The following is a 134784-nucleotide window of genomic DNA, read 5'->3' as shown; positions in this document are numbered from 1 at the left end:
AAGATTGATTAAATTATAGGTTAGGTTAATATCAGAGATACTTAACGCCGCAAGATATAATAACAAGCTAAGCTAGTATAGTACTAAGTAGGAGCGACCTATAAAGAAACAGAAAAAGGGCTAAGCTATATACTAAAAAGATACTATAAGTATGGCAAGAAACTATAGTTACCTAAAAGTAAAAAGCTGTTAGAGTATGTAGTATGGGACTATAAGATAGAATTAGAACTAGGAATAAGTTTAAGGTTCTTTCCAATCTATAAGCTTACCAAAGAAGAAGGTAGAGCACTAAAAGAGTTTATCTAAGAAAACTTACGAAAAGGATACATTAGACTATCGCAGTCATTAGCGGGATATCTAGTACTATTCGTACTAAAAAAGAATGGCAAACTAAGGCTATATATCGACTACAGGCAGTTAAACAGTATTACTAAAAAGGATAGGTATCCTTTACCCTTAATTAGCGAAATCTAAGATAGGATAGGCAATACGCAAATCTTTACAAAGATAGATTTAAGATAGGCGTACCATCAGATTAGGATTAAGGAAGGCAACAAATAAAAGGCAGCCTTTAGGTTAAAGAAAGGACTATATAAACCATTAGTTATATAATTTAGGCTTATAAATGCACTAGCAACGTTCTAAAAGCGTATTAACAATATATTAGGAGAATATTTAGATAAATTTATTATAGTATACCTTAATAACATTATTATCTACTTAATAAATAAGGAAGAGTACGGAGAATATATTAAATAGGTTTTAAAGAGACTATAGGAAGAACAGATGCTAGTAGCAATTAAGAAATGCGAGTTCTTTACTAGGAAGACCTATTTTATTAGATTTATTATTAAACTAGGCTAACTTAGTATAGATCTAAAGAAGATCAAGGCTATAGTAAATTAGCAGGAACTAGAGAACGTTACGCAGTTAAAATTATTCCTAGGGTTTTGCAATTACTATAGAAGGTTTATAGCGCAATGGTTAAAGAATATTAAACCATTTACACAATTAACAAAGAAAGAAGAACTATAGGCATAGGGAGAGGAACAGTAAGAACTCTTTAAGAAAGTTAAAGAGTTATTTACCTAGGAGCCAGTTCTTAAGATCTATTAACTAGGACTAGAGACGGTTATAGAGATAGATATATTAGACTTTATACTAGGAGTATATTTTATATAAAAGCATCTAGATAAATGGCATCTAGTAGTATACTATAGTCGGAAGATAACACTATTAGAGTTAAACTATAACATCTATAATAAGGAGTTATTAGGTATAATTACAGCACTAAAAAAATAGAGAGCATTCTTATAAGGTATAGAGAAACTATTTATAGTTAAAACGAATTATAAAAACCTAATAGAATTCCTAATAATAAAGGAACTTAACTAAAGATAGGTTAGATAGGCAGAGATGCTTACAGAATACTATTTTAAAATTTAGTATACTAAGGGTACAGATAACACGCGAGCTAATGCGTTAAGTTAAAAGGCTAAACTATAAAATAACGATAAGCTATTAGGGGCTTTACTGCGAAAAGACATAGATAGACTAATTAGGTATAATTATCCAAAGATTATAGCAATATAAGAAAATAAGTTAGAAAAGAAAGTCTACAAGATACTAGAAAGCTTTTAGGCATAAAGGATTCTAGAAGCATAACTAGAAGACCTATAGTCGGATATATACAAAAATCGAGAAGTAAAGTATATCCTAAGAAGTATAGCAGAGCAGTTTATAGAGGACTTTTATAAGGAACTAACTTAAGGATATAATAGAGTAACGGGCTTAGTATTAAGACTCTAAGAGGAGTATATTATTAACGGAATCTAAAAAATAGCTAGAAAGGTCACTAAAGAGTATCCAGATTACTAAAGAAATAAACTAACGAGGTATAAGCCATATAGAGGGCTATAACCTATTAAAATACTAGAGAGACCATAGGAGGTCATATTATAGGACTTTATTATTAAGTTGCTAAAATTAAGAGACCCTATTACCGGACAAGATTATAATGTAATCTTAGTAATAGTAGACAAGCTTACGAAGTGGGGATACTTTATAGCCTATATAGAAGAAATCTTAGCGGAAGATATCGCTAGAATCTATGTTAAAGAAGTATTTATAAGATATAGAGCACTAAGCAAAATTATATCGGATAGAGATCTAAGATTTATAGTAGCATTCTAGGAAGTATTTTTAGCGGAATAAGGAGTTCAAGTAGTAACTTCTACCGCATATTATCCGCAGATAGATAGTTAAACGGAAAGATTAAACTAGACACTAGAGCAGTATCTAAGGCACTATATTAATCACATACAGAATAATTAGGTATCGCTATTACTAGTTATATAATTTGCATATAATGCGACACCATAAGAAGGAATGGGTATATTACTATTTAAGGCGAATTATAGATACAAACTAAGAACATTATTATCGCTATAATAAGTAAAGAAAACGAGTAGCAGAGCTAAGTAAAGAATGGAGACTTTAATAAATCTTTATGTAAACCTTACGGAAACAGCTAAGACAGTATAATAAAGAATAAAAAAGTAATATAATGCTAAGAGATCTAAGGGACCAGATCTTAAGGAGGGAGATAAAGTATAGCTACTATACAAAAATTTTAAGAGTTAATGACTAAGTAAGAAGTTAGACTACGTTAGACTAGGACCTTTTAAAATTACGCAAAAAATTTCATTAGTTATGTTTAAGCTAAACCTACTAGCTAAAATAAGAATCTACCCTATATAGTACATCGCAATGCTAGAGCCAGCATACGGAAATATTAAGCCACTAGTCTACAAAGCAGACATGTATAAAGAATAGGAAGAGAATAAATAGTAAGTTTTAAAGATCGTTAGTTATAAGGACGTTAACAATAAAATATAGTATAAAGTAAAGTGGATAGGCTACAATAAGACTACCTAGGAGCTACTAAAGAATCTAAAGAACGCTATAGGAAAGGTATAGGAGTATTAAAAGAGAAAAGGTTAGGTAATATTAATAAAGAGAAATTACTAAAGAATGAGCCACCTAAGGGGGACTTAGGAAGAGCGATTACTAAACTACTTAAAGTTGTTTCCTTCTCTATTAGAAGAGAATCCGTTCTTTTATTACTAAGTTCCTATAAACCTTATTTTATAAGTTTCTACTCCTTAGAACAAACCTTCTTACGCACTTTCTTAAGGCAAAGTAAACGGGTAGACACCGCGATGCGAGCATCTAGGGCCTTCTGTTCCGTATCCCGAGAACACTTAAGCTTAGCAAAGGCCTACGCCAGGTTACTATTAAGCTTTATAGTAGTAGATTAAATATAAGACCCTATAATAAATTACTTAGGGAACTTAAAGACTATTAAGAGTTATAGGACGCGTATACTTAGCGTTAGAAGTAAAACAAATATTGCAAGACAATTAAATATTTGCTTTAGTATACTCTAAATAAAAGAAGGGTTGCTAAAATAAAGGACTCGCCAGCGTAATATATACTAATCCCTCCTTTAAGCAACGAGAACACGGAGATAGCATTATTTCACTAAGCGATAATATTACAGCAATAGTACGAGCATAATGTTGCGCGTATAAAGAAGAAGAAGCTTTAGGCATTATAAGTAATAATATTAACCAAATTAATTAGACGGATATTACACCTCTAGTAAACAACTTGGAGATACTAGGTATCTTTAAGGACGAAAATGGAAAGAAGGGAGATAGTGTTATGGACGCTTTAAGTATAATATTATAACTACTTGGAGAGGAGTTAAAAGAAGCTAGTTGGTTAATATAAGTACGGTCTAGGATGGAACCTATAGAACTATATAACAAAGAATGGTAACTAAGGTTATATAAGGTGCTATAAGAGAAATAAGAGGAATAAAGGGAACTTATATACCTTATGTATAAGACGTATATTACATATAAAAAGGATTTTATAGGAGTACGGTTGTGTATTTAAGGACCCTTAGTCCCTACCTAGATAGTTCCTTCCTTATAGTAATTCTTAGAATACAATTAGAGTTAATCTATTAGGCAACCACTCCACCAGTTATTATTACGTTGTTAACTTACTTGCAATACCTACACACCTAGCCCATTAACAAGTCCACCGTAGTCCCTACTACAAGGCTTTGTTATAGTAGAGGTTCACTATAAGCGCTCTATTACTCCATTCTCTTCCTAAGCGTATAAGGCGGTAGGTTTAAATTCTATACCTAGATTGTCTATCTAGGTGGTTACTTTCTTACTATAGAGCTCTACTTTATAGTTAGTACAAATTCTAGTAATTTTAAGGTCGAATTTAGTGTAGATCTAATTATAGTATTTTTATAAAGTACTAAGCCACTCGTCCTTTATATGGACGGTATAGACTATAGTAAACCTCGTATAGTCGTTGGTAAAAGATACGTAGTATCTTTTACCTTTAAAGCTAACAGGGGTAATAGGTCCTACTAGATCCATATAGATAAATTAAAATAGTCGTATAGCTCGTTCCTAGGGCGTTCTATTATACCTCTTTCTAGCTTTAGATTAAGCGTAGGGCTTATAGTGTTTATTACCAACGTTATTAAACTTAATACCAAGTTTACTTAGGTGGCGTTTAAGGTCACTATAGTTAAGGTGGCTAAATCGGTGATGCCAAATAGGTAGGCTTTTGTTGTTTTTAATTATCTAAAGGATCGATTCTAATAAGTAGTTATACTGCCGAATTAGGTAGAGTTATTAAACTTTAGGTGCGTATCCTATTACCTTATTATTGCATTTAAGTTTATAAGTCTCGTTGTTAAAGAAGACGCCTATTTCCTTAAGTCGGCTTTTAGATAGTAGGTTTGCTAGTAAATATAGTACGTAAAGAACATTGTATAGAGTAAGTATACTTCCGTAACTTTTATTAAGGAGCGCGGTTTATATAGAGATAGATCCTTTACCTACTAATTAAGCTCTATAGGGACCAACTGTATCTAATAAGGTGTCGTCATTGACGTAGTTAAAGAGAAGTTTATAATTCTTACAGTAGTGGACGGTAGCGGCGGTATTATAGATAAAGTCATACCTGCTTAGTTAGGCTTGTACCATCGCTGCTACAAGCTCGCGTTATAGATTTACTTCATTTTTAACTTAATTAGAGTGTTTATTAAGCTAAATAGATAGCCTAGTCCTCTGCTTCTTCCTTGCATAGATTTTATTACTAATTCTCTATAGTATGTTTTCTGGGTTTCTCTCCTAGCAGTCTTCTTTAGAATGTGTAGTTCTGTTATATTTTACGTAGTTAGGGTACTTACACATTCCTACTAGTGTAATCTTTCTCTTTATGGACGTTTCGTTATTTAAACGTACTACTAGTATAGTAGAAGCTTCTTAATTAAGCTCACTATTAAAGACGATAAGTTCCTTGCCTAAGGCTTATAGGTTAGTATTTTTCTGCGTCTAATTTGTTTGTTAAGTTGTTTTAAACTAAGCGTAGTTAGTAGAGCTAACTTTATGCAGAAGGGCCGCTTAGGCAAGGATTTCGTAGTTAATAGGTTAGTCCATTTTAATAAGGCGATTAAGGTTTAATATAATGTAGGAGATAAACTCCTCTATATTCTTAAAATCTTAAACGTGTTTAGTAAAGAAGGTGGCTATAATGTTAGTAATAGCTACCAGATTAAGATCCTTAAAGCGTTTTTTTAGAGCCTTTTATTTCTTAAGCGCCTATCCAGCGTTTAATATAAACGGCTTATAGATATCGCTAACGTTCTAGTTAATAAAACCAGCTGCGTAGGCTAGCTGTTCCTTGTATTTCTCCCATTCTTTTACTAAGTTAGCTAGCTTAATTTTTAGCTGTTTGGTAGTAAAGCCTAAGTCTACCTATTTCTCATTAATTAACTTAATTGTAGGAAGAAGCCGTAGTGGGTCGTTAAGAACCTACTTAATGTTTTTAGATTAAAGGTGGTTTTATATATTAATACTAAATATTAGCCAGTCTTCCCGTCTAATAAGCTTTTAGATAAAAGCTTAGGCGGTATATTTATTACTTATATTAACGAGGCTTATAGGTGGTTTATAGTAGGCAGTTTATAGGCCTTATTATAACAATGTTATTAAATTTATTTCCTTTGTAAGGAGTGTATATATAGTATGGGTTTTAACTTAATATGTTTCTTAGCCGGTATAGGCAGTTCTAATAAGCTTCTTCCAATCTACTACTAATACGGTTATTATAAGGCTTTATTCTTAAAACTCTATCGTTCTATAATAACGATAGTAAGGTTATCTACTAAATGCGAGGTATCCTTCTAAGCCTTTAATGCCGCCGTTTGTTACGGGCTATATTAGGCTCGTCTTTAGTAGGATCCTTTTGTTATATTTGGCGTAGAGTCTGTCGTTAGCAGCTATATAGCCGCTCGTTATAGGTTTTTGGCGTTATAAGTTAAACGTTTAACGACTTTTTAACGCCCGTACGGTGATATTGTAATAGCAATTATCGTAAACAATAAAGCAATTAGGTTTAGCTCGTTAGGCGCAAATCCAGGCTTATAACCTATTAAAATAAGGTTATTAGGGCTAAAACTCTGTGCATTGCTTATTTTCTATATAGGTGGTTAAAATTCTCTAATTAGTTAGATTTCTGCTAAGAGGTTCTCCCTAAGTCTTATTATGTAATATTATTGCGGGCTTATTTTCTAACAATATAGGTAATCTTCTATACAGTATAACTATTATTAGCGAGTTATAGGGCGCGGGCTTTAGTAAGGGGTAAAATAGGTAGGTTATAAGTACGCACAAATTAGGTGTCTGTAAATTTATTAATAGCTTCGCAATTAATCATAAAACGGCTTTTATATTATTTTTTAGCAGTAGTTCCTATTATAGGTAAAACTATCTATTTCCGTCTATTTATCTTTATTAAGTTATTTATTAAGTAGGCCGATATATAGATCCCTCTATCTTTAGGGCGTCCTAATCCGCGACTTAGGGCTAGGACTTAGTGTTTTCCGTTTCTATATCCAACTCTACTACTATTACTACGTCTTTGTCTTATATAGTAGCGGCACGTAGCGATATATTTAGTGTTTAGGGTATTAGGTTAGGTATTAGGCGGCGGCTACTAAACCTAGCTATTAGGTAGTTTAGGTTATTATAATAATAGCCTTCTTAACGGCATTTATAGCAGCGTCCTAGTCTCTGGAGTAGCTTACGCTCTCCGTTTAGGAGTTTTTATAAAAAGGTTAGTATAGAGAGGTTAATATTAGCTCCAGTGGTATTTAAAGTAGTAGGCGTTGGTGGCTTAGTGTGTATAGGTTTAGTAGGTCCGGAGGGCTTCTATAGGGAGGTCTTTAGGTAAGGGTTAGCAGTAATAATCTAATTTAGTCGTTGTTTAATCTTCTATAGGGCTGCTACCATATTATAAATATTATTGTAGTTATAGCTAGCGGCTGCGTAACTAAGGCGGTAAGTAACTTTTTTAAGAAAATCTTTCTAGTCTTTAGTATTATTTTAGGTAAGGGCTCTAGTGTATTCCTAAAATTTAATATAGAACTCGTTAAATAATTTAGTAGGGCTTATCTTTAGGGTACGTAGTTTAGCTTAGTTAGTAGCCAGTAGGTTATAGTCGCGGTATATTAGGTTAAGATTATTAAGGACTTTTTAGTAGAACTGCCACTTTTAGGGGCTATTAGTCTCCTATTAGGCGAAGAGTCTATTAAATAGTATACCCTTTATTTGCCTAATAATATAGCCGATCTTAGTGTCTTCTATAGGGAAAAGGTAGGCGCTCTAAGTTAGTTTTTTATAGATTTATATCTTCTAGTAGCTATATTCCTTGCGGTCTCCCTAAAAGATTAGGGGATTAGGATAACGTATATTAGACCCTACAGTAGCGGCTTAGGTTTAATTATTATAGTTTTTATTATTACTGCTCTGGTAAGGGTTCCTATTAGATAGAGCTACTTAGCGCTAACCCTCTATTAAGTATTAAGTAGGTAAGGTTGCCAGGGGTATAAAGACTTAAGTAGCGTTATATACAGTGGAAAGGTATTTAGCGTTATTATAAATATACTTATTAAGCTAAGATTATAGGTATTTAATTATGCCTTCTCTTTTGGTAACTATAGCAGTAAGTATAATTTTAGCCTTCTTTAACTATTAGACGTCGCGTTTAGACACATAGAGGTCGTCTTTAATTTCTTAATATATATTATTGGCGAGCGCCTTACAGGCTTATAGGTCTTAGATAATATCGCAATCTTAGGCAGTATGCATTTTAGCTTATATAAGCTTTAGGTAGTAGTTCTATAGAAGGCGGTAGTATTTATTAGGTTCTTGTACTACTATTTTTATAAATATCTTAGCGTCTCGTATTTTAATTTTAATAGGTAGTAGCCCTTCCGCTTGCTTATCTATAGTTATATAGTTAATAAAAAATAAGATATTATTAGTGTCTATTTCTTTAGGGGTTAAGAATAGGGCTAATAAATTAAATTCTCCTAGGATTAATTAGCGTTGTAGGTTAAGTATAGGTATTAAATTATTCTTTAGGTTTAATATAGTGGCTAGTAAGGAATATTATCTTACTATTATAGGTTCCTTAAAAGTATAAAGTAAGGTAACTTATAGATATACTGCTTCTGGCAGCGCCTATAGTATTATAAAGACGTAGAATTGGTTATAGGCTAAGCGTTAGTGGTAAAAAGGCGCAACGTAATGTTATGGGGCAGGGGTAGTAGCTATAAAGCGTATATATTTAAGGAGTCTACAAAACGTTATGCGATTGATTATAAGGGTTAAGGGCGTAGGGAGGTAATATACCTACGCGTAGCTGATATAAGCTATATGCGAGGTATACACAAGAGCACAGGGCTCTTCTATAAAGGCCCCTACGGTAGGGTTCCGTAATAATTAGGTATAGATACCTACCACTAACTGCATTATCTAATCTCGGGATATACAAATTAATAAGTTAAAGAGATATTAACCTTCTAAAATACTAGAACATCTTATTATCTTATAGACTTAGAAGGATCGTTTTTAATAAGTTTAGGACCTACTAAATAATCTTTAAAATAGCAGCAAAGACTAGATAGAGAACTTTAACAAAGATCTAAATATAGGACTGCCATATTGGCAAATATTAATATTACTCCTATATTAAAGAGTATTTAGATCTTAATAGAAGAACTCTATTAGCTACCTACTCTAGAGCTAACTTTAGAACCGGCTATACTATTCGCGTCTTTGGCGCCTTAATAATCACTATCTACTATAGCATATCCTATACTATAAATATTATCTACTACCTTGTTAGCTTCTGAAGTTACCAAACCACTAATTATAGATCCTATACCTCGTTTCGAACCCTACCTACTTAGACAATAGTAGACTGATTATTAGGGGGTAAGAGACATTCTGGTTGTAAAAAGCGACCTATAGTAAAAAAGAAAGATATACCTAATTAGGATTTACAACAATAAGCCTTTATGGTTTAAAATAACGGTAATAATGGTCTTATCGACCTAGATATAACGCCATTAGCTTATGCCTTTTATGCTACTGCTATAAAGATATATAGACATCGAGATGACTTTTTACCACCACTAAAGTTATAGAAAGAGATGTTTAATTATAAGTACGCTATAGAGTTTAAAGTAGCTGCTTATACTTATTAACGACTTAGTTAGTTAAGGTATAAGTACAGTAAGAAGAATATATGCAAGCCTATATAATTGGATTATCTATAAACGAGGATCTAAAGCTAGAGAAAGGAAAGAAGAAGAAGAGCAGCGCTAGTTAAAGTAGGGTTCTTTTATGTGGTCTTCTAGTTATATAACCGTAAGTTCTACTAAGTTCTGCTAGCTAAGTTCTGCCGTTTTCTACTAGAGCCGTAACACTACCCCCCCCCCCCTTTAGTAAAGCCTGCCCTTAGGCTTTATATATCTATATTATACCCATAGGGCGTTCTTATTTTTATATTCTTCTAGTAGCTTATCGTCTTCGCTATACTAGCACTCTATTTACTTATCTAGGTACTTTAGGGGTCCTAGTTTATTAAGGTAACGGCTATAGAATTCTTAAAGTTTATAGGGACTGCTAATAAAGTTCTATATAGGGTGCTAGGTAGGATCTAGGTTATAGCCTTTTTAACTAATATAGTACCTTAGCGTTTTCCTTACTAGCTTATAGGCTAGTATTTCTTTAATTTCCCATTCGTCGTCGCTATTAACTTAAATTAGTAGGGGAGGTTCGTTCTTTTATCTAGGCAATAGGTTGTTTACGGCTTTCCATAGCTTATCTGGTAAGAATTTAGGGTAGACCTTAATCAAATCTAGGAGCTTCACTTTATATAAGTTACCTATCTTTTTAAGGACCTTATACGGTCCTATTATCTAATAGTCTAGCTTATAGCTAGGCCGTTCTATCTTTTAGTTTTTTATTATAACCTAAACTATATCGCCTACGGTAAAGTTGGGCTCGCGCCTATACTTATTTACCTACTATTCTATTAATTTCTAGGCCTTTTTTAGGTTTATATAGGCTACTTTCTAGGCTTCTTCTAAGTGTTTAGCGTAATGCTAGGCTTCCTTATAAGATAGTTTTTCGCGTACGGTTTATAGCCCTTCCGTTCTTTTTTAGTTGAAACTTATATAGGGTAAGTACTCTATTTCTAGCTAGATAGGTATAAATCCTATAAAGTTATAGGGTAGGATAGCCTAGGCGTAGTCTATTAGAGGTAGCAGTTCGGCCTAATTATCCTAAAAGTAGTTAATAAAGGGTTGGAGTCTCTAGTCTAAATACTAGTTTATAATTTCCATCTAGCCGTCTATCTAGGGGTAGTATACTATAGAAAGCTTTAGCCTAATACCTAGGATTTAGGTAAACTCGTTCTAAAAGGCTAATATAAATTACAGCCTATAATCAGATATAATAGTATCTAGTAGTCTGTAAATGTGGTAGATATAGTAAACTCTGTCCTGGTGCGCTTCCTGTTTGGGTTTAGCGGGGCCCCGATACCCGTTTTCGGGCATCGCTCTCTCGCTTAGCCGACCGCCGCTTTTAACGTCTATAAAATGCTCTATCGCCTTCACTGCCCTCTCTACTAGCTCTTTCTCCCTTAAATTCCACTTCTGCCCTAGCCTTACCCCTGCTACAAGGCCCCACCCTTATAGCCTGCGCCCGCCCCTCAATACTGAACTTCTAATTACGACCAACACTAAGGTGCACGCTCTCTTAGCTAATGACTCTTAAATATTTAACTGTTGTTTCCACTCTTGCGGCCTATATACTACCGTTATAATCTTAATATAGACTACCTTAAATAGATACACTAGATTTAGGGAGGCTAATATTACGTCCCCTCTCTAAGCCTCTTTTTCTCTCTACGTTTCTTCCATTTATTTTTCTCTCTAGTATTTTTTTTATAGGCTATCTAGGTTTTTGGTTTTAACTTTTATATAGTCCTACTTTACCTATATTCTATTATCTCAGCTATATTAATTAATAGCCTGCCCTAGAGTTAAGACGCCTATTTAAATACTTAAACGTTATGCTAGAAATTACTTTAGCGCTAGCACTCTACTACGCCATTACTATAGCTAACTAAAGAATATATCTCATTCTTATAGCTTTAATAATATAACTTAGGAGGCTGTAGTCAAAGTAAGGAGCTGTGGGGCCTAAACTATAGCTAGTTACTAAAACAACTACTACAGTAGCAGGAGTGCAAGTGGGGCAGGAGGGCGCAGCGAAAGGACGGCAGGGGGCTTAGATAAAGGGTGAACTTAACTAAAAAACTACTAAGTCAATCTTCCAACTAACAAAGGAAATACCTCATTATACAAAGCTATTATAGCGCTGGAATGGGTCAGTAGAGCTCTATAGATGTTTTGTATAAGTGCTCGCTAAATTACTCTAGACTAGTCGATTCTATCTCTACTATAGGGTTAGTAGCTCTAGAAGAAGCAGGAAGCTACTAACTAAAACACTAAAGTAAAGGTTAGAAGATTTAGAGAAGGTAACGGGGTATTTTTGCTAGCTATAATAGTTTTATTATTCCTTATCTGGCGTCAGCATTTAAGAAAGAATAGCATTTTTAGTATTTTATATTTAGTAACTTAATTGATTGCTTTTAGCTTAGGTGTAAAATATACTTTTAGTAATTAGATAAACTAGCGAGGTAAATAAGATCTAGTAGTTGCTTCTACTAAAAGGCTATCCCTTAAGAAGGTAACCCCCTTACTAAAATCACCCCCTATAAACCTACTTTATTAAGCGCCGTAAATCTCACTATAAAAAGGTTAAAGCTAGTTCTTCATTATAAATACCTATTAACTCTATCATTTAAAGATGTTTTTATTTTGGGATAACGATATACTTCTTCGGCCTAATATATCTATTAATATTAATAAAGTAAACTGTTTTATTAATGGCGACCACAATACGCGTATTGCAATGTATTAGCAACACATAAGCTAGTTAATAAATTCGCATATCTGCCGAGCTTTCCTTTAAGAAATACCACATAATGACCGCGAGAAATTATTTAAGAGCATTGACAAACAAGCACTTTTGAGATCACTTCCCTATATGGACTATTACTAAGCTAGGGACGTTCTTACAAAATGCTATAGGGAAATTAACTCCATAATTAAAATTCTTAATCATGTCAATAACCAATAGCGAGCACTATTAATATTCGCGCTTACAAAAACAGCTTATATAAGAATATTTAATAATATAGACAAGGAAAGCAAGGATAAAGCTATTTGTAGTCTTAATAGCAAAGCTGTTTATAACGGGAGAAAGCAGATGGGTGCTGTGGCACTTAGTAGTTATGGTGCCTATCTGTTAGACTGGATAAAATTCGAAGATTTATATGCTTTATGTAAGAAGAAATATAGCTTTAGAGACGAAATATAGAGAGTAAATTATTGGGACTATACCTATTATAGAGACTATTTGCTCGATCACTATAGAATGAACTATATTTAATGCCAAGTTCTACTATATATTATTTACCTTTAAGATCGGCATTACTTATAGGAAATTAAACTAACCAGGATAAAGGTTAATAGATTTATAGTCTACCTACAGGACCAAATGGTGTACGCGATGGCAAAATTTATAGAAGAAGGAAACCCTTACTAGTATAAAGCGGAAGTCCTTTATGACTATCGTGGCGCTACATACAATATAGCGGTATTTGATTTCCTTTATATACTAACTTTTAGGTAAAGGCCTTGCCTATAAATAAGATACATGGGAGGTGGAGGTAGAGGCAATAATAGTGGGTAATATAGTGTTAACTGATGTGGTAGATTTCTGTTACTTTAAAGAGATGTCTATATACTCGCTATAGGTTTATATAGTAGCGCTTAAACGGTTCTTTCTGTAAAATTAAAAGAGTATAATACTTTCTATATAGTCTTAATATTAATACACTATATTTTGCTAGTAATATTAGCTACGGATTGGCGCCTAAGAACTAATATATACGTAATTGGACGTTGTAAAGTATAGGAAATGGCTTCCTTACTAGCAAAAATATTATCTTTAGCCGTAGCTACACGCTAATAGAGCACGCATTACTGTTATAAAGCTTAAAAGAAATGTGCTCTTTAGACGTTCTATCTCCTACATTAGGGGCATATTTGTCTAAAAATATTATAGTGTTAGCTTGAGCTGTTCTCTTGCTCTGGTAATATAGGTGCCGTAGGGGTGTTTATAGGGTGCGGTTGTCCTAGTTATTTATATAACCGGCCAACGCGTAGTAATAGCAAGAACTTTTTTATATATTTAAAACTATTACGATAGCTTTCCGGCGCTGCTAGACGTACTATACAGCTAAAGTACGTGGATACGGAAAAATTAGACTAAGTAATGATGTATTTATCTGCTCTTCTTTTCTCTAGACTGCTTATTTAGTTAATAAGCTGGCTCTTTCCTTTAATCTATAAATCCGTATCGGCCCGCGTATACTAATATAGTAGTTTACCTAGGAAACTAGCGATAGACCAATACCCTATTAAAAATCCGGATAACTATTGGTTATTATTAACTGACAGCTAAACTTCCAAAAACTCAATAATATTCTTTAGGGCTTGTAAGTCACCCTTAATGGTCTTAGCCAATTCCGGCTTTACCTAATCTTTTGTTTAGCCCCCTCCAAAATTAATTATCTATGTATTATCGTCCTTGTCAATCAATATATTTCCTAGCTTTTTATCACCCTAGATAATACCAATGTTATAAAGTTAGGCAACAGTGTGCCGAATTTAATTTACCTATTTCGCTCTTTAGAATTTATTTACAGAATCGATTCGGACTAGATTAAGGTTTGGTGTGTTTAGGTCGGCTTAGATATAGTTATAAAGTACGGCAATTACATTATTATAATCTGACTTAACGTATCCAACTGGCTTTGGCGCATAAATATAAGGAAGGTTAGTATCTAGTATCCATTATAGCAAATTAAATTCTCAAGAAATGGACTTGTGGGTGTATTCGGTAATTACTTTACAATAGCTTATCCGGCCGTTAATTAAGACTTTTAATATCTTAGCTCCTAGGAGTTTATCTAATACCTTAACCTCTAAAAAGCGAAACTTAGGTAGAGTGCTTTTGGTATTTAATAAATCCTTAGTTTGGGACATCCTAGGTAATGTAGGAGTCTGTCATTTAATAAGTTTTGCTTCGCCCTTAAGTGTAACTAACTGCAACTTAAAGGTATCTAGATTTAGAAATGTATACAGATTGTTTTTTTAAGGTTTATCCTTAATAATATAAGCAAATTCTTGGAATATCGGCTAATAGGTACTTGCAACTAGGTCGGATATTTCTTTATATATTATATCTATTTTAGAGTTTTTATGGGACTCTATAGCGTAATCAAGCTTCTAGAGTAATTGGCATTTAATACTATACTCCTTGTCAAAGCCTAGAGATGGACGTCGCGAGAGGACTATATTAAAACGTTTCTTGTTACAGGTCGAAACAAGGTTATAATTAGATCCGATACCGCAATCCAGATCTATAACGGTACAAGGTATTACAAGATAATGGCGGATAGCCATTATGTGTAAGTGGTAACCTTAATTAAAGGGCGCTAGTAATTAGAAACCTTCTAAGAATATATAAAGTGGCGAACAAGTATAAGTTCCTAAGAATCTTTGTTTAATTAATTAATTACCTTATTAACTAGGTTAGGTAATGTAATATAATAACCTAAAAACGTACGCCAGTATAAGTAAGGTAATTATATATGTAGGCAAGCGAGATAACCACTTATTATAATACCCGTTATAGTTTCCTTTAAAAGTATTATCTAATATAATTAATAAAATGATTAGCTTAAGCTATTCTTAAAGACCCTAAGCCCGTTATATCCCTCTTAAGGATAAGAGATTTATTTTATATATTTATTCTCATATTGCTCTAAGTAAAGATGTGCCACACCTACCGATATTGGTATTGTTGTGGTAAACATTACAGATAAAACACTATCTCTTGTGGTAATACTCCTATTAACCCTATTACGGGTCAGCAAAATATATACTCTAATTGAAAAATAACCGAATTAAATTAAACCTAGTCTTTATGTAGGAAAAGCGACTGTCCTTACTTAGTATATTAGGGATATTAGAGATGTTGCGAGTGCAAATAGGGGCCGAATCATGCTGGGAATTGTGTTTATAGCACTAATAATATACCTTGCCTTTATTAGTACTGTTGGACCTATTTATATTATAAATGATATATAAACTCCTCTAGAGACTTACAAAATACTACTTACTAGATTAGACGCATTAGTATAAACGGTTTACTATAGCCGGTAAGGAACTTCCCTATAAGATTAAAGAAGAGGAGGTTATAGTAGTGGGACGAAGTAGATCAGCTCTGTACGCTTATTATGCCCTTAATTTCTGCAAATTTAAGTTGGAAAAAATTAGGAACTTTATGTAAGATTGTCTTAATTAGATGGAAAATGTATAGCATTGATAGAGCAAAGTAAGGAGCTGTGTTGTAATAGTTACGGATAAAATTCGTGCTGTTACATAACCTTTGGCAAGACTATTGTGTTATTAATCACTATACCGCCTTAAAAGAACACGGTTTATCTAGATAGCTAAATATCTTGGCTAAGGCATTTATCTATAAGGATATAAATAGAAACCCCGCGCGTTCCGCGAGAGTCCCTACTACTACTTCGGCTAATTTAGCTGTAAGCTGGCGTAATAGTGACGATAGTTCTAGGGCATTTAATATTATTTAGTTTATTAAATAGAGCTTTACGAATGCCGCATCTAAATACAGTTTAAGCTAAGGTGGTGCATTCGTGGCTTGGTAACTACTAAGCCACGCCTACTAAAACCCTAAATATCGCGCAGTCCTTGATAAATTTCGCAATAAAGACAATGACTCTATAATTGATATCCTTAACTATTTAGACGACTAATAGCGAGCACTGCTATTACATTGTCCTCTTAGCTGCAGCAGCATTACTAGACTATCTCCTTCTCTTACAACTAGGGTGGTGTCTACTATTACATTTTAATTTAGTAGCCTGGTGTTAACTAATAAAATACGTCCTATTTAACTTTGCTAGAAGGACTAGTCTCTTAGGGCTAATTGGGCGTTCGATATATTAATCGGAAGATTAAGAATAAGAACTCTGTCTATTAAATGTAGCTCTAGGGCCTCTATATATATATAAGGAAGGTATAGGAATAGGAAGTATGAGGAGTATAGGCAATAGAGATAGGTAATAGGTAACTAGAACAGGGTAGTAAGATATAAGGTAGTAGGTAACTAAAATAACCTAATTCCAGTTAATACCTAGTAATTAAAACGGTCTTCTTTACTATATAACCTCCAATTAGGCATTTATAGGGATTTGATAATAAGCTTACAGGTACCTTTTAAGATTTTCCACTTGTGTAAAGTCTTAATCGCATTTTAGGTACTTAAATTTTGAATTTAGTATATCTAGAGGCATTAGAAATAATAAAAAAGCTATAGCATAAAGCTAAACCTATGAGTTTGTTTATGTCGAAACATGTCTTGCTTTTTATTAAAGCTCTTTTAATATATATCACACTTTGTTCTTAAAGCCGCTATGGACAGTTCTAGAGCGGGAGTGTTATTACTATGCGTAGGAGATGCCTTTTTCTGCCGTATAGGCGGTGCGAATAGATAGCCTTTGTGCATTTCCAAATAACTATTAGGAGTTGCCGGGGGGGTTTGCCATGGTTCTATCTGCCTGGTTATTATACCTAACTAGGGAAGTAAATTGCTAAATATTTCTAGAGATAAAGGGCTAGTCATCTAAAGGATCTTATTCTATAGTTAACATTCTGCTAACTCTAAATGCGCTATATAGCACTTCTAAATCTCGCTTTAGATCTCTCTAATATATATATCATTTATCTTTGGCATTAATATTAATAGTTTTGCGATAAGCTGGGATATGTTCCCACTTTATTTAAGTAGCGATTGAAGTAGTATAAGCTCTGTAGATAAATTATATTAGCATTTAGTAAAAATAGTAAGTGCGGTAATAATAGTAGATTAAATAAGACTGGATATATTTAATGGAGGTAGGTCACGTTAAAGGCATAGGTAAAGCCACCTTTATTTATAAGTTTATTTGTAAGGACTGTATCTATAATGTTAATGTCACTTTTAGGGTATATCTATTGCGTACTAGGGCCGTAAAGATCTATAGCGTAGCCGGCGGTTGTTCTAAAGGCCTAACAGTACTGTCTATTGCTTAATAGTGCCTAACCTTTAATATATAGGTAGTTAGGAGGTGGTATAGAGTGCATACGCGGATCTAATAACTTATGTCTTATTAATGCCCGCTATATATTACTAAGCTAAGGAGAGTTATAGACATACTAGCAATAATGCGATAGGCGTTTAAGATGTATACAGAAGACTACGCTAAATTACTCGTCGTTAGCCGAGAATTGGAATCCTAACTTATTAGACTTTATAGAGAGGAAGTAATAGTATTAGAAGGCGTTTCTGGAATGAACTCCTATATATTGGCATTAAGACTAGTAGGTGGAAGGCTAGGCGGGTATTCTAGTAACTAATTAACACTTAATATGCATTGGTAATTAAAGTATGCTAGGGATATATTAACTATTATATTTAATCGGCCACTCCAGAGTACCTGTTGCTAGTTAGGAATTGGAACTCAACTCTATCAAATCTAGGTTCGTCTAAAGAGGCATCGCGATATAATTTGGGGCTAAATACCGGTTTTAAGAGTGTCTTCTTTTATAGTCTTCTAATTTGTTTGGCTTAGTGAATCCGTTGCCTTTTTAAGATTTATTGCAATTTGGATATAGGTAGAGGAAAGACTTGCGGCCGCCGTACATTCCATAGGCATTTCTTTAATAGCGATAGAGGTTACTAGTTAACAGAGTCTTTTAGCAATCCCTAAATTTGTATTAAACCGTCGACATTAGAATTAGTTATATAAATGGCTAGCATTAAGGTATTAACTTATTTAGAAAATTAGGAGATATAGATAAACGATTTGTTATATAATAAGATCTGTTTTAATCTGGAGAGGAAGAGGAATTAAGGTTAATATAAGGAAGAACCCAACTAACTCTCCATAAGGCACCGTTAGGGTTAAGTAATTGTATTAAAGGCTTGTTAAGTATAGGGGTTATAAAAGAGGCTTATATTGTCTATTATTAAAGATCTCCCGCAGATCCGTTAGATAAGGTCCTAGCAAAAAGAGACTAACGGAAGGGGGAAATGGGCTTGCACTTACCATTTCTTAGGCTATAACCCATGGCATTAGGTAAGGGGTAGATATAAAAAAAGGAATGTTGCATTTAAGTTAGCGTTCGTAGCCTATATTATGGTTAGCTCCCTAATTAAACGTGCACCTAAATTAAGGTGGCTGGCTGTAAATGTATATAGCTTACAGTCGCTTATCTCTAAAGTCCGCGGTATAGTAATTTCTGTGCTATATATATTGCATAACAACTGCCTTTAGAGCCTCTATTAGATTAATTTCAAGACCATATAAAAGATTTATGCTGCGCTTAGGAACTGCATACTTTAAGAATTTGCTAGATTTTTATAAATTTAGCGCGCTAATAAACTTATATGTATAGAACCAAGAAAATTCCACAATAACTATAGAGAGGTGTGGAGTTAAGTCTCTAACATTTAGTTAGGACGTAGATTGTTAACCATCTCCTATTACCCGCCCGCTAATAAGTTATATGCCTATAAGTAACATTATAACTTACCTCTGCTTCTAAGTTCCTAGTTTTTCTAACCAGTCTCCCTAAAGAATGTATCCGTCCGTCTTAACCTCAAAAACCTAAAGATAAGATGTTGGCTTAGTATGTATAAATAATAACTAGATAACTAAATACTTATGTAAGCAATATCATTTAATACCGTACTAAGATATAGCCTAACTAGACATTGTTAAGTAACCTCTACCGCAACGTTATTCGCGAAGTCTCTAAACCACTCCTTGCGAGATTGATCATCTTTATTCTCTTTAGGTTGCCGCTCCGCCCAGTTCACAGCCTTTGTTATAATTATTACAATATATTTAAGATGTAGATCTCTATTAGAACCCTCTTATAGCAGTTAGTATTAAAATATTCTTTAGGGAGTATAAGAATAAGGAGGGAGGTATTCTACTGTCTCTATTGTTAAGTTGGTGTTATCTAGCTTATGTTAAAGTGACCTAGAATAAGGAGGAAGGTCTTTAGCTGGACTTTATAGTTCGAGAGTTAAGTTAACCTTATTTAGCTCTAAATTAGACACTAAAAAGTCTTTAGGAGGAGTGTTAAGATTTATAATCAAGATAGTAGAAGGGTAGAATATGAAAATTTAAAAAGATAGACTGTTAGGGAGAGGAATGCTAAGCTAAAGGGTGAGAGACCATTGGAGGAAGCATAAAGAGGCGCAATTTATTAGCCGGACGAGGGCACTATTAGGACTATTATGGACAGGTACTCCGGCAAATCAGTCTAGTGGCGCTTTATCGCTAATTTAGACTAGCGGTAGCTCTACTAGTTTAGGTAGTAAAATAAAGGTTAGACGGACACTGCCTTTATTAACTTAATTTAACGAACGACTATAGGAACAGAATTGTAGATTTCTTATATTATAGCGAAGGTAGTCTAACTAAAATATAAGAAAATTAATCGCAATTGCGTGTGGAGATCTAATTTACTAATAGTAGGAATCTATAACACCTATAACTACTATTAAGATCCCACTAGAAAAAATATAAGATGAACATTAATTGTATAATAGTAGTTTCTATTTTCTCTATTTCCTAGGCTCTTCCTAGCTTAAAGAACTGTGGACTTATAACAATGCTATAGAGTATTTATTAAAATTGTTATAGGTATGGAAATACACTTATTCTTACTTGCTGAATATATATTAACTAGTAAGAGAAGAGGAGAAGGAGGAGGTATTAATTCTAGATCTATGTTGACAGATAATTTACGAGTAATTATTAAGCGTAGATCGGTAGCTAATACGTTATCTTTACCGGTACATCAATCTAGGGGAGAGAGCGGTTTAAGGTGTCTAATGCCACTGTATAGTGCGAGGCGAAGGTTTAAAATGGATATTATTAAAAGAAGGACCTATATATGTTAGTAACTAAAAGAGAAGTAGTTTATAAAAATATACCCAGTCTATATTATAACCTTGTTCTAGGAATTTCAATAACACACCTATAGCTATACTAATCGCAATAATGAAAAATCCGTGTAAGCCAGCTTGCAGCCAACCCCAGCCTCTAATTATTGCGGTTTGCGAGCTAAATATAGATTTGTAGTGGTCTATATAGAATAAAAGGATAATTACGCTCCTAAGGAGAAGGGTGGCTAGTATTTTATAATATGCCTTAGTTTTTATAGCAGCAGTTCTACTTTGGCAAAATTAGTATTAGAGCCCTAATTTAGAATTTTTCACATATATAATCGCAAAAACTATCGTTAAAAATATCCTAAGTACTATAATAACCGAACTCCTAAGTAGATAGACCTATCTTGGAATACCTATAAGGGATATATCTTTTACACTTAAGGGGAAAAAAAGGCTACTGTGAAAATCTATATAGGTATTAGTTAAACATAAAGGACTTAGGCTTTATACTTACCTCTAGAGTAGCTATAAGTAGTAAAGCGATCTTTGGGAGGGCCTAGTTTAACCTATCCTGCTGCCTAATACCTAGTAATAATCTGTATATTATAGTAAGGATAACAAACTACACTGCGTTACGAGTAAGTAGAAAAGGCTTAATATAGGTTTTAAAAGGACTTTTAGTAACAAGAATGGTATAAGTGCCACTAAAGGTCGAGACTATGTAGGCTATAAGTATAATAATAATGAGAGGAAGAACAGAATCCATATTAATAAGTGTACTGTGTATTGGCCTTAGGCCTAATGCTATAGAAATGGGGCAAATAACGACTAGCCTAACGCTTTAAGTGGTAAGACGCGAATGTAGGGGAATGCAAGGCAGAGAGAATTGGTGAGGCCTTAAGGCAACGGGGCAACTATGTGGTTAACGTGCATCTCCAGTCGCTGGGCGCAATTGCTCTATATATTACTAAGCGTCCCTCCCCCTACTGTAATATTTGAGGTTCAGATATATCTGAAGATTTATCGGTAACTGCCCTCCCCTGGAAGCCAACGTTAGCTCCCTAATAAAGGGGTATTGCTACGGCAATTACTTCTTTCTTTTTAGGGAGCGTTGGTGGAGTATGCCGTGAAGCCGAAGAAAGGCCCGGATTTGTTATACGCCAAGCTGTAATTAAATTCATATTAAGGCGTCAAAGTGCTCGTTTGAGAGGGTATACCGTAACTTACGGCTTATGGCCTTTAAATGGCAACTCTATTTCCTTTTATAAATCGTTTGCGGAGGCCATAAAGACAATACTAAGGCTTGGACTAGGAGCTGGATAACTATAATTAAAGCCCGTAGAATCTCTAACGAAAATACTATTATAGCTCGGGGTTTTTATAGAGTCTTATATTGACTTCCCTCTTAAGTCTATATGTTTCCGGAAATTCAATAAGGCGTTAAAAGTCTAGCCTCTCTATCGCGGCATTTGTATACTAGTGCTATTATATTTTTCAATTATTTGCGTAAAAAGCACCTATATGTAAGAAAGCTATGAATATTTCTTCCTATTTAGAAGAAGAGGCTATATTATTGAATCGGATAGTAGCTGCGGGTTGTATAAAGGGCGCCACTAAGAGCGCTAATGTAGCTATGGCTACACTAGCGCTTTTAGTGGCGCCCTTTATACGACCTTAAGGTATAAGCTTCCCTAGATATATCTATTTCCTAGTAACCTTTCTATATTTACGCTAACGGCCTCTTAATAATGGGCGCTGACTTTAGCAAGCCTAAATTCCAAAAATTTGCGCATTTATTACTTAATGAAGCTGTAAATGATAAAGAGGTACCTTAGTTAAGTGCCCTTTATATAAATTCGCTAACTCTTTTATAAGTTTGAAGATCTTATTGCTCCCTTAGTCCGGACATTGCCTCTAGAAACAAAATAGACTTTAGGATCTCTTGTCTTAAATAACTATTTAGCATTAAATCCTTCTTAAAAAGAATTACGAGTCGCCGAGCTTACGTCTAATGCCAACGGCCCCTTATTAAATGACAGCTTAATATTAAACCCCTCTTAAAATAGACTACGAATTACCGAGCTTCCGTCTGATGCTAACAGTCCTTTATTAAACAACAGCTTAATATTAAATCCTTCTTAAAATGGATTATAAGTCGCCGGGCTCCTATCTAATGCCAACGGTCCCTTATTAAACGATAGCTTAACATTAAACCCCCTTTAAAGAGAACTACAAATTGTTAGGATTTTAAAAGATATAAGATTTTAGTGCCTGCTGAAAATAACGCCAGAGTAGCTCTATATTAACCCCAAAATCTAAAGGTAGTATATAGGATGGACCAGTAACTGGACTTTCCTCTTTACTATACCTATAGCCTAGTTACTACTATAAGGAAATACTATCGCCTACTCCCAACTATAAGGAGACTTTATTATCTACTTATAACCTCGGGAAACCATTAGCACTAACTTGGGTACGCTATATAATGCTACTGTGCTTATTAAGCAGAATACTCTTATTAACTCTATCTGCTGGAGATTTCTTATAGTGTTCTACGACTGATTGCGTAAAATGGTGTAAGATACGGAAGCGTTAGCCGTACTTATCTCTAATAGCATTGGGATTAGGCTTAAGGAGGCGAAGGAAAAAATGGATGGCTTTAAGAAGCCTAATCCAGGCCTATAAAGGGCTAGAAGGAGAAGAATAAGAAGAACAAGTTGGACAGCTAGTGGACTATACACAAAATATCCTAATAGGAAGAAACCCCTTTACAAAAGAAGAAGAAGAAGAAGAGGCAAAAGATGTCCTAAAAGGACTAGTAGAAGAAGTAAGGCTCTCCGTAAGGAGGTAGCCTCTACTAAAGAAACTTATGCAGAGAGGCTAAAGAAGGACCTCCCTTCTTCGTCCTCCCTACCCTCCTCATTATCTCCTACCCCTATTTCTTCTACTAGAAGTTCTACTTCTACTAGAAGCAAGAAAAAGCAACTATAAGAAAGGAAGCTAGTCCTAATTACAGACCAAAAGGACTAGCCTCTAAATACCTTCTCTATACGAAACAAAGTCAATCAACTATTTGCATCAAAACTGCAAGTAGAAAAACCAGTTTTAGCGTCTATAGCTAGATCCAAAGGAAAACAAAATATTCTCCTTATAACTACAGAAGAGTATAATGCAGATTTCCTAGTCAAATATAAGGATATCTGGCATAACTGCTTTACCTTTTAAAGAGAACAAAAACTAGAACCCTGGGTTCAAGTTATAGCCCATAGGGTTCCTACTCTACCTTTTCTAGGAGAGGGAGGCTCTAAGCTTCTAAAAGAAGAAATCGAGACCTTTAATCCTATAAAGATACAAGGACTACCTAGATAGATCTCATTTAGCGTAAAAAGACACGATCCACAAACCAGATTTGGCTCTATAGTTTTTACTATAGAGAACGAGGAAAAAATATAAGAAATCCTTAAGCAAAAAGAGATCTCAATTGCAGGTACAGCTACTAAGGTAGTAAAATACCTAGAAGTCTCTCCTACTACGCAGTGTACTAGCTGTCAAAAATTTGGCCATATAGGAGATAGATGCTCTACTAGAGCCTATAGATTCTGTGCGGCTGCACATTTATCTAAAGACTATTCCTGTTCTACCTGTATTATAACAGGCAAGCCCTGTAAGCATACTACCCCTCTTTGTATTAACTGTAAAGAAAACCACTTTGCTAATAGTAAAGACTGCGAGGTCCTAAAAGCAGCTAAGCTAGTAGATACTAGCTTAGAAGGTTCTATAGAAGAATAAAATAAAATTAATAGGATTCTAGAAGGAGGCAACTTCTACTAGGCTCTTAGTAAAAGATATTAAAGAGCAAAGAAATAGAAATAAATTGCAAAAGGATAGGGATAGGTATTAGGGTTTCTTATAGTTTTTCCTACTATTTTCTCATTCCCTAGTAGTTGTAGTAACTTGGTTTTTTACTAAGGAACTATAAACCCCTAGTTTAGGGCTTTATAAACTACTAGGATATAGCTACTAGTACATATTAAGCTGCCTAGAAAGGATTTATGTATATAGAACTATAGCGCCATAGCCCAAGGCTGCATGCGCAGTATTGTACGTAGTATAATACAATGGATATAAAAAAAAATGGATGGTTGGGTTTCAGATAGTAGAAGGTAGCGTGCTCTAGCACGATCTCTTAGTTAGGGTTCCTTGTTTCTGCTCCTAGAATTAATAAGCAATAATTTATAAGCACCTAAATATCTAAGAAGGTTAAAATACTAACAATCCAGATAGCTTTGTCTGCCGCTAAATGGTTATAACCGCGAGGCAGCAGTTGACAAACTTAAACTTTTAGGTATTATAGAGAATACGCAGTCTAAAAAGGCGGACGACTTAGGTATGGATAAGCTAAGTACTAACAAGCTCGGTGTGACGATTATAGACGGCTTACTGGACCCCTTTAAAGATATTACTAAATTTGTTTACTACCAAACAATAGAGGCAATAAACGCTTTTAAGCGGAAACGGCGTTTAGATATAAATACAAAATATAGGTCTAAAAAGCCTATTATAATATCTCTTCTACCACTCTAGTGGTTGCTTAAGGTATAATTTTAGGGGTGGAGATGACTAGGCCTAGCGATGAGAGCCACCACCTAGTGGACTATAGCTTAGCACTATACTAGGGCGAGCTATATAACTTTCTAAATCCGCAGCTCGCCCCAAACCCTTTAATTGCCGATTAAGATTTCTAGGGCGAGCTATATGACTTTCTAAATCCACGGCTCGCCCCAAACCCTTTAATTGCCGATTAAGATTTCCAGGGCGAGCTATATGATTTTCTTAATCTACAGCCCGCCTCGAACCCTTTACTTACTGATTAAGATTTTCAAGGCGGGCTATACGACTTTCTAAACCCGCTGCTAGCCCCAAACTCCTTACTAACTGTTAATTAAGGTCAATATGGCGAGCTGCCAGATATAATATTGGCGGATAGTGACCTTCCTATCTCTTACGGGAACAGTGGACTAGTAATGAACAATTATGTCGATTCCTGTTACCCTAATTACTCTATAGAGTATAACGGTGCTCTTAACCTATAAATCTTAGCAAATTCTAACGCCCTAGCTGTTATACCTCCTACAAACCCTAATTGCGCTTAAGCTTTTAACTAGACACAATCCCTATACGCTTTTTACCCTCCCACGGTTACTAGTGGGGTGGTATCTATACGGACCTATATAGATATATACGCGAGCCTACTTCCCTTACCTTTGAACCACTAAGGGGTGTTACACTGTACGGCCAGTATATTGCCGCTCTTAAGCTGAAAGGGTTTAGGAGGCCTGTTATTTAAGGCTTAGAACTGTAGTAACCCGTTATATTAATTTAACTTACTAAGCGCTAATATCACTATAGCTATATTCGATGGTTCGGGCTTACCTAGACGAGGTTTTTTTAGTTTAGTATATACTGCTAGGAACGATTTTTCGAGTAAGAGCTTGTTGGAGATGGTGTTAAGTATAGTAGCGGTATGTTCTTTAGCTTTCTAGTTCTTATTTGTTAGTATAAATTATATATTATACGTGTTAATAGTACCTCTAGGTACGTAGAAATAATCTTCTCTGTTTTTAGAGGGGTGCCTAGTTAATAGAGAGGCTCTGGACACTTATGCGAGGAATAATATTCGCCCTATATTGCTAGTTGTTTGCGTAAGTCGTTTATATCTTAGCTTTCCATACCATAGAGTATCTTTAGTGTGGTTATAGTAGTGCCTTATAATAAGCAAGACGCGAGTGCGGGATGTAGATGTGTTAAAGATTGGGTAATAAAAGTGATTATAGTGGGGCTGATTTTGGTTTGGGCAATGCCCCTTAGTATAGGCATGTGATATTTAGACGCCCAAGGCTGTTACTATATGCCTATTTTTAAAACTCACTCCTGCCGCTTTAATAAGAAACACTATACCGCAAGCTCTTTTACCGGCCTCTTTTATATATACTGCTATAACTAATATATAAGCTATATATTGCTTTATATAATAAACGCCTAATATCTCTACGCGGATGTATAGGCGGCGCCTCTTCCCCTTCCCGTTTACGCTAGTGTATATCCTAATAAGACCCTAGATAGTATACTACACACGACCTTTAACTGGCCTTCGTCGTGCGCAGCGCCTTTAAATAACGAATATATAGCTACGCTAATTCCGCCTACTAATTCTTATTTAATCCTAAAGGCAATATTTATAGGCAAGCAGCTCTACGACTAGCGTCTCTATTTAGAACAGAACGCTAGCATCTTGCCCTTTGCAGTTGCATATATAATTTCTTCCTAAACTTCTTAGCGCTTAGCAACCTCCGAAGATATATATGCGGCTTACTCCCTTATATTTAGTGCCTTTTAATTTATACCCTGCTCCAAGAATACTGTCGTTAAGTAGTGTACGCTTACTGCAACCGGCGGTAGAGTGAAGAACTTAAAGATGGCGTAGAATAGGCTTCTATAGATGCATTTGTAGTATCTTCTCGTCTTATACCGTCTAGCAATCCTAATTTAAGCCTTAAATATTATTCTTAACCTTTATTAATCTTTACTACTCGTAATACTAATAGTAGCCCTATTTGCGTAAGCTGCACAGCAATCTACCCTTTAACCCCTATTAGCTAGGCCAGTTAAGCGGAAAAGTAAAGATAGTTAAGAGCTTGTGTTAAACACTAGTTAGGCACTAAAAGAACCGGTCCTATTAGCAGCGCTAATTAGGATAATATATAGCCTTAAATTCCGGCTAATGGCTTAAAATTGCCGCCTGTGATAAGTAGAAGCAAAAAGAACTTAAGTTAAAGCTAAACCAAATTCTAAAAGTAACGAAACTAAGACTAACTCGTTTAAAAGGGGAATATTATTACTGTATATGCAAGTGTCTAAATATAGGAAGAATTAAAATATGCGAGGTGTATGCATATGCGTTGCATTAAATGCTTAGCCTACGCGTAAAGACTTTGGGAATATAACTTAGTCAAACCTTCTATAACTATAGATTAATTTATAAGTCAGTCTATTTTACTATTAGCGTTTACTATCTTTTTAACCTAACTATCACTGGTATATGTAATTATACTTAGGTCTACTATAAGTGTACCCATCTCCAATATAGAGTGAGAGCTTAGTGCACAAAATACTAGGAGACATAAAAAAGATGCCTAGTAAATGTTGTGGTAATGTAGGAACTATTCTTATATATTTTTAGCAAATAGCTAATAGACTATAGTAAATACCGGCTTAATAAAAACTGTGGTATTTGCTAGTTACTTATTAACTATTAAGCTGATACTAATTGCTCTACTAGGTAATTATAAAGATATATCTTTAAAATCAAATGCATCTAGTAGTAGGGTTAGATTATCTTCATCACTATTAAAGTAACTATGCTTTTTTCTTGTCCCGCGTAGTAGAGGCCCTAGTTATATATAATAGGGGATTCTTTATTTAGCTAATTTGAGCAGCTTATTAGGGACTTTAATAGGCATAGGACTAGGAATTATAAAGTTTAAGACCGTAGTTTTGCTTTAGTATAAGAATATTAATTATAGGGTTAGACTCTTAATATAGGACTATACTAGTGACTGAGACGTCTCAATATAGGACTGCACTGCAGTGACATTACGCGACCGCCTAGAAGTACCGATTAAACTTAAATTATGTACCTTTTGGCCCAAAATCGCGTACGAGGGTACTTAGGGGCGGTCGCTGCGCGACCTCGTGTGGGGTTCATGCGCGTTATTAGCAGGGGTAGCCCTAACCTCGTATTAACCTGGGTCATAACCGCGCCAAATAACCCCCCCCCCTAATATGTAATAGTTATTATAGTAGGGCTGATTTTGGTTTGGGCAATGCCCCTTAGTATAGGCACGTAATGTTTAGATCGTGCCTATTGTAAATCTCACTCCTATCGCTCTAATAAAATATTATACCGCAAGCCTTTTTACCGGCCTCCTTTATATATACTACTACAACCCGCTATATAAGCCGTATACTACTTTATATAATAAATGCCTAATATCTCTCTACGCGGATATATAGGCGGCACCCCTTCCCGTTTATATATTTCCCGCTAGCGTATATCCTAATAAGACCCCGGATAGTATACTATATAGACCTTTAACTAGCCTTCGTTATACGCAGCGCCTCTAGATAACGAATATATAGCTATACTAATTCCGCTTACTAATTCTTATTTAATCCTAAAGGCAATACTTATAGGTAAGCAGCTCTATAACTAGCGTTCTATTTAGAGCAGAATACTAATATCTTACCCTCTATAGTTATATATATAAATTCTCCCTAAACTTCCTAGCGCTTAAAAACCTCCGTAAATGCATATATAGCTTACTCTCTTATATTTAGCGCCTTCTAATTTACGCCCTACTCTATGATACATTTATAGCGTCTTCTCGTTTTATACCGTCTGGAAATCCTAATTTAAGCCTTAAATATCATTCTTAACTTTTATTAATTTTTACTACCTATAATACTAACACTGGCCTTATATTTTATAAGTGTTTAAAATATAAGTAGAGGTGAGGCGATATTCGCCCTATAGGGGCTTCCCATTATACTAGTTTATAACCTCTATATATACGTCTACGGCATACTTGCCTTTAATTTAGGCTTTAATGCCTTTAAGATAGGCATTTACCGGTCTTAGTTACCCGCAGCACTAGCATTAGTAAGGTATTAACACGCCTTTGTTACCTACTATATATACAGCCTAAGCCAGCTTAGCTAATGCACACCGCAATCTACGCCTCGCTATTGGATTTATAACATTAAGCCGATATTCTAGTAGCGACGTCCTAAACCAAAATTTCGCCTTTATTCAGCTTAATACTCTATTAGAAAAACCGTTTTTACGCATTTATATTTAGCATTAAATCGATCTCTATTACTCTTTTGGCCTAAATAAATCGACAATATAGCTTTAACTATTTTAAGAATCTTTCTTATTAAACCGAGGATGAAGTAGATGGAGTGAGGGCTCTAGAAAATTGCGTAGGGAAACTCTATATCGCGGTGGCTATAAAACAGTATCGTTGCGCAAACTCTTTACTAAGGCGTATTTTAAACTTGCTATACCTAAAATTTAAACTTCCTCGCGATATCTATCTAAGGCTTATAAGACTCTATTTTAAGCTAGGGTTAGTATAAGGGTTAAATATAGGATATACAAGAAACTTTTAAGCTATGTTTATAACTCTAGCAAAGTAATAGCTTTCTTAATCGTTTTTCTTAGTTTAACATTTTATTCGCTAATATACTACTTATAGTTAAAAATACCGCCTTTAGCATAGGAAAGTCCTAATACTCAATTAGAGACGCGTTGCTAAAGAACTTAAGGCCAAGTTCCTGCCTAATAAATCTAGAACCGTTTATCCTAAAAATATAAACCGTCTTACTGGCCCATTAATCCGAGTTTGCAAGTCCGCTTATCTTTACTTTAATTTAGAATAGATTCCTACTATACTTAAGGAGTTTCTGCCCTACTTTAGCATTGTTAACCCGGAGAATGCATACATGGTAATTGTATTGCTTAATCTATTATTTCTAATAGTCCCTATAGAGTAGACTGCCGAAAAGCAATAATGCTACCTGCTAACTCTCTTTAACGCTTAGTCCTAGGTTGCTTACTTATAATTTACTAATAAGAATTTTATTAATCTATTTTCTAGGCTTACTAAAGACTCTTTACCTATAAGATATATCCCGTTCTTAGAGTATAGTGTCTTTACCAATTAATAATCTGCGCTTATTTTTACTATTATTTTACGGCTTCTTAATATACCTAATAAAAACTTAAACTTTGCTTACTAATAAGTTAGAGAACATTCTTAGAGAGCAAGGGTACTACTTAAATATAATACCAAAAGCCCTCCTACTGCGCAGAATGTCGCTTAATTAATTATAATGTCCTTATCTCCTGCCTATTTGGTCTATTTAGGCTTAGTTTTATTAAAGCTAGAGAGCCTCCTATAAGCCGTTAAGACATACTTCTATTTATTAAATTTTAGCGACTAGACTCTAACCTTATTGTAATTGGTCTTCCATTTAGCTAATATATTCGTCTTACGCTAAAATTAAGAGCGAAGTGGTAAGATAGAGGTACTAGATAAAAGGAGACTTAATAACGCTCTTAAGCGTTAATTCGTACTATGCTTACGGGAGGCCGTGTTTATAGGAATTTTCGCTAAGACGCCTTCTGCTATAGAACTTACTATATTAACTCTTTAACTCCTAGCCTTTCTTAACTAGGACTTAATCCTACTTAGAGCCTTTTAGCGGATATATTCAGCTATATAGGGTCTAGTTAAAGTCTATAGAACAATACCCTTAATCTAAGCGTTAAGTGTACTATTTAACATTATAGCAAAGGCGAAAGGCTATAGGTATTACATTACAACACTCCTTGGGCTTGTCCTTTTGGGTATTAACGCTAATAATCTAGAGAAGACTTTACATACATTATCCTGCATAGAAGTTGTATCCTATATAGTACCGTTTTATAACCTAATAAAGGAGAAGATAGCGGGTTATAATAGGTAAGTGCCGGAAGATAATATAAATACCCTAGTGGGACACGACTTATACCTAGCTAAGCGGTAGATAACTAATTAGATCGTCTAGTTAGAAAGCGGCGACATTAATATTAACTATAAGAAAGAGTTAGACGACTATTAGGAAAAAGCAATCCTAAGATTATCCACTGTAAAAGTCTTAGGATTTGTCGCATTACTATTTAACCAAGTCTTCGCCCTTTTGGAGAAGTTAAAGAGGCCTAATAGTTTCCGTTTACACCGCGATTGCTAGGAAAAAGAGGTAATATATATGCTTAAAAGAGCATCTACTATACTTCTCGCAACATTATTACCGGATTGATTTAATATGGCGCTGGATAAAGTTGCTAGATTCGTAGCTAGTACAGGTTTTTAGTAAATAAGATCCGTAGTAGGCTATTTATATAACGTACTTATAAAGGTTAACCCCAGAAAGTCTCTAAAGTAATTACTACCCCTTCTTATTACTAGTATTTGCAGAAACATTAATGTTTATGGAGCTGGCACAATAGTAGATACGGAGATACTACTAGGGGATTATATATAAGTGTGGAATATATATCTACTCGGTTACTCCTTAACCGAAGTTAGAGACTCTATACTTACTTAAAAAAAGAGCTGTTTGCTATTATTAAGTACGTGCAGCTAAAATGCAAAGGGAGCCCTAAGATGGTTGCCTCTAATATCACCGAACGTCTCCTATATACTTTAACAGCTATATATATTATTAATTACTTAATATATAAGAAGGACGAGTTTGGGAATAAACTTATAATGTAAGTATAGAGTAAAACTACTAGCCTAAAGAAAATTAATGTTATATGGTATAAGCCGAGTAACAAGGAAATTAACTTTGCGGCCAAACTATTTAGCTCGCAGTGCAATATAGGAATTAATTCTTTAACTAATTTAATTAGACCCACGCTATCTATTAAACGAGATAGTACTAGGAAAGAGTAGTCTAACGAAGTATCTTAATGCCTTTACCTTCTTTAATCAGTAATATTAGGGATCTTAAATCTTTTCGATCCTAGGGCTGACAACAGCAATCCTATTATAGGCTATGGCGCCTTACGCTAAAGGGACGGAATTGATATAGATGGTGAAGATAGTATCAACTTAGCTAAAACGGAGGATAAGGAGTTAACCTTCTAGTATATATTGGGTTACCCCTTAGATTAAGGAGAAGAGAATTACCAGTTAGTTTATAAGCTGCGCTGCGAAATAGGTAGAATTATTTATAAGACCCACTAGTTCCTATTCGTAGAGTAGTAAGATAATCTATAATGCCTTAAGGCGCTATATAATATATCTAAGTTATAGTTTACCTAAATAGGTTCCTATAATGGCGAAGTATCTAAAAGGCTAAAGATTTTTAAAGCTTAGCTTACCCTATTTAAGTTTAAAGGGCTCTAAAAGGAATATCTAAGGCCGCTACTTATTAAGCGGGCACAGTTATATTATTTTCGGAGGTTGTACTATAACGTATACTCTAGGCCCCTAAAGGAACTAAAGCTAACTAATCTACTACTTTTTAACCTTGTTAATTTAAGCTTATCTACTTATAAGGAAGTTCGCCAGAGCGCGGGGAATGTACTTAATTAGGTAGTAGGCGAATTTCTAAGGATCGCACTACTTGTTATTCTATTACTTCTAGACGCATTTACACGAGTAGTGGAGGGGAAAAATCCTATAAGTATTAAAGGCGCAATAACCTGTTTGTTATCCAGCTATATACAGTCCGAAATTTCCTAGCATTAGGGATATATTCTATATGCTATAAAAGCCTACGTCAAAGCTACTTAAATTAAGAGCGATTCTGTGCAGAATCTTTTAAAAGATAAGAAATGGTAAATTATAGACATTGTTAGACCTTAGGAATGCGTGGTTATTTACTAGTATAACTTCGGAGAGGCCATTATTCTAGAGAAAGTTAAGGCCAAAATTTAGGTAAGAAGTGACTTTATAGCGAGCGAGAAAGCGAAGTTGTTAAGGGATCTTATCTAATTAACTAAGGAATCTTACTGGAAGATAAAACAGTGTTTAATTATAAAGATTACAGAAAACCTCGAAGTTGCCTATAGTTTAATTGCTTCTAAAGCGTTTATTAATATAGTTATAGAAGCCTCTATAGATTCCCATCCGGACCTTCGTTATATCTCTTAATAGGTTATATATAAGATCTTTAAGTTAGTAGATATATAAATCTTTACTAAACATAAATATAAGAATTATCTTCGGGGCGTCGTCTTAGACCCTAATAAAAACCCTTAAATTAACTCCGGTTATAAGCCGGATTTAGGGTCTAAGACTTTTATTAAAAAAAATACTATATAGGTAAGGACCCTCGAATAATAGTGCGGAGTAAATCTCTATAGGTAGCACGGCTTATTACTATAGAAGTCACATATAACAACCTTAAGGAGAAGGTACTCTCCCGTATTGCGCAGCAATTAGATTAAGAATGGTTATTAAAGCAATTAGGGTTTATAAAGATAGAGCTAGATTATAAATTCTAAGAGTCGCATTATATGTTAATTTATTACGTATATTGGCTTTTCTTAGCTAGGTCTAACTTTATAGATATTTAAAAATTCGCAAAGAGTGTTTTTAAAGCGTGTAGTAATGAAAACTACTGTAGGGTCGCTGTAGAAGCCATAACTGCGTTGTTCCTCCTTTTTATGGTTTTGGCTATATATATACTAGAAGCGTTTTAGGAATCCGTCTTACCTAAGACTAGAACGGTTTTACAAGAGCGGTTAGCTAATGAGAATTAGAAGAAGTTTTTAAAGCGTATAATAAAAGACAACGACCCAAGACGATTTTAGCTATTTATTAAACCTACGTTTTACGTTAATATGGAATCTAATAGAGCCTCTTAAGATTCCCTTTAGATTGGCCTACTAGGCTCAATTATTTACTATACCGGTCCACGCTATCTAGAAAAGTAGGAGATTTTGTAAGGCTTTATAGAGCACCTTAATTATCTATATAATGCTGTCCGTTTAGCAATAGGTATAGCGCTAGCCCGTATAATAACAATTAGCGAGTTATATAAGGATATTAACCATCTTATTAACGCACAGAGGAAATATTCTTTAGTTAGTATCCGACCGTATTAGTTAACGGATAAGGAATCTATAATAAACGCTAAGGTCCTTTACCGACTTAATATATGGCAGAAATACGACTAAGATTTTTACGTCCGGGCTATACGCACCCTTTTGGTATAGTGGGATACCCATCTATTATTTTATAGTTATACTTAGCTGCTTAATTTCCTATAAGAGAGGCTTATTAAGCTTATCCTCTCTATAATCACTATTAATAAAGAGATTAAACTCCTAGTAGAAGAAGTCCTTAACAAGCTTTTTAATGTCCCTTTCCGCATAAATAAAGTTGGACTATTTGTCTCTGTTTTAATCCGCGTGGGAGCTAAGGTAGAATCTTAGCGTTATTAATCTCTTATTCTATAGTTTATAGATATCCCTAACCACCACAACCTGTTCCTTATGTTGGACAATTAATAGCGGGACCTTATTAAATATATTAATAATACGATTTTTAATAAGCAGCCGGAGGTCCGAGCTAAGGCCGCCAATATACTTACTAGTATAATTAGGGCTTCACCTACAGCGTTTAATATTAAGTACTGGCGGCAATTATATATAGTGACGTTAAAAAAGAACTCTTAATAATAATGGCAAATTTATGGCGCAGTACTCGGCCTTAGTGCTTTACTACTGGCATTTCCGTACTAGATATCCCTAGTATTATAGTAACGGGAAGTATTAGCTATACTTATAGAGACCTTACGCTTAGGCTTAGGGCTAGTGGGTAATAGCGTAAAGGAAATTTTGGCGGTCTTTAAGGAGAGGAGATAAGATATATAGCTTATGGATAGAGAAGTAATTCTCCCCTTTAGATGACTCTAAATAATGCTAAATTACCTATTAGGGATTCTCTTTAGATTAGCTGGAGGCCCTAGAAGATATTAAACTAATAAGCTACCTTACCTAAAACTATTATCCCCTAATTAGCTAGAAAAAAGATAAGAGTAGAAGCCGAATAGAGGAAAACTAGAACTAGGTAAGTGAGAAAAGTAAGGGAAATATAATAGAAGTATTTAATAAGAAGGCGAGTAGAAAAACTAGTAGGCAGTATAGTTATCATAAATTAATTTAATAAAAAATTTCATTATTTCTGTTAAGTGCTAGTATAGTAGATAGCTATTATAGCTGTAAGGCGCATACTATTTATATATAAGCTATAGCTACGCACGTGACCCAGAAAACCTCTTCTACGCCCTTATACTAAGACGCCCCCTTTCCTTAAGGATTTGTCTCTTAGTTTCTTGCAACCTACCAATATATCCTATTATTCTATTAATCGGACTCCCTGTCTACCTCATGCCTCACATTAATAAATATTATTTAAAATAATACTATATAATACTATATACTATATATTGACTAGATAATTTAGAATAAGAACTCTATCTTTTAAAATAAGGCTTTAGAGCCTCTAATAGAACCCTAAAACGCGTTGCCCTTTTATATACGCCTACCACTATCTAATATTAGCTCGCCGAATCTAAATAAGACAAAGTTTTAACTCTAATAATTACAGCAGGGATAAATGCAGACGTAAGACGCAGCGGTTAAATTAAGATATAGAGGAAGGAAGTGGTAAACGAGTACGGTATAGAGTGAGATGGGGCGAATACTTATGGCAACCCAATAGTCTGTGGGCGATATACTATTCTAAAATCTTACCGGGTACTAAGTTTCCGTTTTAACGCTACCTACGACCTATTGTCTATCCCTTCCTTTTAGAACTGGCATTGCTGGATCTATTAGATAGACCGCAAATATTGTATTCATTTCCTTAACTAAGTTCTTTTAGGTGCCTTATAATAGGTAAAGCCCTATCTTTATAACTAGGTTACGTGGTTAACTCCGCTTAATATTAAAGGATTTAAAATAAGAGGTAGAAGAGTATAAGTATCTAGGCTCTTCTAGCGCTAATATATAATACAACTCCCTTAATATACTTAGTAAAATTTAAATACTTAAAAAATAGTAGGAGGTATAAATCCTAATAGATAGCGGAGCTACTAGTATAGGCTTTATTAATATAAACTACGCGAAAACTTAACGCCTAAATTTAAAGAAACTTAGTAAGCCTTAAGGCCTATAAGGCTTTAATAATAAACCCTTAATATATAGCAAACTAATATACTATACTTTTATAAAGATGCAGATAGGCGAATATCTTAAATACATTTCCCTATTTATAACACCCTTAAAGTAATATAAAGTAATACTAAAATATAAATAGCTAAAATAATATAACCCTTTAATTAGCTAGGTTTAAAAAATACTAAAGTTCCATATAACCTACTGCTGAAGTTACTACTTAAAATACTACTTACCCTATAAATATATATATAACTATTTAAATTTATTATAATATAGATTGCCCTTACTATAAATATCGAACTAATATAATAAAGCTATAACTGCTAATTATAGTAAAGAATATAAAGATGTCTTATTTAAACCTTTTAAATTTTATATAATATAGGCCGCGCCCTTTATTTTATTAGTAAGAAGATAAGATTATAAAATCTTCGCTATAATAATAGAAGATATTAGGGAGGCGCTAAAACCAAAATAATATAGTGTCAAGAGTTCGTCAGGTGGATGAGGAGAGAAGAAGGGCAGCTGGAAAGGAAATATTTATATCTGAGCTCTTCAAATTCACGGTCTAGGCCCCAGTCGGTTCTCATTTCTGCCTCTGCCTCTTAATTATGCCTCCCTTTCTACCCCTCTCTCCTCTCTATCCCTCCCTGTATTTGCACCCTCTCGTTCTACCTATTTATGTTACATTTGGCTATATAATATAGAGAGTTGGGGGGTGGATCACAAAAGATGGTTAATATGGATAGATTTTCCTACTAAAAGTCTAGATGAGTAGAAAAAGTAGTTAAATGAGGCAATATTTGTGAGCAAATTGAGAAAAGTGTGTCCGTAGGGAGGGGCTAAGCTGCTATGATATGTTCTCGATAGTTAACTAGAGGACGCGGTGCAAATGCAGGACAGCTGTAAACTATAATAAGACGACATGACCTACATATATGTAGGTTTCATAACCGGAAAGTTCTAAAAACGGTCCCACACATATTTTGGGGTTTCTTAATTGCAAATAGCTTGCAAGCGGCTCGGTGCATTATTAGACATCTGCGGTCGCAGTGTTGCCACTACGTAACGATCGGTGCTAGTTATAGTTGTTGAGTGAAGTATGATTTTAAGTTTCTGACGGCAAGCTTAGCTACTTCTCCCTCTTCCTCCGTGCTGCTCCTGCAACCCCTCCAAAAACTTCCTGTGTTCCTCCACAGTTTTCCTAATATCATTATCCGGCCATAATCGCATTCTCTCCTCCCTATCCGCCGGCAATGTCTCATCCGGCTCCACCAGCATCTCCTCCAGGATCTGCTGCATCGGCGGCGGTCGACGTCCATCTGCAATGTCATTCTCTATCTGCTTTACAATCTCTGAGCGAGCAATATGCTGTCCTTCGGCGAGAATCTCGTAGGCCAGATCAATCCGTGTGACGGCCTGTCCAGCTTTGGTTATATAGTGCAGAAATAGATAAGAGCATAGACCATATATGGCGCCTTGAGCTACTGGGACATAGGATTTTGCGTTGTGGCCAAATAAACCGTAATGTAGGTTGATGGTCAGTTCAGACAGATTGCGGATGAAGATGAATACGATTGCCTTGAAAGCATGACGAGTGGGCTGAAAGAAATATTATGAGCACTTGGCAAGCTTCTTTGGAAATCTGTAGGAAGTGATTATGACTGCTTACCGAAAGTGGATATCCAACAACCTTTGCGCAGCGTATAATGTGCAGGATAGCCCCAACAAGAACGAAAATGGAGAGACCAGCTTGAACGGAGTAGAAGGCTGCTTGCAATTTGAGCTCCCGTCCATCTATGTCTCGAACAAGCGAATTGTCTGCTTCATTAAGGAATAGGATTTCAGTAGCTGCAGCACTGCCGATGTAATAAAGAGCAATTGCTGCGAGCGTAATTGCTAGAAAATCGCCTGTCAAGAGCCAGTATGCTGCGAGTTTTCCCCGATAGCGAGACATCATGCAGGTACAAACGCGGTGGGCAACGACAAGGAGGAGGATATCGGCGAAGAGCTTGAGGCCAGTAATCCAGACATACATCAACATGTAGCCATATTTGACCTTTGCGCGAGTTTCAATAATAAATAGGTTGAGGATAGTGAATGCGTACCAGCTAGTTCTAGGTTAAAAAACATGCCTCTTCAAGACGTGATTACAGAGTTTATACTAACAACACCAACAGTACGGTCCCTGATGCTAGGCGGTTGAAAGGCCCTTTCGATTTTGCAATAATATCGCCTTCCCCAGGACGTAGACTGGGCTTCCCAATTTGCGACCAAGCCCAGATGATCCCGGCGAAGAAGATGCAATAAACGATAATCGTTGCCAGCTCATAATGATTCTTGAACACACTTCCCTCGAATCTGACATCTTCGCCCCATAATCCGCGAATCATTGCGATTGCCAACAGCTGTCAGCGCAAAGCAGACCACTTCCTGGGAGATAGAAAAACGAATTTAGGGAGAAGATGATCAAGAGGTGAGAACCGGTCTTGCGTCGAAGTGCAGCCATGGGTAGCAATAAAATTGCCGGGCGAATTGGGACACAGCCGTTTAAAGTTGCTTCTGAAAAGCCGCCGTGTGAGCCTTCGTTCACGCTTGGGCCTGGTTGAGGCGTCTGTATGGGCCAGTGTCTGAATTAGGAAGAGAATAATATGGTGTGTCTAGGCAATTCTTCTGTTCCCGGCCAGATTGAACGCCACAAACACATGGTACCGCGTGGGGGAATTTCTGGGTTAAGACCGCAGATTTATTGTAAGCCTTCGATTGTGCCCATGGGGAAGGTGTTACTGGATAGCAGCTACGTGAATTACTAAATACAGCAACGAGGCTCTTAATTGAAAGGCCTTGTCTAAGACTAGATCCTAGGTATTGGAAAGTCCAATTGAGGATATCCCAATGCCCGCCGGGGGTGACCAGCATATATGTGCATTGAGGTGTTTTGAGGAATATTATAGAAATAAAAAAACCCAAAAACTCGGTATATAAAAGGATATGTAGTTAAGAGGTTTCCTACTCAATAAGGCAAGTGTGCAGTAGCCTTTATTCACCCTCAATGAAGACCAACGCGGGCACAAGGTTTAAGGATTGGTCCAAGTGACCGCCATGACCGTCACCCCATTTTCTAAGCCCTGGATTGACAATGAAGGCCACACGGCCCGTCTTGATATTTTCGCAACCTGAAATACCCATCATGTCGGTTGTTTTCCTTGCGATGTATTCTTGATCTAACTTCGGGGCGATGATCTGAAGACGGCATCGCTGAAGACCTAGTTGAACTGCCAACTCGCAAGCCTTCCTAACAATTTTTTGGATTTTGGCGGGTTTGATGCCAGGGGCTACGGGAGTCAGAGCACCGATAAGAGCTTGCTCGATGTGAATCTTGGCATTCTGATGGCTTGAATCAACTACTACATCGATTTCTTGATTGTCGCCTTCTTCCCACTCGTGGCTAGCTGGCTGTTCCCCTACCACTTTGATCTGTAGTTGCTCGATAGTAACGTATCTCCACTTCTCACACAGTGGTGAAGGAGGTGGCCATGAGGGTTCGACGTAATCTTTGGATTGCATCAACCCAGCCCCTTGGTAATGGAGTCAGCAAATAATACCTATTAAGGTTTAGAACGCCGACTTACTCATGAATAGCTTCTTCCACTCAGTGGTAAATAGATCAGCATATTCCCCGAATACGTAAAAAGGTGTCGAGAAGATTGTATCCATGAGGATTGACCAAATAGCTGCCTCTAAAAGGCATTTTCTGTGAAGCCTATCTTTCCAGTAAGACAGTGAAACACCGTCAATCAATGTGTAATGTGCGAATTCCGTTGCAAGCTTATTGCAGTCAGCGCTGCTAGGAACATCGCGGGTGATAACTTTGATTGCAGAGGCCAGGCTTTCGAAATTGCTAATGAGCTCATCATCTTGAGTAGGACGGAATCTTTCCACGTTTGACAGTAAGCTTTTCTGAAGCACTTCCAGATTGTGCTCAAGTTTACTGGTTTCGGTGACAAGCTCCAAATTCCTTCTGTCCCTGTCTGCTAAGTCTTGAAGTATTTCGTCAATAATCCTATCCATTGCCAAATACTTCCCGCGAGGACGTGGCTCCATACGCTGCTCATCCTCTGGATATTTCTTGAAGTAAAAGTCCTGAAGAAGTTTTGATTGGATCCTGTCCAGCTTATCCCTGCACTCGTTCCTCTCGTTGCGTAACCTGTGGTTCTCGGCAATATAAATATCCTGATTGGCATTAAGAACGTGTATTTGATCCTGACACTTATAGATCTCCTGTCTCAAGCCCGCATCTCGCTGTTGTCTCTCTCCACCTTCCTCTCCCCCAATAGTTCTTATGCCATTTGCTTCTTTAGCAGCCACGTCTGTATGAGCGGGGTCCTCGCTATTTGGAGTCTCCTGGTGGGATCCCTCGGTCTGAGAATCACCATCATCATCTCCTTGGTGCCTGGACTCACCATCGGGGTGCTGCTCCCACGGATGGGGTATCTGCGGATGGGAATTTTCCGTCATTTCACTCTCACTGGACTGGCGCGGCTTGTGCTCGACAAATCTGGGCTGAGGCCTCGGCCCAAGTATTGAGCTGACCTTCCATACTGTTAGCGGCTGAGCGATTGATGAGAAATAATATAACCTCACTGTTATGCCTAGCTGATACATTCGCAATAACCAGAGTAACTTGGTGGAGCCTTGCTGACCACTGTCACATTTAAAAATCAACACAAAATCGGCAGTAAATGCTAGGAATCAAAGAAGGAGATTCATTCGCAAGCCCAAAGGCTTGCCGGTATGACGGTTATGGGGATTTGTAGTAGAAGAGATTATGAGGTTCGTGGATAGGGAGAGATCGAAGCGGGGAGAAAGAAGGGCTTCGGTGGTGCCCCGCGGCTACCGATCAAATCTATTGGCATGCATGAGGTTCAGCTAGTTACCAGCTGCAGAAAAATGAGAGTTGGTCCACAAGGCTGGTATGAATTCAATCCATGCTGGTGAGCCTGATGTGCGGGCCAGAACGCCTCCCGTGTTTCTCTTTTTCAGGGCGAAATGCCCTCATGCATGAGCTCTCACATGTGGGCGCTGGATGTAGAAAAGCCAACCGAGTGGCTTTGAGCGTCGTGCCTGATCTCATGATAAGAATGAGGCTCTTCTCAAGGTGTCTAATTTGAGAACAGCCACAGCGACTAAGCCCCCATGTTTTAACACTACTATATCACCACGGAATGGAAATAAAATATAATAAAATATTCCAAATCTATAGGTAATAATTAAGGCTTAATTAACTTTTGAAATTGCTCTTATTTATTGTGGTTGAGATATTTTAGTAAGTTGGCTTGCGCACGGTCTGTGCAATGCAGTACCCTAAGCTTGCATAACCACTGAAGCGTGAGCTCTCACACCTGCATCGTGGACGAGACCCGCGGAACGTATGAGCCAATAGAATCATTCAAATGATACTCTCTGGTGATGGTTGGTGGAAAGCTGCATGGTGTAAGTCGACGCAGCAAGGCTTGATAAAACCAACCCCACGCACCTATCCTATATTGAAGAAATATTCACGGTATCTCCAAGCCACAATATTTTGGAAGTAACAGCAAGAAGATTGGAGGCTGTGAATGCTGCAAATGTGCCGATGAAGCCAGTCGAAGTCGACGGATTAGGGGTGACATATTCCTTGTCGTCCGGCTAGAACCAAGCCATGGGGTGAGGGGACTGCTCCCTCGACTGCAGGTGGACGACTCGCCAAATGTGCCAAGCGCCTAAGCTTGAACCGAGCTGTGCAGGCATGCGAGCAGAAAGTCGTGGCCATGTCCGTCTCAGCTGGCCGACTACTTTCCGCTTTTCAAAAGCCCGGCGTTTATTGGACTCTTGGAGGTTACAGGTCCGGGGATTCTTATTGCCCCTCATGACCTAGCCTTGCCATCCAAGAGGTCTTGGACTCTCTTCGTTACTTTCTTGCTGTTCTTCTCATATGAATGAACTTTCACACACCGAATTTCTCTTGCCCTCCACGCCTTGATATCCAAGTTTTCTTGATTAGGATTGTTCGATATGCCAGGAAATCGCCTTGTTATAGGTACGAAAGCCTCGCTTCATAGCTCTTCCTTGATCCTTGTCTAATACGCTGTAGGCCTTGATTATGGCACCACATTTACAGGTATGCTCTTACTTCCACTATATCCAATCGTGAGGCTAATCTTGACAGGCGTCGCCTTCTGCGAAGCTACGAGCGACAACACGCCCATCGACAACATCCAAGTCGTCCACGACTGGCCCGGCCACCACGGCCAGCTGGGTACAAAAGAGAAGGTACCCAGCGAGATATCATACTCGGCTTCATCTAGTGGAAAAGTTCTATGGGGCTCCTTAATCCCACCACAAGCCCACCGTCAGGTCTGGACAAAGCTCGAGCTAGATGAGCAGAAGAGAGGGGACGAGTTGAAGATGTTGCTCGAACTATTGACTGGCATTGGAAACATGGACCTTACACGCTTTGCAGATAGAGGAGGGCCACCCGCATATCCGGGCAAAGACCCTGTCGACATTGTGGCCGACTATCTCTCGCACGTCAAGGGTCAGCTCATCAAAAATTTAGAAAAAGCTTACGAAGGTGTCTACCTGACGATGCCGATTGATCTTGTTATTACTGTTCCGGCTGTTTGGTCCGACAGGGCCAAGGATCGTACGTTTCGTGCTGTCGCAAAGGCTGGATTTGACGAGAAGTCGTTCCCAAATCTTAGAGAAACGATTATGGTCACGGAACCCGAAGCCGCAGCCATATATGTGTTAAAAACAATGAAAGGAGGCAAACAAGGCGAGGATGTCGCCATAGGGGACTGCTTTGTCCTTTGCGATGCTGGTGGTGGTACTGTGGATCTAATCTCCTACAGGGTCAAAACTATCCACCCTACGTTTCAAATCGAAGAAGCTGCGATTGGCACCGGAGAAAAATGCGGAGGTAGCTTTGTAGACCGGAACTTCACGAAGTGGCTGGAGAAGAAAATTGGAACAGCAGACTACAAAAAAATCGCCGATAATCCAGCCGGCGAGCGAGACCAGCATATGCTTGAGCCAAAATTGGGTAGACTTATGCAAGCATTTTTAACCGCAAAGACCAGCTTCGGCAGCGAAGAGGACGAGGAGCACATTCTTCCTTTGCCTTCACCACTGAACGCTATAGATGATCCAAGTCGGGGGATCGACTGCGGTGAAATCCGCGTTACATCGTAAGTCAATTGCCATTTCAGGTTTACCTAGTTGCTTATTCATAAGATAGTGATGATCTGAAGGAAATGTTCGATCCCTGTGTGGAGAAAACTTGCAATTTGATTGCAGGACAGATTGATCAAGTGCAGCGGACGGGCTCACAAGTGAAGGTTAGTCATCCCATAAAGCATGTGTAGCTTGGTTGACACGAAATAGTATGTCTTTTTGGTGGGAGGCTTCGGTAAATCGCCCTATATGTTTGATAGAGTTCGACAATTTGCCAGAACTAGAGGAATCAGCACAATACAACCTACCATGGCGTAAGTCTCACCTGATTAACTCTAATCTACCCACCCCCTGGTTGCTAATGGGACCTATTTAAAATTATAGCTGGAGCGCTGTTGTCCGAGGGGCTGTAGCAAGAGGACTTGAATCAGGGGGGTCAGATCTCATATACCTTCGAAAGTGCCGGAGACACTACGGTACTCCAGCTTCGGAGCCATTCTCTGCCTTCAAGCACACCGAAGAGGATGCATATATCGACGAACATGATGGCGAAAAGTATGCCAAAGGACAGATGAGCTGGCTGATCAAGAAAGGCGACCCGCTGTTGTCATCACAGGCTCGTCATGCTGAAATAGAACTCTACCGAACATTTGATGCCACCGACAGCAGAGTTTTCAAAGCTAGACTGGTGGCTTGCGATGCGGATGTCGCTCCCAGGCGTTATGCAGACGATGTAAGCTGTCCTTCTAAAAACTTCAATTTACCGCTGACTCTTTCGCAGTCTGCCTACAATGTCACCATTCTCTCGGCAGACTTGAGCTCCGTACCCGAAAGCAAATTCCAGGTAGCACGAAGTGGGCCACAGGGGAAACCATATTTTATTGCCAATTTCAAGATCAACATTTCCTTAACTTCCAATTTGAAGTTCTGGTTGACATTTAACGGGCAAGAGTATGGTTCGGTTACTACTCACTATGATTAGAGAATAATATCTTTAGAGCTTCTGCATTGCCTTATCCTATTATTTTAAGCTCAAGTTTGGTTGATTAAGTATAATTTATCCCTTGACACGGCACTTGGCCCCGTGCTCACCAATCAAATAGGCTCAATTCGGTGATTTCATAGTATATTGATATATAAGCTTAATCTTTGGAGTTAAGTCGCTCAACACGAGGTAGTACGCCTAGGTCTCTTCCAATCCTTACTATCTAGAGGCTTCCTTAGAGTATTCGGCGATAGATATGAGGGCTTAGGGCAGGGTTTTTTCGCGATTCAATCTGGAGGAGCGTTATATTGAGTCTTCTGAACAAGGTCTGCATCAATTCTAGTACGATTGGAAGGCATGGTGGTGTAATTAATGATTCTATGTAGATACGTGTAGTCTCAAAAACAGTGTTTGCGCACAGACCACCTTCTCGTTGGACGCTGCCGTGTCAAGGGATAAGGAGCACCATGAAAAGTTCATTAGGGAACGGGATCTTAGTTTCCAAAGCATATCTCGGTTCAAGATCTTAGACACTGTGCCTATTAGGCCGCATTTGAGCCATTGGCCAGCCCGAAGCAGCGGCTGCAGGGTCATTTGCCTGTTGATATCCAAGCGCTTGAACCAGGCTTGATACGAGCCAATGGGTGATACGATATGAAATTCTTGAGAATCCTCGGCCAGATTTACCCTTTGTTCAAGCCTCCACCGAATTGACTTTGAGTATGATTTTGGCTAGTGGAAAAGCGCTAATAAGGCAAGTTCCGCAAAACTGAGCACGGGGAGCGCAGAAACTCGTGAGCGGCAAGGCAGACTCAGCCTCGTGTCCTTAAGTTGATGAGGGAAGGCGTCTGGAACATCCCAAAATGGGGGGTTCGACGCCACAAACATGCCAAGGGTGATTAAAGGTTTGGTGGGCTTATTGGTTGAAGAAATCTCCTGTACCTGTCACGACCTTGGCGTCCGGCCCATGCAAGGGCTGCTTCCTGCCGAGGACTCCATACAGCAGGGACCGAGGCCCAACTCTGAGGGGGTTGTAGAGTACGCGTGCTTTGTCGCTTCGCAATCCACAACGCATCATAGATCACAACACTCTCAATTCCTCAACCTGGTACAAGCTTCATTCTTTCGCGGGGTACCAGGGTCGCCATTCACTTCTTCATGGAAGATATAACAACCATTTTTTTGATATGAGCGCGTAAGTGATGGAAGAATCATCAGGAAGCTTTGTATAGCTATTTCTAAGGGCGTCTCAGGCTGGGATCTGTCGCGCAGATTTGGCCATCGTCCCATTCATTGCCCGGGATCGGCGTGTGATCTCTTTCGTCTATCACTGTGGTCTCCTAGGGAGGAGACTATATCCAGAACATGGCCTTAAAACGATCTCCGGAGAGTGAGCTAGGCGGATGGCACCTGAAATCAGTTTCGACAAATGGCACAATCAACGAAACCGTGGTCGAAGACAATATGACAAGAGAGTTCGTGGGGAGCGTCCCGCTAGTCTCGTTCATTTACCTCATAATGTCCTGCATCATCATCGTCCTGCTCTTCCTTCACGCTGTACGATGGCTTAAAGCTTTCTCCAGGCGGAGTCAGATACGCTCTCCGCTCTCCATGCCGCCCAGATACTTACCCTCTCGCGAGTTCGAGGAGCGACTAGACCGGTTCTACCAAAATGATACCCTGCCACCACAGCAAGCTGCGCAGAGCTCGCAGTCGATCCCTGATAGCGCATTCGGTCCAAAGCGAGGCCCTATTCTCATCCGTTCACTCAGCAGCTTGTCGCAAAAAATGTTCCCAGGAAAGGAAAAGCAAGGAACAGACATGGAGATGCAAGAGAACCCGGCTGCACCAACACCTGGCTTACGCCAGCCCGCAAACCCGTTGCGTCCGGTTACAATACCTCAGCAACCGGACCTAATATCTGTACAACCTAGCCCTTATACATACCCGGCACCACACTATCCTCCACTTGTTTTACAACCGGCTCCTCAACCTCAACAGGCTCCGCAGCGTGGGAGTCCAGCTTGCGATAATTCTTGGGGTCCGAATAATCCATTCGCACCATACGCTATCCCACATGATCCAGGCTTCGGTCCTGTCCCAGTGCCAGTCGCGGGTTACTATCCTGATGAGACGCCCACTCCAGTACCAGTACCAGTACCAGTCAGCGCACCAAAGAATGGCAATGAGCATTCCACTGGGTTCGGCAGGAAAGATGGATACCAGCTTTTCAAACGGAGAGCGGCGCTGAAGCCTGACGCCGAAGTAACGTCCAGCGACATCCATGAATGTAGGGATTTGGTACGCGCGAGGTACGCGATTGGACATACGATTAGGAGTATCCAGGCTGGCCAAACAACTGCGGGAGAAGTAGGCTTGAGGTTGCCAGACTTAAGAAATCGTGCAGAGTTCGTGCTGTACGAGGTCAGGAGGATACTGGGAGAGTGGTCTGCGATTAGGTCGCAATGGAACGAGGTAGAATGGAGTTTATTGGAAAAGATCCAGCGAAAGCTGGTCGTGCTTGAAATTTAAGAGTGATTTATGATATCCGCTTCTTTTTGACTGTTCTTATTGTATCATCTTCGGCAATCTGTATTCTCAACAAGACTTAGCAAGCATTCATAGCCCGGCGCGTAGGTGTTTTTCCTTCCTGTAGCAATAATGGTTACGTCCCAGCGAGCTTTGTTCTCAACAATTGTCAAGTCAACTGTCTTCTCTTTTATTGCTTTCCCGCTTACGAGGGTTTGATAAGCCGATACGAGGCTACAGTTCGCCGGAGTGGGACGCGAAGTGAGTACGGTTCAACACTCTGATCCTCGCCTGAGGATTCAGGGATTAGGTAATCTAGGCAAATATTTTGGATCGGGATTGAAAATCGGTTTATGCAGGGTATAATTCTATTGGCTGATACAAGCTTTTCGGGACTTGTAGAGCAAGGTACATAAAGGAACTTGTATATATTCGAGATTAAGCCGGGGTTTTTATCGATTTTACTGCAATTGTCGTAGGCTACTGTAGACTGACCGAGGATATCCATGGAGGTTTGAGCAAGAAGGGTTAATCGACAAAAGTGGAGCTATCGGCGCCTCGATAGTATGAAGATGCTACCTTGCACACGATGACCGGTGAACAGTCTAGCGCTGTTGAAATAGGACGTGAATAGACCAAGTGCCAAGTTTTGAATTGTAGGAGATGTCCATATTTTAACCCTTAGATACGAGCTTCCCTAAGGTATCCGTAAACCTTGACGAATTGGATCTGAAAGCGCTCCCACGGACAATAGGGGATGGCTTTAGAAATCTAAAAGGATAAAAGGTCAGTGTGCGACGGAGCCGCCCAAAACGGGTGGCTGACACGCTTCCGCCCAGCGCTGTCATGTTTCTTAAGCGGATGGGGCATCTTGAAACAACCACCTACGAACATCTCACCTTCCCCTTTCTGATTCTGATACACTAAACACCGCCTGAGGCTGAGAAAAAGGTGTTTGTACCCCTGGCATCCGACGACAGCCGCCAATCATGGGTTTTTGTTTAATGGATTCCTCTAGTGGTGCAACAATAGCTACCCCTCAGTGGGACTGGGGAGAAACAAACCGCGCCCAAAGCCCTTGTTCAATCCACAAGACAATTACTGCACACCCATTGTTATCCCCTACATAATTTACTTAATCGCGCTAGATGGGTGAAGGAATGTATCCGTAGCTGCCCCATTTACTTTATCACCGGCCTCTCTCGCCCATCATGTCTTCCTCCGTAACTCTCTCCTACCGTTATACCGCGACACTGTTCCACAATGAAATTCGACTGGCGGATGACAGCGCTTGCTGTCTCAGCAACTCTCCCCTTTGCCTCCTGTATATCGCTGAACGTGAATGATGAAGGTACGACTACACCCTCAGACTTAAATCTTAGGGGTTGGTACTGACAGCTTGTTAGCATCTATTCGCAATGCTGCCGCGACATATGCGTATAACATGATGACATACTACACCAACAACCAAACTGATACACCGGCTACGAAAATAGGGAACCTACCCGCACCATACTACTGGTGGGAGGCAGGCGCTGTATGGGGAGGCTTAGTTGACTATTGGGCATACACCAACGACTCGAGCTACGTCAATACCACCATACAGGCGCTGATTGCCAATTTTGGACCAAATGCGGATCTTATGGTTCCTGCGCACCGAGGAGATGAGGTATGCCAAATAAGAACTTGTACCATTATTATAAATAGTGGAGCTAATGTGTTTCTAGGGAAATGATGATCAAGCCTTCTGGGCCCTCGCACTCATGTCCGCACTCGAATATGAATACCCCAGCCCGCCCCAGAATCAACCACAATATCTTGACGTGGCAAAAGCCGCCTTTGACAGCATGGCTGCACGCTGGGATCTTACCTCCTGCAATGGCGGCCTAAAATGGCAAATATTCCCAGAAAATTCATACGGATACGACTACAAAAACAGCATTTCAAATGGAGGATTCTTTGCGCTTGCTGCGCGTCTGGCTCGCTACACTGGAAACCAAACATACGTGGATTGGGCAGAAAAGACATGGGACTGGTGTGAGCGAATTGGTTTAATCAGCAGTATTTACGAAGTCTTTGATGGCTCTGACGATACTCTCAACTGCTCACAAATCAATCATATGCAATGGAGCTATGGAGTGGGCATCTTCCTTCATGGAACAGCGACACTTTACAACTACACCAATGGATCCTCGCTATGGCAGAAACGAACGTCCGGACTGCTCGATAGAAGCGCTGTGTTCTTCTCACCCTACCCTAACGCCACCGATGTTATGTTTGAAGCTGCGTGCGAGACTGTCGGTACCTGCAATACCGATCAGCAAAGTTTCAAAGCTTACCTTGCGCGCTTTCTCGCGAAGACTGCAGTCTTGGCTCCTTATACAGCAGCCTCAATCAACACACTCCTCAGCAAATCAGCGGCTGCAGCTGCGACATCCTGTTCGGGTGGCAAAGACAGCGTGACTTGCGGCAGTAAGTGGTACACGGGCGCGTGGGACGGCAGCAGCGGCATCGGACAGCAGCTTAGCGCCCTCGAAGTTACTCAGGCCCTCCTGGTCGCAAACGCTGGTGCTCCAGGCACACTGGCGAATGCTCATCTTGCCAAATCTACTGCCATTACCACCATCAACCTCCCAGCGAGGTCTATAACTGCAGAACTCCAAACGCCGAACACGACACCGAATATAGCACCAGGTGTGGTGAGCACTGGAAGTAGGCTCTTGGCTAGCGCCGCATTTGGTGCTGTTCTTGCAGGACTCTGGTAGTCGGAACTGGACTGGTTCCATATCTCACGATAGGTGTTCAAAAGTTTTTTTTTCATTACTGACTGCCTTTATCAACGACCGCAAAGCAGGCGGTCACCCCCGTTAATGTACATATAGCATCTGTGGCGTTGGAGGGCTATTATGGAATAACATGGGACAGCATAGCGCGGAGTCAGCAATTGGTGTTAGATGTAAAATATACAGACTTTGGGTGCTTTTGAATCTCTTCTAATAGAACAGATACTCTATACAATAACTATTGCGTGGTTGCTTGTGAAGCTATGCTCAACAAACACCCGTTTTACATAGAGAGCCGCGAACGGCTCAACGGTTTTGGCTTGTGATACTGGCAGGGCTTGACAATCTTATCCGGTTACGTCGACGCACATTTCCTCCGTTCTTGGCTACATATTGTTACATATTTGTCTAACTTCAGGAGTAACTGGCGAAGTGACTGACGCCTTTTGCGCGACGCCTTCTGTCCTGAATCTCGTCCTTCTTTCTTGGTTGAAGGTGGCTCATGAGGGGTTGCCACCGAGGGCACGATGATGGCGTTCTGCTGTCGCTTGGTCCAATCAATGGAAGGTTCCCCCAGCTTCTCCACCCCCCGCTCTAACAGTAATGCTTCTCTTGCATCGTTGAGCGCCGTCTTCCGGTGGGACCGCTACTCCTTCCACATACCTGAGCTCCTCTGTTACTTTGTTGAGCATCAGATATCCACCAGGCTTACCTTAAACCAACTTCTTCCCGCTGTACCTCTTTAACTCACCGAAACTAGGTTTTTATCGTGATAAAACCACCAAGCCAGCGCCGCGTACCTCAAAAACTTAATATTCATACCATTCCCTGATCACCAGACATCACGGAGCTACCATACACAACCAAACCTTCAAACTCCGCTCCGGTGAGTTCCAGTAGCTTCGTGGCGCTCAAGCTTTCAATTGTCGTTCCGGTCAGAGTGTTCCTAACTTTACGCGTCCAGGCAGGAATACAATACGAATAGTCCGACTGAGGACACATACCCCGATAATCCAACCAGCAGACCTCCCAACCACCTTACCGCACATTATATTGAAGCACGGCAGCTAAAACGCGTCCATCGGCGGAATGGCGAAACCGAAACTTGGGTATATGAATCCATATGTCTACGACGCACTGCTATGGATGTTTTCGGTGCTCGTAGACCTGTTCTTCCGGGAGGTACATCCACGAAGCTCATGGAAGATTCCCAAGGATGGGCCAGTACTGTTCGTTTGTGCTCCGCACGCAAATCAGGTACGTGGACTAAAACGTGCGTTCACGGAAACAAAAGTTGATTCTTGTCATAGTTCGTCGATCCCTTGATCCTTATGCGCGTAGTTCGTAAAGAAGCTGAACGTCGAATCCATTTCCTCATCGCTGAAAAGTCCATGAAGCGAAGATTTATCGGTTGGATGGCAAAGCGAGCGGGTTCACTACCAGTCGGGAGAGCCCTGGATAGTACAAAGCCTGGTAAAGGGATAATATACCTTCCAGACCCGGTGAACGACCCGTGTCTCGTTCGTGGCGTGGACACAAATTTCGAAAATAAATATTTTCAAGTGGGAGGTCTCCTGGTTCTCCCATCAGTCAACAATCTAGCGGCCAGCGCTGAGGTTCAAGCAATCAATGGACCGGAGGAGATTCGCTTGAAACGTCCTTTCAAGGGTAGCATCCCCTTGCGACAAATGACTGGTCGCGATGATATCAGCGACGACGGAAAGTTCGAGAGAGATGGCTCTGAGATTCGTAATGGCCCTGCGCCGGGATTTGAAGGTGTAACTTTCAAAGTTGCTCCCAAGGTTGACCAGACGGAGGTGTACGACGCCGTCTTTGACACACTGAGTCAAGGCGGATGCATCGGAATATTCCCCGAAGGTGGTAGTCATGACCGTCCAGAGCTTCTACCTCTCAAAGGTACCGTAGCATGACTTGTTCCTTTCTTGCACAATTAAGCTAATTATGTTAATCAGCTGGCGTGGCTATCATGGCTCTGGGAGCCCTCGCGAAAGATCCAAGCTGTGGGTTGAAAATAGTCCCAGTGGGCATGAACTATTTCCATGCCCACAAATTCCGATCACGGGCAGTCATCGAGTTCGGAACTCCTGTGGAAGTTTCTCCTGAGCTCGTCGAACGCTTCAAATCGGGAGAGAGACGCGATGCAATTGGCTCAATGTTGGAGATAATTTACAATTCTCTCGTTGCTGTCACAGTTACAAGCCCAGACTACGAGACTTTGTTGGTAAGTCGCATGAATTCATACACCAGCCACACTATACTCATCATCTGAATCAGTTGATTCAAGCCGTCCGCCGATTATACAACCCAAAGGGCAAGAAACTTCCACTTCCAATGGTTGTCGAACTCAACCGCCGGTTAGTCCAGGGATACACAAGATACAAAGACGACCCTCGCATCATTAGTTTGAAAAAGTCCGTATTAGCATACAACAAGCGGCTAATGGCATTGAATATCCGAGACCACCAAGTTGAATACGCAAAGTTCTCAATTATCAAGGTCATATTTACCCTGATATATAGGCTGGGTAAATTGGCTGTGTTGTCCATCCTAGTGATACCCGGACTCGTACTATTCGGTGCAGTATTCGTATGCGGGAAGGTCATTTCTATCAAGAAATCAAGAGAGGCTCTGGCGGCTTCGACAGTCAAGATTCAGGCAAGAGACGTCATGGCCACCTGGAAACTTCTTGTCTCCATGGTGGTTGCCCCATTGACTTACGGAGCATGGATCATTCTGTTCACCTACTGGTGCCACCACAATCGCATTCAGGGCTACGTTCCCGAATGGCTACCACTCAAAGTCCTCGTACTAATCCAGTGTATTATCTTCCCTACCATCACTTACGCGGCACTCCGATTCGGTGAGATTGGCATGGATATTGCGAAATCTCTACCACCGCTCATTTATTTGTTGATTCCATCATCGAACAATACCCTTGTCAAACTCCGAGCTACACGCGCAGAGCTTGCAGCTCAAGTCACGGACGCAATAAACACGCTTGGTCCCGAGATGTTCCCAGACTTCGACTCTGCTCGCATAATCACGGATCCATTCCGCGATGATAGTATTTCTCCGCCTCGAACCCCAAGCGGCCGTAGACGGAGCGAAACATATTCCATCGACTCGATGCCCACATCACCAACAGGAGAGAATGCTCCGTCTAGCATTGGTGGCGGATCAACCGCGTCTGGGATCCTTCCGCGGAACGAATCTTTCAAGGACCTGGGTCGGGCTGAATTCTACTCAACACGACCTGGCACGCCAAACAAGAGTCGAAGTAGGACAAGCTCGGTCGGAGATGGGCTTTCCGGCGCCGGTGGCCTCCCTCTCAAAGCATTCAGTACGATTGATTCGAAGGAAGGGTTTGACGAGGTCAGCAAGAAGATTAGGGGCGCAATGGAGGAAAGAAGCCATAGGCGGAGAAGCAGTGGCACTGATGGATGGGAGATGGGAAGTGGTGCCACGACTCCCGGAAGTGAGCCGGGAAAGAAGGATATTTGATCCGTGGCATTATTCCTGCTGATAGCGTGGTGTTTTGGCGTTGTGGTATTGAGGAAACAGGCTTTTTCTGTTCCGGGGCTTTTTAGTGATACCAAGTTATTCTGCTGTGCTAGAAGCGTAGAAATTAATTAGTCTGTTTCTGTCACTCTCGAACCTCAAGGATCTACGAAGTACTATTGGTGTATTGGCAGGGTGTATACCTATCAAGACCTGTCATGACATGAGGAGCAACTCCGGATACCATGGCATTACTCAGCATTACCGCCTAAAACGTCACCAGACACTGATCTGATGCTCGCAACCCTGCCAACAGCTCCAATGACAACGTTACCAGTGCTGTGGGCTGCCTCCCAGAATGTACAAGGAACCTGGCTCTCTTGGGCCATTCAGTGCCCTTTATTTTTGAGCTCCCCCGCCCTGCTGCCACCATGCTTGGCCTGAAGCTCTCATACCTCATCCCCATCTTAGGCTTGGTCATTGGATTCTTCTATTCGGAATACTCGCAAAGCACGCTCATGGCGACGCAGAAAGCTCCGACGCCGGGGAAGCCGTGGGCAGATGGCCCGTTGAAGCTGGTGACGACACCAATGTTTGAGCCGAAGAAGGTCGGCGGAGCTCCAGACAGCTATCCAAAAAGCCCAGCACCACCGCAATAGCAGCTCACAACTTGGAACATGGCAGGATGACACCTTCACGAAGGGCGCAACGCACATGGCGCTCCTCCATAACTCGGCGCTCCGCGGCTATAACTCTATCTACCTGCAAGCGCCGCACGTCAAGCCGGCCGACTACGCAGATTTCATCGGCTACTGCCTCACATGGTACAAGTTCGTAAAGCACCACCACGACGACGAGGAGGCGAATCTGTTCCCCAAAGTACTCGAGGTGCTCGGGAAAGAGGACAAGGACGTATGGGCGAAGACGCACGAGGAGCACGGTACGCCTCCCGCCCCCTTCCCCACCACACAAACCCCAGGCCCGCTAACACCAGCTCCAGAAGCCATGCTCCCCGGCCTCGCCAAATTCAACACCTACCTCACGACCCTCCCCTCCCCCTCCGCCTTCTCGGGCCCCACCCTACTTAGCATAATGGACGAATTCAGCGCCCCCTTCTCCGCACACTTCCACTCCGAAATCGCGACCATCGCCGCCCTCGCCGCCTTCGGCGACTTCCCCGCCGCGGGGCCCGTCTTCAAGGCGTGGGGCAAGCAGACCGTCAGCAGCGCGGGGTACGCGGACGTAGTGCCGTTCCTGTTCCTGAACTTCGACCGCACGGCCGAGGACGGGATGTGGAAGGACTGGCCGCCGATGCCGGCGCTGATACGGACGTTGTTGGTTAGGGTTGGCGGGTGGTGGCATCAGGGGTGGTGGCGGTTTGCGAGCTGTGATGGGAATGGGATGCCGAGGGAGTTGTATGCGTTGGGGGAGTAGGGGGTAGGGTTGGGGGTAGGTGAGGTCGTTTTTGCGGTTGGGTCGGAGAGAGCTTTATATCCCTTGTGCTTTTTTGGAGGGTTCGCGATGGCGGATCAGTTCTTTTAATTGGCCGGGTTGGGCTTATAATGATGTGCTATAGCCTCTGGACTCACTCTTTTTCTCCGGGTTGTTTGGCATTAACTCTATTCAATTCTCTCTTAAGATAATCCAAAACGGGTTAAATGATTTCTAGTTTCTAAAAAGCATTCACTGCACCAGTTCGATCAATAATAGAGTAGGGGACAAACTCTCAGAAATGTACTCGTAAGACAACACTCAGAATTTTCAACTTCTACTTAATTCCAGCGCTAACAGGAATAAAAGCCCCATATCCAAGAAACACATGACTTCGGTTTTACGAGCCCACACCGTTTTTAATTCATCATATGCCTATCAAAATGTATTGGGCGGTGTACGGACTGGAAGGCCAGCTGATTCCCTCAGCAGCTTCACTACCGCCTCATGCTCTCCCTCTGCTGCCCACGACAGCGGTGTCTGGTCGTACCAGTCCTTTGAGTCGGCTTCGACGTCTTCCCGCTCTACTAGCAGCCTCACTACCGCCTCGTGCCCATACGCTGCCGCCCACGACAGCGGTGTCCGGCCGTCATTGTCCTTTGAGTCGGCTTTAACGTCGTCCCGCTCTACTAGCAGCTTTACCACCGCCTTATGCCCTTTCTCTACTGCCCACGACAGCGGTGTCCGGCCGTTATTGTCCTTTGAGTCGGCTTCGACGTCGTCCCGCTCTACTAGCAGCTTTACCACCGCCTCACACCCTTCCTCTGCTGCCCACGACAGCCCACGACAGCGGTGTCCGGCCGCCGTTGTCCTTTGAGTCGGCTTCGACGTCGTCCCGCTCTACTAGCAGCTTTACCACCGCCTCACACCATTCCTCTACTGCCCACGACAGCGGTGTTCGGCCGTCATTGTCCTTCGAGTCGGCTTCAACGTCGTCCCGCTCTACTAGCAGCTTTACCACCCCCTCACACCCTTCCTTTGCTGCCCACGACAGCGGTGTCCGGCCGTTATTATCCCTTGGGTCGGCTTCGACGTCGTCCCGCTCTACTAGCAGCCTCACTACCGCCTCGCCCCCATACTCTGCCGCCAGCGACAGCGGTGTCCGGCCGTCATTGTCCTTTAAGTCGGCTTTAACGTCGTCCCGCTCTACTAGCAGCTTTACCACCACCTCGTGCCCATACACTGCCGCCCGCGACAGTGGTGTCCAGCCGCCATTGTCCTTTGAGTCGGCTTTAACGTCGTCCCGCTCTACTAGCAGCTTTACTACCGCCTCATGCCCTCCCTCTGCCATCCACGATAGCGGTGTCCGGCCGCTATTGTCCTTTAAGTCGGCTTTGATGTCGTCCCGCTCTACTAGCAGCTTTACCACCGCCTCGTGCCCTCTAGCTGCCGCCCACGACAGCGGTGTCCGGCCGCTATTGTCCTTTGAGTCGGCTTCGACGTCGTCCCGCTCTACTAGCAGCCTCACTACCGCCTCGTGCCCATACCCTGCCGCCCGCGACAGCGGTGTCCAGCCGCCATTGCCCTTTAAGTCGGCTTTAACATCGTCTCGCTCTACTAGCAGCTTTACTACCGCCTCATGCCCTCCCTCTGCCGCCCACGACAGCGGTGTCCGGCCGCTATTGTCCTTTGAGTCGGCTTCGATGTCGCCTCGCTCTACTAGCAGCTTTACCACCGTCTCATGACCTCTCGCTGCCGCCCACGCTAGCGGCGTCCGGCCATTGCCGTCCTTTGCGTCCGCCGTGTTGTGTTCTAAATTAAGGAATATAGATAAAACATAGCAGAGCCCATGTATTGCAATAATGTGCAAAATCGTCATACCTCGGGCAGGACCGGAGGCTGGCCAACGGTCAAAATCGTGGTACAATTGAGTCCACTGCCTCATTCGGTACTCGCACGACCCATGGAACTGGCATAATAGTCGGAACAGGTCCTCTTGAAACGCCTGCTGCTCCCCTACCTGCACAGCATGCGGGACCCATGATACTGTTGCATAATGTATCAGGGGATACGTAGAAACGATCTGTTGAGCAGCAGCCGCCGGGTAGTATCTGCCGAGATCATCCTTCTCCACGGAAACGATCTCGTCCATGCTGAAATATCGTATGCAGGTCCAAGCGAGCTGCAGGTTCGCTCTACCAATAGTACTACCAAGACCGTTACCTTCCAGGCGTTGTAGGCCATCTTGAACGAGAAAATCTTTAACGGATTCATGGACAAATTGGACGAAATCATGTCCCTTGTGCACCCGGATCTCAGCGAGCCCTTTCGATAGATCGAGAATTCGCATCTTCATGTCTTCATCGGTTGCCACGTAAGAATCAGTATCCAAGCATTCTCGGAGCGTGATGTATGACGTATTTGGATCAACAACCATCGCGTGCCGCATTTCTCGCAAGGACAGTGGTCTGAGTGCGAAACATATCCATCGCATCAGCTTCAATGACTCGAGCCGTTCATCGTTGGATATGCCTGCGAGGATTGTTCCGTAGAGGTCATGTAGCTTTATAGGTAGCCTTCTGATGTGGCTCTGAACCACCTCTATACGTTTACCTCGCCTGCATTCGCGGATTACCTCAGGAAGCACAAGCGTAATCCATTGGAACACTCCATTTGCTCTTTCTAGGACCTCCACTGCTAATAACTTAGCTTTCCTTTCGTCAAGGGAATTTGCTCTGAGTCTTTGATAAACGTAAGCTTGGATGTCGGCAGAGTTCTCAGTCTCAACACAGATGGTAAAGCCGTCGAGCGCAATTATAGGATAATGCCGGCAAGAGAAGCAGACACCTAGGGAATAACCAGCGCAAGAGACCTTGGCGACTAAACTTTGGAACTGCTCCACTAGTTGTACTGCGACCTCTTCTCCGCTCTCGTCGAGAGCATCTACATAGAGTCGCACGGGACGAACCGCTAACGTAAGAAGTAAGTCCGACAACTGATCCTTAAGTTCTCCCTCGTGCCATTCCCATTCCTTCTTAACTTTCCCCCTAGTCTGACACCTTTCTTTGTAGATTTTGGCAAGCCTGCACAGCTGATAGGGCGCAAAACGGAGTAATTGATGGAGGATAGATCGATACATGCCGAGGGGAGTTCTTTCCAGCTGAGAACCCCGAGCGTTGAAGAAGAATGAAGCTATTATAGTCTGGTCGTGGCCCTCCTGCCGGAGCGCGTATTTCATGAGCGTTGACTTTCCCGCTCCAGGCTTCCCTTTAATCCAGAGAAGCCCAGACCGAGCCTGTAGCCATTCCAGGTAGCTTAAATTTGTGACAAGCCATTCACACGTCTCATCAGTTGCGTTGGCGATATTATTTACACGGAGATCCATTTCTGGAAAGAAGAGCGACTTCAAACACTCTAATAATCCAGTTTAGTAAACTTATCACCACTTTTGAGAGACTGGTTTACCTTGTTCCTCTGGAGAAAGATCCTTTTGCAGCCGTTGTGCATTGGAGTCCGTGGTAACTACTTCATTCGGGATGGGGCTCAAACTTGACACTAGATCAAGATATTTAGAGAATGCAGCTTAGCATATCATATTCATGCCATGCAACTTTACGTACAAGCATGTTCCCGGCTTTCGAGACTTGGGTCAGAATGCGGTACTCTCGACTTTGTTAGCCGTTCACGGTCTGCCACGGCCTGAACGGCATTTGCGATCAGCTCCACCACATTGTCTGCTACTTGCTCATAAGCATCGTCGTCATCCCGCTCGAACTTGCAGATATGACTATGGTCCGCGTCCATGGCAATCTGCTTTTCGCGTGTTCCAGGGAGCCCGAGGGTAGCTGATTTCTTGTCCACGATCTACGCTTATGAGCTATGTCTGTTCTAAATGTTCATTCAGACTTACTGTGCCTAGTTTCTTGAAGGGACGAGTCTCAAAGAAACTCAAGATGTAATAGTCTTCAAGTAATTGTCGGAAATGCTGGACGAGGGTATCCGCAAAAAGGGAATCCCCTTTCAATGCTTCCATAAAATTGGGTCTCGGGTTTCGTAGTACCGCTCGGGCAATACTTGAAGCTATATCTCCAAGGTATGTGTGGTTACCGCCTTGATGAGGCGTTCCAAAGAAAGCAATGCCATATGTTGCAGTCCGTATCTGGCGGTACGAATCATCGAGCTTCGCGTGCACGAGAGCCTAATGAGTTAGTTCGTGGTCTTATAGGCTTCACAAGCCACCTACTTGCTTCACAACAATACCGCCTAAGCTGTGGCAGATAAATATCAGTGGTCGGTCAGGGGCCGTCTAGCCCGCAGTCAGCCTGTGATATACACACGTGAAATGGACCTTTTACGGCTCTCTTGGATTTCAGCCGATTCAAGAGGTTCTCGGCTTGTTCCAGCACGCCGGCGATCGAAGTTTCAAAAGCCACATTTGAATTGTATCCGAATAGCAACACCCTTGCTGTAGGGACCCGCGATGGAAGAAAGTCCCTTAGCCAGAGCTTGCCCTCGGCAGTCCACGTTTGCTCCGCATGGAACTCAGTATTTGTCGGGTTTAGGCCGTGCACAGCGACGAGACTTATGCGAACCGCATCAGCTAAAGACCTATAGACTAACTGTACAAGGACCGTACTCGATTTGCGGCTGCGGTGGGTGGACTATTGTTCTGAGGAAATTCTGTGATGTCCTCGTTCGAGCCTATCGCATGTGCGCCGTTTTAGAAGCCGCGAAGAGAATTGTGATTGCTGTGATGCGTACCATTCTATACACCGCTTTACTCTACAAGGCTTTGGCTTCCGGTTGGTAATCTAAGCTGAGGATGTACTGTAGGGTCGAGACATTCGCACGGCTCCTGCCTGGTGAAGGCTGTAGTTTGAGTCGTGTCAACTCTCTTCTTCAGCTGAGAAAAGCCCCGCAATAGCCTGCGCCTCTTCAGCCACAGGCTCAATGCAAGACAATAATATGGCACAGTAATATACTGGTAAGGCGAGCAGCAAGGCTCCGATTCTTAAGTGGGGTAAATGTTTAAAGAGCGCTTAATGGTAAAGCCAATTTTATAAGCCACCGTAAGTTTTATTATACTAAAAATAGGACCTCTAGATTAAAATATAATCTAAAATAGGCCTCTAAATTAAAAAGAGGCACTACTATTTTTAATTTTAGTTTTTAAAATGATTTTGTATATTTTTTAGTTCCAAATTTTAACTTTTAGAACTATTTTATACTTTTAATTATCTATTAACAGATGACAAATTCGAGAGTAGCCCTAATTTCATGATGTAGGGAGTCTGAGATGCTCCTCCAACCCAAGCGCATTCATTCCAGTGGCTTCGGCCATATTCTGGAAGAGATCCGGGTTAGTAACTGAATTCCTGTATTCGTTTTCTGCCGCAAGCCACTCATCCACGCGATCCTGGCCTTTATATGTTACCATCATGACGATGCCAAATTCGTCTACTTCCCTGGCCTTGGCCTCTTGCAAAACGGTGTCAAAATTCATCCTCGGGACCCACAGCGGCGAGCACTCGCGACAAGCTTTATTCCACTGGAACACAGACGCCGCGTCCCATAGTTGGCTCTGCGCAGTAAAAGAGTTGGCAGTGACTAGGTCGGCCACGGTGCAGTAACCCAGCTTTACAAGGGAATATATACCGCGTATCATGAAACTCATGGTAATGGTCCGTCGAACGCTTTCAGCGAACAGCCAAGCTCGCCATGAGGTTGTGCTGGACGTCGTGATGGCCTGCTCCGCCTGCGTCCGGGTTTTCAGTTGCTCGGTCCAGAACTCAAGGACAGGTTCGGCTTGCTCAGCTTGCGCCCGTTGTCGGATATCGCCATCAAAGAGACGGATGAATTGGAAAATGAGGAGGCCTTGGACAGCAGCAAGCAGATCGAGGGGTGTCCAAGACGACTGGTTCGGAGAGCGAATTAATTCATTCGCCTTTGACTCGATGACTGCGAAGGCAACAGTTGAGTTCTCCTCCGTCTTTGTGCTATATATTGCACAGACGGCGTAAGCGTCCTGAAGGGCTCGCGGCATGTTGTTTGCATATAGGCGGGGATGGATGAAAGGGGCTTTACCCTCTTTCAGCCACTTCTCGGGGTAAGTCTTGAAGTGGCGGACGGCGAATGTCATTTCTTGCCTTGCCATAGTTGTCATAGAAGGGCCTTCCACCTGCAGGAAATCTGGTAGTGGTGAACCGTCCGAGCTGCTCAGGTGATAATGGTTTAGTGCGGGTTCCGCAAGCACACCCGCCCAAGCTGCTGTCTCGGTGGCCCCTAACAGATCGTCTAACCACGGAAAGTCCAATTCTGGGATAGGCACCTCTGAAAGAGGAGGTCCACTCCTAGGGTAGCGACAATCTATCTTTTTCTTGGTGCATCGTTGGCATCGTGGCATCTGCATGTCACATTTTCTCTTGGCTTTGGCACATTCTCCGCAGGACTTGCGGCGGACCACGGACGTATCCGCCATTACAGAGGGCGTAGTGAGAGATTGTTGCTCGAGGCATGATGGAGCTCAAGAAACTGCTTAGTAGTTGGTCAGCAATCTGCGGCGATCTGCTGTCGTCTATGGTCCCCTTGCCACTCCGTACCGCAATACCCTCCACTTTGATTGGCTATAAATCGGAACTCCGCAACGCCAACGGCGTCCCCGCCCAAACGTACCGCACGGCGCTCCGCACTGCGAAACGCATTGGAAACCTTCAGTTGTAGGGCCGTGGAAATCCGCCTAACTCGCGGGGCAGTGGAGCCATCTGAACGCCATATTCCACCAGTACGAGCAAGGAGGCGAAGTGAGTCAAAAGTAATCATATTGTCTATATGTGTGCAAAGTGTATATATATATGAAGACGTGAAAACGGATTCTCTGCATGATTAACAATTAGAACAATTACATTCCATCAAACTATCATCCATTATCTCATCCATTAGACCACCATGAGTACTGAGTATTCTTCTCAGAATCTTCCCCTGCCAGTGGCACGCCTTATTCAAGCTATTCACGACCTCGACAGTGTTGGTTTAGCTTCGACGTTTGGTGAGAATGCTATCCTCGTCGATGAGGCTAAGGCCTATCATGGCCGACCTTCCATTCAAGAATGGTGCCAGGAGGCGTTGGTAAATCACAAGGCTACGATAAGTGTAAAAGAGACAAAGACTGTGAGAGAGGAGACATGGATTCGCGTTGTGATGGACGGCCAATTCGAGGCAGACTACGGCATTACAGAGCCATTCACATTGTATTTCTATTTCACTCTCCAGGGCGACAATATCCGTCACCTCCGAATCAATGATATTGCTCCTGATGAGCCCACTATGCGGGCTGTGTGGGCCAGTAGAGGTAATCTGGAGAACCCTCTGGCATCGGTCCGTAACGATGTTCGCAGAGTACCGGAAGTCCCAAAGGGATGGGTCAAAGTCAAGGTCGCCGCAGTTGGGCTGAACTACCACGATATATTCACGCTCAAGGGACTTGGGATGCACAAGCTTACCTTTCCTTTGACTCTGGGGAATGAGGGGGTTGGATTTCTGGAAGATGGTACAGAAGTCATCATATTCCCTGTCATGGGCGACCGTGACTTTAAGGGCGACGTGACGATGGATCCTAAGCGGCATGTCCTCGGGGAGCTCACTCAAGGAGCGCTGGCAGAATATGTGGTCGTTCCCGAGGAAAATATTATCAAGAAACCGAAGGAGCTTTCCATGCTGACGGCTTCCGTCCTTGGAATTGCTTATTTGACAGCATACCGCATGCTGTTTGGGCGCTCTGGTCTGAAGAAAGGCCAGAAGATGCTAGTTCAGGGTTCAACAGGAGGAGTAGCCGTAGCTCTAATCCAGTTAGGTAGAGCAGCCGGCATGACCGTGTGGTGTACCGGTAGGACAGAAGAAAAGAGGGCGTTAGCTAGAAAGCTCGGAGCGCACCAAACGTTTGAGGCCGGAGAGAAGCTCCCAGAGAAGGTTGCGGCAGTCTTCGATATGAGCGGAGCGCAGACATGGAGCCACTCGATTGACTCGATTGGTACTGGCGGCACCATTGTGACATGCGGACGTCACAGTGGAGGCAAAGTCGAAATGGATTTGCTTAAAGTATTCGCAGAGCAGATCAACATCCGCGGAGTGTATGCCGGTAATCGAGAGGAGTTTGAAAAGATGGTGGCATTCGTGGCCGAGCACAAAATCGAGCCACACATACCAGTTGTGTTTCCTTTGGAGGAGGCTGAGCAAGGGTTGAGGATGATACTAGCAGGGACGGTTCAGGGCAAAGTGGTGGTAAAACTTTAGAGACAAATTGCAGACGTCTTGTTCCATAATCTGCCTATTAATCTTAATAGAAAGATATATTCCTTTTCAGCCAAAGGGCTCACAGATATGTTCAGTGAAGCGAGGCATCCAACTATTTTCCGGCCCAATATTTACGGATCAAAGTTGAAGTGCTTCGGCTCGGCGTATTGCGTGATGTATTGCGCGAGGATGTGGCTTCGTAGGATGATGATGCTTAGAAATCGAACGAGATGGCATCATCAGAGCGTGAGAAGAATATAGCTATTTGATAAACGCCATTCCAAGAGAAAAACTGCATATAATCAAGGGCTCTACTGAAGAGCTGACTTTCCGTACTCTCCCCGACTCAATTTAAGCACTGGCCTCGAGAAAGCTGACTCGTGCACCAACGTTAACCCACAAGCCACAAGCTCCTGCGACCATGACCACCAACGGAACTGCTCCTAAGATCACTTTTTACACCAATCACGGCTGCCCGTGGGCTCACAGAGCTCATATCACGCTGAAGGAGCTGGGGTTACCCTATGAGGAGGTTATCATTGACCTTGAAAAGCCCCGCGAACCATGGTATTTGGAAGTCAACCCCGTGAGTCACCTCAAGTCACGTAACTAGTTCTAAGCTTACGGAGCGGCAGCGTGGTCTGGTTCCATCTATCAAATACTCCAATGGCATTGTCAACGATGAAATCGTCACTGAGTCGGCCATTGTGAGCCAATTCCTCGCCGATACTCACCCTTCCCATCTTCTCCCAGCCTCCAACGACGGCCCCACCGCAGCCCTCACTCGGGCCCGCATCAACTTCTTCGTGGACACTTGGTTCACCAAAGCTGGATCTTACTGGTTCAATATTCTGCGCAAGGATACTGAAGAAGAAAAGGAGACTCTCGCAAGAGAGTTCATAGCCGTCGTGGAGAAGGAGATTGAGCCGCTGTTGAAGGATGCTGACCCTTACTTCGGCGGTAGTAAGACCCTCACCTTTGCTGAGGTACGTCTAAATCTAAGCTGTCTTGTCACGCATCCAATTAACATTGCTCTTAGGCCCTCGTTGCACCATTCATTCTACGCATATATGCGTATTCGAAAAACGGTCGCTTTTTGCCTAAATCGATCCAAAACGGCCTAGATAGCCTGCCAAACTTTTCGAAGTGGGCAGCGGCGACTATAGCACATGACAGCGTTACGTATATTTGGGATGAGGAGACCGTCTTGTCAAAGACCGAAGCTCGCCTTGCAAAGTTGAAAGCCCAACCTAAGTAACTTGGCCCAGGAAGGATATTAGTATCTTGAGTCGAGAAATGTGGCGTGATGGAGGCTCTAGCGCAAATCATTGCGTCTTCTCTATAGGCTTCCAGTGAGGTTTACAGATAACCTTAAATTGATCGTGGATTAACAAGCCGAGCCAAGGGCATATAAAAACAATCTCTCGAGGACTAGAAATATCGTATCATCGTAATGCCACCATCATGTTCCAAAGCAGGAGTACCAGAATGCCAGAATGCCAGAACCCCAAAAACCCGAAACAAAAGTCAAAATCAGAATCCTACCATAGGGTGAAGTCAAAAATCCAGCATGCACGCTAGAAGCTTGACATCATCCCTTCCCTGCTTAACTAATGCGACTAATTTGAAGCACGTCGATTTCTCTTAGCCGGGCGATCCTTCTGTAGTGCAGCATCAGCCATGCTGAGTTGGAGCATAAGCCTCGCCGCCTTCATTTCCCTCGTGCTCATACTCAATGATAACTCGTGTTCCAGCTTAGATGGCCCCTCGATGGATTGTACAGGACGTCTTGAACCACCGCCCGATTCCTCATTTAGATCTGACAAGCCTCTCTTCGACCTTGGCGGATCCTCTTCGTAAGAGCTTGGGACTGACGAAAGCCACGGCTTAGGTGAAATAATAACTGGTAGCGTCCCTAGGTCCCTCGGCGAGCGAGGCCGATTTATAGATGTCCATACCTGAGTTGTTGGCGACACCTGCGGGGAGAACAGATACTTGCCGCTTTGGTCCGTATCAGTTCCATAGCCGCTCTCGACGTCGGTGCCCTTTGATTGACGCTTTTTTAAACTCTTGATTGTCCAAGGTGCGTATGCGAATTGAGATCTCGGTGTGCTGACAGTTACTGAACGTTGTCCTGCTGGTGTCCGTCTATCTTCGCTCTCTAGTCGCCATCGTTCAGACTGCACCGTACACCTATAGATGATATCTTGGTCGATTAAGAACTTTGCGAAATTCAGATCCTTGGGCGAAGTGCAAATAAAAAGAAAATCATTCCCGAACACAGGAGTTAGCGCGTGGCGAATGTTGTAGCAGAATGTTGCTGTTACAGCTTTTGCTGCTTCGAAAGGCATCCAGTACCCTTTGCTTTTGTCAGTGAATATTTACACCTGCCATCGGATGTTATGACGAACCTTGGGCAGTCAGTGCCCCTCCAGTGATACTATGACTAATGTCTCGAAGGCCTGGGTTTATGTTCAACACTTTCGCCGGCGTTGTCTGTATATGTTAGTTCCAGTATCTTTGTGTCGATAAAAGGAAGATGGACAACCTTAGAATACTTGCAGCATTTGAAGAATGGCGTAATGCGAACGAGTCCAATGTTATAATCCCAGAGGACAGTATATTCACGCTCATCGCCGGGGACCTTGAACGTGTATTGGAAGACTATAGGAGGCATCAGCACTGGATGGTGAGACTATGCGGTGAGTCTAGGCACCTTCAAAGCTTTCCCTTCCAGTCTTTGCCATGAAGTCCTTTTTCTCACTGTTATAGGGGATATGGCGACAGTACTTCCCAATTTCTCCCATGGGATATATTTGGAATCTTCGATGTTGCGCTACAAGCTCCAGGTCATCTCCAGCCTCGTGCGGAGGATAGTTTATCTTGCCCTTAAATTTTGATCCTTCAGTAAAGATGGGCGCATCCTTCGGTACCTTTTGACGCTTCGGCGCCGATGTGTATGTCGCAGGGGAACGAGGCATATTGATTTTGATTGGGCTTGCGGGGCTGCGGTATTCGTGATGGTCACCGCAAAGTGGATTCAATAGAGATTGAATCTTCATAGTCGTTCCTGTGTATCGTTGTGGCCAAAACCGCTGACGGATATTCGATATGATGTAAGTTGATGCTTATCAAGAGTACAAAGGAGGATGCCCTTGGAGCAAGGCTGGGGCGAGAAGCAAGACTAGGTAGTTGTGTCACCAGAGGTAAAGTTTGGCCAGCAAGTTTGGTGGAGGGCAGTGCTGTTAGAGAACAGAGGCTAACGACGAAGCGTTTGCAGAAAAGGCTCACGAGGAGGAGGTGCTCGACTTATACTAGTCGCCAAAAGTATCGCGTTTCGAAAGACACAGTGGTTCTAAGGGAAAGCACTATATAACCCATTTAGCTGCATCGCTGTGCATGAAAGCCTGTCCGACGGGTCGAACCTTCTTTATCCCAGATATCAGAACGGGAGACTCCTTAGTTGCAGATGCTAGCCGCAGATTTTGGTTAGACGCTTGTGTGCGGTGTATGCCGCCGATCCGTTTCTATCTGCTGAAAGAATAACCTCGTTTGTCGGCGATGTCAGTCTTGTTCGCTTGGAGCTCTAACAGGTGTCCGAGTTGGGTATTGTTCGCAGAGAAGATAACAGCTGGAGAATTGATAGGCCAGTCTGCACAGTCATTAAGCCAGCCGACTGGCTTGCTGGCACGGCCAGATTGAGGAGAACTAACCGTCTTGCTAGTGAATCGACAAGCTTCTGTCCAGGATACTAGCAATGCTGACAATTTCCGGAGAAGCGTACTTTGATGAATGATCACCGAGGTTAGGTCACAGTCCAGCAAAGCCTTGACTGCGTTATTCACACGCGAATCCAATGCCCGGTATCTCTCTTGTTCTTCAAAGCGTTCGTTACTACGCCTACCCGAGAAGCATGTTGTAAACGATTGTTTAATATCCCAACGAAACCTGCAAGGAATGGCTCATATGAAAAATATTTAGCACTCACGTAAGTGCTTAGTGAAGAGCTCAAAAAGAACAAAAGCCTAGTTCGGTTCGAAGAAGCAACCTAAGGTAATTCCTAACCTACGACGACGGGAGCAGGAAAATAGGATCGAGGGCAGCCGTTTCGCTGCATCGACCACCGCTTCCGCTCAAACCCTGCATCTATCCAGGTTATCTCCCGCCGTCCTTGTCCCGAGACACTTTCTTAAAAACTAGATCCATAGAACAAATCATGCGATGTACGTGCGAGCTTTCAGCATGACGGAGGCTGCCAGGTACCCACCACATTCGCGTGGAAACCCAACCACGCAATCGCCCTAGTTTGACAGGCCTTAGTCCAGCCTGCCCTAGCTTTCCCCAGCTTTTCGGGAGATTCTAGCGTCAGGAAGAGCAACTACCTGACAGTTGCTTTTGCGGGTGTGGTGGGCTTGTTCTCTATCTCTCCCCGTCGTTTCCGTACACGAATCTACTCGGCCTTCCCCCAGATTACAGTTCCCTCCTCGGGAAATATGGGCTGTGGCAATCTAAATGAAAAGACTCTAGCATGGCTAGCTTCCAGAGAATGGTGGTTCATACTAGCCAATCGGTAGGGGTGTTGTGCTGCAGCCTCCCGCCGGAACAGCACACGTACATAGCCAGTCGCGCCGCAAACGTGGGTTGCCTTGCTAGTTTTGGGTGGCATCTTCGGCAAGATACGTAGAGATCAAGTCGCGGCGCGGAAAGTGGTTGAGTTTGAGGCACTCAGTGAGGTCGATATACACCCTTTTGGTTGGCAGGGGGACTCGAGGGAGTTGATCTCCAAGCAAGGTGGCTTGATCACCCGCCTCTATTTAGAAGGTTGTATACGCAGCCACATCACACAAATTGGAATTGTGGTGCTGGTGCTGGAGTACGCGTGGCTTGCGCTGGTTAAGGCGGAGAAAGGTACGTAGTGACTATCACTCGATTGCGGTGCGTTGTCTGCTGGTCCTTTGCCTCATAAGCTGGGCCGTGCCTTACCAGACTTTAAGAACAAAGAAAGAGTTTCAAGCGCAGTACCTGTTTCTTCACCGCCGCTTGTCTTCGTGTTGTCGGCAAGGCGGTGATTGCGTCTTATATTGACCGCTCAAAGCAGGAGGCAGGATTCTGGAGCGCTCGATGCTCTAACCCGTGACCCGTACCTGGAATGGAGGTGCTTCTAGAGCCCTTCTAGAAACCCAACAAGACATGCACCATGATGCATAGCAGTGAATGATGCGTTGCTTCCTTGACACTTGTCCGTTTATCAGCAGGCGTTAATGGAACAACCGTGAATGGTCCAGAAGTGACGACTCTGGCTTGCAGTCTGACTATGCAAATATCACCGATTTCGGCTACATACACGTCTATACTTTGATGACCTCAAAGCCTGCTTGTGTAACATTTAGGTTGCTCTAACTGGCATAGTATGCCATACTAGGTGCTAACTTGGCGAGACAGTGTTCGCCATCGCTCCGGAGTGTGGCATTCGACGAATCCATCTGTTGTTTCTTGTAAAGACGTGCCACATCCTCGTCTACATCACAAAACCAGAATACTGGAATCCGATTACTCTTCATAAGTGATGAAACCGTGGACCATAGCACAATTAGTTGGTAGTTCGTTGGTTGCCTTTATATAGGGATCGCCGGTGAGTCGTATTTCAACCGTTCATCTCTTGCTCGTTTGCAAGTTAAAAATTTCTAGTTGGAATACAGTAGTTTCACAAAGTATTTTCACAAAGTATTCTGTACACTCTAGTCGGTTGTTAGGATCGGTTGTCCGCAACGAAATATGAACACAATCGATAAGATCATTCGTATCCCCTAAGTCATTGTTTCGTCTTAAACACTATCAGTAGAGTACATTTCCTCCGACCCTCGAGAGAGACCTGCCACCAGCTCCGTTCCGTGAAACCCATCTGCTACAATCTGAAGACCAGCCGAACCAAGGTTCTCCAATGCCTAAAGGGGGCGGTTATCATCTCCTTGCCGCCCGCTCTGTTCTGGCGGTATCAATACAGATCGTACGTTTCCTTGCTCTGCTCCCATTCGTATCGCGCAGAAACAAGCTGCGAGGTCGAAATTGGCCTCTAGCCTTGTGCTCTTCAACGGGACGGGACGAGGTGCGGCATTGCTAGTAATTTATTACTAGCAACTCAATAGCTTGACGCCGCGGTGGCACGAGCAGCGTGGACGACCACGATGCGGCAGGGTGAGTCGGTGCAACAAGGCTCTCCCCCACCTCCACAAGCCAGGCCAAGCCAGGCCAGGTCAGGCCATCCTCCCCCAATCTCCCCGCCACCAGCGCTGACGATCCTCGCAGTTCACGCCGTCCCTGAAAGACCCACCGCGCAATCCGTACTCTCAGCGTATCCCGATCACACTTAGCATCCCGGCCCAGATCCTAGCGGCGTCCACAGCCTCAGTCCCACAGCGTCGCTCCCCTTCCCTTCCCATCCCCTCCCGCCGGCCTCTCCCCCACACCTGCCGTGTGTCCCCCCGCGACACAAAAAGCCGCAACAGTGGCGCCCTCGAGCCTGCGTGCGACGCAGCTGTCAAGATCTGGAGACAAGGGCCGCAGAGACGGGCCTTTGCTGGCCCAAAGCCACAGTGCTACGATTTGGAATTTTCGGCGCACCCTAGCGGCCCTAGTTTCGCAAATCGGCGGGTAGCTGCAGGAAGAAGGGGAAAAAAGTGAGCAGGGAGGTACGCGCTCGCGGCGAATGGTGGAAATGGGACGTGTGCCGTTGGGCCGTCAAGCTTTCTGCGTAGACGTTTGACTGGGTGGGGTTTTTCTTTTGGTTCGGCCGTGGTTTGGTTGCTCTGTGTAGAGTGTTATGTCACGTTAGGGGTTTTAGATTGTCGAAGCTCGACACTTTGCGTTGCTCTACCGACTTGAGTTGAGGACGCTGCTATCGTGACATTCGGCGGGCGGGATTCTTTAAGCAGTGTGAATACGAGGACCTGGATGTAACTTGCAGAAAAGGGCGTACAATACGTATCTGAAGTAAGGGGAGGTTGCTTCAAGCCAGATCGCGGATCCGTGCATGCTTAATCAATCGCTCTCGCTTTGCTCCCGTGCAGGGCAGGCCGTCTTGACAAATCGCGAGCAAGCAGTAGGTATTTTCCATGAAGCGCAGTTGATTGGGTAGCTTCACAATACCATTCACCTGGGAAAGGGAGGGAGCGGCAATATCAAAATAGAAGCAAGCCAGTATTCTGGATATCTGATCTGAGACAGCGGAAGTCTGTAGAAAGAGTAGAAAACGCAGAAGAAATGTGCCCCGCTCCAGCCCATTCCAAATAATACACAACAGTAGAAGATTATCACCATCAGTGAATCAAGGAAAAGAGAAGTCATGAACAGATCGTAATACCCATCTCCACCCCTAGGTATCAAACGCCATTTCCGTCCCAACCAGCCCAACCCAACGCACTTCTTTAGTCACTGTCATCATCGAAACTAGCCTCGCTGACATCGTCTTCGCTCTCGTCATCACTGGGAACTTGGTACTTCGGCTTAGCAGTCGCTGCACGTCGGCCGGGTCGGGCCGCGGCTCTCGGCGCAGGCTCAGGTTCAGCCATGGTCTCATCCTCTTCATCGCTCAGGATATCGTTAGCCAGGGCACTGACATCCTCCTCGTCATCCATATCCTCATCATCCATATCCTCATCAGAGTCGGCAGCCTTCTTTGGTGCGGATTTCGTGCCTGACTTAACCTTGCTGAGCTTGGCGGCGTAGGCCTTTGCAGCCGGCGAGAGCTGAGTCGCCTTTTTTGCAACGACGGCAGACGCAGAAGCCTTCGACTTTGGAGCAGGTTTCGCGGCTGCTTTAGATGCTGTCTTCGAAATAGGTTTGGCGGCTGGCTTGGCGACGGCTTTGGCGGTCACCTTGGAGGAGGTTGCTTTTGGCACGCCGAATCCGAAGGCATCGTCATCGTCCGATCCAAGCATAGTGTCGTTGGCGTTCCGTGGTGCCGGCCTCTGGGGAGACGGCTGGGGCATGAGCTTGGTGTAGTCGGTCTCATCGTCGGAGATGTCGACAATAGGCCTGGCGGCAGGTCGAGCAGGGATCTTAGCAGCAAGGCTGGTGGCACTGCTTGGCCGGTGGCCGCTTCCAGGACGCGCTGACGTAGACTCAGAGAAGAGGGGACGGTTGTTGCTTGTACCGTTGGTATTAGCACCAATTCCCTTCACCATGGTGCTAACGTCTCCCAACAGATCATCCCCGTTGTCATCATCGCTATCATCCGAGAGGACGTATTTAGGAACCTTCTTTGCTGCAGCCCGAGCTTGACGGGCTGGGGCCGCACGTTTCGTCTCCTTGGCCTCTTTTGCAGCAGCAGCAAACACATCATCCTCATCATCCTCATCATCGCTAGGGATAGACACCGGAGAAGGTTTCTTGGCCTTTGTTGTGGCAGCTCGAGGTTTCTTAGATGGAGCAGGGGGCTTGACATCCTCTTTTGGCACGACGTCAGATGCGCCATCTTTTGTCATGGCACTATTATCTACCGGCGGCTTTGCGGCTGTTGAATTCGATGCCGCACCTTCCTTCAGTGCCTGAGTGGCAGACTTGGGAGGAGGCGAGTTGTTTTTGTTGAGATAACTCAATAGGCCACCCGTCTTTGGCTTGGTAACCGCCTTCTTCGTTTTCTTGGATCCGAAATCCGAGTCGCTAGGTGCGTCGCTATCATCGGCTTTACGCTTCTTTGACTTGGGTCCGCCTGCACCGATACGGAGTTTGGCAGAGGCGCGACGTCCCATATTTGCGATCTTCCGGGCCTGCTTGGCTTCGTCATCGAGTTGGTCATGCCACTCTTGGATGAACGCATCAAGATCACGAGTCCAGAGATCCTTTGGCGAGAGTTGGATGAGAGCATCTATCTCCATTTCCTTATCACCAATTTGCTTGAGAAGTTTCTCGACGCGTTCTTGAGTCAAGGACCAGATGGCCATCTACAAATAGTCAGTTTCAGTCAATTAGGCCCAAGAGACACGTATAAGCAACTTACGCCAAGAAGATAGTCATAATCATTCGCGCCGGCTTCGGCATCATTCTCAGTCTCCTCGTCTTCCGCAGCGTCTTCAAGTTCGCCAGCCTTTTGAGCATCTGCTACTTTGGGGAAAGGTTTGAAGTTGAGATTCTGCAGTTCAGCTACAAGAGTCGATTTCTTTTTCTTGGAGATGACAAGTTTGCCGTCAATAATCATTTGAATGAAACGAGACTGGTTGCTCATCTTGTCGAGGTCTTTCTGCATCTCACTGAGTTGGTATTGCTAGATGTAGGTTAGTCTTGTGTTCAGAAGTCCAAATAGGAAATCGAGTTACCTTGCGCTTCTCATAGTATCTCAAACGGATATGATAGAATTCCTCCATGATATCTAGCACGGTAGCGTACTTGTGAATCCGACCCTGAGCATCGAAAGCGACCAAATTGGATGTTGCCATAGTCTTTGACAGTTTAAATGTCTCTTCCAGACCTTTCTCGGTCGCATTCTTAAAGTGCTTGTCATCCATCTTGATAATGAAACGGACCTTGTCAGGAGTGTTGTATTCAGTGTAGTCCTTAATAAAAGAGGGGACCTTCTCGGCCTTAATGATGTCTTCTAGTCTGTCCTTGAAGTCCTGGGTCCATAGTCGGACGGGCAGTTCGGTGACCTCAACTTCGTTGTCGCCTGTCTGTTGAATAATACCAGAGAACTTGACCCGCTCGCCACCTAGATCGACAACCTCGCCGGTGAAGCCTCGGAACCAAGGAGTCATTGGCTTCATATCTTCTTTGGAACCTCCAACCATCCGCCGTTTCAGGTTGTCGACAATGTCGACTGGATTATAATTCGGAATAGAGGAACTCCAACCAGTTCCAATACCATCCGCACCGTTGACCAAAATCATTGGAAGGACAGGTACGTACATTTCAGGCTCAATCGTCTTTCCATCACTCTCACCATACTTGAGCAATGCATCGTCCTGAGCATGGAATATCCTCCGCGCAAAGGGGGAGAGCCTCGTGTAAGTGTAACGAGGGCTGGCCGCATCACTGCCACCTTGAAGACGACTTCCGAAATTTCCGCTGGGCTCCAGGCAATTGATGTTGTTTGAACCAACAAAGTTCTGAGCGAGACCAATGATGGTTTGCTGCATGGACGCCTCACCATATGCGTAATCCGTGGAGCCAGACACTGAACCAGCAAGGTCAACGACCTTCGTATCCTTCTTTAGGTTTCGCTTGAAGCAAGTATAAAGAACTTTGCGCTGGCCAGGCTTCAAACCATCAATGACTGAAGGGATAGACCGAAGATTGTCAGCCATACTGAAAAGGATGAGTTCTTTGTTGACGAAGTCTTCATACGAAATCTTGTTCATAGAGAGATCGAGATGATTTCCAGGTACGAACTCGCGCAACCATTCCTTACGAGCATCGGCCTTCTTCTTCGAGAAAGCTAGCTCGATGAGCTCGGATTCTTTTTCTTTCATAGTATGGAACTCCTTCAAATGGGTATCCAGATCCCGGAAGTAGACTTGAGCGTCTTCTGGGCGACTGGTTCCTAATCCCTTGTAGTATTTGTGATCCCAGCCTTTTTGATGTCCGGGTTGCTGCTTCCACTCTTCATACTCAGGCATAGAGAAGAACGATTTCAATTGCTTTGGGTGCTTGATATCACCTTTCCATACTTTGACGATGGGAGTGATGAATTCCATCAAGAACCCTTCAAGCTTCAGCAGACTGGGGAATTGGACTTGAAGGAAGTTGATGAGGAGGCCCTTGATATGGCTTCCATCGTGATCCTGATCCGTCATGATCATCAAATGGCCGTAACGGAGACTCTTTGTGTCGGCATATTCCTTCTTGTGCTGCAAACCCATAAATTTCTTGATGTTTTGGATTTCTTGATTCTTCGAAATTTGATCGACCGATGCATCGCGAACGTTGAGCAACTTTCCACGAAGAGGGAAAACACCAAATAGATCCGGATTGACCACAGCTCTTCCAGCCAGCGCAAGCAAACTGGCCGAGTCACCTTCGGTAAGGATGAGTGTGCACTTGTATCCATCCTTAGTGCCAGCCCTATTAGCATCCGTCAACTTGGAATTGTTCATACGAGTGCGCCTGTTGCCATCTGATTTCTTGAGGAGCTGATCGGCCTTCTTCTGGGCGAAATCCATAATATTGCTGACGACCTCGGTTTTCTCAATAGCCTTAAGGAACTTCTCGCTAACAGCGCATTTGCTTCCAAATTGGCTGGCTTTCGTAGTCAATTGCTCCTTTGTTTGAGAAGTGAAAGCTGGGTTGACAATCAAGCAGTTGACAAATAAGAAGATATGGTTGCGGATCTGGTTATTCTTAAGCGCAACACCACCCTTGTTCTTCTTCTTGACGGCCGCCATGAGCTTTTCAACAATTTGATCGGCAATGTAGTTCACGTGGGTCCCTCCAGATGTCGTTGCTATGGAGTTAACGAACGAGACTTGCTGGAATGATCCATCGGACACAGCAAAGCCAACTTCCCACCGTTCGTTAGGGTTGTCGGTGATGATGACCTGTGCATCGGATTCGCCGCCTTCGCCAGTTCTGCCTTGTTCGGCAGCGATGGCTTTGGTGTACATCTGCATGTACTTCTTGAAGTTATTGACCTTGACTCTATCGCCATTAAGGTAAACTTTCACATCTTTGACAGTGCCTGCTAGATCGTAAACTCTGCGCTTGGCAAGCGCCTCGAAATCATCATCCATCCCGTTCATGTTGAACTTCCTGAAGTCTGCAGTGTACGTGACCTTCGTGTAGTCATCGCCTTTGCAGGGAGTAATCTTGGCCTTTCCCATCTTACTCATGTTATCCGTCCAAGTCTGCTTATATTTTTTCTGCACCTTGGAATCTGCCGTTTCGATAGTAAACTCGGTACTAAAGACGTTACACAGCTTCGCGCCGTAGCCGTTACGTCCACCGGTGACCTTCTGTTGGTCATCGTCGTAGTTCGAGGAAGTCAACAGATGGCCGAAAATCATTTCTGGGACGAATATTTTTTCTTTCTAGAATCTAAGTCAGCAAATGTTACATGGAGGAGAAATTAGCCATTTACCTCATGAATCTCGATGGGAATACCCTTGCCATTGTTCCGCACCGATATCTCTCCTGACTCTCTATCTATGGTGACTTTGATTTCGTTCATATTCTTGTCATTATGTTTGTTGTCCGCGGCGTTGACAAGGATTTCGTCGAATATTTTATAAAGACCTGGTACGTAGCTGACGTCGCGGAATTCCATGGATTCGGTCGTGGAGTTATAGACCCACATCTGCCTATCTGTTCGCTCGACCGATCCGATATAAGTATCGGGGCGCTTAATGATGTGCTCAAGCTGTGTGAGCTGTGAGGAAGTTAGTATGAGGTTTCAACCATGAGATTATGCGCGTTGGTCTTACCTTCTGGAACCGGTCGGTCGCCGTTCCAGCGGCTTTGGACTGGGGCTTGGGTGCAGACTCAGGCTCATCTGTTCCATCGCGTCCAAAGGTCTCGTTGTTGATAGGAGCTAGGGGTTTGCCGCTGGACTTCTTCGGTCCCGGTGCTTTCTTCTGATTTTTGGAACTGGGAGGTGTGTTGGAAAGTAAGGAGTCGTCATGATCAGAGCCTAAACCGTCATCCATATCGACATCAGAGTTTTCTTCGTCAGAGTTGGCCTTTGCTCGCTTCTTAGAAGCCCCGGCTTTCGTTGCTTTGAGAGTTGTTTGCACCATGGTTTTCGCCGGTCTTCCTCTAGGTTTTGCTGCAGTGGTCGCTTTCTTTGGTGCTGCTTTGGTCTTTACTGCCTTGACAGCCTTTACGGGTTTTACGGGTTTGACAGGCTCGAAGTCGGAGCTCGCGCCATCGTCGAACACGGAGTCGAGTAAGGAGTCGTCCATGGTTCGTTGTCAGTAGAAGCGGCCCAAGAGAATTGGTAAGTGTCCGTAAGGACCGAGCGAGAGAGAAGTAAACAAAGTTCGAAGTCAGCACATGAAGGAGTGGAGGGGAGTATGCATAAAAACAAAGGCTGTGCGCGTTGTTTTGGATGCGCGTGTTTACAAGCAGTGGCGGTGGTTGCCGAGCGGAACGGTCACGAGGGTCCCTTGGTCCCTTACAGTCGCTTCGGAAAAGGACGATCAAATGTCAGAAACCATAATCAAAAACAGAAATTTGCCGAATCCTCACCTGTTTGAACCCTTTTTCTGTACTCGCGCATGCCACCACCCATCACCTTATTATTACCTTCTATTTAAAGCCATAGGTAAACCTACCTGGTTAACTAAACAGAAGTCGATTATACAAGCTCTAATTAACCTCGGCAACAACAACTTCTATATAGAAGTTAAGACCGGCGTTCCTCAACCTACTCTTTAACGCTGGAGGGTAAACTTAAAGAGATATGGCCAGATTAATCCACCAATTAAGGCAAATAGTAGGCCGCTGCTGCTTATGGATGAGGCTCTAGATATATAACGTTAGGTGTTATTAATATTAATATATTAACGCGTACCTTAGGGCCTCCTTAAATACCTCTTATATAGCCCAGACGCCTATTTTAAAGAGATACTCTGGTTTTTATACAATAAATATAATATAATAGTGGCACGGAGTACGCTGTCGGCTGGATTAAAGCGAAGGAGATAGAGTAGAAAGGTTATAAGGATAATTGTATAACAACGTAACCTAGGCCTAAGAGACAACTAGATTATTCGAACCTATAACTATAGGCGTAATTAGTTTGTTTTTATTAACGAATTAGCTTATAATAAGAAGACAATAGATAGGAAGTATAGGTAGGTACCTATTAATAAGCCTGCTAAAGGAATATCAGAATTAAAGAGATCTAAAAGATGGAGCTTACTGCCAGCGTATACCTAGTAGGGCTATATGCCTAGTTAGTTAATATACTAAGGCTCTATTAACGGGTTAATGTTTATTTAGTAGATAAAGAACGAGGTTCTTACTTATATGCAGCCTTATCCATAGCCTTATTTAGTTCTAGTAATAGATAATGCGTTAATCCATTGTAATAAGGTATATAGTAACTATAAAGGATAGGCGCGCCGACGCTGCTGCTTACTTAAACCTAGGAAGTTCAACGCCTCTGTAATGCTGCTAGTGTTAAACTTAAATATCTTCCTCCTTACTTACCCAATTTTAATCTAATTGAGGCCTCTTTTTACGACTTAAAGTAGTAGCTACGTACTTATCGATTTAAAGCTAAACTATGGAATAACTTTGGCAACTTTTTAAACTATATGGTAGAGTAATAAGGATTTGATAAAAGGGCAAAAGAATATTTCTTACGGGCAGGAATTAAGCAGTAGATAAAGGGAAGGATAAGGTCTATTGTTATATAGAGTGCCTACCAATTAAGACGTCAAGTAAGGCCTCTACTGTAGCACTATAATATTGCTAATCTATTCTAAAGTCCTCTAAGTTATCCACTATGCGATTAATGAGCCTATATATTAAGCCAACCCTATACAGCTTTATATGGCCTATATTATTATTAAGCAGCGTATGCTTAAGTATCTTAAAGGTATAGTACTTGTTAACCAAAATTAACTCCGCTTTAGTAAAGGCGTGGGCGAAAGCTGGATAACAGCTTTATAGCTATTTAATAAAGGCGCTAAGCTTACTATTTAATTGTTTAATATTACTGCGGGCGGGGCTATTAGGTAGCAGGCTAGTAGAAGGCGTATTTAAGAGTAGATAGTAAGGACTAGTAGGCGTTTTAGAGGATAGAGTAGAATCGGATAGGGCGCTCCGTAAAGAAGGCACTAAAGAAGGTTTTATATTTGGTATAGGATCCACTATAAAACAACTATTAGCGATAGCTGGTAATACAAAAGAAGGCATTACTGCCTATATAGCACTCTGTAACTGTTATAGTGTCTACTAGTTCTATAGCTAGTTCTACTATAGTATCTAGCTCTACTGCTATATCTGGTTTATTAAAAGCGTTAATTGCGTTTATAATAGATCTTATTAAATAGGATTGGCTGGTAATTATATAACTGTGGTATAAGCCTCTTATCGCTGCCGTCGTTGGGGAAAAGAGCTTAATTTGTCTATACTATAAGAGTTACCTTAACGGTGCTTATAGCTGCCCAAAGACGCCTTTACATCTTTTTTATCCTCCTTATCCTGTAGGTGCTAACTATACTTAATCTTTAATAGTAAGGATAGATCTAGTATATTAACCATGGCTTTTTTCTATTCTATTGCTTCCGACTAGCGCGTAAAGTGGTAAAATTATATTAGGTAGTGCTTTAAGTCAAATTTAAGATAGTGTATAGTGCCGTGCTTTCTATTCTTATAGTGCTATTAAAGGCAGCAATAGCGATTAAGCAGCATATATAGATGCTTGCCTCTAGCTTCTATACGTTTATACCGTTTAGCAGCCTTTTTCTATATTTTAGTGGTAGTTGATGCCTTCTTTTTACTAGTAGCTTCCTCTACTATACCTTTGTGATCCTCGCTAGAGGACTTTACCTCTTTATTAACCGCTACTTTAATTAGAATACCTCTTACTTAAAGCGCCGCATTAATAGCCGCAGTAAAATTAGTGTCTTTAGCATTAGCAGACGCGTTAATAGGTATAGTAACGGCCTTATATTTAACTGTAAGATTAACCCTCTATACCCTCCTTACATACTTTAACTGTGCCTCTATTATTCCCTCTACTTCGCGCCATTTATCTATATTATTAACCTCTTTGGGTATTATAGGATCCTTCGGATTTAATGACGCAATAATAGTAGTTAATTAATTAAGCTAGAAAGAACGAAGACCGTAATATTTGTTAGCTAGATGCGTATTTTAGGTAACAAACTTTTGGTATTTAAAGGCTCCGAACGGAACGGCCAGAACCTTAGTAAATATCTTTGTAGTATCGGCGGATACAATTATATTTAGAATAAAGGTTTAATAATCTTTGGGCTGTTCTATAATAGTAAAAGGCGTTAGTATAGGTAGTGCAGGTTTAATAGTAAGGTCCACCTCTTTAGGCGCTTTAAAAGTGTTCTTTATAGTATTTTTAGGTGCTTTGGCTCTCCTCCTGTGCGTTATAGCGCTAACTAAAATAGGAAACAATATAGGCTTTAAATAGCTTTAAAAAATAGGCGACGGCGATATATTAGCATGGAGGATGGGTGGTGGCATGCGCGAGTACAGAAAAAGGGTTCAAACAGGTGAGGATTCGGCAAATTTCTGTTTTTGATCATGGTTTCTGACATTTGATCGTCCTTTTCCGAAGCGACTGTAGCCGCCACACTTCATCTCCGCCCCACTTGTGAACGCAGCGAAGCCATAATTCATATTCCATCTCTTCTAGTGACTTGTACTTTGAGTCAATTCTGATACTCAAACTGGTCTATGCAATTCATATTGAGCATGCAAAAGTGAATTCGTAACTCTGACATTCCAGGATTTATTCATTGAACCATGCTGGAGATGTCATAGTATTAAAGATGGTCACTGCTAAGTGATCTACGCATTTTAATTGTGCGAGTCGAGTTGCGTTCTGATCAGAGAAGAGCATTTTAAATTTTTACGAAGAGATGTAACCCTTGAGAACTGATACGCTCTATTCTGAAGCTTGCATGATGCAAGAGAGCAATGCTTCTAGAGTGAAATTTGCAGCTCCTAAGAGCTGATAACCATAACCTCAAACTCTCTATACAGGAGGAATGATATATCGAATACACAGCAATTGAAACGCCCTTTTTAATGCCCAGTCGATACCCGGATAGCACTTCTAGCCTTGGAACCCTCCGGTTTTAAACATACCGGGACACTCAAACGCCAATCCATATGCATAATCCGAACTGTACACACCACCGACAACCCTAGCAAATAATCCCATCATTCTCCACCTTGAGCTCCACATTCCCCATCCCATCCTTCGTCTTCCGCCTCTTCTCATTCCTTTTCCTCCTCTTCTCCTCCCTCTCCCGCTCCTCCCGCTCCTTCGCCACCTCCAACCTCACTCCCAAATCAACCACCTGCTCCTTACTCTCCTCCTCCCTCTTCCTCTTCAACCACAGCAACCGCTGCCGCACCTCCTCCGCCGTCGCCCTGCGCACCTCCCCACTCTGCCCCGTCGCCACCAAATGCTGCCTACTATTCAAATGCTCGACGAACTGCAAATTATCCTTAAACGTAAGATCGCACGCCTCGCAATAGAACCCGGCGCCGCGCCCGCGCTTGCCCACCGCCGCACCCGCCGGCACCAGCATCGTCCTGCCGACAAAGCTCGCGACGTCGAGCCGCGCCGACCGCGCCTCGGTCTCGCGCGCATCCGGGGGCGTGCTCGCGCGCCGGACGTACTTCTTGCCCGCCAGCGCCGCTTCGTACCGCGCTTTGCCTTCCTCGCGCTGCCGGACGTCGTGCTGCGCTGCGCGCGCGGCGTACTCGTCGCGGTCCCACGTCTTGCGGAAGGCGGTGTCGCCGCCGGTGCTGCTGCCGTAGGCGCCTTGCTTGTTGGAACTCATGGTTGTCGGGTTGTGGAGGATGAAGGGAGGGGTTACTGGGACCGGGGGTCGCTGGGATGGGGTTGGGGAGGGCTTCAATAGAAAAACAAAGGCTGCAGCTGTTGTGGCTGCAGTGGACATCACGCGTTCTGCGCTAGTGGTGTGTTTCGGCTAGGGCGAGCCGGAGTTGAGCCATAGGACCCTTGTCGCTTCGCGACTTCATCTAATCACCGCTTGATACGTTCCCAGCCAGCGTGTCTCCAAATCCAAGGGTGTTTATCAAATTGGTATGTATTTAAACCACGTAAAGTTCTAGATATATATATGAATATGAAATGAATCCGTCGGTGTAATCCTCGTCTGCGAGAGAGCCCAGCGACATTCGGGCCGGCGTTTAGACAGCTAGAGTCTAAACGCGTTGGGCGCTTGGAGGGGATGAGTTAACATTAAGTATCTATAAGCCATAGTCATACCTTTCGCCTTTCCCAAAATAATCAATCATATCCTCCCATGCCCCCCATACCTTCATCCCATATCTTCATTCTAGTGTAAGGTCAGACCTCTGAGCGCCGTGCGCAACATCCCAGAGACAAAGGGACGATCAAACATGAACCGTAAGAATGGAGGGCATCGTAATGATGCGTTTGTAGGCGTTCCAGTAGTACTGATACCTGCCATTCGTCCTTATGTCTTCCAGGTATCTTTCAGAGGAATACACCAAATATGTGTAGAATAGGTGACCAACAGATATTGACGACCATATACTGTCGTCAGGTCGATTTCTTCCAGGGTTTCAAGACTTTGGCTGATGCTTCAGCAAAGCTTCAGGAATCACTGGGAAATAAACTTAAGGGTTCGTTAGTAGCCGAAATAAGCTCCTCCGGGAGGATATTGGTACCCCGGTTGCACTGGTATTGGCGGTGTAGGAACCATAGGTGGGGCTCTTGAGCGTCCTACCACGGGATAAGTGAGATCCTCCACTCGCCTCGGCCTACCCGCGCCCGGCGCGGGCGTAGCCGAATCTCTATCCCTCCTACTCTTCCTCTTGATTTCCTTCCCAATCCCCGATCGTTCGTATCCTCTATCCGCATACCCTGCTACTGCAAATGGGGGTTCTGCTACTTGTGGTGATCGTTCACTCGGCAACCGTATCTCAACAAGACTGTAAAAGTAGTCGAGGACCTCGGGATAGCGAAGAACGGAGGCACGCCAGTCAGCATCGATACCGCGTTTCAGCTCCGCGTGAGCCTCGGATATTTGTGCTTGTAGTTGTGCTAGAGCTGCTGGGTGCAGTGGAGGATGACCCGAGTATTGCATGTAGATGGAGTAGAAGGGTAGCGATGAGAGATAAGCGGAGTGGGCCGCTTTACGAGCGCTCGTAAGACGTTCGAAGGCGTTAAGTATATGCGTTCGAGCGTGCGAGATTACCCAGTCGCTGTTCATCGTTTGCATCAGCCTACTGCTTCGTTTGAGCGAGGCGATGGATGATGCTACTCACCGAATCTCAGCCAAGCGCGATTCCATGGCCCTTGTCTCTGCCTGTTTCACGGCTATCTGGAGCCGTTCTGATTCGCAGGGACATTCTGGATAAGCAGGCGCATTACAGATAGCACAATTCGGAGAGGTGTCCATGGCGGGTGTGGACTAGAAGCGTTGCGATGGCATTGTTGTGAGCGTTTGATCGAGGAAGATGTGGTTGGTGGCAAGGAGGGAGAGGGTGCGAACCTCACAGTGGGAGATGTTGAACCTAGGCGGAGAAGACGGGTGAACGGTCAAGACGCGAAGCTAGAAGGGCGGTGACGAGGTACATGATACATGACGCGGTGCGGCACTGATGGCAAATAAATTGCTGGTTAGCATGGGCAGCTTATGTATGTTGGATGAGTTGTTCTCAGTCGCTAAAGCACTGACTGTATACTTGGCCAGGAACTCCTTTTCCCGTAATGTCGTCTGCCAAGCCCACGCTCTTTCTGCCAACAATATTCACCCGCCTCTATTGGTGAGAGAGCCATCGAAAACGAGGCGGCAGAATCATTTTTGCGGGGAAAGATGCACAAGAGCACTGAGATCTGTCCTGAGATCTGTCCTGAATCTCCCGAATCTCTCAGACGCACACGCTGGCTTTTGTTGAGACATCGGTCGGACGTTGTCGGTGTCCATCGACGCCAATCGGTCTCTCCTCCGCACATTGGCTTACCTAAAACCATGAAGCTGTGATTAGCTGTATGAGATGCCAATGGGGTCTTGATGCTGTTGGAGGATCTCACGGCATTTGCTAACATCGGTGCTGCTATCAGAGTGCTTCTGCGCAATGGAGGACTGCAAGCCAGTCGGTGATGGTAGAACGGACAGTCTCTTTCGTATGAACGAGATCGGCCCGGGAATGTCTACTGAAGTACTCCGGACATGATAATGTCCGGTTAATTTATGTATATGCACACTAATCTTTTCGCTTCAAGCAGCCTCACCGTTGGTTCTCAGCCCTCCCAACCACACATCCACCGAAAATTCGGATTTCCCACAAAGCATATCGTGTTTCTAATTATTGTGCAACGGTTGATTTCGATCTTCCGAACACTTATTAGGTAGTTAGTGGAACATTGACCGGAACAGCATTACCCCTTTGATGCCATATTTCGTGTTCACTGTGGAACCGCAGCTACTTTTCTCTCCATTTTTAGTACTGCCTTATATTACACTTTCTGTAGTTTCTGGAACACTTAAATCAGGTCCTTACATGCCATTCTACACGTGGCATTGACCGATCTAAACAGACTCTGCCGGTGGATTAGCCCTCGTGGCAGAGAAGCCCCGAAATCTGCGCTGGCAACAGACATGCCAACGAAACCTAAGGACAAATCTACCTCATCTTCCCGCTGTGCTCAAAGTCAGCAACTCCTAACAGCCCGACTCCACACGCTTAGGCGAGCATTCTGTGCTACCTGAACTAGCTCTATGTCTGCCTGACCCTTTCCTGTTGCAACACGAATTCCAACCTCAAATCATTACCCCATCACCGACCTAAGCTCCAATAGCAAGGAAGCAATGGAGGAGAGTGTAGAGTCCAATTCCATTATCCTATTACACTATTGAGAAATTAAGCTAGCTACAAGGCACTATTTTCCGGCACACCCAACGCCGAATGAAATGAGGTCCTCAACACCAACAGTAACCGCGCCTCTCTAATCCACTCCAGATAGGCCACAAATATGATAGCAAAGAAACCTAAATAGGAAAATAGACAAACAGATAGTCAAATCCAATTACCGCTCTCATCCTCGCTCCCCTCTTCCTCCTTGATAACCGGCAAGGGCCACTCTCAAGTGCTGAAGTCCATCCCAAGCGCCAACTCGCTCTCATCCCACCGCATCACCTGCGGCGCACCCACCGCGCCCGCAAACTCTGGCAGCTGCTCCCATTGCTCAAACCGGAAGCAATCCAGCCCGCCATCCGCACCACCACCGCCAACATCTCCATCCTCACCCACACAAATCTCCCCCCCATCACCCACACACTCAATCTCAGGAATCGCACCCCACCCCCCCCCCCCCCCCCCCCCCCCCCCCCCCCCCCCCCCCCCCCCCCCCCCCCCCCCCCCCCCCCCCCCCGCCGCTGCCCCCTCAGCAGCCGCCACCACCGCCCCCCGCTGGACCCCCCACCGGCCCTCCTCCAGCAAGCCCTCAAAGGCCGTGACATCGCCCAGCACGCCGAGATCCTCGAGCGCGTCGCGGCGGTCGAACCCCGGCGCGGCGGCCTCGACGCCGTGCGCCTTCTTGAACAGCGCCAACCACTCTGGGTTGTCCGCCGCCGTCTGGTTCCACGGGTCGTCGTCGCCGTACAGGATGCGGCGCGCCTGGCGCTGCAGCAGCTCGTCCGGGACGCTGCCGCCCTGCTCCATCTGCTGCTGCGCGAACCGGCCGAGCCGGAGCGTTAGGATCTCCCAGCACGTCGCCGTGCTGCTGTTGGCGGGTGGGTTGCTGCCGCTGATGCTGCTGTTGCCCGGGGTTTGTAGCGGGGAGGTGGGGGCGGTGGTGGAGGAGGAGTGGGTGGTGGTGAGGTTGCTGGTCCAGGTGGAGGGAGTGATGGAGGGCCCGCTGGTGGTAGTGGTGGTGGAGAGGAGGGGGTCGGAGTGGGGGGTGTAGCCGGCGGCTTGGAGGGAGACATCGCCCCATTCCTGCGCGTAGAAACCCCCGGTGCAGCTCGCGGCGGTAGGGATCGCGGCCTCCAGGTCCGGCGAGGTGAGGTAGAGCGTGTGGTGCGCCATGCTGGCGGTGTTGCTGGCCGAGAACGGGAACGGGCTCTTGCTCTCATTCGCGATGAGGTACGGTGGCATGGCGTTGGTGACCTGGGCGGCGACGTGCGCTTCGAGCCCTCGGCACCCTTTCCAGTCCTTCATCTGCGCGCCGTTGCGGAATTCCTTGGCCAGGTGGTCCGCGCGGTCTTGCCATTTGGTGAATTCTTGCGCGCAGAACCCGCAGCGCGATTTGATGTATGTGACTTCGGATTTCCAGTTTTCCATGCTGGGAGTCATTTTGCAGCTGTGCATGAGGCGGAGATGCTGCCGGAGATGGTCTTTGCGATAGAAGGTTCGTGCTTCAAGACCTTTCTCTTCGCAGGCTGAGTGGTTGTGCGTTTCGAGATGCTCAGCGGTGGGGTCCAACGCATCGCAGTAGACGCATTTGCGCTGGCCAGAGGCTGAGCATGTTATTACATCCCCAAGCGGAGCACAGATCCACTTCTCTAAGCTCAGGTGCAGCGATTTCTCGTGCCGGGACCAGTCATACTTTGACTTGAATCTGTCCGTGCAGAAGGTGCACTGGAAGAGACGTTGGCTGGCAGAATTCAAGTCTGGTTTTGGCATTCGAGGAGGGACACGATGGCGGCGGCGGCGGTCTTTCTTCGAGTTGCTATTGAGCGAGTTGAAGGAGTTGAGGGAGTTGCGGGATCCGTGGGACCATGCGGAGTTGAGAGATTGGGCGGATCCAGATGAGAAGTTTGTGAAGCCCGTTTCTAAAGAGGTCGTCGAAGGGGCGCGGAAGATGGAGAAGCTTCCGGAGCTGCCATTCGAGTCCTGCTTGCGCGCACCGTAACTGCTGGAGAGGCTAGGAGGTTCTGGTGGATCGAAGTTTTCCACGGCCTTGGCAATGGCCGTTAGAGGCGCAGGTTCGTTTTCAGGGGGAGAGTGCTTCCATCGTTCGAAGGGATTCATGGATTCCCAATTTCGGTCTGAGGGTATGTTGATGGCTGCTGTAGATGGACGAAGGCTAGGTGACGCGGCTCGTTTCGGTCGAGCCTTCTGCCTTCGCCTCGTGTTAGCCATCCAGTTTGAGATTTGGCTGCTAGTTAGCCCAGTTTTATTCTTGAGCTCCTCTTTATCTTTTTCAGTTGGGTAGGGATGGTCGATGTGCTCGTCCATCCAATCCTTCAAGATCTTGACTGCTGATCGCGCGAACCTAGCACTACCTTTTCTTGAGCCTTTATCGTTTTCATCATCATCTCGTTCAATTGGCCCAACGTGACCAAGACATCGCATGGGCTTGATGCCGGTAAGGCCACCAAAGCAGTGAGCGGTATCTTCCCTGACCACATCTAATGTGTCGAGGGCATGCTTTGACTTTTGCTGGCGGGCACCAGGCTGGCTGAAGCTGCAAGGCCGGAAAAGGGCACTGCACGGTGAACAAGCGCTCTGACCCTCATATGTGATGAAGCACTCGAGGTGTCGCGAGCTGCAGTAATCGCAAGCATGTTCGGGCTTCGAATATCGGGGAATCCAGCTGGAGAAATCGTTGTTCCACTCAGCTTTCACCGAATCCTCGAGCGTGGGTTCTTGGATTTCATAGTCGCCTATGAAGCCATGGCATATGCATCTGAGAACCATTAGTAAGGGCACGATGCGGCTACGCGTGACTGATTGAAGACAGCAGATAGAAGGATATCATGAATAATCAGGCAGAGTGGAACCGTCTTGGTCATAAGAGGCCCCGCTGTAATGCCAAGACTTGAGAGAAAGACAGCTTTTGAGATGGTTCTTGCCTATGATAAGAGATGTGGTAAAGAAGTGGACACAAAACGGTCTCGGCAACTCAAGATGCTCAGGAGAATAAGTGGACTAACCCATCTGCAGAGTCGGTGCCATGTGCTGGACACAAACTACGCCCTGTGGAAACAATAGTGGGAACTTCGACATCATCTGTATGGTCTTGTGGCACATCAGGCATGGCGGCCTCGCCAAAGTCAAAGTATTCGGCCATATCCGACTGGATATTGGAGTTATCCATGGTGGTGGCAGGATGAAGCACGCACGCGAGAAACCAGAACAGCAAAGGGGCTCGCCCTACGGACGATTGACAGAGGACTACACGCCCTCCGCACAACAAGGTGACAAGATTGATTACGCCGGGTGGAGAGAAATGACGGGAGACGGGAGAGGATGTAGGGACAGCAAGGTGTAAATGCGAGTTGATTCAGGCTTGAGCCAGCAAGAGTCACATCATTCTCGGATCTGCAGACCGAATCCGGTGTGGTAGGGAGTGGAAGGGCGTGCATGGTTGAAGGCCTGTCCGACGCTTACCAACGATCCCGCCAATGGTTTAGTGTCGCCCCGCTGACCATGAATTTCAGCCCTAGACGTTCCGTAATCGGAGTCGCAGCCTATCACGTCCCCTCCTCCGGCCTTTTTAGAAGCCCGACAAACCTTCTAGAACCCGCGGAGATGTCGCGTTATGTGGGGATGAAAACCCCTCCTGGGTGCTTTTGGGGATGCGCCGGGTTTTGCCGGTGCCATGACCTGCATGCTGCTGATTTAAGGTAAGGCGCAGTGCTTTGCAACTTTGGACATAGTCCTATCAACAAAAAAGTCTCCGATTCGGTTTTTGAAGGCTGAAGGGATACGAAGAGAACCGAGTGAGATGCAACCTTTGCTTTTAGAGAGGGGGGAACGGTAAAGAAATGCGATGAATGCGAGCGCTCCACCGTCCCTCAATCACGTACTCTTTTCTTGGCAGATTCATCTGTGAACTTATCTCATAAATAGGATTAGGCCCACCTCTCTTATATATTTAGGTGCGATCCACAGTCTATAAATAAGTAGATTAATAGGTCATTAATCTAGAAAGGGACGTCGCGGGAATGTAGTAGTTACCTATGCAATTGGTTGGCGCGCGGGTCTGTATTACCACTAAAACGTGGATAGATTAATTCAAGCGATATTGCGATCAAAACAGTAATACAAAAGCTTCAATTTGGCCTATTTGAAATATATAAGCTCATTGTTGATTTTATTATAAATTAATTAAATATCACCTTTATGTGGCTCGCTACGTGAACTCCGCCGCTTTCCAGAGCCTAACGGTAGAATCGTACGATGCCGACGCGACCAGCATGCCGTCCGGCGAGAAGGCGACGTCGCGGACTTCACCCGAATGGCCCTCGAGCGTCTGCAGCGCCGCTCCCGTGTTCGCATCCCAGAGCCTGACGGTGTGATCGAGCGATGCCGACGCGACCAGCTTGCCGTCCGGCGAGAAGGCAACGGCGCAGACCAAATTCGAATGCCCTCGAGCGTCTGCAGCGCCGCTCCCGTGGCTGCGTCCCAGAGCCTGATGGTGTGATCGAACGATGCCGACGCGACCCAGCTTACCGTCCGGCGAGAAGGCGACGGCACTGACCTCACCCGAATGGCCCTCGAGCGTCTGCAGCGCCGCTCCCGTGCTCGCATCCCAGAGCCTGACGGTGTGATCGAGCGATGCCGACGCGACCAGCGTGCCGTCCGGCGAGAAAGGCGACGGCGCTGCCTCATCCAAATGGCCCTCGAGCGTCTGCAGCGCCGCTCCCGTGGCTGCGTCCCAGAGTCTAACAACGCGATCGAACGATAACGATGCCGACGATAACGATGCCGACGCAACCAGCTTGCCGTTCGGCCGAGAAGGCGACGTCGCAGACCTCACCCGAATGCCCTCGAGCGTCTGCAGCGCCGCTCCCGTGCCAGCCGTCCCAGAGCCTAACGGTGCAATCGTACGATGCTGACGCGACCAGCTTGCCGTCGCGAGAAGGCGATGTCGCGGACCTCATCCGAATGGCCCTCGAGCGGTCTGCAGCGCCGCTCCCGTAGCTGCATCCCAGAGCCTGACGGTGTGATCGAACGATGGCCGACGCGACCAGCTTGCCGTCCGGCGAGAAGGCAACGGCGCAGACCAAATTCGAATGGCCCTCGAGCGTCTGCAGCGCCGCTCCCGTGGCTGCGTCCCAGAGCCTGATGGTGCGGTCGTCCGATGCCGACGCGACCAGCTTGCCGTCCGGCGAGAAGGCGACGGCGTTGACAATGTCCGAATGGCCCTGTAAAACTTTTAAAATATGGTATATTACCGTAACAGGGTTGCAGCCGACGCTGTCTCTTTCATGGCTTTGGGATTGGGAGGATGAGCTGAAGACAATATGATCAGATTCGTTACTTAACGAGATTAGGTTTCGGTGATGCTTGTCGCGCTCATGCTTTTGAAGTTCCTGCGAAGTTTCAAAGCGCAATGTGCAGCCACGGTAAACGCAAGTGTAGGTATCGGGGTCGACGGCAGAAGATGCTGGCTGTGTCGAGACCCCGTTTTCAAGTGCCGCTGAGGAAAGCTTAACAGAGCGTAAACGCACGGATCTTGGAATTGTTGGTGGTGTATCTTCGTGGTTCTCCCTCATGTGGCGCTTGAGTGCTTCCAAAGATCCAAAACTTAAACCATAAGAACAACTAGAGTTATTACATAGCAGTGGCGGAGCATGGATGAGTTCGTGTTGCCTACGAAGCTGATCATTTGCAAATCCAGTCGTCGATTGTGTGCAGCCGAAGAAACGACAGACAAAGGCTGTTGGCCCGTATGTAGATTTGAATATAGACAATTGTCCATTCGTAAGACCGGGAAAGCTGTCGGACCCAAGTAATTGATGTACCCGATTCAGATAACTATGTAGCATATTGCTGAACGGAGTGGGGTCTCGCTCTTGAGACCGTGTAGTATCTACGTGAGCACGTTTAATTAGCAACTATCTTTGGTCTCGTTCCAAAGATACGGAAGCACAGCGCAAAGAGCCGTGGACGTGGGCGTACGCCCAAGTGGTTCCGAATATCTTACAAACCGAAAGGCACGTACTGATTCCACGCGCAGAGTGGTCACAAAATGTACTCATGTTTCGCATACATGGAATAGATTAACTGTACATACCAAAGTTGGTTTCTAACTGTTTCCTCTGTTGCGAATCTCGGAATGCAACTATTTTGCTGGCCAGTCTGTGAATTTCAGGGCAATCCGCTAAATAAGCAAGGCGTCCATCGACTGAGAGAAAGCGATCTCGCGGAGGCGCAGAATTGCTCAAATTTTGCACTTCGTAGCGCTTTTGTAAATCAACAAGTCGGCCAAGTTGATGGCGAAGGGAACCGGATTCGTTGGTATTGAGACTACCACCGGCATGAATATAAGAGGAGAGATGGTCAATCCAGTACTCATTTGCATACAAGTAGAGTGCGTGAAACCCTCTACCAACATTGGCGGTACGGTGGTCTTCCGGAGACCTAGCATTAATGAGGCCGATACTAAATCCAATGCATGCAACGCATGCCGTCGTGAGATCATATTCCGCTTTCGGTTGCTTCAAAAACGGGCCGCTAAGTTTATGCACAAGATATCTTACGGAAATTAGCCGTCGCCAATGTTGAGCAACGTGTCGCCCTTACTCGTGAACGGAGAAGTGAACAAATGTCACTATCCCGTTAAAGCCATCCTCAATCAGCGGTCTGCAAAGGTGCAATACTGTCTCTGATAGTTTCTCGCCCTCATTCGGAGTATCGCCAGCTGTAGGGAAAGCTAGAGCATTTTGGAGTTCAAATTTCTGAAGGGGTCGTTTTGCGAAGGCAATCCACTCCAGAATACGAATGGCCTTTTTAAAACTCTGGGGGCTGAGGTTCCTAATTCTATCAAGGATCCGCTCATAGCTAGTAAAAGAGTAAGCAACAATACAACAGATTATGTGTAGGCCATATAGCGCACTCACAAATCCTTCAGACCTGTTGGAAGACTTCGAACAACAGTTTTCAACTCGCTAGTGCTATATACATCATCTTCCAAGACACCTAGTACAAGCCGGACCCACAGAAACATCCCTTTTCAAATATGCAAATTATCAGTAGCTTATTATTTGACGCTATATGGGCGGATACTTAGCTGACCCTCGGATTTCGTGACAATCTCCTTTTCAATACCAGATATTACACGTTCGTCAACTTCGAGGTCTTGGAATTTCTCATACATTTCGAGAATTCTCTGATGTACAAAGCTTTGGATAGCTGCGTTGATTGAATTGCTTTCATCGTTGAGAGACAGAGTAGGCCCTTTTGAGAGAACTGCAGTGATATAACGAACATCTCTGCTTGCAATCAAGATTTTGCACGCCACCCCTGACACACCACCTGACGCATAGGGTAGTATATCTCTTAACACAACTTTTTGCTCTGCGTCTTCACATTCGTCGAGTCCATCTATGATAATACGAGGTCCTTTTACGGAGGAAAGAAGATTTGCAAGTATCTGCTTTAAGTTTTGCACGGAAGACGTGAGACCTTTTAAGATAAATTCGTCGTAAATGTATGACGAGAGGTCCCGATTGTGCCTTAGGAGTTGCGCGGTTAACGACTTTAGAACTAGAGCAGATTGGGTTGAGTCAGCCGACAAGTAGCTGCAAAAGTGAAACAAAACAGTAGATTGACGATCCTGTCGCAGAAACTGGATTAGCTTGGAGCATAGTATGCTTTTGCCTGGCTAACGTAAGTGACTATTTTTTGATTAACCGATAGTGAACTTACCAGATCCTGGCTTCCCCTTTAACCACAATAACGGCTGGGTAGGCTGGTCTTTTGACCACGCCCTGATCTTTGAGTTCCTCACTATCCATTCCGATGTTTCTGGATAGCAACTGCACAAAAGCCGATCAAGAAGATCATCTTGTTGGTCCTGTTTAGTTGCTGTGCTCCCGAGCCAAGAAATTACTGATTGGACTTGGGCAGCAGATTGCTCCATCTCCCTCTTTGCCGCCGCCTGGATTGCTCGCTGCCTCCATTCCCTTGCTTCAGCAATTGCAAAAGCGTTGGCCTCACGATCAACCATATCAGTATGTTTCGCCAGGCTCTCTAAAATACACTTAAAACGTGCGTCGAATCGTCCCCACGAGGAACTGAAGAAGCATTTCCACCCTAATCTAAGTGAGTTAAGGACATACAGGCTAGGAATGAATGCCACTCACCACGTCTTCTGAAGAATTTATAGGCACTGTGATGGAACTCCAGTATGTCGGTATAGACAATAGCAAGAACTTGTTGAAATTCCGGATTATCACTGAAAGTGTCGCTTAAACGATCGAAGCGAGGAAGGTTTTCTGCAATTTGTCCGTACGCAGATATAAGTTTCTCGAATGCTGCCGTGAAGTCTGCGGCAAGCTGATGCTCTCATTAGTTTCAAGAACTGCTAAGTTTGGCAGCAACAATACGGGTTGAAAATGATAAATTATAGGCTGTGAATACCCATAGTCAGATTCGACAGCTGTACCGCGCAATTTTGGGATATCGACTGTTTCTCGGTAGAACTCCATCTCCTGCGAAAACACTTTGAAAAAAGGTGTAGAGAAGCTATTCCAAATTGTCTTTTGTTGTATTTTGGATATTTTGGTGCTCACGGAATGATACTTTTCTTTTGCATGCCAATGGAATTTAGAGAGACCTTCGTTTTCTGATTACTTGACTTATCAAATACCACCGGTTTCTAAAGTAGTAAAAGTGCTTGACAGGACGAAACTTTAGATTACCTGCAACATCAGTCTTACTGGAGCCTGCGAATCCGTAATTATTAGAAGCCACCACTAAGAGTCGTCGGGTGTTCCGGTTTATAACTTACCCAGATCCAAGGAAGATATGGCGTTCCGTTGCAGAGTACTTCGATTACTTTCGAGTAGTGTTCGAGTCCGTCAAGAAAAGGTTGGACCCGTCGCATGTTACGAAGACACTGCCTTGCAGCAAGTTGCCGCTCAACTTCTTTTGCTGCATTTCGTACATCTTCCAGACTAGAAGACTGGAAGTTATGAGAATCCTCAACAGAGAATTTCCGTACCGTTTGCTCAAATTTGTTGAAAGCATCTTGGAACGCAAGTCGAGCTTGTGGAGCAAGGGCTTTCGGCGAGGTTGAGGCTGAGGGGCCCGAGCTCCCGGACACCAGGCACATGGCGAGATGCTTTTCCAGCAGACTTATTATTGTCTGTGAGAAAGAAATTGATGTCTCTGCTTCCGTTGTGATGGGCCGTTTCCTACAGTCCTCCTGAAGAGCGGTTCAAAGAAGTTATGGAGGCGTAATGAACGAGGCGGACTCGCTTTCAGCCTTGCCAACAATGTGCACCAATGCTAGGCCCCCTGCATGTAGTCTTTAGCCTCGCTTTGACGACTTTTCGCTTTCTCTGTGCAACCAGAGTAGCTCATAATGTTATTGACGACAATGAGTGTTATGACCTCTCTTCGCTGACTGGAGTGCCGGAGCTATGGTATGACTTCATATACTTGTATGAGAATACAGTGTTAACTTCCTCAGGCAATCTTCCACATGCCATGGCACCTCCGCAAGCTTTCCCTTCGAGCGTACCTGGTGAGACAAAATTGCAGATGAGGACGGCTGAAGATTACGCACAGCGAGGGTCAAATACTGCCCTCGTACGCTCCGACGAATTTGAGCTGCATCAATCCAAACGCCGCCGGCTGGATACTCATAATGAGAGAAGCGTGTGCATTACCCCAACGGAAGCAATAAAATACGAACAATGGAGTACAGCTGGATGTATTTCACGAGAAACACTTCCTAACCGAAAGGAAGAGGTGTATTCCTTTGAATGCCATCAGAATGATCAGGCCTCCTTCAACTGGAGTTTGGAGATGCCTTTGGAAATTCAGTATACTGCTTCAAAATCTGCTGAGGCTTCACCAGGACTACATCTACAGCAAGATGCAACTCAGGTGTGCTCTACTAATGAAGTGTTATTTCAAAGCTTCGACTCTTCTACCGTGTCACTGTATTACTCCCAACATTACCCACCCCTTTCTGATCACGGCCATGCTGCTAACCTAGCTTATCTCTCCACCAGACATCAATCCACTGGAGTACTGAGAGAATTAGCAGACTCTCCTATTAGCTGTTCAATTGTAAATGATCAAGTCTGCTTTGGTATGGTGAGTTAGTGTGCCTCCATCAGTTCCCCTCCCATATACTTTTCACTTACTTCTGCCAAAAGGTTACTGGGGTGCCCGCTCGTTTTTCTTCTTGCCATCTGCCGCAGAATATTTTTAGACATCCAGTTCAGCTACTAGAAAGTGGAAAATTCTCACTGAAAGGTATACCATTTGTGGAAGGCGTCGTAGGTCCACGAGAAGCCCAAGTACTCTATACACTTTCACAGGATAGTCAACTCGACATGCAGATCTTTCTCTCACCTTCTGATAACTGCATAAAAGAAGGAAGAAATCAACGTGCCGCAGCGCTTACTATAATTGTTTATGGTCCCTTAGACCTCTTTGATGATGTGGGAGATTTCTTCCAAACGTGTAATATGTATCTACAGGACCCTGTGGGTTGTGATCGAAACGTCAGATATTGCAACCCCCATCGGCTGTCTGGCCTTGACGTAGAGGCTCCCATGACTCTCGATCTAGATTCAGCTCATCGTCATATGCACATAAGCGAGATAAGCGGGAACATCGATCTCCTCGAAGGATTAAATGCTCCCATAAATCTACCGGAAACTGAATCTCCTCCGGCATTAGTAACTTCCCTTTTTCGGTAAGTATTCTATTTTTTATTCGTCTAAAATGCTAAGTGTGGGCTTAGACATCAAAAACAAGCTCTGTATTTCATGGTTAAGAGAGAGCGTGGGTGGGCTTTGGATGAATGTGGAAAGGACGTGTGGAGTGAAGTGATGACCCCGAATGGTAAATTGTACGAATGGCTAGCTTTTCTTTCGCAATCAAGCCCTAATCATGCTAGATACATGAACAACATTACCAGAAAGACACAAATCTCAAGACCGCCACAGTTCTGTGGAGGTATACTTGCAGACCCAATGGGACTTGGGAAATCATTGAGTATGATATCACTTATCGCAAACGACTCCTCAAATACTTCTCAGGATATGTCGGAAGAACTAAAAGATATGAATTGCTACGAATCGTATCACTTTACCAGCGCTACCCTTCTCATCGTGCCACCACCTTGTGAGTAACCTTTCACCTTTGCCGCAGTTAGAGATTTAATGCTTTCAACAGTGATACCGACTTGGGAAAATCAATTCAAAAAGTAAGAATTCGGCTAGCATGCTACAATGCCTGTACTAACAGCTTAGACACCTAAAGGAGGGCACGCTTGTCATCCGTCGGCACCATGCTGGAAAACGCATTACGAAGAAGTCACAGCTCGATAATTGTAATGTCGTTATTACTACATATCAGACTACTGAGTCGGAGTGGAGGAAAGGATCAGGGTCCTTATTGTTCTCTCTGCACTGGCGTCGTATCATTCTGGATGAAGGTTTGTAGACATCATATACTGTTATACCATTCCCAGGCTAAATCTCCACAGCGCATTACGTTCGAGATCGCTCAACAAATACGGCAAAGGCAGTCTGCTCCCTTCATTCTGCTTCACGGTGGGCCGTCACTGGTACACCTTTGCAAAACCGCCTAACTGACCTCGCAACGATTTTTCATTTTCTGCGCGTTTGCCCGTATGATGATCCGAAAACATTCGATGCTGACATCACTCAAGTTTGGAAGTCCCGCCAAGACACACATGCCATCGAGAGACTAAAACGACTACTCCAGTGCATATTGCTCCGGCGTTCGAAGAATTCCATTGAACTTCCTTCAAGAGTTGACAAGTTGTTCGCCTTGGATTTTAGCCATGAAGAACGTTCACTCTATGAAGAGTTAAGAACAAGAGCTGTGCGTGTTCTGGACAATGCATTGGGCATGCAGTCCGGATCATCCTTTCGAGTATCGTACATGAATTCTCTACAGAGAATAAGTGATCTTCGTCTAATATGCAATCTGGGAGTGTATAAACGATCAACTAGTACACGCCAGATTAGCCTCGACGTTAACCGGACGAAATGCGAATGGAATACTGCCGCAGCGCAAAGAATGTTCGACTCCCTTGTGACGGTTGAAAATGTCTCTTGTTTTTCATGTTCCCTGGACCTGGATGCGACCGAGGACGACATGTTGGCTGGAGGACCTAGAGATCATTCACATCTGCACATTTCGCGTTGCCTTCGTATTATATGCTCGAGTTGCACCCAGCAGTTTTCAGAGTCTCCGAATGCTAATATATCCCTATGTGGCCATGTACCACAGTGCCCTGTGATCCCTGTCTCGAGGGGCTCTTTTTCGAACAATTCTTCAAATGTGTCCTCACCAAGGCCATCCGAATTTGCGCAAGATCAGGAGGGACTGTCAACCAAAGTCAAGGCTCTCATTACCGATCTGCAAAATCTACAGGAGGGCGTGAAGAGGTGAGTATTACGAAAGCCGACCTTTAAACATGCGTACAGGAGTAGAGCTTACTGTATTAGCGTCGTATTTTCCTATTGGAGGTCCACCCTCGATTTAATTGAGCAGGGACTTGATCAAGCTTCAATCTCTTATGTCCGATTCGACGGCAAAGTTTCTCCAGAAAATAGGCTAATTGCGTTGGACAAGTTTCGGCGCGAGCCGATGATCTCCGTCATACTTATGACCATATCATGCGCATCAGTTGGGTAAGAATACCATGCTCATTACATCATTTAAGAAACTCCTAACAAAGCGTAGTCTTGATATCACTGCAGCCTCTTGCGCCTATATCATGGAACCACAGTGGAACCCTACGGTCGAGGAGCAAGCCTTGGCTCGGATTCACCGAATGGGTCAGACGAAAGAAGTTACAACCGTCCGATTTGTGATGAAGGGCTCTTTTGAAGAGGTTTTTCCACCGATTCTCCACAGCAACGATTGCTAACTATAAATAGCATGTCTTGAAGGTTCAACGTCGGAAAAGAGAACTAGAAGACCTGCTTCTTTCGCAGAAGCCCCATACAGATGCTGAAAATGGTGTAAACCGGTTGGAAGTATGATAATTCGAGCCTCTTCGATTGACGAAACGGTCTAATAACTGCGTAGTATCTCCACTCACTTCTCAGGTGAACTAATACTTCAGCTGCATCCAAAGTTCTGATAACGGCCGCGCCAGTGATCTTTTAGACCGGGTTAACTCTGGAGCTCTATCGTGGAGCCGAGGCTGCGCTGGAGGCGGATCCTTTAGTATTATATATTACTATGTAATGCGCGTACCGAATGTAAAATTTTGGAGCTCTCGTTAAGGGGGGGGTAGAAGCTGGTCGTGCACATCGCTGTAAGCGTGGCTTAGAATCAGGTAATTGAGGTGGCTCGCTTGGGGGGGGGGCACGTTAAGGTGAAAGCTGGCACGCGATTGACAGAAAAAGTGAGACTGCAAAATCGCGAGATCCACGTTCTTATCGCCCACTACCGGAATTTATAGTCGTCTTTCCGTTTGACTACTTTTACTACTAAGAATACGATAGCCAGAGGCCTTCGAGCAGCCGTAGTAATTAAAGACTTTATTGTTGAGGCCCTGGAAGCCTATCGCGTGGTTAAACTCGATCGCGCCAGTAATACAGGCCTTCTGCGGCGTTGTATAGTGTTTTTGAGACCTATACTGCCCGTAGTAGAGATATTGCTTATTATTTTGAGAAGTATGGGGACGACTCTGCATCTGCAAAATGTATGATGAAATGTATGGGGGGGAGAGTTTTGGGGTACTCTCGCTTATTTGCAGTCTCATTTTTTTTGTCAATGGCGTGGCTATCCTCGGCGGTTAAGTTAAGCCCTCCCGGCACATCCGCGTTTGTAGATCGGCACCGCGGCCTTGGCGTACAGCGGTCTTCAAATTACTTAAGTTGGCTCAAAGATTTTTTGGTTTTTGGAAGCGATGCCTGGACTCGATATAGGTGAGTTTCGTGTAGATAGTGGTACCGTAAATCGTCTATATTCTGTATAGATGGTAAGCTTAGCGTCTGCTGCGGTAGTTCCAAATGCTGATATGTTAGACCGCCTTGTGCTGAAATCAACAAGGGGCACAACATCTTTACTAAAAGGAAGACAGAGAAGGTGAAGAACTGTTTTAAAGCTGAAAGGGTTAAGAAAACCAATTCGCTACCATATGGCCACTCTGAAGATATCAAGATGGAAATTTGGTCAGACCGCAGGGCCTCATTTCAGCTCCGCATTCTCTATCCCATCACCCGTCAATTATCGTCCTACGTTATCGATAAGAATTTGGCCAATTAGGAGGCATGGATTGAAGTGTTATATGCACGGTCCACACCATTATCGATAACGTCGTACCTTGACGGGTGATGGGATACCTGCCTAAAAGCCATTTGTGCATGATGAGCTGGAAAGCCTGCTAGGATCAGGGGCCGCTAGTAATTGTTCTTAGCGTGGTAGAGTATTCACCTAGACTCTGGCCGAATTTCAACTAGTGATGCGGTCGAGTATGGAAAACGTGATGAAGGATTGGTAGTTGTTCATCCGCCAAGAGGATATATTACCATACATTTCAGCCGAGTCAACAGAGGGGCCGAGTCACCAGCGCATTTACATACCCGCATAATACAGTCACTCACAACGCCACATCTTTTCGATATAAAATTCCCACCTCGCAACACTATCGCTCAAAACCTGTTACATACTCCCTCCTGAGTTTTTGTACTCCACGAATCACTCAGCATGGCGCCTAAAAAGAACGCCGGCGAAAACTCGAAGAAAGCCGCCGGCCAGGCCCGCAAGGCAGAAGCCGCAGCCCAGAAGCAAGCTGCCAAAGATGCACAAGGTGCCGCTGCGGAAGATAAGGAGTGGTCTAAGGGAGCCAAGTCAAACGCTAAAGCGCAAGTCTACTCTCCCTAGTTTGATATACATTTAAAGCACTTGCCCACCACCATTCTTTATCCAACTCATAAAAGGCTAACAACGGTTCTTACTCTATAGTGAAGCCGCCGCCGCCAAAGCTGCCGAAGCAGCGCGCAAGAAAGCCGAGAAAGAAGCCCTACTAAAAGAAGAGGAAGCTTCCCTCCCAACAAAGGCCAAAGCCGGGAACGCCAAAACCGCACAAAAGAAAGCCAAAGGCATAGACTCCGCGCTCTCCTCCTTCTCAGCACCCTCTACGCTCAATGCCTCTGGCATCGACAACGCTCTCGATGCGCTTGACCTGACGCATAACACCACCGACAAGGTTGATCGACATCCCGAGAGGCGGTTTAAGGCAGCGTATGCGCAGTATGAGGAGCGAAGACTAGAGGAAATGAAAGATGAGAAGGGTTTGAGACGGCAGCAGAGGATCGACCAGATTAGGAAAGAGTTTGAAAAACATCCGGATAATCCGTTCAACCAAGTCGCCGGTAAATATAACTCAACAAGGGACGAGTTGGCGGAGATTAGAGAGCAGGAGAAGGAAAAGACGGAGAAGAGGTTGGCTAGTACGACGTAAGAAGTTTTGTTGAACGACATTGGGTGAGATGGGCGTATCCTGGATTTCTGGGACATCGGGTTGGCTGGGTTTTCGACGTCATGCATATCTATTCATGAGTGATGAGTAGATGAGAACTTGACGAAGTGCTCGTCGAGCAATCGGGATGTTGGTGCCTATATTGATTTGATATAGACTGGGTGTTATTCACCCTATTTTTAATAACCCAATCGGAGGAATATTCATTGGACTGTCTTCTAGGCTCGTGAAGATGACTTTTTTGCTTGAACATATGCCGATATGCCAAAGTCACTATTGAATGCTGTTCTCTGGATATACTGGTATATGGAATTATGTGACAGGATTCGGGAATTTTTTTCTGCTATATCAACTGGACTCTCTGAAACTAGATGATTCGAGCCTTTGCCATACTTGACTACTGCGATAAAAATAATTTAATCCATAAGAGACGGAAGTGTGACTGCTAACAGACAAGCTGCTATCCCTGTATAGGAAAGTCAAAAGTCTCGGCTCCGTTAGCCTCCTACGTGTCTTTTCACACGGAATTATGAATGCTTCAACCCTTATTCATTTCCGTGGTAGAATGAATATCAAGGATTTCCCATAGAAAAGTTCAAGCAAGTCTGGAGGCCGATTATATCAGATGGTTGCTCCACATACCGTGGCTCCGTTTGACCTTTGTGTGCAGGCCGTGAGACAGAGCTTCGTTTCCCATAACTACAACCGTTGCATTAACTTATATAAAGAATTGAAATTTCTCTCACTACTATACTCGCTACCCCAATTTCTGTTTATCAACTTTAAGTATCCCTTTCGAGCGCAAAAATGTAATCTTTCTTTGATCACTGTTTTGAACGAGATGGAGTCTACTTCTACACCTAAGGCCATCTTCCTAATGACCGACTATGGTCACGACCTTACCGGTACATAAAATTTCTCTTTTATGTCTTATCTTACGTCTTCAGCACTATCTAGAGCTAGCATACTTCCCAGAAGCCGTCGTCCCCTACGCCACCTTCAAATCCGCCGGCTTCTCCATCTCCTTCGCAACCGAAATCGGAAAACCCCAGAATGCGATAAAAAGATGTTGACCGGCCGGGCGCAAAAACCGCTTGCCCGTTCATCCCGCAATCCCTCTGGCCTTAGCTCAAACTGCAGAAACCGAACCCCTTCAGGGCGCAAACCAACGCACGCTAACCCTGCACAACTCCATGCCCTCCAGCGCCGAGTTCATCACGCCCTCGCCTGAACCGCCCCCTCCTTCTCTCTAGATGCGCACCAACTCGTCTCCCTCCCCGGCGGGCACGATAAGGGCGTGCAACAAGTCATCGACTCGGCCAGCATCCAGCAGCACCTGGTATCCTACTTCCCGCAGACGCGCAAAGCGGGCGGTGCGGGCAAGACCATCGCTGCCATCTGCCACGGCGCGCTGGGGCTGTCGGAGGCTAAGGGGCTCGACGGGCAGAGTGTGTTATTCGGTGCGAGCACGACGGCGCTGCCGGGGGCGATGGAGCAGGGTTTTTTTTGGGCCACGAGGGCCGTGCTGGGGGATTATTATAGGACGTATGGTGCTGGGAGTGAGAGTGTTGAGGCGGCGGTGAGTGTTCCCCCCCTTGCTGCTTAGAGGACTTTTTTCTTGTTTGGTGTTGAAGTGTTTTTGGCTGACAATTTGGGGTTGGGTAGGTGAGGAGAAGTTTGAGAGATTCGGAGAAGCAGTATAAGAACAGTCATTCAACGAGCCCGTAAGTTCGAGTAGTTTTGACATGAGCGGCATAGAAGAGAACGTGATGCTGACTATTATTAGGATAGGTTCGTCGTTTTTGATGAGACATACAATTATGTGAGCGGCAGGTTTCCGCCGGATGCACAGCTTTTGGCTAAGAAAGCCATTGAGGTCGTTAGGGGCAACTTAAAGTAGCGATGGATGAAAACTTCAATTTCAAAACTTTCGTTGCGATTAGCGTAATGAGCTGTTTCATAATTACTATATACCGGAGTGTGGAAGTAATGGTGGGATCTGCGTTTGTTTTAGATTCCGAAATTTACGACAAATTTTCTCAAAGTTAAATAAGAAACATCAAGTAATATCATAAAATTTATGAGCTTGCTACATATAGTAGAACTTATATGATAGAAAAGAGAATGAGGGAATCTCCCTAATCATGGATCATCGTTAAAGCAAATAAAACACATGTCCGAGCATCCCGATATACTCAAACACACCCGTATACAATGAAACGCATCCCACGCTCATAATGCAGAACTGATCCTCCGCCTCCTAAAAGTTCAAATACGCATACAACGCCATCCATGCGCCATGTAATCTTGAGCAACTAGTACAACACCCGCAAACCAGCTAACCAGCCAGTGCAGGTAGCACATTAAAGATGAAGAATAAAATTAGTCATACATTACTTACCTATGCGCCTCTTCCTCTACCCCTCCTTCCAGCACCCTGGCCTGCTTCTGAATATCCAGCCCCACTTGCAACTCTTCTCATACCAATTCCTCCTAGTGAGCTGCCCTCCCCGAATCGGTTCATGGGCACACCGCCACCCATACCCATTTCGCTATATCCCCCAACACTGCTCTGTGTGCTCATCGGAACGCCTCCCATGCCAACTTCCAGGTGCGGCGCGATAGTCCTAATGTTACTCGTGATCTCCGGAATCGGTTGCTGCCAACCCGGTGGCTGGTACTGATACTCCCGTGTCTTCAATGGGCCGCAAGCGTCGCTGAGGAGTTTCTCATTCAATGGATCGTCGGGCGGCGCATCTCGCATCATGATCATAAGATCTTGATCTACGTCTTGGACTGGTAGAGGTGCTGGAGTTGGCGCGGCAGCGTTTGGCTTACTACCGATGTTGGCAGGGAGAATAACAGGGTGGGAGGTGGGGAATGGGTAGGCGCGGGAGGCGAGGGCTGCGAGGTCACCTAGGGCACTGCGGGTTGCTCCTCGAGTGGCATGGTGAGATTGAGAGATTGTGCGCGACATATCGGTCGCGGCAGGGGGGGATTCGGAATCTTGCTCCATCTCATTATTATTCGAAGGGCCTCCTTCATTGTCAGAGTTGTTATCATGGTTGACGCCGTTAGCACCGTTTGTGGTAGTATCTTGGGTGGTAGGGTCGGAATTTTTCATTCTCGCGAAGAAGTGAGCTGCAGCCATAGTAGCAGTATTCATAGCCATGGCAAGCTCCTTTTCAGTGAAAAGACGGTCGACTGAGAAGGCAGGAGCCTCAAATTGAGTGTGAATAGTCTTCGCCTTGGCATCGCGGAACGGTGATCCCACCCCAAGCTCAATATTTCTTCCAACAGGTCCAGGCGACCCGTTATCATTTTCTTCAAAGGCCTTTCGCTTACGTTTATTCTCCGCTGCCGCCGCCGCGCTAACTAAATCGTCTGGATCCCCAACTCGATGCCTAGTGTGTCTTGTTTTTCGGTTGCTCTGCGCTCCTCCAGGGCTCGCGGGGTTTGCGATGCTGAATTGGTTTGGATGTAGAAGAAGAGCATTACTATCGGCAAGATCTAATTGTTCCTTTTCTCTTAACAATCTTGTCCGTCTCGCTGTAACACTTTGGGTAAGTCTTTCGCGAAGTGTGCCAGCCAGGAGCCGATGTTCTTCCTCCGCGACGTGGACTTTGTATTCATGGGTACTCTGAAGTTCGTGCTTGCTGCTTTCGTGCTTGTTCTATTTGGAGGGATCGATTAGCTTTAGATCGGGAAAACGAACGGCCAGAAAGGTTTCGCGCTCACCCAAAGCATCGTCAGGGCATAGTCTCTCTCCTCCAGAGCATCATTTACTGCCTCAACAAACCGAGAGTAGTACGCTCCAACTTGCGCAATATAATCAGTTCCAGCGCTGGGTACTGCAGGCACGCTGTTCCCCATGATAGATGCAATCAATTCTGCGGCTTCCTCTCCGTTGTCATCTAAGGGCTTATTAGCGTACGGGTCTGCCTTCATGATCAAATTCATGTCGGCTTGAACCGCCGCCAACTGAGCCCTGTAGTGGCTATCCCGATTATCTGAAAAGGATGCCACCATGTCTTGTAGTTTGTCAGAGAGCATATTCCTTCGTTTGTCGCGCTTCGAAACAAGCGGTTGCGGGGAGGTTGCGGAATGGCCCAAAGGGAAGTTGTCAGGTGGCGAAGCACTTCGATTACGCGCCATGACTTCGGGAGGCTTATGATTTAGATTCGGGATGTCGGTTTGCTGCGGGAGGCCGCAGGTGGAAGTTTGAGGAGCTTTGCGATTGTATGCGAACGTCCAGGGCTGATCGAGGGTGAGTGAGTGATTAGCAGGAGAGAGGCTCAAAGAAAAGAAAAAATATTTACATCAGGTGAGAGGTAGCTAAAGTATGACTACGTGGTATCTGGTATTTGGTAAAGGAATTTGTATGAGGATGGACAATTGCCTTTCTTTTCGCTGTCAATACTCTGAGCGCACTGCGGAAGCATGACCGCCGGCCCAGACCGCCTTGCCCGAATTAGTTAGTGAAGAGGAATCGGATAAACAATCGCCGATGTCATCCCTCGGTCTCTCCCCATGTTCTCATTCGCTAATATATCACGCAGACAAGGTATCATATTGCATGAAAAGTCTATCTGGATTCTATTATCTGGAATACTTCAAAAGAAATTTAGCAAGACGCGAACCCGGACGGGGCCCGTTTGATATAGGCCAAGGCAGCATCAAGCTGGCATTCGCCAAAAAGTGTGGGCGATTGTTATACACATGCACCGAATACTTCATTATCTCTATTAAGTTACCGGTGAAAAGTCATATCAAATAGAAAATGCCCTCTTAATAGCCATCACAATCCATCTGCTGCAACAATAGAGTGTCGTAAATGAAGAGCTGACAATCTTCCCTGGCCCCCAAGTCACCATGTCACCGGATCTTAGCTGTGGCTACTCCAAGTTAGTCAAACCCACCCATATGCTGAAAGCTTCTTAGTACACTCACCTCTTACATCTTATCAAGGCAAACTACCCCCGCATAAGAAGAGGTTCAGCTGCGCATCGATGTCACAAGCCATAGGTTCAGCTCCTATAGGCCGCACACCATCTGGCCAAGTCACCCCAGGACAGCCAGGGCTCTCTAGATTGACAACATTTCCAGCAAAAGGATCACCGTCGATATCTGAGAGATCGTACCAGACCTTGCCAGCATCGGGGTCAACAGTGTACGCCAGGTCCATCTGAGGGTTACCATCATAGAGACCGTTTTATGACGTCAGTATTTTGATTGAAATGCCACCTGTGACGGGGTCCTCGCGGAATTGCTCATAGTAGGTGTTCTCCGGAAGCGTGACCCATGGGCTAGTGGGGATAGCTGAGCCGACAGACCAAATGTAAATGATGGATTGTGGACAGTTGTTATAGATGGTTACGCTCCCAACCGCGCTGACCATGGGTGCGAAGATCGCTAGGGCGGAGATATATGGGAAAAACATCTTGGGTGATCAAGTGGATATGCCGCTATGAGCAGAAAACCAGTACTGATGAACCTAGTGAGAAGATAAGGCAATGGGGAAACTTATGATCTTATATACTGCAGTTTATAAAAGAAAACACGGCGTACTAACCTGCAGCCGCTTTTACGGGGTGACATTCAATGCTCCGCCTCATCTTTAGTTTGTGCTCTAACCGGTAATGCGAACTGTCATGAGATCGAAATCAAATCCAAGTGCTCGTGAGGTATTTGCGGCTTCCCGTTAGCTCCACTGGCCAAGAGTGCTATAATGGCGTACATGTTGGATTATTGACAGCACATATCTCTGCCGATAGTATTAAAATCCATCGGTGATTGCCTGTGGCTCACTAGCTCCATCATTAAGGTGTGATATGTTCATGAAACCCCAAATATATGAACGGTTTGATATTATCGAACCCAATAATAGTGTGAAGACTAGTTCCAACGTTTCATAATTCCCATTACACAAAAGACACCCCAAACGCGGACTTCAAGGCGGTTCCCTGCGGCTATGAAATGGCAAATTTACTGTCAAGCTTGAACGCAAAATCTCAAAATTTTCCACAGGCGCTTTGCCTACTTAGTAGTTGAATCTATTTGGACCAGTTAAATTCTGATCTAAACAATGTTGTAATATTATATTTGGATGACCCACTATTTATCCTCCGTTTGGAGCAGCAAAGTCAGCACAGCGTGTAGTAAAGTCATTGGTAGATGGGCACGCTTTAGTTGGATTGCCAGAAGGGGCAACTCCGGTAGGCTAGTTAATGGCCAGACAATTGCCCGTGCCCGTAATAATAACGCTGTGTCCAGCAAGAGGATCCCTAAAAACGTCCGATATGCCGTAGTACACGGTGCCACCGGGTTGGTCGAGTGCATAAGCGAAATTTAGCTGCGAGCTATGATCAGAGGCCATTTACGCCACACGTGATTTTAATATAAAGCCTCTAGTTCTGGTGTCGTAACGCATTTGTTCGGTATAGCGGCCGCCATGATGGAGGTTTGCTTAGGCTTAATGCTAGAGCCGACGGATCAGAGAAAGAGGTCGACCGGGTAGTTGTTTACGACAATGGCGTGTCCAACTGAGGGGACGGCCGCTGCGAAGGCAGAGAGAACAATCTGGGACAAACGCATCTTGGGCGAACGAGTGTGGTGACTTTCAAAAACAACAGATTTGGACAGTAGATAGGGATGGAAAGATAAGACAAAAGCAAGTAATTCAAATTTATACATACCTACACCCAGATTTACACCATTATTAGGACTACACTTTGTCTTCCGTAATGTATTGCAGCATGAGCATCAGGAGACTGGAGCCAGAATCATGGGGCCAATCTCGGGATTCTGCAGCAGCGGTGGGAATGGCTTTAATGACGTTAAGGCAACCACCTCCCGTGCTACAAACATAATTGTGTAAAACTTGGCACTTGGGAAAGCTGATCTCGTAATGCTTGAGGAACAAATGATTTATATCGCTACCTGAATATAAAGTTGAGAAGCAATTAGTACAAGTCCATCTTCCCTTGATGATGCATAATCTTCTTCATGGTCACCGGTCTTCGTATTCAGGTACATGTACCTAATATGCTGCCTTGTACTCTCGCGTTGGGGAGTCAGGAGTCCAGTAGAATTCGTGACTAGGTGAAGGTCAAGCGGAATGAAGGCGAGAAGAACAGCACTGATTGACCGGTCTTGTGCTGACTTGCGCTTTGCCTAACTTCGTAGTTATGTTCTGGGTTCCTTTTACCTGTCGATCATGTGTAGATCCCGGTTGTAGTTGGACGGCAGGTCACCCTCACTGCAGTATTGAGAGGTCGTTGTGCAAGATAGTCGGGAGGTTGCGGCTACGTGCTGTTCTACGAAAATTTAGGGAAATACATAGAGGTGGTACAAGTGACGTTTATCTTTCGTCCGTCGTTTAGGAGTGTTCGAATGTTGATAGGGAGCGCTGGAAGGCGGAACCTTGTTTGGCGCCTGCCGTCTGCTCCTTCACCACTCAACGCTCGGGGCTTGCGATGAAACGCTTCGAACTGCAGAGCCATGATAGAAACCGCTGAAAGAACACCATGTCTCCTTCTCCCTCCTCATCCCCCTCAATTGCACCTGTATCCCTTCCCCAAGGTTTAGGATAGATTTTCCGTTGTATATTTATCTTCTAAAACCACCTTAATCATATATCATATTTCCAACCGTGCGCCCCTCCATTACAACCTCCACAGCCTTATACCCGCCATGACTACCGCAAGGGTCATATCGTCGTCCACATCTACCGCCTTAAAGCCCGAGAAATCATGGCATCATCACTTGACAATCGACTTGTTCCTGACGGTCTTGAACCGCACGTTTCTGCACCCTTTCGTCGCCTGGATGCTGCCCCTCTCGCTGCGCGCCCAGGCAACGCCTTATACGCACACCGCGATGCAGGCTACCATTGCTTGGGCCTCGCTCCTCACCCTCATCTATATCCTCGGCTTGATTAGTGACAGAATCGCGTACGGCGCGGCGCGTGAGGTAGATCTTAGCGATGAAGTGATAGTGGTGACGGGAGGCGCAAGCGGGCTAGGAGCGCTAATCGCGGATGTGTATGGAATGCGCGGGGCGAATGTGGCGGTGGTGGATGTGCGAAATGTGGAAGAGGATGAAGCAGAGGAGAAAGGGATTGTGTATTATGAGTGCGATGTAGGGGATAGAAAACAGGTTGAAGAAGTGAGGAAGAAGATTGAGGAGGATGTAAGTATCACAGCATCAAGGCGCATTGTCAGATGGAAAATTTGGTATGCTGATTTGGCTGTGTGTTTAGCTCGGCACTCCCACCATCCTAATCAACAATGCGGGCATTGTGAACGGAAAACCTCTCCTCGACCTGTCCCCGGAGGAGATAGAAAGGTTCGCCCTCTCCTTATGCTTTCGCCCTAACATAGCGCTAATATCTGCCAGGACCTTCCGTGTAAATACTCTCTCCCATTTCCACACGCTCCAAACCTTCCTCCCGGGCATGCTTGCCTCCGACCGCGGCACAATCGTGACTATATCCAGCGTTCTCGCGCGCCTAGGCGCTGCTAATCTTTCCGATTACACCGCCTCCAAAGCCGCCTTGCTCGCTTTACATTCGTCCCTCCGTGCTGAACTCGCCCGTAACCCACAGGCCCAGAATATTCGCACCATCCTTTGCACGCCAGGACAGCTCTCAACGCCTATGTTTGCCCGAGTCAAAACGCCATCGAGTTTCTTTGCACCGGTTGTCGCGCCTGTAGATGTAGCGAAGGAGATTATTAAAATGGTAGATCGAGGAGAAAGCGGAGAGATTGCTGTGCCGCTTTATGCAAGGTGGATTGGGTGGCTTGGTGTGCTACCAGTGGGTGTACAAAGTATCGTTAGGGTGTGGAGTGGGGTTGACGCGGCAATGGCCAATGGAATCATGGGAAAGACAATGACTACGGAGGAAGATGAGAAAACAAGTTGATAGAAAGCACATCAAGAAGATAGTTTGAACACTGTACATTGTGCAGGAATTGGCTTTGCGTCGTGATTTTTAACTCCCGGTCATGATAACAGTTGTCTGATGCTCTAATCAGCTCATTGTAAGTTCCTCTACGTGTTCCAGAGGCCAGAGACAGGAAGACTTGAACGCTGGAATATCTTCACTATTGGTACAGAAGTCAAGCTCATGAAAGAATTCCCACTGACACTATTAAGGCATTACTCGTACCCCAGCCTGACCAATAATTCCCCCGAAAAGTCAGCTTCGACTTGTGACACCAATAAATCTGAGGTTGGAATCCTTGCTAGCATCATGTACAAGGTCATCCGAGGATAATAGTATGTTTTAGCGAAATTTATGAATAACTAAGATTTCGGGTGATGAAGGTAAAATTTCTGATAGAATGAGAGGCTCTGGCTGCAAGCGGGTCCGAGAGCGACCTTCTACAAATCCTAAGATGCTTCAGGTTCTCGAACCCTTTTAGTGATCCTAATGGCGTTATCCTCAAAGGAGTTGATGGCATGTTCAAATAACCTGAGCCTGAAGCATCCAGCCCAAGTGATTGCAATGACTGGTGAAGCAGGAGAACAGGAAGGTCTATAGAAGACCTATTGCCTACATAGCCATTCCATTTGCAACTGAATAATTTTAGAATCATGCGGGCGTTCGTAAAATGCGCGATGGAATTAACGCTCAATTCGCAATTTTTAAACGTGAGTTCTTCGACGGCCGATATTCGTTGCTCTGGCCACCTGGGCCATCCTCCACCCAAAGGCGTGTCTGAGGCCATGGCGAGAGTTTCTCATTAAAATTGTCATTGGTGTTGTTTGCTGCGAATTCCTTCTCTAATGATGGGAAAGTTTAATGTGATTGGGGTAGGTATGCATCTCCTTTTTACCCCTCCATCTAAAGTGTACCCTGAGGTTGAGGAGATAGATGGTAACACGCATGTCGTTGATCCCCCCCCCCCACCAGCCTATTAAATACTGCGGTAGGCTAAAGAGCTTGTCACCGAGGCATACCGTAGAATGGTTATGTGCTAATCCTCCTCTATCTCTCTAAATTAGGTGGATCGTGTCCTTGGCTTTGGATTTGTCGGGGCTGGAAAGGAATGGAATTGTAACGCTCTAATTGAATTAGAAGTAGCGCCTCCACGTCAGTTGTGCCATCTGAGGCCAAACAGCCGATGTCCTTCCTTTCTTCCATGATCTTATCAATGGCTTCGCCCAGCCCAGTTGCGTGCAGAACCTTCGCGATGGCCGCGTGGGCCCCTAAGAGGGTTGGACTGGGAGGCGGTACGGAGGGATCATGGTTCGTTAATTTTACAACACCATCTTTCGGAAATAATGGCAAATACATTGTCGGAAATTTGCGGTATCGTCTCATTAAATATACATCTTGCTCATCTTGCTAGGAGGTATTAGGAAGTGGTAGGCTAGAGTACTAGGGAGTATACATACTTTTGGTTCAAGCGCAAACGTAAACGATCCAAAGGATTTGTGAAGATCTCGTAGGAGTGTAAGCGCATTCGAAGGGTCATTGATGGTGCTTGAGCCAAGATTGACCTGAGACCGAATAGAAGGAAAGCATCTGTATAGCGTATCCCAAGTTGTTGCGGTAGTTAAAGACTAGGCGTATGTAAGTAAATCATTATAGTGATAGTAGGGAGTGTGCAACTTGGGATTCTGTAAAATCACCGAAAGAAAACGGGATTATATGAGCGCATTCAGTGAATGCCGTTTGCACTTCCTCCATCTCCTCGGAAACTATCTCGCTGGGCGCATTAGTGTCGTACATTCCTGTAGCCAGGCACCGATGATTATCACGTCGAAGACAGCTTCTCTTGAGGTCCGCTTGATCCTTTCTAGAGCTTGGCTCAAGATATGTCCCGATCTCGTTGATATTTGCTTCTGCTCCGTTTCGGGGAGAAATCTCCACAACTAGTGTTCGTCCTCTAGCCTTTACTATAAATAATGAATTTAGTATTTTTCTATAAAATAGTAGGAGCGAGGGTCTTAGTACTTGGTAGAAGGAGCGCAGTCACCAAATTACCCCTTAGCTCGCGTAGCTTCCCCTTCGCGGCGCACTCAAGGATGTCGCTGCAGATGTTCCACCGACCGTCATCAGGCAAATTCCCTAGAAAAGATCGTAGAACTATATCTGTGTCATCCTTCCCATCTTCAGGGACATATTTATTTAACATCTTCTCCGCAAGTTCTTGAGTAGACTTGGTTGTAGAGACGGGATCTTGATGAGATGTATCTGCCTCTGATGGGTTTGGAGTGGTAGTAGCAATATTTATGGATCGCAATTCTCGTAACCCTATGCCTCTGGGCATTTTGAACTGTTAGGTAGCTGAAGGAAATGGCTGACTCTTGCAATGTAGTACAGGGTCCGGGAGGTTCGGTGTCCCCGTGCGCGCAGCAGCCTAAATTAGTATGTAGAGCTAGCAGAATTAGATGTAGTAGCTGCTACAGAGGCAACCCATTGAACTCCGTCGGCAGAGTCATGACCGTACTCATACTTAAGCTCTGCGTCAAGATAGGTGGTTGAGGAGTAAATAAGGACAGTATTAGCGGCAGTCGAGGCCTTTAAAGGGGTGGACGAGGACTTCCAACAGCGGCAGCGGCAGTGCGTTCGGAGCTCATATTAATGAGAGGAAGGCTCTATTACACTAAGATCTAGAACGAATATCACGATATTGGTAAGGAAGAGAAGTTGCGAACAACTTCAAATGCTGGCGTCACTACATTTAATTCTGCTAGCTCTACATACTAATTTAGGCGAAGCTCAAGCGAAATTAGACGCCACCGCTGCGCGCACCGGGGGGGACGAACCTCCCGGACCCTGTAAAGCAGTGGGTGGTGAAGTATGTGAGATTGCTACGTCACAAAACGCTTAGGGCAGGGGTTTTCTAGGCAACTTCCACCCCTGCTGCCCCCGCATCGCAATGCGAACCATGTCAATCATGTCCATGTAGGTGGATAAAAATTGAGGGATGTGACAACTAAAGCACTGAACCAAGATCAATCAGAGTTCCTCTACTCTTCGTTGGGTTGTTTCCTACATGACGTTCTTCCAAACCCACAAAGACCTCGAATTACAATAAGACTTCAACCCCGTCGTGCCCCATTCACTCCCAATTCCACTCCATTTATGGCCACCAAAGGGCACATTAGGGGCGACATCAAAATGGCTGTTGACCCAAACACTCCCCGCACTTAGCTGCCGTGCAATCCTCTCGCCTCTCTTCAGGTCTTTGCACCACACCGATGCCCCTAGGCCGGTCTTACTATTGTTTGCTCGTTCGATAGCATCGTCCTCGTTCGACCATTTAAGTAGGGGAACGATAGGCCCAAATGGCTCCTCGGTAACGATCCGCGAATCTTCTGGCGGATTGTCTATGATGGCAGGCGTGATGAAGAAGCCATTCGTTGCTTCTTTAACACCACCTTCAAAAGCGGTTTTCCAAGAGCATTTACTGATCTCGGAGTACATATCTTTTACTTTCTCATATCTAAGATCCAAAGTAAGTGTCTCGATCTTATTACGGTCCACAGGGACTGAAACGTACTGCATACTATTCTGAATAGGTCCAACCGTAACATCTGGCTCAAAACCATCACCCGTTTTGATACTCTTGGTAAATTCAACCATTGCATCACGAAATTGGTCGTAGATCTTTTCATGCACGTAATAGCGCTTCACCAGCATACAGATCTGTCCCGAATTCAAAAACACCAATGTTGCTAACTTTGGAACGATCTTCTCGATATCCACGTCCTCGCAGATAATCGCCGGATCATTGCCTCCTAGCTCGAGTGTTACCCGCTTCAACGTCTTTGCACAACTCTCCATGACCTTCTTTCCAGTGAATATTGAGCCTGTAAAGCTGATCTTATCGATGTCCGGATGCTCGGTTAGCATAGGTCCAAGGTCATCACCTCCACTCAAGACCTGAAAGACTCCGGGTGGAAAGACCGACATGCCTATCTCGCCGAGCTTAAGATCGCAATATGGAGTGAAGGGGCTAGGCTTAATGATGAGTGTGTTCCCTGTAATGAGCGCTGGGCCAAGCTTGCCCATTCCAAGCAGGACCGGCCAATTCCATGGCACGATACCGCAGCAAACGCCCAGTGGTGGAAAAGTCTGATAGACTATCCGTTCATCATTCTCATCGAGGACTTCATCCTTGATCTCCATAGTCGCGAATGCTCGAAGCCAGATAAGAGTCATGTCAAATTCAGTTTTAGCAAGGCTGAGAGGCTTGCCCTGTTCTTGAACGAGCAATTTCTCCATGTCTTCACGATTTGCTTCAATGGCATCCGCGAAGGCGAGGAGCAAATTCGCCCGTTCAGAGAAAGTAGTCTGAGACCAGGCTCGAAATGCATCACGAGCATGTTTTACCGCGGTGTCAACATCTTGTTGGGTTGCAACAGGGACTTCGTACAGAGCTTTGCCAGTCGAGGGATTGACTGAGTGCCTGGTTGCGGCTGTAGGCACAAGCTTGTTGTTGATGACGTTGCCCGGGTATTTCTATCATAGTGTCAGCGCCATCTAGTAACTAGGCATTCTCTACCTCGTACCGTTACATCAACTTTGACACCCATTTTTACTTGCTAGAACTAGCTTTTGACAGTTTAATTTGTCAGCCAGGCAGGTATCACGACAAGTGACATTAGCTAGCTGATGGGTAGAGACACAGAATTGAACGAGTGATCTGTCTTTTATTCAAGGTGGCTCTAAGAGCCCTAATATACATAAGGAAAATAACCCTAGTTCGACCTTCGGTGTCCGTAGTCATTCGGTGTCCGACACCTCAGCAGTAAAGCTACCTCCGTGGCCAACACACCCCCTCAGATCTGACGCAGAGCGGCAGAGCTGGATTACCGGATTAGGCAGTCGGGATAGACGACCTGGTGGTAAGCTTTGCTATTACCCAAGTATTAATTTATTAGATGTCTGATATTGCGGAGCCCTACCACTTTAACAAATTTTTGATGATTTTGCTTTGAGAGAGCTTTAGTTAGTCCGTCTGCAACCATTTCGCTTATTAGTACCCATTGTACGACGAAGCTTCCGTTTTGGACCTCTTGGCGAAGCCAGAATTAATAGATATCTACGTGTTGGAGCTTTATAGATACCATAGGAGTCTCTTTTATCACGATCCGTACTAACTGCTAATTATTATAATTAATAATAACGTCCTGTTCTAGATTAAATCTAATGGCTTTAAAGATCCGAATTATATACTTAACCTCCCTACTAATATAAGAGAGAGCCAGGAGTTCTGCCTCCGTAGTAGATTTTATAACTGCCTTTTATCTAGTTGCCTGCCATACTATAGGCCCATTAAATAAGCTTATTAAGAACCCCTGTGAGCTCCGACGTGTTAGAGCATTATTAGCAAAGCTTATATTAGAAGCAGCTTTTAAAACCTGGTTTATCTTATACGGCGTAATAGTAGAGAACTTAAGAGCTAGGTATCTAGTATTATAGAGATAGGTAAGCAATCTGTTAATCTTCGTAAGATAAGCTGGTAACAGATTTTATAAGAACTTAGCCAGCCTACTAACTAAGAAAGCAATGTCTGGTTATATAGTAGATGCTGGATATATCGCAGAACCTATATAACGTTAATATCCTTTTATCTAATTTGGCGTAGCTTCTCCCTTATACGGCGTTAATTTCTGGCCCAATAGTGGTGTAGCTAATAGCTTTAGATATTCTAGATGGTATATTAAGACTAGCTTCTTAAGATACTAATTTAAATAGAGCCAGAGCTTTCCCTTTTATTAATCTTGTATAATATAAGTGTTTAGGAATAATATAAACTAAGGTATTTAGCGGATCTTAAATCGATCTTATAGCTGCTTTAGGATGTCCTCCATCTGCTAATAATAGCTTGGGTGTCCTATAATTAGGATGTTGTTAATATAGAAGAATATAAAGATAGGTTCAGTAGGGTAAATATAGAGATACGGCTTATCTGGTACCGCTTTTAAACCCATGCTTTATAGAGTAGCAGACATTTCTAAAAACCACAATTTAGGAGATTTCCGTAGTCTATATATTACCTTTCTTAGACAAAAAAAGAATCTAGGTGGTAGGTCTATACCCTTAGGGGGAATAAGGTAGACCTTATTATTAACTAAGGCATTAACGAAGGCGTTAACTGCGTCAATCTGTATAATATCTAGGTTAAAGCCAGCGATAAGAGTATAAAGTAAACGGAAGGTTCGATAGGCTGCCGTTATAGCTTTAACCTCCTCTTATAAGACTGCCTAAAGGTCTCCGCAGACAACTAGACGAGCCTTAAATCTTATAATAAAGCTATCCAAATCTTCCTTATACGTAAAGACCTATATAGTAGGAAGTTAATAGACCTTCTTAATTAGTTGTACCTTGTCCTAGGTCTGCTTTCCAGTTAAGGCCTTTATCTCAGTATAAGCAGCTACTTTAAACTCTATAGCGTACTTATAATTAAGCATCTCTTTCTATAACCTTAGTGGCGGTAGAAAGTTATTTTAATATCTATATATCTTTATAGCAGTAGTATAGAAAGCGTGAGCCAATAGTATTATATCTGGATTAATAATATTACTATTATTAATTTAAACCGCAAAGGCTTGTTGTTGTAGATCCTAATTTAATATATCTTTCTTCTTTACCATAGACCGCTTTTTATAGCTAGAACGTCTCTTACCCCCTAATAATAAGCCTGCTGTCGTCTAAGGTTCGGAATAAGGTATAGGATCTATAAACAGTGGTTTGGTAACTTTAGAAGATAACTAAGTAGTAGATGGTGTCTGTAGCGTAGATGCCGTAGTAAATAGTAATTACTAAGGCGCTAAAGACGCTAATGGTTTAGACGGTTCTGGAGTTAGCTTTGGGGTAAATAGCTAATAAAGTTCTTCTATTAAGATCTAAATGCTTTTTAATATAGGAGTAACGTTGATATTTGCTAAATGCGGTAGTCTTATATCCAGTTCTTTATTAAAGTTCTTTATCTAGTCCTTACTACCATCTTAAAGATTATCTAGTAGGTCCTGGACTTACTAAAAACGGTCCTTTTAAGCCTATAAGATAATAAGGTGTTCTGGTGTTTTAGGAGATTAATATCTCTTTAACTTATTAATTTATATATTATAAGATCGGATAATATAGTTGGTGATTAGTATCTATATTCTATAGATATTTGACGCTTTTATACTAACGAGATAACCTATTTAGGCTTATGGCTTAAACTTTACCTTCCTAGGAATACCGTGTTTAATGAGTATATAGGTTAAAAATCCGGCTATATAAAGTCCTACTAGCTACAGCTTCCGTTTATAAAGCATCTTAAATAGGGTCTCCTAGTTAATAGACTTAATAGGAGTTTAATTAAGTAGGAATACTGCAAGGAGCATAAACTCGGGCCATAGATCTATAGGTAACTTTGCTTCAATAATAGCAGTCCTTGCTTATTTGGAAATGGCTCTCCCTAACCTCTTTATAGGTCTATTTTGAGCTAGGGTATATAGTATTAATTGCTTAATAATACCTCTGTTAAGCTAGATAAGGTTCTTTACCCTAGCGCCTATACCTTGCTCCTTATCTATATGCTAAATACGGATACCTTAAGTATTAAACTTCTTTATAAATGCTGTTATTGATTTAAAGAGTAGGAGTAGTGTCTCTTGCTTATGGTTCTTAATAGAAAAAATACGGTGGTACTTTATATAGTTATACCAAAAGTAAGCTATATACGTATCTCTATTAAACCCATCTTATTCTATAATAACGTTAAAGTAGACGCGTTTAAAGGGGTAGGTCCCTTTTGCTGATATTCTACAGGATATCTACTATGTTATCTTTCTAAGAATATATGGTTTATAAAGTAATATACTATACGGAGTTCTTCCTCTGTCCATCTTAACTACTTTAACCCCATCTGCCGTAGTTGGTAGATAATCCACTAACTCTATATTATAGTGTAGTAAGCGTTAATGCTATACTTTATTATATGCTAAGGTCTTAAATCTAGTAGATATAGTGTAGGTAGTAGGAGTAGGTAGTAAGGTAGTAATGGCATTAATAAGGTAGAGACCTCTGTATTTTATAAGGTTACCAAATAGGCTTCTATTATCTTTATAGCGCAGATAATTTATAAATTAGTTAATAATTACTCTAATCCTACGGAGCTTTGCTGCGGATATTAGATTAGTATAAAAATAGGGAGCGTATGCTATATTCCTTAATGTCAGATACTAAGTTAGGCGTTATTTCCCTACCTCTATTGCTAAGTTAATATTACCGTATCCATGGATTTCTGCTTTAGAATCTTTAGCTATTACTATAGATATACTTGGCTTAAAGTCACGGAAGTATCTAATATTGTTGCAGAAGTGGGTGTCTACTATAGTATTATACCTTTAGGCATTAATTAAAGACAGATCTAGATAATCCTGTGATGATATTAATAATAAAAAGGATATTATTACAGCAGCCGCTGTAGCTTAGGGCCTATTTAGATCCTTAATTTTTTCGGCAGTAAATAAAGCTAATATAGACGTTCTTAACCTAGGACCTTCCTTCTTAATCTGCTTAAGCCTCCTATTATAATACTACTTGTTTATTAGGACCTTAAGCCATTCCTAACACTTTCTTAAATACTCGTTATTTGGTATAAAGTTTATACCTTAAAGAGACTAAAACAGTTACTTATAATTCCTTAACTTATAGGGTAAACCATAAGTAAAGCACTTTGTCTTAGGCGATTAAGAGGGTACTAGGGTAGTAGACGTCGTAGGATCTATAGCTGGCTGCCCTAAGAGTATAGTATAGGCGTTATGTCTAGTATTTAGATGCTTATAGAGGAGGTTAAATTCCTTAATTATTATTGCCATTTTAAGCTTCTCTAACCTCTTCGCTACCTTTTAAATAAAGGTATAATATAGAGCTAGATAGATCTCCTTACAGTCCTAGATAAAGGCTTGTATAACGCTGCTCTTCATTACCTCTATTAACCCTTCCTCTAGCTCTTTACTATTCTATATAATAGTGATATAAAGCTAAAGCCATAACTTTAGTGTCTAACATTTAGGCCTTTATTTCCGTTTCTTAAGATTATCTAATACCATTTACTGTAACGTAGCTTAAGATAGCTTTACTACCTTCTTTAGCTGTCTTATAATTGAATATAGTGTGGTTAGGTTTTTAAGATACCCTAAGAAGTTAGTGCCTATAGTAGTATGCAAGAGTGCTATAAACGTATAGAGCTTCTCTTCCCGCTTTAGGTAGTCCTGTTATTAGAGCTTATAGAGCTTAAAGAGCATTCTCTATATCTCTAGAGATTACTAAGGTTATTATCCTTAACTCAATAACCCAGGTGTAGCTATTCTAGTAGACGCTAGAGTTGCTACTAATGCTGTAGGAGCCGCTACTAGTGCTGCAGAAGCTGCAGGATCCGCTATTAGTGCTGCAGGATCCGCTACAGGTACTGCAGGAGCTGCTACTATCGTAGGTATAGCTGGCTTAGTGTTTTACTTAATTTCGTTCTCCGTCTTATCTAGGTTAATATAGTCCTAGATCTTCGCAAAACTTACTTCTTAGCGGATAAATTAAAACTATATAGGCCAGTCTTTTTAGGTTAGCAAAAGAGGGTTTATAGAGTCCTTGGTTGCTATAGTGGCTTTTGTTTTAAGGTTCTTTTAAGGTTATATAAAGAGACGCGCTTACGCATAAAGCACGCGATATTTCGTAACAAACTATGCTCAAAGAGGCTTAGTGGTAGTCGTCTGGCCACTAAGATCTTGCTGGTGCTTAGAAGGTTACCGGGCTCATAACTGTCAGCCAGGCAGGTATCACGACAAGTGACATTAGCTAGCTGATGGGTAGAGACACAGAATTGAATGAGTGATCTGTCTTTTATTTAAGGTGGCTCTAAGAGCCCTAATATACATAAGGAAAATAACCCTAGTTCGACCTTCGGTGTCCGTAGTCGTTCGGTGTCCGACACCTCAGCAGTAAAGCTACCTCCGTGGCCAACATAATTGATGAACACTGGCTCGACGGGAGAGCTAGAGATATATCAGTGATTTCCTCGACAGGTCTAACCCGATAAGAATTGAGCTAATCATCTGCTGATTTAATCTTGGCCGCATCTAACCCCGCTTTCGTTTCTTCTACCTCCAGCTTACATCTAGTTTTGTAAAAGTGCAGCTTACCCTTACCAGTCAGGTACCGTAACTAACTTATCGTTACGCAGCCCGAGCTTTTGCCTAAACTACCATCCACTAGCCCGCCCTCAGCCAATCAGCTCTCTTAAATTCTCAGCCTCACTGCAAGTTGTCCGGCTCGAAAATGCAGGTCGGAGGACCCAACTACGTGTATTTAATTGCCTAAAATGAGCACGTGGTCTAAGGAGCTCAATCGCGGCGCAATTTCCGGGCACAGCTCGGCGAGAGCTAAGTTGAATTGCGCAGGGCAAAGCAGAAGAGATGCATTAAGTGGCGTCCACGTCCTCTTCCCTCGAGGAAAAGCGCGAATCCAAAAACAAGCTGCTAACATGCTCTTCAAAGCGCTCCTCCTCAACATCATCACCACCTCCAGATCGGCGGTCATTCCCTTGGCAAATATGCCCGCATTGTCAGAAAAGAGACCGTTTCAAATACATCATATGATTTCGTTATAGCTGGAGGAGGTATAGCGGGTCTCACAGTCGCCGATCGCCTAACTGAGGACTCAAAAGGTGGGTTTGCTGCTGATGAATTTTCACTAAGGTTCATGCCCTCAAATCTTATCTATAGTATCTTTTCTTGTAGTGGAATATGGCCCTTTTGACCAAGGAGAGGCAACTGTTCTTATCCCTGGTGCCTACAACCCCTTCTCTTATTTATGGCAAAAAATCTTCGGTACTCCTCAGGCTGAACTGAACAATGTAACATTATTTGCTCCAATGGGAGCAGTCGTTAGTAGTGGCTCCACGGTGAACACCGTGTTCTTCGTCCGTTGCGCGAAAGAAGACTATAGTTCGTGGGAGTCACTAGAAGGCAATGCATGGGGATGGGATGGTTTACCTTACTTTAAGAAAGTAAGACATAGACACCTTTGATACCTGTTGCCATATTTACAAATATCGAAGTGAGAACTTCACAAGGCCGGATCCGTCATTGGCCAGAGATTACAACATCCCTTGGGCTGATGCAGTACATGGTTTCAGCGGACCAGTCCAGGCAAGTTATTCTCCATTTAACTACGCAGGGGACAGTATGCACATCTTTCTCTCAATATGGATGCTCTTGTGCCGACCCAATATTTATAGAAAACTTCTAGAATGCGACCACAACAGTTGGCATAAAGGAAGCAACAGATCCAAACGACGGTGGTGCTATTGGACTCTTCTGGCTCTTGAAGGCGCTAGACCCGCGTAACGAAACTCGATCCTATGCACGCATTGCGCATTATGATAGGGTGATAGGCTCGTGGCCTAGCTATCATCTCTTGGCTGAGCATGATGTTAGTAAGGTATTCTTGAAAGAGAAGAAGACGATTGGGATCAAGTACATATCCCGTAATACTGGAGAAATTGGTAACGTCACGGCCAAAAAGGAAGTCATGGTAGCAGCTAGCGCTATGCATGCGCCCCGGATCCTCCACCTTTCCGGAATTATGCCAAAAGCGTATCTCCAGAATTTGAGGATTGATACAATTGCGGATCTTCCTGGAGTCGGGCAAAATCCCAGGATCATGACTCTTGACATCAATTATAGTTGTGCGTATCCGTTCCGCAGATCTTTAGTGTAGGAATTTTCCGACGGGTTTCGATATGCTCCCACAGTGACGTTTGGCCATTTCATCCTCTTCAAAGTACTCTCGTTGCCATTACTGAAATACCCCCCAATCACAGTTCAATCCAATATCGAGCCTAACGCTGGCACCCTGTTATCCAATACAATCTCCGACGCGGAAAAACTTGCACTTTACGAATCCTCGCGGCAAGGCGCATACACATTGACTCGGCAGACGGCAAACGTTTTCATCCAGTTGCCTCTGGGGAACGCGACATCGAAATACGCCTCAATCGTGAACCTCGCCCGATTCGAGGACCCAGCAAGCTTCCTCCCGTCAAGCACCGACTCACTGTCCTTACAGGTTACGTCGCGCAGCGAAACATCCTCGCTCAGAAACACGGCCTCTTCAGCGCGCCCGTCGGCAGCATCAGCTGGAACACTGGCCTGACACCACCATCTACATGGTCAAGCCGTTCAGCCGAGCCTCCATCACGCTCAACACGACGGACCCGCTGGCGAACCCGCTCATCGACTTCGGCTCGCTCACGGACCCCATCGATCTCGAGGTCGTCCTCGCCCTGTTCCGCAAGAACAGGGAACTGATGGCCACACCGCCGATGCAAGTCCTCGGGCCAACCGAGCTGAGTCTCGGAGCCAACCTGACCACCGACGCGCAGTTGAAAACGGTGTCGAGGGGCCTGATAGGGCCGCCTAATGCGCATATATACTGTACGGCTGCTATGATGAAACGGGAGCTTGGCGGCGTGGTGGATGATGAATTGAGGGTTTATGGCGTGACGGGGTTGCGGGTTGCGGGTGCGAGCGTGTTTTCATTGACCCCGGGGAGTGGGCCGCAGGCGACGGTTTATGCCATGGCGGAAAAGGTATGTGGGAACTTCCTGGCTGCATATGACAAGGAGTGATACCAATGAATTTAATTCAAAGCCTACGGATACTATTAAGAAGCAGTATGGTATTACGGCGGCTTAGCTTAACCCCTGAATCGGATGGTGAGCAAGTATAATGGACCGCTTTACAGCGAGCACATGAAGGTTGGTCTAGTAGATGAAGTCCAGCCAGCTCATTTGACGCGTATGATAAACTTAGCTATCAGATACCTGGTGATCACGGCACGTAGCCCAAAGTGATAACTCATAGCTTTTTCGCGCAAAAGCATTTGCATAGCCTGCCTCAAACCAGGCTATCAAGCCAAAGATGAAGACAACAACGAATCTCGTAATAGTAGATATTGGTCTCATGAATGAAACGAAAGCATTTCCGCGTTCTTTTGGTGCATTGATAGAAGAAGATCCGCCTGGTGAGGCTGCTGGACTAGCCGAGACATCGCTAGTGCTTGGCGTTTCGGTAGTAGTAGGGGCTGTCTCCGTTGAAGAGGCTAAAGGCGGTGATGAGGAGCTTGATCCAGAGTCTGATTGAGCGGTTATAGCAGTATTAGGCGGACCAGACCCAGGTGCCCGTGAGGGTTGGATATTCTCCAAGGAAATCGCAGAGCTATCGGCCATCGAGATGAGTCCTACTTGATAGTTTCATTACAGCAGTAAAGGATTTGAGCTGAGTTGAAATAGGCCCCCTGAATGCACCCTTGTCAAGCCATTCACGTCAGCATATGGGGACTTTCTGTCTGAGGCCACCGCAGGGCTGGCCATCAATACCGGCAACTTTAGATAGACACCCAGAGATTTTTACGCAGTCATCGCCGGTGGAATATTACCTATCTGAATATTATGCTAGGTATTAGTGGTTACCTAATGGGTAGGGAAATCTTGCTTTCATAAAAAATGCAATTTGGTGGATTCAGGGGCAACCAGAGACATCACACCTTGCGCCTCTGAAACCACGCTGGAAGCATTGAGCACGTGACTAGATATCGTTGGAGATTTTCACACTACAAATACATTTACATATAGAGCACTCAAATAGTTTGGACCCCTGCTTATCCAACGAGAACGTGGTCTGTGCGCGAACACCAGAATCAAAAGTACGTGTATGGTCACGGAGCCTTGATCTAATTGATTCTATTGGCCAGCTCTTATCGATAACAGTTGGACACAAACCAGCGTTGGAAGGGATAGACAGGCCTGCACTGATTGGAAACAGTGTTGAGGAAGATGGAATTTCCAACCGCTTGAGATAAAACCCGTATACGTAGTCATATTATGCACAGAGGTAATCGGACTAGGAGATCTCATCGCAGCCTTTCCAGTAGTTTGTCGAAATAAGCCATGAAATCGCCGTGGAGCTCTCGGTTAATGGCCCAGAAATTTAGAGCGATACAAACCGATAGCTCGGGCCGAGGGCGGACCAAGCAACCAGCATTCCCCACAGCAGCTACATACGTCAACTTGCGCACACATCGCCAACATGTGACGAAGCAGTAAACAACACGAGCCGTCTCTCTGTTTCCTCATTTCTCTTTGCATAAGCCCTGGCTGAGCCATCTAATACCGCAATGTCCTCCGCTCTCCGCGCCCCGCTTGGCTCCGCCGCCCGCTCACTTCCGCGAGCACAGCAAAGACTCGCCACTATCCAGCGTCAATTCAGCACATTACGGCCGGCGCAGAAGGAAATACGGGATGCATACGTTCTCAGCGCCTCAAGAACACCTACGGGAGTCGTAAGTCTTCCTGTAGTCTTCCGGAGCCCTCTTTGCTCACTCCAATAGTTCAATGGTGCCTTCACAACCGTCCCCGCCCCCCAACTCGGCGCTACCGCAATCAAGTCCGTGCTGGAGAAATCCAAAGTGCCAGTCTCAAAGATAGATGCTGTGCATATGGGAAACGTGCTCGCCGCCGGCATGGGGCAAGCTCCCGCTCGACAAGCCTCCATCTTCGCTGGCCTTCCTACCTCGGTCGAAGCCACAACAGTGAACAAAGTATGCGCATCGGGTCTCAAAGCCGTCACAATCGCTGCGAGCACAATCCAGCTGGGCCAGGCCGAAGCACAAGTAGCTGGCGGGTTTGAGAATATGACGAGGGTGCCGTATTACCTCAATCGGGCAAGCCAGCAGCCGGCATTTGGCGAGCAGAAGCTGGTCGATGGGCTAGTTGGAGATGGTCTGTGGGATGTGTATAATCAGATCCATATGGGGAACTGCGCGGAGAACACGGCTAAGAAATACGGCATCTCTCGGGAAGAGCAGGACGAGTTCGCCATTCTCACATACAAGCGCGCGCAAGAGGCCTGGGCTGCTGGACTGTTCAAGGATGAGGTCGTGCCGGTGACTGTGAAGACTAAGAAGGGCGAAGTGGTGGTTTCAGAGGACGAAGGATATAACAAATTGAAGCTCGAGAAGGTGCCCACGCTGAAGCCTGCGTTTGTGAGGGATGGAACTGGGAGTGTCACTGCTGCGAATAGCTCCTCATTCAACGATGGTGCATCAGCACTTGTGCTAGGAAGCAAGGAAATTGCAAAGCAGTACGGCAGTGATAGCCGTGTTCTCGCACGTATCGTCGCGTACGCTGATGCTGCAATTGGTTCGTATATTCAAGCCCCTCCTTAGAGTCTTGCTAATTTAGAATAGATCCCATTGATTTCCCAGTTGCACCTGCCACAGCGGTAGAGAAACTCCTCGCCCAGTCCGGCCTCCAGAAGTCTGATATCAGTGTTTGGGAGTTCAACGAGGCCTTCGCCGCAGTCATCAAAGCCAACGCCAAGATTCTGGGTCTTGGGGTCGAGAACGTTAACCCCAGAGGCGGCGCCATCGCACTCGGACATGCACTCGGCAGCTCGGGCAGCAGGATCCTTGTTACTCTGCTACACCAACTTAAAGTGGGTCAGTATGGCCTTGCGGCGATCTGCAATGGGGGCGGTGCAGCGACAGGAATTATTGTACAGAGAGTCTCGCCAGATGACTTATAAGGCAATTCTCTCAAGTAAATAATAAAATGAGATACTTCTCTTGATAAGCTATCGGAGGGACATTTACATGTATATATGGGAAAATGTATCTCACAAAATTCATAGCCCCTAATTTAGCCCTGGTGTGAGGAGCAACCATTTTGAGTTTCACAGTCCCTCCCTGAACAGCTAACACGCATGTTGGATTAGGAAAATAACCCTATCTGAACCGTTCATGCGACAGACCAAACAAAGCGGTGTAAGCACAGCCCAGAAGTCTAAGTTCAAGGTGATTTTCCTGTTCATCCTCTTCCTACTTTGCTATCATTCCACACAAAAGCTCAAGACTCCTAAGCAAGAACTAGACGGAGCAGAAAAAAAGTCTATTTACTGAACGTGTCATCAAGCGCAAGACCTGTGGATTTTATGAATTTTCTATCCCAAATGAAGGTCAGAAGCAACTCAATTAACACTCTACTAATCATTTCTATAAGTATTTGACTTTTTGCAACTCAAGGTCCTGCAGGCATTGAAGGAGTTTTACCAGAAAAATTGGGTTCAAACAAGCATGTCATAGCAATAATGGTACGAAAATCATGAGGTCTACCCCGCCATATCTGCAATATTCTGATGGCGGTACGATTAATTTGCACTGCATCGGTATGTTGACTTTTTTGAGCTTACGCTAATAGCATCGCAAGTTTAGACGCCTCTGAACCCCCATATTATGCTTAACAACGGTATCCTGCCTCTCCTTAATAGCTGCAAATATAGTGAACGAGAGGTTGGGCTATAATCTCACAAGGTACAATGGACGCGGAAATACTTCTCTTCACATGTAAGCTTTTGCAGTGTGGGAAATAAATAAGCGACTTGATTGTAAAATGTAGCTCTAGAGCCTCTCTATATACACGAGGAAGACACAGGTAATAAGATGAAAGGGGAGACTACTACGTGACTAAAACAGCGTGATACGTAAGTGATACGCAGGCGATACGCAGTCGATGCGCAGGTGATACGCAGGTGTTTTGGCATAGTACCGGTAGTCGGTTACATCACATATCGGGACGGCCACCACTAATGCAGCGGAGCTAGTTTTGGGAATTGATTTGAATTGCTTCAGTGTAAATACTTGGTTTCAGAAGAGAGAAGGGAAATGGTCGTGGGCGAGGGCGAGCTGTTGTCTCATAATTGCTTCAAGACTGCCATGCAGTGTCTTCACTTCAACGTCAAAGGTGTTGTCTATGGAACTCCACAGCCGTAACCCGGAGAATGGAAAGCATCATGGGCTTTCGTGCTCTTTGTGTGTTTTGTCTAATGGGTCCGAGAAGTTTTCTAGATGAGAGTATAGCAGGGGCAACTGGTTTCACTGCTCCCTAGGTATTGGCCATGTGAAGAACTTAAGTGGTCAAGTGATAGATACTTTCTAGCCTGCAAAAATCTCGGGGAACGAATGAGGGAGCATGTTAGACGATTCTCGTGAGTCAGTATGACTGTTGAAGACCTTCCAGATGGAGAGGAAGAAGGGCACATAAGCAGACCATCGCGTGGAGCAGTGAGCTTTAGATTTCGATTCAGAATACACTGTAGGTGCTACTCTCTTCATCGTTTGACTGGGTGAGTATGCAGCCTAGTCACATGCGAACACACCTCCGGCCTGAGGGGACTTCCGAAATCGCACTCCGAACGAATTTTTTCAATCTTGCATATCCGATGCCAACCAACAGATCGGAAAGTTACTAATGTCAATTGGCTGTCTCTCTTATTACATCAGAAAGACATTGAACTGCGGTGAAAGCTTGCCTAGATTAGCTTGCATTGTGAGATTGTGGGGGTTCTCAGCCCTATTTCGCTTGGCGTTGGAGTTCTTCCCCGGCGGCTCCAATTTCCTGGTTGACTACGGGATACCTTTTACGGTTGGGGCAGCGTTCTAGAACCCTTAGGAGGCTCAGAGTAATGCTGAGGCTCAGAGGTTGGGATTCGGATTTGCCATCTGCGAATTTTGAGCAACCCAGGCACCTGTGAGCAGAGAGACCAGCCTATAATTGGGCTTGGGGATTAGATGATAGAATGACAGCAGCGGGATATAGGGCAAAAAACCGAGCTAGCGTTAGGGTCGATGAACCCCAACGATTGATATCTTCATATGTACAGATGACAGCGGACAAGACGGGGGCGAGAGCTGAAATCTGGTATTACGAACATGCGGTAAAACATGAAACAATCAAGTCACAGATTTTTACACCCTGTCTCCTCCAATTTGACAGCGAATGTAACTTTACGCGTACTGCGGTAGTGGTTATCAGAGCACCATAGAATGATTCTCTCGCCACAATTGAAAGCGGCATTTGTATCAGAGCGCAGGATGTAGGCTGAATGCTGTGGTGTGGCAGTAACACGCTCCCACATAAGCGATATGGTCGAGATAAAGGCAGTGGCTGGAACCGTCAGCGTTTCGTGGTGATCAATCCAAGATTGACTCCTGGCTTTTCCGGATATGCATTGAACCGTGGGGCGCCATCGGTATCACTATCAGAGCTTTTGCGTTAGAAGTCTGTCCCACCTTGTGCACGGTCCCACCTCGTGCACAGCACCAAAATACGTCTTTTTGGAATACTTATATCTTAATAACCATAATACCTATTTATATAAAATTGTAAATATAGCTTACCAAATAGTAAGAAAAGCATTTTATAAAATAAAAATATAAAAATAATATAATTTATAGTATAATATGAAAGAATATCACTTTTATATAGGTTAAAAAATAAAAAGTATTATATAAGGTCTAATTTAAAAAAAAAAAATTTATAAAAAGCTTTTCTTACTATTTGATAAACTATATTTAGAATTTTATATAAATAGATATTATGGTTATTAAGATATAAGCATTTTAAAAAGACGTATTTTGCATAATTTTGGTGCCGTGCACGAGGTGGGACCGTGCATGAGGTGGGACAGACTTCTATAAAAACCCCTACAACAGCCGCAACGAGGCAACGGAAAGAGAAGAAATTTTCGCGTTTTTTGGGTGCAGCTTCTATACAGTTACCCGTGACTATCCGCAGAAGTTGGTGGCTTTGAAAGATAATAGCAGCTGCAGGAAAGTATCCCGATAGCTGTATCGCCGTATCGCAGTGTTCCTGGTTCCTGTGTCATTGTATCGTCGGTCGCACTGGCTTTTAGGTAATCGCACAATGAGTCTTTCACCAGGTGAGCAATTGCCCATCCCAAGATCATCGCACAATGCGCGTTCGACTGCTGGCTTCAACAAAATGGCTGAGGCGAGCCCCCCAGCCTAGCTATATAGCTGCTCGGCCAGCATGTATAATACCGGCAGCGCACAGTCATGCCTTTCCTTTTCGGCCAAAGTCTTCTCCATAGAGCCATGCTAATATGCAATTCTCACCTGATTTTTAGACGCCCTGGAGCGAATCGTTGCCGGAAACAAGATCTACGCGAGGAAGATCATCGAACAGGATCCTCAATTCTTCAAGACACTGGCCACTAGCCAGAGTCCCGAAATTTTGTGGATTGGCTGCGCCGATAGTCGAGTCCCCGAAACCACAGTCTGCGACTGCAAACCTGGAGACATCTTCGTCCACCGCAACATCGCCAATTGTCTCCACGCCGACGACCTCAACGCCTCCAGCGTCATCGAATATGCGACTGCATATCTTAAAGTGAAAAAGATCGTAGTCTGCGGCCACACAAAATGCGGAGGAGCTAACGCTGCTCTTGGGGATGCCGATCTGGGCCCAACTCTCAACACGTGGCTGCTGCCATTGAGAGAGCTACGTAGGAAACACAAGGTAGAGCTGGAAAGCCTTGTAGACGACGATGCGAAATCGATTCGACTTGCAGAACTGAACGTTCAGCAGTCTCTCGACGTGCTTCGCAAGCACCCGACTGTTAGCAAAGCGATCAATGAGCGCGGCCTTACACTGCACGGGATGATATTTGATATTGCAGCAGGAGAATTGAGAGTCCTCAATGAGGCAAAGAAGGGCAATGGGCTATGGAGTGCCCCCCAATAAGCGCCATACAGGAGTAAGCAAGATGCTAGTGGATTTAGCATAGAACTTGGATAGGTCATACGGCCCTTAGATGACGTATTCTTAGAGCATAGCCTTATTCCAGTCGTTTTTCAAACGCCAACAATTATCAGGATTTTCGTCTCTCATGCATTATCAAATTTTCCGTTTTTGGTGACTCAATGTGATCTAGGCGCTGACGAATAGAGCGCCCACCTTCGGGCACTTACAAACTCCGATAGTAATCCGCTTTCCGCGTGCTCCCAAACTGGATATATATTCTTCAACTCTTCCCTCGGTGTTCGATACAACAACAGTCAACGGACATTCTGGCCATCGACACATCTTTCAATCTTTCATACAGCTTTCAAGCGGCCCCCCCCAAGCTCTCAAGCTTTTCATCCAAACAAACAACATGATTGCTACTGCTTCTACCCTGGAGACTCCCCAACAAGCATCCAAACAGGGTTATGCCTCTACACGCCAATATTTCTTGGGGAGTGTGGAAACGGGCAACCACGCATTTGCCCGGCCTCCCATCAGAGAGCCTCTTCCTCTTATTGACCGCGTTCCGCCAAGGAAATCAATTGAGCTCGGCTCCCGGCCAGCTGTTCTCTGAGGGTCAGATGGCCCGCCAAACTATATTTGCTTTTTCTTGGCGTTTTCAGTGCAGCAAGCCAGCACTTGAGCAGAGGTACGTGATTAAGCCCGAGAGTCCGATTTTTCGAATTCTAGTTGTTGGTCAAGCTGACTGATCTACAGGGTAATATGACATCGCAACGGCTAGGAGACGCGCGTGCTATAGATGTTACAGGAGTTACAGGAGTTACAGGAGTTAGGGTTTTAGAAATTCAAGAATCTTCTCGGAAACCCTGCAGATCGCGCCTTTAGTACCAAATCCTTAAATATTTTTATCACTCCAAGCGGGACTTCTACGTGGTACAATTATTATCCCCGAATTGATTAGCCATACACCATGATCGTTCTTATCAATAGGCACATTCGTTGTCTTCGCATTGGCCCATATGACGTCAATCTTCTGCAGTTCCCTAAAGGTGCTCTTAAACCGATACGCCCATCTTCTCCGTGACAGCTCAGACATAATTATGCAGCATCCAGTCTCTCCATTAGTCAAAATTAGAGCCTTATATCCTCCTAGTCCAATTGGTTTCGAAGACTTGTAGGTTCCAAACACGAAAGATAAGCAAAACTGCTTGAGAAACACTCTGACTAGACTATCCCTTCCCACGCTAGCGTCCACAGCTTGGCGCCAAGCCTATTAACATCAGTATCAGAGCCAAGCTTTCAGTTTAACTAACGAAAGCCTGTGATTGGCCAAACCCTTATCGATATGCGTGGACGTAAACTAGCGTGGGAAGGGATGGCCTGTCCATGGCATGAAACTAACTGAAGCGCAAAAGATTCGACTGCAAGTATATACGAAGATGCGCCGTGGAACTTCCATGTTTAGACAATACTAACTACAATATAGATGCGGAAAGATCTTAACAGCGATCAGCGATTTTCCCCATAATTCTGTACATCTCGATGAAGGTAGCCAAGACTAAGAACTCAGTCACCACTTTTTAAATAATTCGCAGAGCCTCTTGTCTTGTATAACATGATGAACTGGATCTGAGGATAAAAGAATGAATGAAGCTATGGAATCTAACTACGAGGAATATAGGCCTTGATATAGGCCTATATCTACGGGGTCCGGGGTGACTACTATGGATACTGAAGTAGTTGCTGCGGAGACCGAATAAGAAGGGACTCTGCTTATGTAAGCAGGAAACGCATGTGGAGGACTCCTCTAGTACCATCGTTACACCCCCTAGTGCTCCACCAAAACAGAAGCAGACCCTTCCTAAATTAGTATTGAACTTGTTTATATATAAAAGAAACACCTCGTAATCCTCCGAGTGTATTATAGGTCCTTTTTAACCTCTCCCTGAGCTGTGATTGATTACCCGTCACGAGCTCTCTACATCATTCCCATCTGCGTGGCTCCGGAGGTAGTCCCTTAATCGTTCTTGTCCACTGATGCTGCAATAAAGCGTTTACGAATGCGTGGGCGAACGCAAGGGTAAGGTAGATGGCTTTTGCGGCCAGCTCCTTCCTTCCCGTCCTATGGAGTATGGTATAATTAAGCTGTGGCTTTGATCGCGTACGCGTGTTCGCCATGTCACGTGTATCGATTCTGTCCCTTGAGGGAGTCTTTTCCTGGCGGAGGTAGTCTCCTAGATTAGGAAGGTCTTGCTGGTCAAGACCTGCCTGTTTTTCGTCAGTAAGGGGAGGTCGATTGGGCTGTGGTGCGATATCGTGATCGCCAGAAGCACCCCCCGATAGTGAGGCCCTGGAGACCTCATCTGCCTCTTGAAATCTTCTGATAATATCTACGACTGGCTCATAGCTCAGTTCGTTATTGGTGAGGGGAGGTTGATTGAGCTGCAGTGCGATGTCGTGATCGCCAGAAGCACCCCCCGACTGCGAGTCACCCCCCGACTGCGAGGCCTCAGAGACCTCGTCTTCTTCCTGCAAGGCCCGAGAAGCCTCGCATCCTTCCTGCAGTGACCGAGAAGCCTCTTCCTGCGGTGACCGAGAAGCCTCTTCTGTCTCCTGCGAGGCCCGAGAGACCTTGTCTTCTTGCGGGGCCCGAGAGACCTTTGGTACAGCGTCCTTGGTAGGAAGTTCCTCAATAAGGCGCGGTGGTGCGGGATTGTCCAATAGGATAAATGAATTGAGACCGTTAATGCATGGAATGTAGGCTACTTCTGCCTGATCTTTAACGAGGTTAATTGTATTGTGGAGACCGTTAAAAAAGGCTCCCTTCCCCTATAGAACACTAAGCGAGACGATATTTGTAAAGAAGTTAGGACAGTGATATACTTTGGTAAGTATAATTGTATGGGCTGAGTGGTCAGTTCGGGCGACTGTAAGCTCGACTAATCTAACGCCAATGGCCTTTATTAGGCCTCCTCCCGTCTGGATTTGGAGAGGTTTAATTTCCTCATACTGTACGAACCTCCTAATGTCGTTGCATATGTGAATATTTGAGCAACTATCGGCCATCTAGGAGTCCTTAATATTCGTTCCTGAAGCTGTAGCTGCTGGCCCAATAGCCTACGTGGCAAAGATTAAGCTAATTACCGAATTGGTAGCTTAAGAGGATTGATTGGATGTCCCCCTAGAGGCCTTATTCGTATTTAAGGCTGCTCCGTTTTAATTACCTCCGCTACCAGAGCGTTCGCTAGGCCTCCACCAGTCGGGCCTTAAGTGGGTGTGCTTTATCCAGCAGTAGTCCTCGCCACCTTAATGTCTTTTCTTGCACTATCCGCACCTGTCTAAGGCATCCTCGGTAGGGCTCCGATCGCCTAATGAGGCACTGCGGTTATTAGGGCGGCCAGCTCCTTAACCTCTGCCGCGACTATTGCCGCGTCCTTGACTGGGCTGCTCCTAATTAAATAAGGCGAAGCTATTGGCTAAGTCCTTCCGCTGAGCCTCGTTGGTGAGGTTAGCGATTAATTAAAGTAGTGGAATTAAATAGCCGTCGCGAATCTTATTACGTTGGATTTGAGCCCATATAGGGAAGTATTCGTTAACGGCGTTAATAAATTGATAGATGATGATCTTGTTATCTAGGGCAAGCTTTACCTACTTAACTCCTTAAACCGCTTCTTAATAACGGCTTAAGAAAGTAGTAATTGCTTGGTCCGATTAATAGCGGAGCTTAATAAAAGTCTCCTATACGTTGGCTTTATGGATCAAGCCACGAGCCTCGAACGATTGCTTAAGGTAATTAATATAGTCCTTCGCCGTCTGCTTGTGCTCTAAGGCAGTAAGGATCTTATTGTTAATTGTACTAAGGATGACTGAACAGACTTTGCCGTTTTCCTTGCTGTACTGTTTGAACTCTTTATTGTACTCGTTGGAGAGTTCCTTATTAGTTAAGCGAATCAAATCGTTAGCTTCTGTAATAATTTGTGACTGCTTAAGGATCTCGTCTCGCTCCTTCTTGTCGGCGCCTTTTGATACTTGATCGATAGATATTGTAGGCTTTTCTTCCTGGAGCTTTGGGTGGAGTGGGGCTGTATCTTCTTGAATGATGTGCAGAAGGCCCTCACCACGTAGGTACGTGCTGAGCTGCGTCCAATATTGGGGCCAATTTGAACCGTCTTTCTTGAGGCGCTAAATGCCTGGATAGTCTTTACCTATAGCGACGCGTAAATAAACGAATTTAACGCGTAAATTTGATAATAAAAAATGACTTTGCACGGGTGTGGTAACCCTTTATACGGCCTTTGGTAAGGCATTAAATATAGAACAGTAAGATATGACCTAGTATGGGTGTGGTAACCCTTTATGCAACCTTTGGTAAGGTGTTAATATTCTAAACTGTTAAATAGCTGAACCGTCGCAGCTTGGTAGTAACGAGTGCTTATAACCTAATGAACTGGATCTGAGAATAAAAGAATGAATGAAGCTATGGAATCTAACTACGAGGAATATAGGCCTTGATATAGGCCTATATCTACGGGGTCCGGGGTGACTACTACGGATACCGGAAGTAGTTGCTGCGGAGACCGAATTTGTCTCGTTCCCAGACCTTCTTGCCAAGGCCTTATCTTGCCAAGCCGCTAGCCGCTTTTGGCAAGACCTTCGTTAGAAGGTCTGGTACACGGTTTTGGATTTTTGTTAGTCCCGCGCGGGGGTATTTAGGCTATATACACCTACTTTAAGCCAAATTGTCTTAACTTCTATAGCTCCCTAAGCTATTCCTAATGGCTAGAATTACCAAATTAAACCTGGCGAAGAAGACTACGTTGCCCGTTTGCCCAATTCCAATTTGTTATCTCATTGTCGCGCCCAACGCCCCCGAGTCGTAGCAGCCGCACCTTTCCACAACCTCTTCCTACCGCAGCCCAGAGTACCTAAACCGACGAGCCAGCTTTAAATAATAACTAAGGACTACTAGTAGGTATAGATTTGCTTTATAGAAGGGGTAAGCTTTAGGTAGAGCCTCGCGCAGAGCTTTAATAAAGCCTTATGTAGAGCTTTAGTAGAGGCTTACGCAGAGCCCTACGCAGAGCTCCGCGTAAGAGCTTCGTGCAGAGCTTCTGCAGAGCTTCGTGCAGAGCTTCTGCAGAGCTTCGTGCAGAGCTTCTGCAGAGCTTCGTGCCAGAGCTTCGTGCAGAGCTTCGTGCAGAGCTTCGTGCAGAGCTTCGTGCAGAGGCTTCGTGCAGAGCTTCGTGCAGAGCTTCGTGCAGAGCTTCGTGCAGAGGCCTCGTGCAGAGCTTCGTGCAGGCCCTCGTGCAGAGCTTCGTGCAGAGCCTCGTGCAGAGCTTCGTGTAGAGCCTCGTGGCAGAGCTTCGTGTGAAGCTCGTGCAGAGCTTCGTGCAGAGCCTCGTGCAGAGCTTGTGCAGAGGCCTCGTGCAGAGCTTGGCAGCAGAGCTGTGTGCAGAGCTTTGAGGAGCTTTAAGCAGAGCCTTTAGCAGAGCTTCGGTAGAGCTTTAAGTAGAGCTTCGAGCGGTAGCTTTGTTGGTAGAGCCTTAATATATAGGCCTTGTATATAGAGCCTATGTATAGAACTTTATATAGAGCCTTATATAGAGCTTTATATAAAATATATAGGCGTATAAATATAATATATTTTTATACTGTAATTACATTATAGATTTATTAGAAATAATTATATGGAAATTATATAGATATTTATTTATTTTTTATAGTAAGGGCTAATAATACTAATACGGCTCTAGATCTAGGGCCTAGGACTAGGTAGTAAGGTATAATAAAAGCTCCTTAGCGCTATTAGCTAAGCTAAAAACTAAGTACCCTATATAGACACTATCAGGGGTTTATAAGGAACCATACCGCGCTATACTCACACTAAAGTAGTAGTTCTACTAGTAGACTTATATATTACACAATCATAACTACTATATAGAAGAATAGTTATAATATAAGGCTATCTTAGTAAAAGAAATATATACTAATACTTAAAACGTATATAAGGATTAAGGGCCCTTAAAAAGGTAATACGCCTAAGTATACTAGCTAGAAAGCCTCTACCTATAGGTAATAGAAAGAAAAAAAAATATTAGGAACTACTAGCTTACTAGGTGAGACCTAGCGCTATACTAGTAGAACATCTACCTTAGTAATAGAGGATAAGGAAGTTATTAATATAGATAGAGATCTACTATATCTAACTATTTACAAAATAGGTAGACCTTAAAATAGAAGCGATAATAGAAGGAGGTAGTAAAAATATAAGACGTAGCTATATATTAAGAATACCCTATAGTTAATACTATACATTACTCCTCCTATAATAAAGAACTAATAAAGGTAAAATCTATATCCGCCTCTCCTACTATAAATAGAGAGATTTTAAGCCTAAATATATAGCTAATAAGTAGTTCTATATTCTAATACTATACCTTATACACTTATAGATAGCCTATTTAGTTAGTATACTATATACTACTTTTTTATAGCTACTACTTAGTAAGGTATAGGCTATTTACTAGTATAGGTATAAATAATATTATTTTATATTTTCGCTACCTCCTTTTATTATCGCTTCTATTTAAGATCTGCCTATCTTATAATTAGTGTAGTAGGATTTCTATCTAATATTACGTAACCTTTTATCCTCTATTACCATTATAGCGCTCTACTAGTATAGCGTTAGGTCTCCGCCTAGTAAGCTAATAGTTTCTATATTCTCCTTTTAATCTCTTTATTATTTATAGGTAGTAGGCTTCCTAGCCAGTATATTTAGGCGTATTACCTCTTTAAAAGGGGGCTATTCGCTTTTATTATATGAATCTCGTCCTTATATATATATTCTAGTAGTAGCTTAATACTTACTACTCTCTATATAGTGTTACAAGATTACTATAT

General features: G+C 44.0%; 29 protein-coding genes across 29 annotated transcripts; 14 read left to right on the top strand and 15 right to left on the bottom strand.

Annotated features, from left to right (window-relative positions):
• Window positions 1–37524: 37524 nt before the first annotated feature.
• K441DRAFT_651460 (uncharacterized protein) lies at window positions 37525–38502 on the bottom strand. The gene is made up of 2 exons (XM_067647199.1): window positions 38102–38502; window positions 37525–38031 (listed from the first exon to the last, which is right to left on the bottom strand). Exons 1-2 carry the CDS (start codon window positions 38471–38473, stop codon window positions 37558–37560), a joined length of 846 nt encoding a protein of 281 aa, XP_067510015.1. The 5' UTR covers window positions 38474–38502; the 3' UTR covers window positions 37525–37557.
• Window positions 38503–39186: 684 nt separating this feature from the next.
• Window positions 39187–41325, bottom strand: K441DRAFT_626221 (uncharacterized protein). The gene is made up of 3 exons (XM_067646124.1): window positions 41074–41325; window positions 40062–41022; window positions 39187–40007 (listed from the first exon to the last, which is right to left on the bottom strand). Exons 1-3 carry the CDS (start codon window positions 41092–41094, stop codon window positions 39469–39471), a joined length of 1521 nt encoding a protein of 506 aa, XP_067510014.1. The 5' UTR covers window positions 41095–41325; the 3' UTR covers window positions 39187–39468.
• Window positions 41326–42242: 917 nt separating this feature from the next.
• On the top strand, window positions 42243–44831 carry K441DRAFT_626220 (actin-like ATPase domain-containing protein). The gene is made up of 7 exons (XM_067646123.1): window positions 42243–42508; window positions 42563–42589; window positions 42638–43658; window positions 43709–43808; window positions 43855–43958; window positions 44029–44377; window positions 44426–44831. The coding sequence occupies exons 1-7, from the start codon at window positions 42484–42486 to the stop codon at window positions 44624–44626; spliced, it is 1827 nt and encodes a 608-aa protein (XP_067510013.1). The 5' UTR covers window positions 42243–42483; the 3' UTR covers window positions 44627–44831.
• Window positions 44832–45994: 1163 nt separating this feature from the next.
• On the top strand, window positions 45995–47161 carry K441DRAFT_673041 (uncharacterized protein; the record flags this gene model as incomplete). The annotated part of the gene is made up of 1 exon (XM_067650612.1): window positions 45995–47161. One exon carries the CDS (start codon window positions 45995–45997, stop codon window positions 47159–47161), a length of 1167 nt encoding a protein of 388 aa, XP_067510012.1.
• Window positions 47162–48146: 985 nt separating this feature from the next.
• K441DRAFT_601150 (glycoside hydrolase family 76 protein) lies at window positions 48147–50191 on the top strand. Its single transcript, XM_067645221.1, has 3 exons — window positions 48147–48509; window positions 48565–48827; window positions 48886–50191. The coding sequence occupies exons 1-3, from the start codon at window positions 48422–48424 to the stop codon at window positions 49921–49923; spliced, it is 1389 nt and encodes a 462-aa protein (XP_067510011.1). The 5' UTR covers window positions 48147–48421; the 3' UTR covers window positions 49924–50191.
• An 839-nt stretch (window positions 50192–51030) lies between these two features.
• Window positions 51031–53463, top strand: K441DRAFT_534415 (glycerol-3-phosphate O-acyltransferase; the record flags this gene model as incomplete). The annotated part of the gene is made up of 4 exons (XM_067642326.1): window positions 51031–51198; window positions 51252–51858; window positions 51915–52183; window positions 52237–53463. The coding sequence occupies 4 exons, from the start codon at window positions 51031–51033 to the stop codon at window positions 53461–53463; spliced, it is 2271 nt and encodes a 756-aa protein (XP_067510010.1).
• A 515-nt stretch (window positions 53464–53978) lies between these two features.
• On the top strand, window positions 53979–54894 carry K441DRAFT_533979 (uncharacterized protein; the record flags this gene model as incomplete). The annotated part of the gene is made up of 3 exons (XM_067642312.1): window positions 53979–54068; window positions 54145–54400; window positions 54461–54894. 3 exons carry the CDS (start codon window positions 53979–53981, stop codon window positions 54892–54894), a joined length of 780 nt encoding a protein of 259 aa, XP_067510009.1.
• Window positions 54895–55329: 435 nt separating this feature from the next.
• On the bottom strand, window positions 55330–55710 carry K441DRAFT_534774 (ankyrin; the record flags this gene model as incomplete). The annotated part of the gene is made up of 1 exon (XM_067642340.1): window positions 55330–55710. A coding segment is annotated over one exon (381 nt), but the record flags the coding sequence as incomplete, so codon positions are not given.
• Window positions 55711–55741: 31 nt separating this feature from the next.
• K441DRAFT_103658 (uncharacterized protein) lies at window positions 55742–60089 on the bottom strand. The gene is made up of 9 exons (XM_067639917.1): window positions 59653–60089; window positions 59528–59592; window positions 59247–59472; window positions 59135–59197; window positions 58802–59089; window positions 58512–58755; window positions 58357–58446; window positions 56535–58305; window positions 55742–55864 (listed from the first exon to the last, which is right to left on the bottom strand). Exons 1-9 carry the CDS (start codon window positions 59653–59655, stop codon window positions 55828–55830), a joined length of 2787 nt encoding a protein of 928 aa, XP_067510007.1. The 5' UTR covers window positions 59656–60089; the 3' UTR covers window positions 55742–55827.
• Window positions 60090–60165: 76 nt separating this feature from the next.
• Window positions 60166–61400, bottom strand: K441DRAFT_651453 (uncharacterized protein; the record flags this gene model as incomplete). The annotated part of the gene is made up of 1 exon (XM_067647198.1): window positions 60166–61400. The coding sequence occupies exon 1, from the start codon at window positions 61367–61369 to the stop codon at window positions 60167–60169; it is 1203 nt and encodes a 400-aa protein (XP_067510006.1). The 5' UTR covers window positions 61370–61400.
• Window positions 61401–61722: 322 nt separating this feature from the next.
• On the top strand, window positions 61723–63262 carry K441DRAFT_651451 (NAD(P)-binding protein). The gene has a single exon (XM_067647197.1). It carries the CDS (start codon window positions 61837–61839, stop codon window positions 63178–63180), a length of 1344 nt encoding a protein of 447 aa, XP_067510005.1. The 5' UTR covers window positions 61723–61836; the 3' UTR covers window positions 63181–63262.
• A 146-nt stretch (window positions 63263–63408) lies between these two features.
• K441DRAFT_692323 (thioredoxin-like protein) lies at window positions 63409–64592 on the top strand. Its single transcript, XM_067652560.1, has 3 exons — window positions 63409–63766; window positions 63816–64166; window positions 64220–64592. Exons 1-3 carry the CDS (start codon window positions 63602–63604, stop codon window positions 64436–64438), a joined length of 735 nt encoding a protein of 244 aa, XP_067510004.1. The 5' UTR covers window positions 63409–63601; the 3' UTR covers window positions 64439–64592.
• Window positions 64593–65102: 510 nt separating this feature from the next.
• On the bottom strand, window positions 65103–66288 carry K441DRAFT_626180 (DNA-binding domain of Mlu1-box binding protein MBP1; the record flags this gene model as incomplete). Its single annotated transcript, XM_067646122.1, has 4 exons — window positions 65897–66288; window positions 65729–65844; window positions 65592–65676; window positions 65103–65539 (listed from the first exon to the last, which is right to left on the bottom strand). Coding segments are annotated over exons 1-4 (984 nt in total), but the record flags the coding sequence as incomplete, so codon positions are not given.
• A 4009-nt stretch (window positions 66289–70297) lies between these two features.
• On the bottom strand, window positions 70298–76168 carry K441DRAFT_601114 (type II DNA topoisomerase). Its single transcript, XM_067645220.1, has 5 exons — window positions 75591–76168; window positions 75248–75535; window positions 72495–75197; window positions 72179–72442; window positions 70298–72122 (listed from the first exon to the last, which is right to left on the bottom strand). The coding sequence occupies exons 1-5, from the start codon at window positions 76065–76067 to the stop codon at window positions 70605–70607; spliced, it is 5250 nt and encodes a 1749-aa protein (XP_067510002.1). The 5' UTR covers window positions 76068–76168; the 3' UTR covers window positions 70298–70604.
• Window positions 76169–79685: 3517 nt separating this feature from the next.
• On the bottom strand, window positions 79686–80698 carry K441DRAFT_651448 (uncharacterized protein). Its single transcript, XM_067647196.1, has one exon. The coding sequence runs from the start codon at window positions 80664–80666 to the stop codon at window positions 80022–80024; it is 645 nt and encodes a 214-aa protein (XP_067510001.1). The 5' UTR covers window positions 80667–80698; the 3' UTR covers window positions 79686–80021.
• An 805-nt stretch (window positions 80699–81503) lies between these two features.
• Window positions 81504–82277, bottom strand: K441DRAFT_673031 (uncharacterized protein; the record flags this gene model as incomplete). The annotated part of the gene is made up of 2 exons (XM_067650611.1): window positions 81504–82080; window positions 82144–82277. The coding sequence occupies 2 exons, from the start codon at window positions 82275–82277 to the stop codon at window positions 81504–81506; spliced, it is 711 nt and encodes a 236-aa protein (XP_067510000.1).
• Window positions 82278–83964: 1687 nt separating this feature from the next.
• K441DRAFT_683828 (uncharacterized protein) lies at window positions 83965–86923 on the bottom strand (the record flags this gene model as incomplete). The annotated part of the gene is made up of 2 exons (XM_067651729.1): window positions 83965–86512; window positions 86760–86923. The coding sequence occupies 2 exons, from the start codon at window positions 86921–86923 to the stop codon at window positions 83965–83967; spliced, it is 2712 nt and encodes a 903-aa protein (XP_067509999.1).
• Window positions 86924–89291: 2368 nt separating this feature from the next.
• On the bottom strand, window positions 89292–92890 carry K441DRAFT_533612 (uncharacterized protein; the record flags this gene model as incomplete). Its single annotated transcript, XM_067642299.1, has 9 exons — window positions 89292–89644; window positions 89849–90309; window positions 90358–90615; window positions 90675–90783; window positions 90850–91434; window positions 91483–91869; window positions 91920–92112; window positions 92478–92501; window positions 92567–92890. Coding segments are annotated over 9 exons (2694 nt in total), but the record flags the coding sequence as incomplete, so codon positions are not given.
• Window positions 92891–93097: 207 nt separating this feature from the next.
• K441DRAFT_651441 (uncharacterized protein) lies at window positions 93098–97142 on the top strand. Its single transcript, XM_067647195.1, has 12 exons — window positions 93098–93203; window positions 93251–93882; window positions 93945–94489; window positions 94538–94645; window positions 94694–94920; window positions 94972–95002; window positions 95049–95233; window positions 95285–96215; window positions 96276–96461; window positions 96514–96664; window positions 96711–96809; window positions 96862–97142. Exons 2-12 carry the CDS (start codon window positions 93268–93270, stop codon window positions 96883–96885), a joined length of 3102 nt encoding a protein of 1033 aa, XP_067509997.1. The 5' UTR covers window positions 93098–93203; window positions 93251–93267; the 3' UTR covers window positions 96886–97142.
• A 1197-nt stretch (window positions 97143–98339) lies between these two features.
• On the top strand, window positions 98340–99502 carry K441DRAFT_651437 (DUF1014-domain-containing protein). The gene is made up of 2 exons (XM_067647194.1): window positions 98340–98648; window positions 98749–99502. Exons 1-2 carry the CDS (start codon window positions 98491–98493, stop codon window positions 99245–99247), a joined length of 657 nt encoding a protein of 218 aa, XP_067509996.1. The 5' UTR covers window positions 98340–98490; the 3' UTR covers window positions 99248–99502.
• A 640-nt stretch (window positions 99503–100142) lies between these two features.
• Window positions 100143–101172, top strand: K441DRAFT_702400 (class I glutamine amidotransferase-like protein; the record flags this gene model as incomplete). Its single annotated transcript, XM_067653401.1, has 5 exons — window positions 100143–100170; window positions 100241–100333; window positions 100519–100844; window positions 100931–100989; window positions 101057–101172. 5 exons carry the CDS (start codon window positions 100143–100145, stop codon window positions 101163–101165), a joined length of 615 nt encoding a protein of 204 aa, XP_067509995.1. The 3' UTR covers window positions 101166–101172.
• Window positions 101173–101332: 160 nt separating this feature from the next.
• Window positions 101333–103663, bottom strand: K441DRAFT_651432 (uncharacterized protein). The gene is made up of 3 exons (XM_067647193.1): window positions 103585–103663; window positions 103004–103522; window positions 101333–102938 (listed from the first exon to the last, which is right to left on the bottom strand). The coding sequence occupies exons 2-3, from the start codon at window positions 103418–103420 to the stop codon at window positions 101667–101669; spliced, it is 1689 nt and encodes a 562-aa protein (XP_067509994.1). The 5' UTR covers window positions 103421–103522; window positions 103585–103663; the 3' UTR covers window positions 101333–101666.
• A 686-nt stretch (window positions 103664–104349) lies between these two features.
• K441DRAFT_651431 (uncharacterized protein) lies at window positions 104350–104729 on the bottom strand. The gene has a single exon (XM_067647192.1). It carries the CDS (start codon window positions 104703–104705, stop codon window positions 104478–104480), a length of 228 nt encoding a protein of 75 aa, XP_067509993.1. The 5' UTR covers window positions 104706–104729; the 3' UTR covers window positions 104350–104477.
• Window positions 104730–106756: 2027 nt separating this feature from the next.
• On the top strand, window positions 106757–108238 carry K441DRAFT_651427 (short chain dehydrogenase/reductase). Its single transcript, XM_067647191.1, has 3 exons — window positions 106757–107455; window positions 107526–107611; window positions 107663–108238. Exons 1-3 carry the CDS (start codon window positions 106958–106960, stop codon window positions 108186–108188), a joined length of 1110 nt encoding a protein of 369 aa, XP_067509992.1. The 5' UTR covers window positions 106757–106957; the 3' UTR covers window positions 108189–108238.
• An 888-nt stretch (window positions 108239–109126) lies between these two features.
• Window positions 109127–110912, bottom strand: K441DRAFT_103197 (uncharacterized protein). Its single transcript, XM_067639916.1, has 4 exons — window positions 110229–110912; window positions 109884–110170; window positions 109667–109834; window positions 109127–109616 (listed from the first exon to the last, which is right to left on the bottom strand). The coding sequence occupies exons 1-4, from the start codon at window positions 110542–110544 to the stop codon at window positions 109257–109259; spliced, it is 1131 nt and encodes a 376-aa protein (XP_067509991.1). The 5' UTR covers window positions 110545–110912; the 3' UTR covers window positions 109127–109256.
• A 301-nt stretch (window positions 110913–111213) lies between these two features.
• K441DRAFT_702396 (aldehyde dehydrogenase) lies at window positions 111214–112860 on the bottom strand. Its single transcript, XM_067653400.1, has 3 exons — window positions 112793–112860; window positions 111781–112742; window positions 111214–111723 (listed from the first exon to the last, which is right to left on the bottom strand). Exons 1-3 carry the CDS (start codon window positions 112814–112816, stop codon window positions 111270–111272), a joined length of 1440 nt encoding a protein of 479 aa, XP_067509990.1. The 5' UTR covers window positions 112817–112860; the 3' UTR covers window positions 111214–111269.
• Window positions 112861–118553: 5693 nt separating this feature from the next.
• On the top strand, window positions 118554–120952 carry K441DRAFT_702395 (GMC oxidoreductase; the record flags this gene model as incomplete). Its single annotated transcript, XM_067653399.1, has 7 exons — window positions 118554–118579; window positions 118844–118941; window positions 119000–119283; window positions 119339–119459; window positions 119542–119964; window positions 120061–120344; window positions 120409–120952. 7 exons carry the CDS (start codon window positions 118554–118556, stop codon window positions 120904–120906), a joined length of 1734 nt encoding a protein of 577 aa, XP_067509989.1. The 3' UTR covers window positions 120907–120952.
• A 1376-nt stretch (window positions 120953–122328) lies between these two features.
• Window positions 122329–123997, top strand: K441DRAFT_651424 (thiolase). Its single transcript, XM_067647190.1, has 3 exons — window positions 122329–122618; window positions 122667–123477; window positions 123525–123997. Exons 1-3 carry the CDS (start codon window positions 122454–122456, stop codon window positions 123860–123862), a joined length of 1314 nt encoding a protein of 437 aa, XP_067509988.1. The 5' UTR covers window positions 122329–122453; the 3' UTR covers window positions 123863–123997.
• A 3041-nt stretch (window positions 123998–127038) lies between these two features.
• Window positions 127039–127878, top strand: K441DRAFT_673021 (carbonic anhydrase; the record flags this gene model as incomplete). Its single annotated transcript, XM_067650610.1, has 2 exons — window positions 127039–127054; window positions 127262–127878. 2 exons carry the CDS (start codon window positions 127039–127041, stop codon window positions 127876–127878), a joined length of 633 nt encoding a protein of 210 aa, XP_067509987.1.
• Window positions 127879–134784: the final 6906 nt, after the last annotated feature.

Source organism: Cenococcum geophilum (genome assembly GCF_001692895.1).
Source record: "Cenococcum geophilum 1.58 unplaced genomic scaffold K441scaffold_2, whole genome shotgun sequence".
NCBI classification, from domain to species: domain Eukaryota; kingdom Fungi; phylum Ascomycota; class Dothideomycetes; order Gloniales; family Gloniaceae; genus Cenococcum; species Cenococcum geophilum.
The sequence above is the reverse complement of the archived record's forward strand: the minus strand, read 5'-3'. Positions and strand labels throughout refer to the sequence as shown.

What these genes read in the sequence shown, in the direction of transcription:
- K441DRAFT_692323 (XM_067652560.1), top strand. Translation starts at nt 63,602, where the DNA reads ATGACCACCAACGGAACTGCTCCTAAGATCACTTTTTACACCAATCAC. An exon ending in GGTATTTGGAAGTCAACCCC is followed by an intron (nt 63,767 to 63,815) that starts GTGAGTCACCTC and finishes ACGGAGCGGCAG; the next exon opens with CGTGGTCTGGTTCCATCTAT. An exon ending in AGACCCTCACCTTTGCTGAG is followed by an intron (nt 64,167 to 64,219) that starts GTACGTCTAAAT and finishes CATTGCTCTTAG; the next exon opens with GCCCTCGTTGCACCATTCAT.
- K441DRAFT_651431 (XM_067647192.1), bottom strand. Translation starts at nt 104,705, where the DNA reads ATGTTTTTCCCATATATCTCCGCCCTAGCGATCTTCGCACCCATGGTC.
- K441DRAFT_626220 (XM_067646123.1), top strand. Translation starts at nt 42,484, where the DNA reads ATGCCAGGAAATCGCCTTGTTATAG. An exon ending in AGGAAATCGCCTTGTTATAG is followed by an intron (nt 42,509 to 42,562) that starts GTACGAAAGCCT and finishes AATACGCTGTAG; the next exon opens with GCCTTGATTATGGCACCACA. An exon ending in GGTGAAATCCGCGTTACATC is followed by an intron (nt 43,659 to 43,708) that starts GTAAGTCAATTG and finishes TTCATAAGATAG; the next exon opens with TGATGATCTGAAGGAAATGT.
- K441DRAFT_651441 (XM_067647195.1), top strand. Translation starts at nt 93,268, where the DNA reads ATGGCACCTCCGCAAGCTTTCCCTTCGAGCGTACCTGGTGAGACAAAA. An exon ending in ATCAAGTCTGCTTTGGTATG is followed by an intron (nt 93,883 to 93,944) that starts GTGAGTTAGTGT and finishes TTCTGCCAAAAG; the next exon opens with GTTACTGGGGTGCCCGCTCG. An exon ending in ATGACCCCGAATGGTAAATT is followed by an intron (nt 94,646 to 94,693) that starts GTACGAATGGCT and finishes TAATCATGCTAG; the next exon opens with ATACATGAACAACATTACCA.
- K441DRAFT_651451 (XM_067647197.1), top strand. Translation starts at nt 61,837, where the DNA reads ATGAGTACTGAGTATTCTTCTCAGAATCTTCCCCTGCCAGTGGCACGC.
- K441DRAFT_651424 (XM_067647190.1), top strand. Translation starts at nt 122,454, where the DNA reads ATGTCCTCCGCTCTCCGCGCCCCGCTTGGCTCCGCCGCCCGCTCACTT. An exon ending in CAAGAACACCTACGGGAGTC is followed by an intron (nt 122,619 to 122,666) that starts GTAAGTCTTCCT and finishes TCACTCCAATAG; the next exon opens with TTCAATGGTGCCTTCACAAC. An exon ending in GTACGCTGATGCTGCAATTG is followed by an intron (nt 123,478 to 123,524) that starts GTTCGTATATTC and finishes AATTTAGAATAG; the next exon opens with ATCCCATTGATTTCCCAGTT.
- K441DRAFT_651437 (XM_067647194.1), top strand. Translation starts at nt 98,491, where the DNA reads ATGGCGCCTAAAAAGAACGCCGGCGAAAACTCGAAGAAAGCCGCCGGC. An exon ending in GCCAAGTCAAACGCTAAAGC is followed by an intron (nt 98,649 to 98,748) that starts GCAAGTCTACTC and finishes CTTACTCTATAG; the next exon opens with TGAAGCCGCCGCCGCCAAAG.
- K441DRAFT_103197 (XM_067639916.1), bottom strand. Translation starts at nt 110,544, where the DNA reads ATGCCCAGAGGCATAGGGTTACGAGAATTGCGATCCATAAATATTGCT. An exon ending in GACTGCGCTCCTTCTACCAA is followed by an intron (nt 110,171 to 110,228) that starts GTACTAAGACCC and finishes CATTATTTATAG; the next exon opens with TAAAGGCTAGAGGACGAACA. An exon ending in GTGATTTTACAGAATCCCAA is followed by an intron (nt 109,835 to 109,883) that starts GTTGCACACTCC and finishes ACATACGCCTAG; the next exon opens with TCTTTAACTACCGCAACAAC.
- K441DRAFT_702396 (XM_067653400.1), bottom strand. Translation starts at nt 112,816, where the DNA reads ATGGGTGTCAAAGTTGATGTAACG. An exon ending in GTGTCAAAGTTGATGTAACG is followed by an intron (nt 112,743 to 112,792) that starts GTACGAGGTAGA and finishes ACACTATGATAG; the next exon opens with AAATACCCGGGCAACGTCAT. An exon ending in CCTATTCAGAATAGTATGCA is followed by an intron (nt 111,724 to 111,780) that starts GTACGTTTCAGT and finishes TTTGGATCTTAG; the next exon opens with ATATGAGAAAGTAAAAGATA.
- K441DRAFT_601150 (XM_067645221.1), top strand. Translation starts at nt 48,422, where the DNA reads ATGAAATTCGACTGGCGGATGACAGCGCTTGCTGTCTCAGCAACTCTC. An exon ending in GCTGAACGTGAATGATGAAG is followed by an intron (nt 48,510 to 48,564) that starts GTACGACTACAC and finishes ACAGCTTGTTAG; the next exon opens with CATCTATTCGCAATGCTGCC. An exon ending in CTGCGCACCGAGGAGATGAG is followed by an intron (nt 48,828 to 48,885) that starts GTATGCCAAATA and finishes ATGTGTTTCTAG; the next exon opens with GGAAATGATGATCAAGCCTT.
- K441DRAFT_651432 (XM_067647193.1), bottom strand. Translation starts at nt 103,420, where the DNA reads ATGGCGCGTAATCGAAGTGCTTCGCCACCTGACAACTTCCCTTTGGGC. An exon ending in ATGCCCTGACGATGCTTTGG is followed by an intron (nt 102,939 to 103,003) that starts GTGAGCGCGAAA and finishes CCCTCCAAATAG; the next exon opens with AACAAGCACGAAAGCAGCAA.
- K441DRAFT_651448 (XM_067647196.1), bottom strand. Translation starts at nt 80,666, where the DNA reads ATGAGTTCCAACAAGCAAGGCGCCTACGGCAGCAGCACCGGCGGCGAC.
- K441DRAFT_626221 (XM_067646124.1), bottom strand. Translation starts at nt 41,094, where the DNA reads ATGTATCAGCTAGGCATAACA. An exon ending in TGTATCAGCTAGGCATAACA is followed by an intron (nt 41,023 to 41,073) that starts GTGAGGTTATAT and finishes ACAGTATGGAAG; the next exon opens with GTCAGCTCAATACTTGGGCC. An exon ending in GTGGAAGAAGCTATTCATGA is followed by an intron (nt 40,008 to 40,061) that starts GTAAGTCGGCGT and finishes TCCATTACCAAG; the next exon opens with GGGCTGGGTTGATGCAATCC.
- K441DRAFT_601114 (XM_067645220.1), bottom strand. Translation starts at nt 76,067, where the DNA reads ATGGACGACTCCTTACTCGACTCCGTGTTCGACGATGGCGCGAGCTCC. An exon ending in TTCCCATCGAGATTCATGAG is followed by an intron (nt 75,198 to 75,247) that starts GTAAATGGCTAA and finishes CTTAGATTCTAG; the next exon opens with AAAGAAAAAATATTCGTCCC. An exon ending in GATACTATGAGAAGCGCAAG is followed by an intron (nt 72,443 to 72,494) that starts GTAACTCGATTT and finishes ACCTACATCTAG; the next exon opens with CAATACCAACTCAGTGAGAT.
- K441DRAFT_651460 (XM_067647199.1), bottom strand. Translation starts at nt 38,473, where the DNA reads ATGTTGATGTATGTCTGGATTACTGGCCTCAAGCTCTTCGCCGATATC. An exon ending in TTGTTGGATATCCACTTTCG is followed by an intron (nt 38,032 to 38,101) that starts GTAAGCAGTCAT and finishes TATTTCTTTCAG; the next exon opens with CCCACTCGTCATGCTTTCAA.
- K441DRAFT_651427 (XM_067647191.1), top strand. Translation starts at nt 106,958, where the DNA reads ATGACTACCGCAAGGGTCATATCGTCGTCCACATCTACCGCCTTAAAG. An exon ending in GGAAGAAGATTGAGGAGGAT is followed by an intron (nt 107,456 to 107,525) that starts GTAAGTATCACA and finishes CTGTGTGTTTAG; the next exon opens with CTCGGCACTCCCACCATCCT. An exon ending in TCCCCGGAGGAGATAGAAAG is followed by an intron (nt 107,612 to 107,662) that starts GTTCGCCCTCTC and finishes AATATCTGCCAG; the next exon opens with GACCTTCCGTGTAAATACTC.
- K441DRAFT_103658 (XM_067639917.1), bottom strand. An exon ending in GGCTGAAATCCAAGAGAGCC is followed by an intron (nt 59,198 to 59,246) that starts GTAAAAGGTCCA and finishes ACTGCGGGCTAG; the next exon opens with ACGGCCCCTGACCGACCACT. An exon ending in CGAAAGCCGGGAACATGCTT is followed by an intron (nt 58,447 to 58,511) that starts GTACGTAAAGTT and finishes ATCTTGATCTAG; the next exon opens with TGTCAAGTTTGAGCCCCATC.